General features: G+C 32.8%; 2 protein-coding genes across 2 annotated transcripts; both read left to right on the forward strand.

Moving 5' to 3' along the window:
• The first annotated feature begins 460 nt into the window (after positions 1-460).
• LOC133176972 (uncharacterized) lies at positions 461-68589 on the forward strand. The gene is made up of 33 exons (XM_061312043.1): positions 461-561; positions 1343-1446; positions 1569-1709; positions 2205-2386; positions 2470-2643; positions 6788-6955; positions 7485-7706; positions 8115-8233; positions 8417-8564; positions 15515-15633; positions 15723-15870; positions 22952-23012; positions 55684-55754; positions 55841-55929; positions 56189-56351; positions 57487-57594; positions 57838-58000; positions 59407-59585; positions 59724-59831; positions 60009-60150; positions 60300-60466; positions 60609-60674; positions 60753-60891; positions 60996-61168; positions 61322-61472; positions 61734-61945; positions 64830-64980; positions 65266-65477; positions 66160-66415; positions 67378-67490; positions 67729-67893; positions 68015-68185; positions 68265-68589. The coding sequence occupies exons 1-33, from the start codon at positions 490-492 to the stop codon at positions 68384-68386; spliced, it is 4779 nt and encodes a 1592-aa protein (XP_061168027.1). The 5' UTR covers positions 461-489; the 3' UTR covers positions 68387-68589.
• A 42884-nt stretch (positions 68590-111473) lies between these two features.
• Positions 111474-125635, forward strand: LOC133177053 (plasminogen-like). The gene is made up of 6 exons (XM_061312144.1): positions 111474-111477; positions 111845-112087; positions 123697-123978; positions 124189-124353; positions 125112-125288; positions 125405-125635. Exons 1-6 carry the CDS (start codon positions 111474-111476, stop codon positions 125524-125526), a joined length of 993 nt encoding a protein of 330 aa, XP_061168128.1. The 3' UTR covers positions 125527-125635.
• Positions 125636-144179: the final 18544 nt, after the last annotated feature.

A 144179-nucleotide genomic window follows, 5' to 3' on the forward strand; every position in this document is an offset into this window, starting at 1 on the left:
TGTATATGGTTATTCATCGTACTCACTAATTCCTCCAAATAATATGCAAGCATAAAAGGGGATATGCATTCTATTGGAAAAGAGATAACCTTCAATTACAGCTAGGCTTACGTTGTCACTCGTCCTTTGTTTTACGTTGTGAACTATGCATTAGTGGTTTGATGCGAAATAGAAACATAATCACGCAATCTACTGAATGATTGAAGGCTCTTACAAGCAAAAAAAAATGACCTAATCATATTTTGACGGGAATATGAACCGTTGGAAAACATGAAGATACGATATGTTTGTCTAAAATAATACAGAAACTATACGGAATCTCTCTCTCTCTCCCTCTCTCTCTCTTCAGTTAAATGCAAGTCATGAATAAGGAAAATGATAAGTAGTCTCTAGCTAAGTGGTTTGGAGTGTCCAGATTTCCTATGATTCAATCTGAAGAGATGATCATTATAAAAACATCACTAGCGACAAGGTGACTCAGAGTGAAACATGAAGTTCCCGGCACTCGCATTTCTTGTAATTTTCCTTTTATTAGAAGAAGGTTTCTGTCGAGGAAATGAGGTAATATCTTTAAATAAGAACATTTCATGCACGTCGGTAAATCTTTTAGCAAGTTTAGTTTGTGAGCGTGTACAAGGAATTTTATTGTACTGTATATAGTTACACGTAAGGTTAATGTTAGTTTCAATATTGTAAATGTGAAAGTTGGATATAATTGATTTAAGATTAAAACTCACATATATGAAGTATTTCTCACGGATGCCACTTCTTACACAACTTATTTATTGTTATAAGGAGGCATTACATTTGTTAACATTGTATATATAACTCTATCTCTTACATATGAATAGAAACAGAGGTAATTCTGATTAGACATGTGACGTCAGTATGCTGTAATTCTGGGAAAGTTATGAATCATATTAATTACAAAGAAGACTACACGATTGTAAGAAAAACATTTACTTATTACAGTCCAAATCTTCTTCATTCAAGTATGCCTATGAGGAAGCACAAATCAAACAATGAGCATAATCAAGCTACGTAGAGAGTGAATCCGAGGAAAATACTTTATACTTTATCACACATTTTCTATTTTTGCTGTCAGATTTTGATCACGTTATATATCTTTTAACTTTTTTTGAACATTAAAGCACGAAGAAAGTAAAAATGATTTTTAAAGAATGCCTATACTTATTTTTCTATTGAAGAAACAGTTGAAAGGGTTCAGTTTGGACTGAAAGTGAACATAGTCCTTCAGGATGGGCTACGTATGATGTAAAATGTGACATTGATAAATATCAAATTTTAAAAAAATATAATCATTTCTGTCTTTTATTTGAAGAAAAAGAACAATAAACGTAGACAAGGCCTCGGTAGGAGGGGCAAGTCTGCAAATAGAGCGTCGAACGTCAATGTGACGGCCCCTCATACATTACAAAGGCTGAGGTACGTAATAATTATGTTTGTGTGTGCGTATGTGTGCCAAAAAATTGGATTAGAACATTAAAAATAATCATTAATTTTCAATTCCAGTGGAATAATTTTGAGCTATTAATCTTTTATCTAAGGTTTGGTAACCACGGAAATTGGTCATTGTACCATTCTGGTCGCCTTGAAGTTAACAGAGGCGGGAAATGGGGGCCAATCTGTGATGACAACCTGGATATCATGGACGGTCACGTGGCCTGTAGACAAATGGGGTTTACGAGGTAGCGTGCGTTCTAGATTACAAAAAAAAAAATTGATTCCATTGACAGTTTGTTTAACAATGTCAGATCTAATACAATAGCATTAAAAATTTTCAGTGAAAGTATAGTGTACGGCGGCAAACTTCCAAAAAATATTGTTAAATAACAAATGAATTAAGTACAATAAAAACAAGTTCATAGTGTGTATAAAATATAATTTCAATACTACTTAATACACTCAAATATAACGTAAGTGCCATACTATCGAATATTTTTAATATGACGTCGAAGTGCTGAGAACACCTGTAGTCAACTTATTTGTTGCTATATATAAGTCATAAATTAAACTGCGGAATTTAGAAATATCCTGGTCACTGCACCAAATAAATAAATTGCAATGAAAAGAAGCCACAAGGAATGATAATTCAATACCATTGAAATAAAACGAATATGATAAGAAGTATAATTGTATTCAGCATGTGTTGAAACTGATATTTTCTCCAAATCCTAATTCAGGGGTGCTGAGAGGGTATTTGACAAGTCCTTTTTTGGTTCTGGTCCATGGAATTCAAGCGATATACTAATGGATGAAGTGGGCTGTATTGGCCAAGAAAAAGAATTTTTATCTTGTCCCTATAGTATTTATCATGACTGTACATCCAGGGAATTGGCCTCTGTTGCTTGCAAGGAAAACATAGGTAATCGAGAGCAAATATTGTATGGATTGAATAAAACCAAACATTTGTAGCATGAGAATTTGATAGAATTTTTATACACACAGGATGTGAAGAAGGTTGGATTGCAGGCACAGAAGGTTGTTACAAGCTACATACCACAGCCAAAAGCTATCGCAAGGCCGGTAGAATCTGTTCCATGGAGGGCGGTCATTTAACCAACATTGAAAGCATTGAAGAACATAACTTCCTATCTCGACTTCTTCATACAGTAGAACAGGGTAGGATTAAGCATGAAATTTTCTAAAAGCGATAAAAAGACGGTTTTAATAGATTACGTGTGACTGATAATAAACTCAAACGCTTTGGTTTCGAAATTTAGGATTAATATTTTTATTAGCATTTCGCCTTTTATTTTACATTATAGTAGCAAACACTCTATTGTGTACTTACCTGTGTTATATAAGTACTAAGTAAGCCGAATCACTTGAAGATGATTTTAATGTTACTAGTAGTTGTTGTTAGATAATTTAATTCTCTTCAATTTATTTTGTACCAAAGAAACAGAGAGTGTGATTCAATTAACGAAAAACTCATCAGGGAATAACAAGTTCGCACAAAACCCTTCAAACATCAGTAGCATCAAAACATAGGACTTTACTATGCTTTTTACAACCATTCCTCACGATAAATTAAAAAGCAGTGGCCCTTTTCACAAAAAATCTTACAACTAAGACAAAAATTTTCCCGTTCTCCAACAAGTATCTACATTGTACTAGATCACAAAAACTCTTATTTTTCAATTACATTAGACAACATTGTCAATAATATTATAGAAAAAAATAAATATCTCTATCACTCAAAAACTTACAGAGTAATGAAATTTTCATCTTAGTCGTAAGATTTTTTGTGAAAAGGACCACAGGCTTTTTAACATCCTCAGTAAAAATGAAATTCGTAAAGGACAACGTATGGTAACGGCCGTATGTGGCCCCTTATTTGATGTTAAAATCAGAACACAGTTAAAATTGTGATAGTTTGTAGTTAGGAACTTAAAATGATGCTTGTTTTAAAACCAGCACTAACTTTGATTTCAAAGCTTACATGAAGGCCACAAGAGGGTGCAAAAGTAGGACAATTTCCCGAATTTCCTCAATTCTGGTGGAATTTCTTCAAATTTGAGATACTTTTCACTTCGGGAAACATAGAGCACAGGCTTGCCTATCTGAGATTTTTATACATAAGATGTATCTGATACTAGTGCATGGAATAAATAAATTTGGTAGATAGGCAAGCTTGTGCTCTATGTTTTCTGAAACAAAATGTATTGTAAAATCAATGAAAATTTGCATAAAAATGAGAAAATTCGGAAAATGGCATATTTTCTGACCTACCTGTGACCTCTGTGTATCCCATAACTTAGAACTAATACTAATTTTGTGGCAGGGGTGACAAGAAGTTTTTATTGATATACTGTTGCATCATTCTAAAAGACCCTCCAAACCAGGGGCCAAAAAGAGGTCTTAACCTATCTTGTCCTTTATATATCTTGAGACTTGTCATCTACAAAGTTACTTCGTTAAAGTTAAAAAGATGCTGGAGTTCGTCATTGACAATATCTATGTAGTCTTTGGAGACCAGGTCTTCCAATATTCTTTTGGAATTTGGACGCCAATTGTTTTTCTTTATTAGCCGATCTGTTTTTATATTCCTGTGAAGCAGAATTTATTCAAAAACTTCAAACTCTTGCGGTGACCTTCAACTTAACACTTAGATATATCGACTTATCACTTAGGCCATAACAATAATTACATGTACTTTCATTCATACGTCCACTCGATATATCCAAGTGAACTCGAAATAATAGACTCTACAGAGTCTGCCACATCTGTTTCATATTTGGATTGTTTACTGACTATGGACAATAAGGGCCAGCTAACAACTTAACTGTATGACAAACGATATGACTTAAGCTTTTCCATCGTCAACTTCCCATTTTTATGTAGCAATATTCCAACATCAGCTGCATATGATGTTTATGTCTCCCAACTTATTCCATATGCAAGAGCATGACCAATTTTAAACCAAGGCAAGCTACTGACAAATAAGTTGATGTTGCAAGGATTTCAAGAACCCCTCTTACAATCAGCTTTTCTCAAATTCTACGGTCATTATAATGACCAAGTTTGTAATTACAACCTATCGTTGGGTCGTATTTCGTCTGACATGTTAGGTTATTATTGACTACAGAGAACTACGTTTACCAGATCAATACACAGGGCTCATGGCGAGCGTGACCGGTCGACACGGAATGCTTACTCCTCCAGGGTACCTGATTCCACCTTTGGTGTTTTCAGGTGTTCACGATTCGTTTTGTTTACTGGATTTATGAGATAGACTGTTCGTTGTTTTCATAGTTTACAACACGGTTATATAAATAATAGTGTTAAATTGACAGATATCTTTTGTAAAAGATAAGCCTTTTCCCTATTTTAAATTACGAATTAACAGATATCTTAAGTTAAAGATAAGCCAATTCCTTATTTTAAATTACGAACTTCCACATGGTATGCAAAACCTCTACTAATGAGCAACCACTGGGCAACAGCACACCCTATACCACTCAGTGACCGCAAATCCTTTACCGTTGTGCACCTGCAATGGTAGTATTTCAATTTTATTGCCAATTTTAAGCAATTTTGTAGGTGAAATAATCGAAGAGTCTAACCAGAAGTCTCTGACGAGACTGTAGCTCTACTGGTTGTATTTATAAAGGAAGATAAAAGTAGCACTTGGACTTGAAACTTTGCAACAGAAATAAATAGAATGATGTTCCTTGGTTTAGTCTCTTTTGTGGCAAGATTTATTATTATATCAGACTAAAACTGTAGGAGGAGTAGCCTTTTAAAATAATTTTACAGAAATTTTGATTTAAGTAACCATGGCAACATCATTCAACAAAATCAAAAAACAATAACACCAATTATGTATCTCTGTAGTCTACTTGTATGCCACATTATACTGAAATCAGACAAAAAGTGTAAGAGGAGTAGCGTTTTGAAAGTATTTCAAGAAAATTTCTATTTTTAGTAACCATGGCAACACTGTTCATCGAAATCTGAAACTGGTACAGGGAATTATGTATCTTAGTGTAGTTTATTTGTGTGCTAAGTAATACTAAAATCAGACCAAAACTGTAGGGGTAGCATTTTGAAGGTATTTCAAGGAAATTTCTATTTTTAGTAACCATGGCAACAATGTTCATCGAAATCAGAAAATCAATATAAAGAATTATGTATCTTGGTGTAGTCTACTTGTTTGCCAAGTTATACTGAAATCAGACCAAAACTGTAAGAGGAGTAGCATTTTGAAAGTATTTCACAGAAATTTCCATTTTTAGTAACCATGGCAACACCGTTCATTGAAATCAAAAACCGACACACAGAATTATGTATCTTATTATAGTCTACTTCTGTGCCAAGTTATATTGAAATCAGATAAAAACTGTACGAGGAGTAGCATTTTGAAAGTATTTCACAGAAATTTCTATTTTTAGTAACCATGGCAATACCGTTCATCGAAATCAAAAACCGATACACAGAACTATGCATCTTAGTATAGTCTACTTCTGTGCCAAGTTATATTGAAATCAGATCAAAACTGTAGGAGGAGTAGCATTTTGAAAGTATTTCACAGAAATTTCTATTTTTAGTAACCATGGCAACACCGTTCATCGAAATCAAAAACCGATACACAGAATTATGCATCTTAGTATAGTCTACTTCTGTGCCAAGTTATATTGAAATCAGATCAAAACTGTAGGAGGAGTAGCATTTTGAATGTTTTTCACAGAAATTTCTATTTTTAGTAACCATGGCAACATCGATCATCGAAATCAAAAACCGATACACAGAATTATGTATCTTAGTGTAGTCTACTTGTGTGCCAAGTTATATTGAAATCAGATCAAAACTGTAGGAGGAGTAGCATTTTGAAAAATTGTTTACAGACGGACGGACAGACAGACAGACAGACAGACAGACGGACGGACGACGGACACATTACTATCGCATAAGCTCTTCTGGTCTCTGACCAGTAGAGCTAAAAATCTCTTTTCTTTCAAAGTAAGTCATAAAATTTTTACTACAAGACTTATTTATCTTCACATAAAATCTCATCAAGGGCTCATGAAACAAGCAATTGTTTCACAAATTGCCTGTTCTGATACTAAGCTTATCAATTATATGGCCATTTTCTAATGCAATGAAATATCAGTGGTGTGGGTGATTTCACTTTTATACACAGAAATATAGAAAATGGATTTACAGTGACAATTTCTTCTTATCTATCTTCTATTTAGCGTGTTCATTTTATTAAAAGCAGTTGTACGTTCATCATTAAAGAACGTTTAAAAATATTCACCAGACATCAACATTTGGATGATTGGAGGAAAACGTAAAAAGTCAAGCTGGTATTGGGAAAAGTTATTACGCATTCCAAAGGAATCAATAAGAGGACAGAAAAAGAAGAAAAACAAGAAAGGAACCCTCCAAACAATCAAATCCAATATGACTTACAGCGGGTTCTTTCCAGGTATAGTGGAATAACTTAATAGGTCTGATTGATCACTAATCGTTATCTTCATCTTTTTTTTTATTGAAGATTAAGACTTGAGAGGAAAGAAAATTCAAAAGGTCCTAAAAATTATTTGAAAAATACGAGTAAGTGCAATAGCTAAAAACGAAATATTGGGAATCAGTGTTTATTTTTTTTCCACAGACGTGAGAAAACGTGATTATTGTGCACACTACACAGAATTATTATTTAAAAACTTACCTTCAAGGTTGTGAACATCGGTAGAAAACCTGATAAAAATTGAATCGATCGACATTTTCCATTATAATTCTATCTAACAGTGATGCAAGTACAAAATATCATTACAGTGAATTTTATGAAAACTTTTCTTCTTTTAATTATTATGGCTTTAATATCAACTAGAAAATGCTAGCAAATAAAATAAACCTGCCCATGGAAAAATATACATTTTGAAAACTAATTTGACGATTTTCATATAATCTGTTCATTAAACGGCTTGACTTATTTACCATAATTTTACCTGAAGGTTGGCAGCCAATAAATTACAATAGACAGCCCTCCAAGAAGAAAGGTGAATACTGTGTAGGCTTAGCCCATCAATACCTACATCCAAATGGCTCAATAACGTCTGTCCAGTTTTATTTCTTTGATGACATCAAATGCAGGAAAAACAAGAAATACGCCTTTGGATTCATATGTGAGAAACCACTGCGGAAGATGGACAAACCCAGTACAAGACAATCTGATGGCAAGTTGACCCATAATTAATGATTAATCATCCTTTCTAGATCCTTTATCCTAAATTTTGAAGACTTCGACTCAATAAATCAGAATTATTTCTTAAGTCACACAAATAAAGCAAAAGTAACTGAATAAAAGTTAGGAAATTAATTTAGTCATTTTGTGATGGAATAAATCAGATATATTTGATATAGAAGGGTGAATAATGACAAAATGGTATGTCTATATAAGATGGGTGAAAACAAGTAAGAACCATAGAATTCATAATGCATATTTTTTCTTCATCTAATCATCTGGAATGTAGGATTCTTCCACACTTCATGCCTAATAAATGTGTTTACCAATGATCAAGTTCCGTTATTTCTTAGGATTTTAAATGAAACCATTCTTAAATATTTTTTTTTATTAATCATAGAATGTTACTTCGGAAATGGGGAGACTTATAGAGGAGATCAGACAGAAACAACAATTGGGAGTACTTGTCAGAAATGGTCCAAATCATCATACATCAATGGGAACACTCATCCTGGAATGGTTAAGTCCAAACAAATTGCCTAGAGAGGATGCAAAGATGTTCAAATTTTTTTTAAACCTACACTGTTTTTCTTTAAAAAAATTGTTGAACGTTTAGGTTAACATTAAAGGAGGCATTAGATGATTTTTTCAAAAAAACAAAATGCGTATGATCTTTATTTTGTATTCATTGCTTCATTTCAGGGTTTAGGAAATCATAATAAGTGCCGTAACCCTGACAACAGTTCAAAGCCCTGGTGTTGGGTGGATGCAGATCGTAATCGCTTTGCTTACTGTTCTGTACAAAAATGTTCTCCATCTCAGACTACTCCTGCCATTTCTTTTAATGAGGGTAAGAAGATAAATGTAGGGCATATTGTTAGATATGGAATTTAGGCTATTTCACGAATAAGACAGGATTTTATCTATACTTCATGCACACATGGAAAGCACCAATGAAATGTATGACCATATTCCGTCTCACGTGTGAAATTAATTCCATAACTAAACTGTAAAACATTGAATTTTCTGTCTATTATTGACATTTTCTAAGGTTTTCCTTTTGCCTCTTTCACCTATAAAGTGTCTCTTGTAACGCAGTTACGTAGGCTATGACGTCACATGTTTGCAGTTGTGAAATTCTAAATCATTTTTACACTGAATTTACAACAATTAAAATATACCTTAGATGTTTTATCCAGTGTCAGAAGTAAATTCATTCTTTCTGTTTATAGGGTGTATTTTCCTCAAAATTAGAGAATTTTTCACTGCAGTTATTTTTTTCCACACTGAAAATAACACTATTGTAATATTTACACACTGGGAAATAACGTCTGTGAAAATATCAATTTCATTTAGCGGATAGATTATAGTATTTCACTGTTGAAATTATGTCAAATCAACAATCTCGTTTAAAGTCATCATTTAGTAAGTTCTATGGTCGATATAATGACCTTGTCAGAAAATACAATCTATCATTAAGTCAAATGCTGATTGCTCTTTTTCATACTAATTGTTAGGCCATTATTTATACAATGAATTGTCGACGAATTTTTTCGTTATTTCCCGATCATGATAAGGAGCACACGGCGGGTGTGACCGGTGTCGCATAATTTACGTTCCGGATACTTCGCGTTCCGGCCGGAACCTTAAAATCATAATATTGGTTCCGGATTTTACTGTAAGTGTGGTTCCGGCCATGGCTGCAATCTTCGAATCGCGGTATCTCTCAATTATTATCTGCCAGAATTCATTCTACACTGAATCATAGAAGTAGTTTTTTCCTCGAGGATTAAGCATGGCGCAGCGGCATGCCATTCTCACGTGGCGCAATGTTCTTTTTATAAGGCGTCATGCCCTTTTTGTACAACCATTTTTAAAAATAAATGAATTAAATAGTCCAAGTATAAAGATCGTGAAATACGCTTTCTGATACATATACACCGAATAAAATTTGGTCGCAAGAAAGGCTTTGTTTATCTAATGCATACAAATTAAGTCCCTTTGTTTATTTAGTGCATGTCAGGTGTGAATTTCTCGCTTGAATGCACTCAGACCCGGTATTTACTGGGTAAAGAGGACAGAAGATAAACTAGACTGAGATTACAAAAGCCTAGAAAGAAGCATAATGTCAAAGATAAATTTGATCAGAAAATTTTAATTTTATAATCTGATAAAGTAAAGAATTAAATACAAAATGGTATATGTATTTACAGAGATGCATTCTCTGTTTAAATGATATTACAAGTGTTGCAAATTCCACTATGTCGAGCCTCGAATACATGGCTTCCATTCCTCATAGATATTATCACTTGGTATGAAAATATGATTTATATTCCATTGGAAATAAACAAACATAAAAAATATAATTCACTGATGAAGATAGTTATATAGTTTTGTGATAAATTAACAATGGCTATTTCAGGAATATGTGGTTTATTCTGCAATGAAACAAACATGAAAACATAACGATATGGTTTATTCCCTTAGAATGAACAAACACAAGTAATTAATGAAAATTATGTTGTTGTTGTTTTTTAAAGACCGTAGGAAGAAAAAAAAACAAGGTTGAAATATGAAAAGTAAAGACCAGCAATGTTGATTGTGAAAATAGCAGTGAGGTAAACTGAATTAGCTCAAATATTTTAGTAAAATCAAGGTTTTAGCAAATTTTAAATGATTTTTTTTTATGTTTTAAAGGCCTTGAAATGGACTTTTCTGTAACTTCGATGCATATCCTACCCACCCACCCCTTAAGATATTTGGGAAATAACTTTTATTCCTTGGTGTTTTTTATACATAAAACACAATAAGAAAATGACAATTTTTATGACACTTTAAAACTTTATCGTTTTATACATACCATTATGTTTAATGAATATCAAAATTTGTGGAGAAAAAAAATTCAAAATACATATATACATGTAGGCAAAAGGCAAGCGGCAATAATGTAACACCCCTCCATTTTTTTTAAATCTCAGCCCCCTCCCCCAAATTTGAAAAAAAGGAGGTTATAACAGCTCCAAAAATAAAAAAAAAAATGTTAGTTAATTATCTGAGCCCCCCCCCCCTCCAAAAAAAGGGAGGAGTTTAAATTATAGTATCTGCAAAAATGTAAAATTATACCTGGTAAATTCATTTTTTTTTAATTAAAATAATTATCATTCCAGGTTACAATTTCTGAGACTAATATCAAACATTTTTGTTTCCTGTTCATTGTATTCCACCTTATAAAAAGATAATAGTAAAATAAATTCAGACTTTTTTGTAACTAAGTTGTTTCTGTTTCACTTTATTACGAAGATAAAATAGTCCGGAGCCATAATTATTGTCAGAATTAACGTTCCGGGTTACAATTGCGGAGAGTATTTTCAAACATATTTGTTACATGTACTAGGTTGTTTCTTTTCCACTTTATAACGAAGATGAAGTAGCCCGGAACTAAAATTATGGTCATAATTAACGTTCCGGGTAAGAATTGCTGAGAGTATTTTCAAATATTTCTGTTACAAGGTTGTTTCTTTTCCACTTTATTACAAAGAAAAAGAAGCCTGAAACCAAAATTATGGCCATAATTAACTTTCTGGGTTGGAAGTGCTGAGAGTATTTTCAAATATCTTTGTTACTAGGTTGTTTCTTTTCCACTTTATTACGAAGATAAAGTAGCCCGGAACTTAAATTATGGTCATAATTAACTTTCCGGGTTACAACTGCTATGTATTTTCAAATATTTTTGTTACTAGGTTGTTTCTTTTCCACTTTATTACAAAGATAAAGTAGCCCGGAACTAAAATTATGGTCATAATTAACGTTCCGGGTTAGAATTGCTGAGAGTATTTTCAAATATCTTTGTTACTGGGTTGTTTCTTCTCCACTTTATAACGAAGATGAAGTAGCCCGGAATTAAAATTATGGTCATAATTAACGTTCCGGGTTAGAATTGCTGAGAGTATTTTCAAATATCTTTGTTACTAGGTTGTTTCTTCTCCACTTTATTACGAAGATAAAGTAGTCTGGAACCAAAATTATGACCATAATTAACTTTCTGGGTTGGAAGTGCTGAGAGTATTTTCAAATATCTTTGTTACTAGGTTGTTTATTCTCCTCTTTATTACGAAGATAAAGTAGCCCGGAACCAAAATTATGACCATAATTAACTTTCTGGGTTGGAAGTGCTGAGAGTATTTTCAAATATCTTTGTTACTAGGTTGTTTCTTTTCCACTTTATTACGAAGATAAAGTAGCCCGGAACTAAAATTATGGTCATAATTAACGTTCCGGGTTACAATTGCTGTGTGTTTTCAAACATCTTTTGTTACTAGGTTGTTTCTTTTCCACTTTATTACGAATATGAAGTAGCCCGGGACCACAAATAATGTTCCGGGTTACAATTTCTGATATTATACTTTCATGTAAATTAGTTAAAACTGATTCGGCGAGAAACATTATTTTGTTAAAAAACACGATTACCCGCTGAATTATGAAGCCACGCACATGCAACACTGTTATGTGTACATGTATTTGTATAAAAATTCAGTATTATATAATAAATATTGCATGTAGTTGCGTTTAACATTTAAAATTTTCACCTTTCGAAAACCATTGTCAACCTCGGCTGCGCCTCGATTGACAATGGTTTTCTTGGGGTGCATTCAACTATATGCAATATTTATATAAGAGTATAATTTCAAAGTTATTTGTTACCTGTTCATTTTCTCCCTCTTTATAACAAAGATAAAATAACCCTGGACCAAGTTAACGGTTATAATAGACGTTCCAGGTACAATAGCCAGAGTATATGTAATTTTAATTTCACGGGTGTATTTCTAGTGACAAGACTTTCTCTAGGATACCAACAATTTGACCTTGACCTTGGAGTTTGAACTATTAAAAAAAATTAACTTTAATTTAACCTTGGCCATAACTTTTGACATTTGATCCTAGGGCTTTTATATTTCACATGTATATTTCATGTGACGGGTCCTTTCCCTGGGTATCATTGATTTTGACCCTTTGAGTTTGACCCACTTTTTAAAAACTATAACCTTGGCCATATATAACTTTTGAACGGTTGGTTCTTGGGCTTTCATATTTCACAAGTATTTTCATTGATACAGGTCCTTTTTTGGAAAACAACATTTTTGATCTCTTGACCTTGACCTTAGAGTTTAACTTGCACTTTAGAGACTTTACCCTTCACAAAAGACTGCCGTACAGGAGCATTTTGTGTTTTATTACGACTCACTTTACCTGATGCGTTTACGTTAAAGCGTTTGAACTTTTTTTTTAACTATTAATCTAAAACAATTCCAGTATTTAATGTGAGTATGTAACCCTGTCTTTGACACATAATCTTTCAATTTTAGCCTTAAAAATATATTATTATCAATTGCTTTAGACATATATCTTATCGCATTTCAACAATAACAAACAATGCAAAATAATACACAATGGCATTGTATGGTAGTTTTTATAGATGACTCAATCGTAATATATAATTATATCATGGAGAATTACCATATCATATAAGAAAAAACTTTTTCTCAACTTAAAGGCATAATGGATATATGTCCCAAAATTACAGAGATCATGGACCTTGTGAGCACTTAATAATTGTACAAATTTGAAAAAAAGACGACTTCTGTCAGTAATACTTCTCGACGTATTTTTATAGAAGCTTTTCAAAATGCAGGCAATTTAAAACAAAATGGTATTCATCCTCTACTTCACCACTGCCCCCTCCCAGTTAAAGTTTTCGTTCGTACGTTATAACAACTCTCATTTCATCCCCCCCCCATGAAATATTTTTAGATCCACGCATGTTCACTTGAACACATTCTACACATTCCACTCTCCCTAAGTATTTTATTATGACGTCCTGTCTCATTTTCAAGATTATAAGATGAAAGCCTAATTCGTCTAACTTGAAATGGAGCTGTGCAGTTTTAAACTGACGAAAATTACACGCCGCATTTTAGTTTCACGGGGGGGAGGGGGATATTTTCCATTTTCTACTCCATTTAGCGGAAAAAAAGTTCTAACAGAATTACAGAATAATCTCTTCTTCTTCCCAAATAATTATTGTTTTGAAACTTCGTTTATTTATATATGTCATTCAGATATGCCTTTTGAAAACTGAGTTCTGAATACATGGTATATAAAATTTTAGCGGGGAAAAATTGACGTTTTAGCGAAAAATGTGACATTTAAGCGGAAATTAAAATACATACTAACATTCAACAAATTGTTAAGTAAAATATAATTATATCTATGCCTCTTCCGTTAGCCAGTCGGGCTAAGTTTTCTGCCCCCTGTTGGGGGGGGGGGGGGGGTAGGATTTTGCGCAGGCTTAACAATACTATTTATTCTCAGGATTGTAAAATACAAATCTGTATCTGTATTACATTTCCTCTTCAGAGTTATTATTACAAATGCTGATAAGTGCACTTACCTGTATAAATAAAAATGAGCTGAGTTTTATTCAATAGTTTTTAGCCGTGACCTTGAAACCTTTGCTAGAATCGGGATCTTAGAAATTTTAAAGTTCGTCATATTTTGCTGGCATTACATTGACTGTTTAAAAAATAAATTTTATCCGAGAAAAAAAAATCCACAAAATTTTTTACTGAATTATTACAGGAAATTGCTTTTCTTCATATTAAATACTTTATAAATTTTCCGCTGAAATTAATGTCTATTCACACCTTTGCAAGTCCGTCGCCCACACATCTCCTATTATGTTCATTCACGTAATGTGATTTAATTATATAGTTGGCTTTACAAAAACGCAATGGGTGTTTGAAAAAATATATATAAAGATATCAAAATATTATCCAATAATTTTTTTTAATCGTAAATATAATTCATCTATTAGCATTACCAGCTGATCGGGGTGCCCTTTGCCTAAAACTCATTTAAAATTGCGGAAGTGACATACAGCGATTCGCATGAATGCACATGTATCGATAGAAGGGACTCATAAAACAACATGACGGGGTATATCAATGTAAACAAGTTTCACACCTTCGCGTTCTTTTTTTTACAAAGAAACAACATAATTACGTACAATTCCATGGATTATAGTATTGGTACATGTATTAAGACCGTATATTGGGACTTCTTCTAAATCGATATACGTGTAAATCCTGCTGCATCGTATAACCCGTTAAGAGAAAGAAAAAATCCAAATTATTTGTAAATATTAATTATAAATAAAGTTTTTAAAAGGGTGCTTGGATGCCCGGAACGTTTAATATGGCCGGAACCAAACTTACGCGGGCCGGAACGTTTATTATAGCCCGGAACCAATATTATAGGTATTTAGCGTTTCGGTCGGAACGCTAAGTTACCCGGAACGTAAATTATGCGACACCGGTCGGCAGGGGATGCTCACTCCTCCATGGCACATGATCCCACCTCTGATGTTTTAGAGGTCCGTTTTTGCTCTGCTCCTGATTTGTATTGTTTGAATGGACTGTTTGTCTGCAAAAACTTTTAACCTTGCCCATAACTTTTGATTGGTTGGAGCTAGAGCTTTCATATTTCACAGGTTTATTCCTCGAAACAAGATCTTTCTTTAGTACCAACATTTTTTATCTCTTGACCTGGAGTTTGAATTGCATTTGAGAAACTCTAACCTTCACCATAAGCTGCCATACGGGGCATCATTGTTTCACAAACACATCTTGTTTTTAATGTGCAAATATCTGTTTATGTCAACCAATTCCTTTTTCAATGCTCTTTGTAGTTGGAATGATAAACAGTCTGATGTATGATTTTCTCTTAAGTATTTATACTTCGTAGATTGCTATGTTAGTGATGGCGAATCTTACAGGGGTTTTTATAACAAAACAAAGAAGGGTTACACCTGTCAAAACTGGCGATCTTCCTCAAAAGTTAACCCAGCAACACACCCTGGAAAGGTAGGTGCTATGTTATGGTTAAAATTTTTAACATACATTCAGTTTTCGTCTTAACAAATAGATCTGTTTTTGCTATATTTACATTTCAGGGATTAGGGAATCACAATTTGTGCAGAAATCCTGATGGGGACACCAAACCCTGGTGCTGGGTGAGGGTTAACCGTAATGAGTTTGATTATTGTGTGGTGCCCCAATGTTCAGATTTAGTGACAAAAACTGAACCACCAGTTACCACTAGTGAGTACATGTTCAATCACGTGTAAACTTCCAATGTTTGTTATATGCTTGATTTGTTCACTGAGTGCTGGTTAGTTTTGAAAGATATAATATATGTAGCTACTGATTTCCTACTGTATTTTTTTGAGGATTTACAATGTTATATCATGCAATTATTACTTCCCGTCTTTTCCAACAATTAAGCAATTTAACAAGGACATGCAAAAATATTATTCTGATTCTGATGTTAAGGTCTGACGACACGTTCCTCAATTATCTGTTTTGTACCTTTTCGTAATATATCAAAAACTAGAGCGAGCTCGTTGCAAAGCAACGAATAGGTCTTCCGTTGGAGCTGCGGAAGAAAGAAGTGACCTTGAGTCAAGGTCATGCCACATTCTAAAGTTATACATGTAAGCAATCTTGTAAGGGGAAGCAACTTACAATATTTCGCTAGGAAAAACTGTAAAGGAATGTATGTGACCTTGAACATTCCAAATGACCTTGCGTCAAGCCATGACACACTCTCGTCATAAAACCCAATCTGTGTGTTACCGACTTGAAAAGTTCACAGTGACACGTCATGTTCTTTTAGTCCATACATACAGTCAAAACATCTAATCCTTAGTGACCTTGAACTTGATTCAAGGCCATGTCACACTCTGCATGATACCAGCAATGTTTCACTAGTACACAAATACGCTAGCGAAATTACAGTTTCTCTGTCAGTGACCTTGACTCGACCAAATGACCTTGGCCATAACACACTCTGGTTTAGAGCAATCCCAATCTGTTGGTTTCTGAATGGATAAGTTCAGCCATGTTTTTTCAGACCATACAGCGAATTGGAATAATTTGTTAGGTTCAACTGAACACAATGATTTAAAAATTCATTGAGAATGTTTTATATCCAGTTTGGAAAAGTAGTAAAACGTGGAGATCAGTCCTTTGGATGAGATCGTATAAGGTCTCGTGTCGGGGTAAGTGCTAGCATGAAAATGATCTCTCATGCTATAAATTTTGAATTTACCGGGTGGCAGTAAATACAAAATTTACAACATGACATGTAAATTTTGTATTTACTGACAACCGGTAAGTTCAAAATTTACAACATGACAGATCCATGGCACTTGATTCTACCTCTGATTTCAAAAGATTTGCACTGCTCCTGATTTGTATTGTTTGAATGGTCTTTTAAGCTTGAATGCTGCACAGGTGCTTGTGGCCAGCCCCCCCCCCCCCCCCCATATACACCCTGGGTCCAAGAATATTTTTTTATTCGTCTTTTTCCATAAATTAATCTTCTAGTACACATTTACAATGTATTCCATATGAAAAATCTAAAAAATAACGTAGAATTAATGTTTTATTAAAAAATCATACCCGTGGTATTACGAAATAGAGAAGGTAAGTCACTTCCATTTGTTAACACCGGACCCCTCTTGGATATCGGGCCTAAAATATTATATACCTAACACATGTCACCAAAATATGTTATTATATCTTGTATCGGTAGACATTTTTTGTCTTTAATCGTGCTATTTAATTGCCTATGCATTCCACAATAATCCGAGTATTCATCGTCAAACGTAAAAAATGTAAGAGTTGGAAATGTCAAAGTAGAAATTATACGGAAGTGATGCAGAAGCGACACCTAGCGGATAACTCTCGAGTTCCGAGTGTTACAGAATTTAGGGAAAGCAATTTTGATAAAGAAGTCGAAATCGACTCATTAGAATTTAAATTTTGCTGCAGATTTTCCAGATGAATTAAGGTTGTCATCAATATTCTTTTTAAAGGATTTTATCACTCAAACCAAATAGCGTTTTAAAAACGCTTTCTAACTGCACTTAACCAGTTTGTACAATTTTCCTGTTGTTCTTCATACTCACATAACAATTGTTTATAACATGTCCGCAGAATGCAATTATTTGTATTGAGCAAATTACACCAATATTTCAGAATTCGAAGTTTTCTTTGAACATACATTGGGCATCTACCAAATTCGAAATAAACCATTAAGTTATTTGTAGATTTTCGAAGCGACATAATTTTCTTCAAAAAGTTAATATGTACTTGCTCAACATGTGGGGCTTTATGAAATCCCCACATCTCGCATCCATAATGAAGAACAGAACCTACATATGTATCAAATAAAGAGAGTGTGGTCTCCACATTTAGATTATTCTCTTTCACTCTTTTCCACAAAGGAAAAGTACATTTTTCCTTAACATTTTACCTGTGGAATGCTGATCATTTTCTCCGTATTCCATCGGCCCTTACTGCTTAAAGGCCGTAAGTACCATGTACATTATAAAATGTATAAATTTCCAGCCATTCACCATTTATAGCCTATTAAAATTTTAATTCCATCTATTTTGTTAACATTAAATTGCTGGAAATATAGTCAAAAAATCCGGAATGAAAATAATAAATGTTAAAAGTGAAATTTATTAATTGTCGGAAGTGCAATGCAAAATTCCGGAAATCAAATGCACCGAAAATGGTACCTCCCCCCACCCAAAGAAACTATTAGTACACACTTCGACGCTCATGCAATGTGCGATTGACCACTCCAATGAACACATTAAATCGTTACATTTTTTAAGTTTTAGAAATAAAATAAAAGACCTTAAAAAGTTTATAAAATAGGAAAGCTTAGTCACAGATATTAATCGTTGCAGACCTTGTTTTTCATTCATTTGACGATTCGCGAATAACAAATGTCGCGTATGATTATTGGTTTACTTTAAAATACATGTAGGTTGTGGATTTCTCTCGGACCAGCCCTCACCTATATGTATACGTACCTGAACAAACCAACCGATTGACATTTTCGGCTCTAAAGAAAAACATTGTATTCTTTTAAAGGGGGGGGGGGGGTACGTATCGTGATTAGAGGAAATTTGATCACCTGTCAGTCCATTAAACATGAAAGATTATTTTGGAATATTTGCATACAACTGCGTAGCTTTCTTAGAACCAAATTAGTATTTGTTAGAAAAATTAAATAATTATTTAGATGTTTAAGATTTGTGACATATTTGTAAGAACCACTTTATTTACCAAACAGTTTCATCCTTATATGGACGCCGTGATATATTTGATAAGCTGTTTAATTACTATTCGGATATATTGCCATTCAAAGGACCAACACTTTTTTTTTTAATTTGGATTAAAAGTCCGACAATTTTCAACCTCGTTTGCTATAATTTTACTGAATCGGATCTTTTTCCGTATAGTCGAAATGCATGGACGAAGGATAAAAAACCGTATGCTGATCAATCAAAACATCATTGCGATTGTGTATTTAATTTATGGAGACATGTTTTTTGTGTTTTTCCTTATCTGTGAATTACCCATTTGCTTTGTACACAAGCACGTGTATTCTGAAAGCTCAGGATGTATTTAGTTTGGGCGCTCTTCCATGTAAAACTGCATGTACTTACAAGCATGTATCCGTAAAATCGTGTATTGGGATATTCTGTTTATTCGACGAAATAAAAGAAATGCACAAGTATATCATTCTGTACAATACAATTATAAGTTTGGTAGCAAATAATGCAAACTTAGAAGTGCTTAATTTAATTTTCGATTTTCCCGAGAATTGAAAACGTCACCTGACTCACCTCCACTTACAATTTTTATGCATGTGTACATGCAGTTTAAAACATGAGACAGAAAAATAAATTGTTGCAAACCTAGTGGTTAAGTCGGCAATTAAAATGCATATAACTTAAAATGAATAAATACACAGGCGGATAAAATAATGATAAAAATAAGCGTGAGATAGAGTGAAATAAAATAATATTTAAGATTTGAAATGATTTCAAACACAATTTTCCATTAATCGCTATGAGTACACATTGCATTTTAACTTCGATATGACCGCGGCTCGCTAATCTCTGCGGCCACGTGTGAACGACGAGTGGGTTACAAATTTTGAAGTTAAACACAGAGACAGAGCGGAATAAATTGTCTGCTGTAAGAAGGCGTGAATTATTGTATGTTTAAAAGTATTATTTTATGTATATAGTTTATTTAATATTAATTGAAAAATTTTGTAGTCTAAAAGCTCTGAAAATTTGTTCAACATACATTTTTGTAACACGCATATTTGTAATAACCACTTTATATACAAAACAAAATTTCATTCTCTTATATGGTAATATGGACGTCGTAATAGATCTGACTGAATGCTTGACATGCCTGTTTCAAAAACCTTTCCTAAGTTATGTCGTAAGACATATCTTAAGATATGCCTAAGTTATAACTTTAGAAGTTCCTAAGATTTATCACAGCTGTATCGCGAAACAATCTTATCTAAAAAAAAATTATGTCATTTCTTAAGTTGTGCCTTTAAGGACTAATAAAATAACATTCCCGCTCTATATACAACTCTCAGTATGGTATATATTTTTAGATTCAAAAAGGAAGGGTGCAAGGATTGGGGATTGTCCCCACTTTTAAAGGATTTGGACACAAGTATGCTTAACTTTGCGAAGTGTGTTGCTAGATCTAAGCATTCACAGACACACCCTTTCAAGCCATCTTCCCTTCCGAGCACACGATATTTGTATTTTAATTTTTAACCATTGTTCTGGGTGTTATACATTTACTTTATTTTGTTCTTTATAAGGTATCTACATGTAAATGAAATTTTAAAATGAATGCTTCGTAGCAAACACATGCGAGTTTATATTTTTCAAACAATCTTTGCCAATTACTACACTGCATGTACACGTTAGTTGTTTGTGCTGTGTAGAGCAACTATCAGAGTACACAATGTATTTCAACATCGAGGTGCCCGCGGCTCTCTGTGGCAACGTGTATGTAAACGAGGACTGGACTACAACACTTAAGACACAAAGCGGCAGAGATGGATGAAACTGTTTGCTATATTACAAAGACTTGAATTATAGTACATGTATATTTGAAGGAATTTTTATTTATGTTAATGTTTATTTAATTTTATAAATAATAAATGGACATTCACAAGAGTGATGGTAAAAATAATATGTGCGTAGCATGCGTAGTAATTACAATTATTTACCGAAGCCCCCATTCAATTACAATTGCAGATGAATTAAAATACAACAACACGGGATAGAGCAATACTTTTTTTAAATGTATTGTTGCGTGAACAGACAAAAACAGCGATTAAAATTCAAAATGATTTTTATGCACCAGTGTTTGGAATTAAGATTATAAAAGATCGGTAAAGTAATCTTACTGATTCGATATAATTAAAAACATAACTTTCCATTAATTAATAGCTCTTTGTACAAAATTTACATTATACGCGATCACAAATACTAGCTTTGTTTATGGCCACAGGTGGCTAGTACACTGGTGACCTCGATCAACAGCGTGGGATTCGCGCGTTGGGTTACATAACTAAACATCGAGCTGAACATGGAGACCGTAATATGCATACAGCTAATGATCGTGAATTATTCAATGCATACAGTTTAAAATCACTTACAAAGTTTGTTGTAATAATAAACGTAGAAAGATAGATTTAATATTCTCCGCTTTTAAACACTATTAATCTAATTTAAAAAAGAAGAAAAGAAAGACTAGTTGTAATAAATAATTTAATAGTGAACCATAAACCACGTTTTAAACCTTATTTAAAAGAAAATTAACATTAAATACCGCAGGGTATATTATTGATAGCAAGTCTGTTTAAGTTATACACATGAAGAGGTCTGATTTCCTTGCCGAATGAAAAACGTTACCTGTTTACCTGGCCTGCTTTCTAATACCTATTACGCAATACCCATGGTATACTCGAACAAAACAACATTTTCATTAGATCAAAAAAGTGTAAAAGAACAATTTTGTTCCCAAGATCCAGATCGAAATATTTACCGTTTTTGAGTTATAAAGCAAAAACTTTTAAGGGCCCAAGATCCCTAATCATAGGGGCCAGCCCCTTTTAAATAGTATAATATGAAAGCCCTTGCAATTATGCACAACTTTTGTTCTACATGTCTTAACAAAATATTTCTAGTTTTTAAGATATAAAGGAAAATATGTCAAATTTTTTGCTGTTTTCCGCGTTCTAACTTTTGACCCCTCTCTAGCGCCATTTTTAATGCAAAAATCAAAAAACAAAAACCGATGTGCACAACTTCAATGCTTCCTCTTTTCAATTTCAAAGGGTTTTGTGCTCCAATTATAACCATTTCTGAGCCTTTGTCTGGAAAACGGAGGCATGCAAAATTCAATCAAAGGGGAATAACTCGTGAACAGAAGGTAATTTCCCAATTGTATTACGGTATTCTGACAGTGTTTTGTAAAGTCTAAAAGCTCTGAAAATTTGAACAAAATCTGTTTAGGAATGAGGAAGATATGAAGCGTCAAAGTTGGCGTCTAGGAAAAAAAAAAAAAAAGAATAATCTTAATCATCACAATCAGTAGAAGGTCTTCCGTTGGAAACGGAAGACCTTAATTAATCATGATTGTCATTCTCTTTTGATTTCTAAATTGTTTTCAAAATGTCTTAAAAAAGAAGTACATCAAATTTTGTAATATTGGCAATTCAAAAGATTACCAAAAAAATTATATAGGAAACACTACTCTCTGGTATTTTGCACAAATGCCTGGTAAGGTACCTCATTTTTTTTGGTGAATAAACTTTTTAAAGTAGCAATATTTCAATGACAAATTCTTGGGTAAAATGATATATTATTGAGGAACGTGTGGTCTGACCTTAGAAACATCCTATTAACCCTTATGTTAACGAAAACAATCCTGGACCAAATACTCGGATGCAAAAGCTGGTATCTTCAAAGTACATCACGTGTCCATGAACTCTATATGTATAGGTACATGTGCTTAACACTAATAAAACAGCAAATCAGTGACTCAGTGTGCAACTATAAACCTACTGAGTAAATGTTAAAATACAGAAAATGAATTATTGATGATAGCAAGGAGTCTCAGAGAACAGACAATAATGCATTTAGTATGGGCTCTAATATGATTGCTTCTGCATCAAACGTCTGGATGGTGTCATTAAGTCTGTGAATCAATTGATTAAAACTTACTCTGGCTTCATGAAACATGTAACAGAGTTAGTAAATCTAAATTTCAGCAACAGCACAGATTGATTGTCCCGTTAACAAGTTTTTTTGCCACTCAAGTACCGAAGACGTGTAAGTATTGTTTGTGCTTTGTTTAATGTGAAAAAAAACATATGAAACATTTAATCAAACAACCAAGACTATAGTAAGTGAAGTTTTAGGACGTTCCTATCATATGTTGGACATTATAGTATAATATTTTAGATATAACCAACAAAAAAGGCTGCAAGGTATATATCCATTGGTAATTCATATCTTACATTTCCCGATAACAATTTTGTGGTATCTTAATCTTAAGAATAGTTATCACATCATGGTTTATAGAAAAATATCGTTACGCACTGTGTTGGTGACGCTTTGAATTGATTTTCATTCTAATGAGAATATCGGCATGCATTACTCTATAATTGTGTAAATAAATAATACCTCTTGAGTACTTTGCTTCAAAATAAATTAGAAAATCTTTTGAAACTCGGAAATATGTCATTATTTTTTTATTTTATCTACATTAAGATATTAATACCTTTGATATTTATGCATAGACACACATGTAGACTGGTAACGTTTGAGGCATATACTCAAAATTGTAATACATATATGAGCGATTTATAAAATTGTAATATTGATAGTTTTTATATCAGTCGGCGGGAAAAAGCATCGTCTTTATGACATCATAAGTAATTTGACGTAAAAATCGTTAGATCTGAGTGAATACGCCCTTTAACGCATGAAGATAGAAGGTAGACTTCGGAAAAAAAAGAGGGGATAAATTCAAAGTTTGATCAGGTAAGGGTGTTTATGGAGATGTGTTGTATATTTTTAAAGTACTGGAAATTTGATTTACACAAATATCTATCAAAAACAGATGCTTACAAGAGTTCTTGAAAAATTTTAGGTTCATTTTTAAATCCTTTTCAAACGTTTTAGCATTTATTTGAAACTCATATCATATAAAACCCCTATGTCACGTTATGTTTTTTTTTAAACATTGTGATTCCATATAACCCTTACTGTTTGATTTTTTTAGTCCGTCGTATAAATTTCAGAAAAAATATGCAATTTAATTCTGAAAGGAGTGTATCAAGGATCTGCTTAAACATTATTTTATGAATTTCAATGCATAAAAATAGCTCATGTGGAATTTCGCATGTTTTTACTTGTCCGTCACAGGAAATCTTTCACGGTTTCATGGCGTCTCATAATATAAACTAGCCCTATTTAGTCCAAGTTTATAAGACTTATTTATATTTCAATTCCTATTATTTTACTCATGGTCTATAATCTCCTACTATGCTTTTTATTAATTGGTTCCAAAACGTTTTTTGTCTCAAAATATGATACGAAATTCTAACTGAATCTCTGTCTACTCAAATGTCCTCGACAGTGTTTCTAATGTTTTTTCTGTGATTTTAAATGCTATGGTACCGAACTCGTACTCTTTGAAAACAATTATTTCAAACACTTGATAAGTTTTCAAAAAAACTCTTTATTCTCTAAAAATTATACCCATATTAGACTTTCCTGTTCCTTTGTTTTGCAACAGAAATGATATTCAATGAATTAATGAAGAAGTTTAATTGTTCTACTAATTTGTCTATCTACAGGATTTTGACGTGATCTGCACTTATGACGTCTCGCGACAAAAAAGCGCAGATGTTCACGGTTTAGATTCACCTTAATTAAGACACATCAACACATTCATTGTTAAACCCAGAAAATTGTAAATGGAGGGGATGCACAAAATGAAAGGGGGAGGGGGGGTAGAGGGAATTCACAACCTGACTGCTTAGACAGTTTTTACAGTCTACATCCCATTTACATTTCCTTTTCCTCTTTGGGAGACATGGGAAAGTTTTAAGACTTACAATTCATCAGTACATACTAATTTTTATGAAGGCTTTTGTTCATTTCTCAAGTGTAGTTTTGTCTGCAAAAAGATGGAGGTGGTGGTGGTGGGTGGGTGGGGGGTTCTGACCACTCCTCTGGATCCGCCCTTGGAATGACGCACGTTACGTATACAGTATGATTATAAACAGATAACGATATGGGACAAACTTTAAATTTTAAAAAATCGGAACAATACGTGGTATGCATATTTTTTTTTTATATTGCCAATTACCGTCGGCAAATTGAATTCAAATCCCGAAAATTTCTGCTATCTAAATCAAATATGAATTTGATTACATTAGATATAAATGTATGTTTTTGCTGAATTGTGGCAAATGAACAGTTTATAAGGGGTTATTGTATACAGTTGTCATAGACAATATGAAGGGAGCGAATCAAAGAAATACATGTATAGCTTTCATTAAAAGGTAATCAATTTAAAACAACAATATATTATGCATACCAGCGCAATTTTTCATGTCGACAAAACTAAGGCCTATATACTAATTCTTCAGTGTGTTTTAAGAAAAAGAAATGGTGTTATCAATGTTGAATTGCTAGCAACGCTCCCGTCCCGTTCGATTCAGTACGATATACAGAGATGCAGAATCGGCTTTAAAAAGTTTAGGGAGGGGGGTAAAAAGTATCAAATTAAGACAATTTTTAGGACAGAAAAATTCGACGAGAACAAAAAATGTTTTGGAAATAAAGTATATTATTATCATTCAAAAACATGCATTAGTAAAGGGAAGAAAATAGTTTCTCTCTCTCTTTTATTCAGTCTTTTACATTAAAATATTTCGGGGTGAAGTCTCCTCAGAGACCCCATTTTAATCCGCGACAGGTGTGCCTACGGCTCTTTGGATTGGATAGCATAGATATTATACATTAAAATTAAGGATTACATTTTTTTTTAAAGAATTAAAAAAAAAAAGAATAAAAAAACCCTTATTTTTTTTCTAAACATATTTGGTAAATTTAATCTTCTTGGCTCTAAACAAAATTGATCTAAAAGTATTCCTTATTTTTCCCCTTGTTGGGGGGTGGGGTAATCTTAAATGATATTGTTTCACATGTACCTAAAAGAGGACCCCCAGCCATTATGTTGTCTATGAAACATTCAATAATAAATTCAAATTTCATTCCTTATTGGATGACATATGTATAGATATATTGTATGATAACTATTTTTATCGTTCCTTAATATATTAGTTTACATATAAATTATAAAATTTGTATCATATATTGGTACAGGTATGTCAAATTGCTCAACGATCAAAGAAAAGAGAGAGGAAATACGCAGAGAACAAAAGAGAAAATGGAAACAAAAACAAAAATTATTGAGACCAGCAAAGGAGTTGTCTCAATCTATAGCTGCTGTAAAGAAGAGGCAGCAGAGAGAGAGGCTTGCTCGGAAAAAAGAGGAAGAACGTGAAAAAAGACAACAAGCTACAGAAAGAAAGCGGAAAAGTAGGGCAGTCCTTAAGAGTAAACAGATTCAAGAGAAATTAAAGAAGGAAGAAAAACGCAAGAAAAACACAGAGAAACAAAGACGATGGCGAGAAAAGAAAAAAATACTCAAGCAACACAATCTTCCGCTCACACAAGAGGAACAACAAATATTTCAAAATAAAATGAGCAAATCCCGTGCAATAAGAAAGTTAAAGGAAGCTCTTCCTGGGACACCTCTAAAACGTATTGCAACTGTAAAGGCGTACTTGTCCTCAAAGAAATCACCCACGGTTAAGGAACTACAGCGTAGAAAGGTTGTACCATCACCGGAAGAACGCAAAGAATTGGAAATGAATGAATCGGTTATACAGGATGTGAAATCTTTCTTGAATTCGGTGAAATTTAAGAGGAGTGATGAGTCGCGGGAAGTCGTCGACATTCTAGCTGCATCTGTATCAGGACCATTAGTTCAAAAATCTAGGGCGAAAGTTGACCTTGCGAGAAAACTCGGAATGCCAGTTAGAAGGATCTCAAAGGGTGTTCGAATCCGACAACGAGTTTTACATTCAGAACAATCATCCTTTGAGTTTACAAAAAGGAAAACAAGGTCAGATAAACTAACTGAAGAAGTTCAAAAAACAGTATATGATTTTTGGTGTCTACCTGAAAATTCGCGGCACACTGGAAATAAAACTGATGTCAAGCGTGTCCGAATAGGTCCAAAAACTTACTGTAGCCATGCTATTCAAATTCTAGAAAAAACACAGAGTGAACTGTTCATGTCTTTTAACCAACATTATCCTGAAATTCAGATTTCACAGAGAACATTTGAAAAATGTAAGCCATATTTTGTCCGATCTGCAAGGAAAAAGGATAGAACAACATGCTGCTGCAGGTATCATCTAGAGAGCAAGTTTTTGTTCAACGCTTTCAAGGCACGTAGAAATCAGTTGGCAAACGATGGGTTGCTGGACGAAAACACATTTAAGGTTTACAAAACAATTTCGGAATTATGTGAAGATACGATGTGCCATACGGAGGATGGAAATTTACATTTGAAAGACTGTTTAGAAAGAAGCTGTGAAAAATGCGGTGTTCATTTGCTGAAATTTTGTGACGCTGAATTAGATATGTCTGACGATTCGCCAGATGTAAACTGGAAAAAATTCGAGTATGTTGACATCAAAACAAAAAATGGCACCAAGAAGAAACTGACATTGGTAGACAAAATAACAAAGTCCGGTGAGATGATAAAGTATTTTAAGAAGGTGTGGGGTTTTTCCCAGGTCATCATTTCAGGGCCAAATGGCAAACGGATCAGCTGAAAAATCTTGCCGAAAACTTACCGGAAAACGAATGTTTAACAGTTCATGATTTCTCGGAAAACTACCGATGTAGTGAGCAGATTGAAATCCAGTCAAACTATTTTCAACGAACTGAGGTTTCCATTCACATTTCACTGATTTATAGACATGCTATTTTAGAAGTTGACGGTGTATCGAGCACCCCCGATGACCCTTATATTATTTGTGAACATTTTTTTCTTATTTCTCCTGACGAAAAGCACGACCATCATTTTGTTAAATGTGTTCAGAAATTGATATCTGAATATTTGCAGTCCATCAATTACCCGCTCTCTACAATGCATGAGTTTTGTGACGGATGTCAAAGCCAATATAAAAGCAGGAACTGTTTGGGAAATCTCGTTCATTCCGTTGACGAGCTTGGATATCAGAAAATGATACGAAATTATTTTGAAAGTAGCCATGGTAAAGGACCACAGGATGCAGCGGGAGGTTTGCTTAAGAACCAAGCTGATATGGCCGTTATCCGCGGGAAAGCTCAAATAAGATCTGCGCTTGATTTATTTAATTTTGCAGAGGCTAATCTCAGGACACCGCGATCTCATGCCTGCAAAAGAAGAATATTTCGATATATTGAAGAAATCCCGAGGTTTGAAGAGAACTTTCAGCCAATTAAAGGAATTCGAGCCGTACATCGAGCAGAAACATCTAAAGACGGGGAAATCATATTACGTAATATGTCGTGTTACTGCGACAGTTGTCTAGAAGGGGAAAAGTGTGAAAATTTACCTCAAGTTGGACTTTCCAAAGAAATGAAAATGAAGTCGAATAGCGAATCTACACATCAGGATCCTGACATTTCTGAGGAAGAATATACCGAGGCAGAAACACTCTCAGATTTTATTACTGAAGGAACAGTGTTTGCTGTTCTGTGCACAGGGGATGACGACAATGACTTTTATCTTTTACAAGCCACATCAAAGAGCAAAACTCTACGGAAAGCCAAAACAGACAAGTGGGGTGGATCGTTTGTTGCAGGGTCAACAGTCATCCACGGAAAATATTTTGCTAAAAAGGAAAACTCAATCTTGGACTATAAGCTAATAAAACGCCCAGTAGCCATGGTTCCAAGTGCATCTGTACTGTTTATATGCCAAAATGTATCTATACAAAACGAAATTCTTCACCTAACCGAAGAGGAAAATGAAGATATCCTGGAATGCGTCGATTTGTGCGTGTTAACACACTAAATTGATATTAAATGGCATCTAAATATTTTTTAGAATTGATTTCAAACCTGTATTTTTAACAAATTTAAAGAAAGTTAATTAATACGGTAAAGAACAGTTTTGCCTGTTTTTGACATGAACGTTTTTCACGCTACATAATAAACATATTCACTCATTAAACTTCCAGTTTCTTTTCATTTTATTTTATTTTATTTTTTTACTTTTAACATAGAAATGGATTTAAGGGAACTCTAAATTCTAATGAAAACGTTTTTTTTTACTTTGAGATCTTTTATATAAACGTGTAGATACTTCAATTTCAACAAGGGTACTAGTACCTAGCTACAACATTCACCAAGAAAAAATATATAAAGATGTTTAAAGAAAATGAAGTATTCGCTCATGTTTACGTACATGCAATTAATGTATTCAGGGTTTTTTTGGTCAATATTACTTTCATTTTATTTCAAATTGTGTCATTTACTGAAGATTTCCATTTATTCCAACTTACATAAAAGGGCAGATCACTTTAAATTCATAAAACATATGGATTAGAACTCTTCAGTATGCAGTTAAACCTTTATGAAAGTTTTACTAAGTCGCTGATTGATATGAGTAATTTTTACGTCCCGTTTACGTGACTTTAAACGTCATTTATAACGTCACCAAACGTGACACCAACACCGTGTAATAATTTATTGAATTTATCAAAACTTGAGGAGCGTTTCGAAGAATTCAGATGTAAAACAACATAACGATATACTCCGAAGTCCATTTAGATAAAAGGTTACCTTTTCCATCAAAGATCATATGCATCTTACATGTGTAGATATAGGCTGTAGGTTATTCATTTTCATCACATGGCGTTGAAGTATGTGGATTTTGGCCCAGTTTCTGTATTGAGAAATTCCAATTATTATTCCCTCTTTCTACTTAACTGAGGGTTAGTTCCTTCCCACAAGACTAGTAAATTTGAGAAGTAATGGAATCTAGGGACATTTTTGACAGTTGATATTTAAATTTCATTTCTGCTGTCATAAAACGCATGATAAGGATTACACAAATCAATAACTCACACCACTTCTAGTTGATCACGACTCTTTGTCATTTATATATATAAGACACAAAATAATTAGAGATCCGAAGATTGAACTCATAATCTACGAGCTAATAAAATAATCCCCCAAATCACAATCTCATTAGAAGCTCCCCTAACTAAATTTTTTTTGTTCATTTATAATTGAATGTATGTATATATATATATATATATATATATATATATATATATATATATATATATATATATATATATATAGGTATATGAGGTTGTTTGTGGGCACCGACCTTCGAAACAGGTTTGTGGGATCTCGCATTTCTACATTGCATAGCTATGTCATATTCATGATTTAGGCGTTATATATGGTCATTATATAATATATAATATAATTTTTGAGATAAGATTAAAAATGCTGTATATCATTGTGGGTCATTATATTCATATATATAGAGCATTGTGGGATAAAGTATATACATCGCACAATGCTCTATATACTTGAATATCATGACCCACAATATTATCATATGCTATATATATTATGTGCTGCATTTCACAATGTAAGACATAAGAATTAATGTTTGATATAAATATATATGTATATTTACATATGTACAATATGGAATAAATCATTAAGAACAGTTTTGCTGGATTCAATATAAGATTTTAAATATTACTTTTCAAGTATTTTGGGGTCATATTACATAATGACTCACTGCGATATACGATTTATGAGATTCTTAACAAGATATTTTAGGGATATCCTCTCTCTATATATATATCCCACAATTTCTTACATACACAAATATATATAGTGACAAAGATGATTTATCAAATAATGTCCACCCCACAATGTATTATTTATAATTTATTTATTCATTAAGCATTGTTAGATATTGAACGGCATATTTTATCTATATGCCTACTTATCCCAGATTTTCTTATATACGTGTATATAGTGAACCACATTTAAGCATTGAATTCTTATTTTTAAAAGTAAATATACAGATTTAATCACTGCATTGATTCCATAATGTCCAATCCGTAATGTATTTTTATTGATTCAACATATAGTATAGCAGAGTAATATTACGAGATTCTACACTATATATTTTATGCAATTGCCTGTCCCACAATTCGTTATATACAAATATATATATATAGTGACCCACAAACAGCTATCATCACTACATTTATAACATAATGACCTTCCATTCGTGAATTATTCATTTAAACAATAAAGAGCTTATCAACCTTATATTATGAGATTTTAAAGACAATATCTTACGTATATGCTTTCATTTCCAAAAGTTTGTTATAAACATATCTATATCATGACCCACAAACAGGTATAATCACTATATTTATCCCACAGTTCATATATACATAGATACATGTACCGTGACCCACAAACAGGTATAATCACTATATTTATCCCACAATTCATTATATACATATATACAGTGACCCACAAACAGGTATAATCACTATATTTATTCAACAATTCATTATATACATATATACAGTGACCCACAATCAGCTGCAGGTACAATCACTACATTTATCCCCCAATTCATTATATACATATATACAGTGACCCATAATCAGGTATAATCACATGCAATATATATATATCCCACAATTCGTATATACAATGACCCACAAACAGGTATAATCACTTCATCTATCCCATAAGTCAATCCCTTATCGTAATATATTTACTATTACCATAATCTATTTATTCAACATATAGCTTATCAGCCTAATATTAGAAATTCTCAACAAGAGATTTCATCCCCGAGCCTACATATCCCACAGTTTCTATATACGCATAGATAGTGACACAAAATAGGTATAATTACTACCTTAGCCCGATAATGTCCATCTCATAATATTCTATTTATTTATTCAATATTATGACATTATTAAAAAGATTATATTATGCATAACACCTACTTATCCAATAATTTCTTACATATACATGCAGCGACCCACAAACTGGTGCATTCATTAGACTGATCCCATAATGTTCATCTTATCGTACTAATATTTTATTCATTTATTCAATATACAGCTAATAAGCCTTATATTATAACACTCTTGCATGTTACACTTTTTTTTGCAATCGCCTACTTTTCAAACAATTCCTCATATACATGTAAATTCGTGTATATAGTGACCCACAAACAGGTATTAGCATGTACTATACATTGATCCCGTAATGTCCAACTCGAAAGTGTATTAATTATTTATTCATTATGCAACGTTTCATCCGAAATTATTAGATTCTTAACAAGATATTTTATCTAAACGCCTACTTATCCCAGAATTTCTTTTAAACGTTATTATTTATTAACCAAAAACAAGTATAATCATCGCGTTGATCCCTTAATGTCCAATCCATTACGTATTTTTTTTTCTTTATTCAATATACAGGTTATCAAATTAATACTATGAGATTTTCACAATATATTTTATGTAATCGCTTGTTTATCCAACAATTCGTAATATACATATATTATAGTTACCCACAAACTGGTATGATTGCTACATTAATCACATAATGTCCATCCCAAAACGTATTATTTATTTATTCAACACAGAGCTTATCAACCTTATATTATGAGATTTTTAACAAAATATCTAATCTATATGTTTCGTATCCAATACTTTTTTATGCATATTTAAATATAGTGAACCACAGAGTGGCATATAATCACTTTATTTATCCCACAATACATTTATATATACATTTGTACAGTGACCCACAAACAGGTATAATGACTATAGATATCCCACAATTCGATATATACATATATACAGTGACCCAGAAACCGGTATAATCACTTCATTCATCCCATAATGTCCATCCCATACCATAATACCATTATACAGTGTAATATGATGATATTTTTATCAATGAAGAGAAAGGTTTAAAGCGTCAAGTGCCTGTGCATTGATCCTATTAATTTACAGGAAGGGGGTGCACCCTGTGAAAATGTTTACATAATGTACAGAAGTTAAGAAGATTTTAAAGATTGTATGAATTTTGATGGATATATGTCGACACAACAAACATTAAAAGGCTAATCTAAAACTGCAATATTCCGATTAGTATTATCTGCAGAAAACACTCAACAAAATATATTTGAAAGCAAATATATGTCTAATTTGACAAGAAATTTTACTCCCATTTCACAGAACTTGAATATTATTCAAATAGAATTACTAAAAGTTAAACATCTCATTTAATAAATATTCTTATTATGATCGACCTTCATAATCCACCCATTTCAATTCAATTGACTGAGTATTAACGGAGAATATTTAAGAACCCGGGTTTTTAATTTGCCCGTACAGGTCCGACAGCACCAACCCATTTTACCAACACTCGAATTTTGACAATGGAAGGAAATTTTCAATAAAGAAATGATAAATTTTATACCGAACACATCTATCGTATGTTGTATCATAAACCGACAACGCAAATGGCGTGATATCTTACATGTACATTGTGAACAGAATACAATAAGTTTCATTTTGATAACTGGTCATCATGGTCATTATTTAGGGGATTATTATTGAAGAATGATTCAATTTGATCCTGAGAGAGGATTTTGGGGCGGGTCATGTCTCTTATTGTTTCCTCACAAACCAACCTAATTTGAATATATAATTAATTTTGTACGATATAGGTATCGATACACACAGATTTGAAAAAAAAAATGTTTCGTGATACATGTATGTTGATATTAAAACATATATATCATTTTTCATTCTTGTTCTATAAGTTAGAAAAGAATATCAAAAATCATAAGAGGTTTGGTATAAGTTTAGGAGTAAGGGTTTGAACGGAAACCCGCTGAGAAAATTGCGTTTAAAGAGGTTCGCTCCTCAGCTTTTGAGCATGTTTTTGGTTCGATCTCTATTTAAAAAAAATCTGCATAATATTTTAGTTCTTACAATAAATTTGAGTCTACAATGCCAATTAAACTATATTCAATTAAAATTCCAAGATTAAATTCCATACCAAAAGCATTAGAAAAATATTCTGACGGAAGTTTTTTTTTTTTTTTTTTTTTTAAAGAAAAAATGATAGATTTTTCTCTTTCGAAGTATTTACACCACTGTTAAGTTTGAATTCCTATTTTTCCATGCAAGTTGCACACAGAGTTATTTTGTGCAGTGAAATGTTTTATGTTGGTCCCAAATTATTTATCAAAATATCTGCCATGAATTCTATTATCATCTTGTGACAAATATAGCAAATTTATTGTGAAAGTCCAGATAAAAAAATAGCCTCACTTTATGATAAAAATTGACACATTTTTAATATTTTTTTTTTTTAAACTACATCATAATCCCCCACATTTAATTTTCTTTTCTGAATATATAATATAATTTTAACCATTCTGCTGAAATTCAACAAAATCTTTATATTCTAAAATGATTGAGCACATTACTCATTTTTTGCTTTCATTTTTAATCAAGCTCTATGTGTAGATTAAAAAATTATACTACTGAGTATTCTTAATGCTTTTTGTAACATGATCCAATCTCCTAAATCGCAGTAATTATTGCGTTTAAACAAAAAAAGACTGCGTTTAATCGCAATGTTTATTGCTTTTAAATGCAAAGCACAACTCGTAAAAATGCATACGCCATATTAGTTTTCCTATTTCCGATATACGCAATGGGGTATACTTTTCGCATTTGTTACACCTGACTGCTTTCTTGTCAGGGGTATACCTGCGTGGAATGTACGACAAGTGTTCCTGTTGGTTACGTTACATTACCTTTGTTTACATTTTATTGCAGTTTACGTGTATTAGTGTTTGTTTTGCACTGACCTGTGCAACTGATGTTAGTTTCTTAAGTAACTTTTTTTTCTGCCTTGGAAGAAGCACAGTTACTTTTGTCGCTACCCGAGAGTTTTACAATAGCTATGTAGAATACGATTCGTCCGTCACCGATGAAAACTGATTACATTGAACTGTGACCATGTTAACGGCTTATTTTGGGTCCGTACAAGTAACGGAAAATGCAAAGTAATATGGCAGACAAACCTAGATTTCTACCTTTTACGAATCGTGTTCAGCTTTAACTTATAAACCATATAAAAAAAAAGGAATTTTCTGGATTGCCGTACTGGCCGGTTACATGTACCGACTGCGGTCCAAACGTACATTGTATCAGGATATATCAGTATATCATTACAACACTACATAAGCATCAAAACAATTCTTGAAAATTTACAAAACATTGACTTTTTATGAAATATTTGTAATGTATAAGGATATTATTTCGAACAATGGGGGATGCAGTTGGGAACACATAATTTTGGCTTAAAGATTTTCAATCCTCATGCTTTTTCGGATACTTGCAGTTTCGGCCCAAGGTACAGATCATCGTGTAAGATCTCATGGACGGCAAAATCAGACTTCCGCGTATATTCCAAGTCATTAACATGTCTCTATTAATATATATATCGCAGTACAGTTAAGGTGCGCAATGGAAATATCAGCAATTTTTGTGATTAAAAAATATATTCTTAATCAGGATGCCGATTCTTTTTAGTACCTTATTTATATTGGACAAATGTAATTACGGTTAATAACTACATATTGAGGACGATTAGATTTTATATTTAGACATGTCACGTGTTGCGACAGTCACGTGATTTTAGCACATCTACTTACAATATTGAGGTCACCTATAAATTTCACTAGTGCAAGGGCATAACCAAGTTAAAGTTGTAAGTTTAGTTTATAAATATTTTCAACACGCATTGTAGTTTGTGAAAAGTGCTGCGATCCTATTTAGATTCTGCTATTTCATTGTTAAAATCAAATTTGTATGACCGCATGCTGTATTTTTTGCTGGTCAACGGCATAAAATATAGATATAATTAATTCATTTTCAAGATTTCATCAGGATCGCAGCACTTTTCAGATACCTTTATACTTCTAGAATTTATTTGTAAAAGTTTACTATGATCCATTGAGTGTATGCCCTTGCACTAGATCGATTTATTACGACCCTTACATTACCCTCCGATGAACTTGCATACAAATATACGGCAGTATCAATTAAATAGGAAATGTACAGAAAATATATGAATAAAATCTTAAAGAAGACATTGCATCCAAGTTTATGGCCACTTAAATATCTGCAAATAATATTTTATTTAATTATAGAATACATTTTTCGTTGTAAAAATATTACTTGATCCGCCTCTCACTGCGTACAAACTGCGTCAAGTTTTACGAAATGACGTCACATCGACAAGTGCATCGCGATCATTGACTTGTTTATATATCTTGCTATGTGGGATTTAACTAACGACAAAACAGCATGTTATAGTAAGTTTTGATGTAGTTTGATGGTCTACTACAGTTTAAAATAGCAAATCATTTCATTTTGTGTTATTTTAAAGAATTGTTTGTTTTGTATGATGTCATAATTAATATTTTCCGTACAAATTAGTCCCCCCCCCCCTTTTGTAGCCTTAACTGTGCTGCATTTCAACATAAGTTACTTTAAACATTTTAGCATAATGACAGTTTTTTTCCTTTACATGTATATATATATCAACGTATCTTTAAAAATATACATATTAGGGATGTTAATTTACTCGGGTAGCCTAATAGAATAACCGGGATCTTTAGTCAAGCGATAATCGAGTGCTCATTAAAATAATTTTTGTCTTATCTGTTTATCTGTACTTTCTTGTCAAAATGCTTGTACACTCAATATTAAAAGCAAGCCAGTGTCACACCTATAATTTATGCTTCTGTATATTAATTAAAATTAAAATCTCTACCGCATATCTTGTCTTTAAGTTCACTTTATCAAACACTAACTATGGCGTGTAATTTCTTCTCCAGATGCTAATACATGTATAAGTAATTGAACGATCAATCGTGTCTATAATTCCAACTCATTTATTGATCCGCTTGACAGTGGAACAGTTAGACTGTTCTTTTCAGTCATCAAAATTTAAGAGAAGCCTGTGATAAATCTTAATTATGCAAGTTTTGTGTGAACAAATGTGTTAAATTAATTCCATGGTGGATTTAATGTTCACCATGGAATTAATTTAATTAGACATTAAGTATGTAATCATTCTAGTTAAAAATAATTCGTTTCGCAAATCAAAGGGTCTAAGCTTTGATAACAACGGAAGATAAAAAAAAAAGCGATTTATAAATGAATTTAGATTACAATAGCACATTTTTAACGAGTAACCGAGTAAAAAATATTTAGTCGATAGTCTTTATGACCGAACGATAGTCGAGTACTCGATGACATTCCTAGTACATATAATAAGCCTAATTATGTTCTATCTTTATGTAGTCTACCAATTTATGTTCCAAGTTTTATTAAAACTAGCTGCAGATCAGTAGCTCGCTGCTCTGAAAAAAATTGTGATGGATGACCAGAGAGCTACAGTGCCACCAATAGAAAAAACTGTATATTTATTGCACACAAAAAGTTGCGCTCAATTTTGGATTAATTTCTCCAAATTCTTACCTCAACTGCAGAAAAGCTCGATATTAAAATATTCCTTTGATTTCTATCAACTACTCTCATATTTGATATCTGCACGAAGCGCGTTGGACTGAATTATCTTGCCGTCCAAAATGGCAGTGTACATAGGCAAAATTTTCGACGGTTTCAATTTCAGACCCAGGAGGGATATTTACAATGGCTATAAGGAATGTTCTGTTGTTGAAATAGTAAAAGAATATTTTAGAAACACATGGTTAGTAATATTTTGAGATGGCACTTTGGAAAACACGGAGAAATTAATCGAGAAAAAGCGTAATTTTCTGTGCGCAATAAATATACACTTTTTTCAATGGGTGGCACTGTAGCTTTCCGGTCTGTCAATATTTTTTTTCCGGAGAGCTACAGTTCTGCAGCTATATTAAAACTGGACGAAAACTGTAGAAAACGTAGCACTTCGAAAATATATTTACAGACAAAAAGACAAACAAAAGAACGGCTATCCCAGATCTAAATCACATAAGCTAAACATATGCAATATTTCTTCATTGAATATTAATACAGTAGTCAATGAAGACCTATCATTAAGAACGCATTTTATATCAGTAAAGTTTCCAGTTTAATTTTATTGCCGAATATGAGAAGTATAGAACACCGGAAAATAAAAGTTCAAGATTTTCAATAATATCGGAAATGAAATGCAGCCCGTGAGACACAGTTAAATTATTTTAACTACATAATTTATTTACCTTTTTCGTGGTCTATTAACCTTTTCTTAAGAATCCGGGATCGTTTCCCATAAGTTCCCCTTTGTATTACATGGCGCGTTCGGTACAGTAAAACTCGTTTAGTACGAACACGGATATTGCGAATTCACGGATATAGCGAAGTTTTCTGGATCCCCATCTATATAAAATTAACGAATTCCTAATAGGGATATAACGAATTACGGATATAGCGAAGTAATTTCACAGGGTCCTCAGGACTTCGCTATAACCGAGTTTTACTGTAGTTATTTTCACTATGTGAAACCAACATTATTTTCACAATGTGAAAGGTTCCTTCTGAGAGTTCCAAAAAATCACTCTCATTCAATAAATGTTACAGTATTTCACTGTTGAAAATATAACAAACTATATTATTATTTGAATATTCTATGTTGCTGTAACTCTTACTTAAATATGAGGTACACTACTATTAATGTTTATTAATCAAGTTATTATTGTTATAATCCTTAACAGAACTGGGTAAATAATGATAAAATTAATCTAAGATTACCAAAATCAAGATTCAATGAATTTACTCCACATATCTGTACATAAGTGTTGAAAAGGGGGGCATTCCCTACATGAAATTCTGTTTCTTGTATTTAGTGATTTGACGGTGCTTAAAAAGTCTATAATATGTATTTCGTGACGCGTTTCTGTAATTGAAGGTATGCAGCTCATAAAAAAAAATGGAATGGACGAGTACGATGTTTCATTTTTCCATCACAAACCTGCCGAAGACGCAGTCATTACGTGGAAGGGGTGGGGTGGGGGTGTCAACTGAGTTAAATATTTGAGAAGCAAATAAAGTAACAGTTTGTTTTACAATTTGAAACCTACTACGAGCATTTCCTAGTTAACATGTTACTATATCTTCTTTTGTACAATTCTACCCGAAATGTACGTGTGGGCACAAAAATTCCCTTGCCCTCTCAAAAAAAAAGATAGGACACTAACCTCAGTCGCCCTTCCCCCGTGATTACGCTTATGCTTGCAGCTAAGTAAGTTTTGTAACTTTATATTTCCTGATAATTGTTTAATGATATAATTTTACAGTAGTGAATTGCTGTGTAAGTACATTGCTTAATGTTTGTTTGTTAATTTGTATCGCTTCCCAACTTCTAGTTATTCACAGTGGGGTGCCGTCTGGTAGGGGGAGTTTGGTAGCCAGCATCTCTATTAATCCGCAGTATATAACTGTCAATGAGGGGATGACCAGTATAAATAGGGTTCAATTGGTTAATTGCTCTGTAGACTTGTTGATTATTTTGAAGATGTCGGAGGCACAATTAAGACGGGCTAGAAAGGATTTGGTAATTAAACATTTATTATAGTTTGGTTAGGATTTACCAAGTGGCACCTGATATTTCACCGAAATCCTTGGTAAAATTATTGCACACCAAGGGCTTTTGGAGAATTTATTTGTGATAGCCTAAATTATTAAACGGCTATTACTTTTCTTATTTCTGGGAATTAACTCCAGCGCCAATTTTACACCGAAATATTTACCCAGGTGTTGTGTATTGGTGACTTGGTTAATTTTGGTAAACACCGAGCCGCACCGAAATATTTACCAAGGTGTAGCTCTGGTGATTGATTAATTAGGGAATTGAATAAAAAATAAAATATTCATTGGTAATTGCATATAACTTTGGAAATTATTAGGTAAGTGAGGTGGATAAAAAAAAGTTGGGGTGAATTAATCTCATTATGTTCATAAGTTTCTTTATTTTCTTTAAACTGTAAATAAATGGTAGAATAAAATTGGTTTTATTTCTTAAAGAAAAGTAAAGGTTTATCTATTAATACAAGGATTACTTTAACAAATTGATACATTGGGATTTATATCTTGGGATTTACTAGTGCAGTGGATTATAGTTTGCGTTACAATGTGTGATTCAGTATGGAGTATTAAATAATTTTCACAACAAAAACCACGTTCCCTATAAAAATTGTGTTGACGAGTTCCACTCGCGTCGAAGTGTAAACAGGATATTTTATAAATATTGTTGCGTATGCATACACGTTTTATTTCTGCTTAAGATGGTTTCAGTTATTTAAACAAATTTTATTAACAACTGAATATACACATAAGTGTATCTTCATTTTCAAACTTCAGAATAATGTCATCTTGACATATTATATTTAGTGTTTGTGCATCAGACTCCCAAACCTAAAAATATCTTCAGAAACTTTTATGTTATCCGTATGCTCTATAGGGCTACTTGTTGATATGAAAGTTCAGATCAAAAGATTACGCTCCCAGAGAGGGAATTGATCCATTGAAGCTTCTTAATGAAGCGTGAACCCTCCCGAAATTACCTACATCTGATTCAGAATTAGTGGTGTTCAACAATAATTCTGTTGGATAACGTTTTAACTTGAAATACAAGGCAACTTTCAAACACTTACACACTTTAAAATGTGTATACATATTATTGACGTGTAATTCATACAGACTTGTAAGTAGGCATATTTCAATAAGCTACTGTTAAGTTCATAAATCCAAATTTCTCTGTGTACATCAATACGTGTGAGTATACACGAAAATCGTATTCAAATCGAGAATCAAATATTAAGATTTCATGAGATTGCATGTTCACTAAATGACAAATCTTTTTTTTTTTTTCAAGCACAAGTGTCATTTTTAACTCCGTGGAAGCAGCTGCAATAAAATGCCATATTGCATGTAAAACGTGTATTCGGGTTGTTCTTATGATGATGATTAACATGATTAAGAGATATAGATTCTTTAAAAAAAATAAAAGAATCTCTCTTTCTCCGACCCCAGTAAAACATTCTTTAAAACGATATTTTTGGTGATAAAATATGTAGAAGTTCGCTGCACTTACATTGTATTATCACATTATGACATTATGTGCCGATATGTATGCATGGACCATTCCATCGTCCATTCTTCATAAAGGGAAAAAAGTATCAATTTGTCGTCGGTGTTAATTTGTATCAATGAACGACATGTACAGTAAGGGTAGCCAGGTACATATTATCGCCGGCGAAAAAATGCACAGGGTGGCGATATTCACTGTCAGATGCATCCCAAGAATTCCGTGCCAATTTAGCTTTGAGCTGAACTCGATAAAAGTGGTACTCCCCTAAGAATGATTCGAGAAAAAATGATTGCAGCTAGAAGCTTGGAAAAAATAAACTTTTCACAAATATTTCCTTCGAATGTCATTTATAGCATTCATTTCCTTTATTAAATATGGTCAATTATTTTGTTACCATGCGTTCTTCTTTTCTTACATGTGGAATGTATTTCAATTTTATGCAGAATTAATTAAATTAATCTTGGAACATAGCAATTTTTTATTCAACCCCCAAAATATTTCTGAATCTAAGGAGAATCCATAGTGTGCAAGTCCTGCTAAATCACCGCAAGTTACAGGTACCCTACCCTGCATATTTCACTTACCCCTTCAGAAGATCTAGAAGGGAAATGTGGCCTATTCACACCTTTTCTACTACGTATTTAAAGACACATTTCTCAATATTTTTTTTCACAGACACTCTCCTTTCCATCTATGCCCTTATATCAGCCCATTCCACCCCGTATACATTTCCAGACATTTGTATGGGAAAAAATGTATTTTTTAATTGGTATTACTTGCATGGTCAATGAAATGGGGGTAAAATCAGTACTTATGCTGTCTATAACATCAAATTAAGGGTTACAGTTTCGAACATTTATTTTCTTTTTTTTTTATTTTTTTTAATTTTATTGTTTACTCGTTTATTTCCTGCCATATGTTTATTTTATAGTTTTACTCATTATTATTATTGAGCACGTAGGATATTGAAATCATTACCTCCCCCACCTCCTCCAAAAAATGTTGAAAGGCCTCATATTGTTCTCTGAGAATAAAGTTTTAAAGCTTTAATTTGAAATTTGTAAAAGTTTTGCATCCTTTCCTCAAAACTGCTGACATCATTTGCCTCGCACCACTCTCATGGGTAATATAAAGATTAGCGTTAATTGCACTTCGATTCAGTTCAGTCTAAAGCTACACCGGAGAAAATCCACAGAATTTCTTCCCTCAGATCAGCAATCACGATCCACACTCACTAGCGGCCGACATCGGCATTATCCAGTACTACATATATATGATTGTGGGTCACGTGGAAATGGAATAGTCGGGCAGTAAGTTATTGGATGCAAGTGAAAAGAAAAAGCATGTGTATTTCAGAATTTTAAAAGATTTTGAAAGAGTTATTCTATGAAAAACTTTGATAACCTACTGTAGCCCCACCCTTCTCCCCGAGGGGCATGATCTAAAAGAACTGAATTACACTTTATAAGAAAGCTTTCATATGAATTTTAACTCTTCTTACAAAGTGGTTCTTGAGAAAAAATTTTAAAAGATGTCACTAAAGTTTCACTAATTCATAACTATACTTCCCTTGAAAATGGGCATGGTCCTTCGTTTGAACAAACTTGAATCTCTTTTATCCATGGATGCTTTGTGGCAAGTTTGGCTGAAATTGGCCCAGAAGTAGATCTACTTATAATAAGAAGAAACTGAAAATGTGAAAAGTTTACAGAAGGATGACAGACAAAATGTGATCAGAAAAGCTAACGAGCTTTCAGCTCAGGTGAGCAAAAAATGTTAACCCCAACACCAATTATATCGGCACATGAATAAGAATCACGCAAAAAATAATTTCCAATAATCATTACTACTGAAAAAAATCTATTTCCAAGTATATATAACGAGGAAAAAGGATAGACTGATTTATCAGATATCTCAAGAAATACGGTATCTTGACATATCATAGTGATGTACACCAATCCTGGACACAATTTTCTGACCAAAACTTTTTTCCTACATTATTTCGAGTTATGCTAAATAAATACAGCTTGTTTACTTATTTATCTGCCTTACACTTTGCCTATCCTTCCGTGTGTGTTTGTCAATCCCTCTCTCTCTCTCTCTCTTTTCACGACCTTAGTAAATACTCTTTAACACAATATATCGGCGACAAAGTGTGCATATGTTCACAGTACATGTCACCGACGACAGAATGTGCTCGACACATTCCGGCCCAAACGTTTCGAAGGTCGACTTTAAATTCAAAGTAATACGAAACTGACCAAGCTGTTAAAATACATTGACTGTATTGAATATTGATTTTTTTGTTCTCTTTTTTAATTGAATTGTATTCTTACCAATAAAAAGTGTTTGTGATTTGTACAGTTAATGTTACATTGACGTAGAATAATATGCTGTTGGGTTGTAATCAGGACAAGCTAATTCAGAGAATCTGTGTCCCCCGCTTAAGGGAAAAAAAAAGAAGAGCATGCAGTGATCGGGGGGGGGGGGGCGGGTCCGAGGGGGGGACACTTTAAGAAGGGCGGGCGGAGCCATGGGGAGTTAAGGTATAAAATTTAATTGCAAAAACAGCTTCTTGAGATATCGCCCGGAAATGAAAGTTTCACACACACACAGAATGTATGAATTTACGACTTTGACCTTTGACCTTTTGACCTCAAAATCAATAGGGGTCTTTCTTAAGCCATAGGGAGTTGTGGTATAAAATTTCACTGCAAAATCTCAAAGGCTTCTCGAGATATCGCGCGGAAACAAAAGTGTTAAAACAGACAGAATTTATGAATTTACTACCTTGACCTTTGATCTTTTGACCTCAAAATTTATATGATTCTTACGCCATGGGAAGTTGCTGTGTAAAATTTCATTGCAAAAGTCCAAAAGCTTCTCGAGATATCGCGCGGAAACGAAAATATTACAGACAGACAGAAATACATGTGTACAGACGGACTGCCCTACGGACGGACGGACCGAAAATAATATCCCCCACTTTCAGTAAAAGCGGGGGACAAAAGTTCAGTCTTATGATCTACACATTTATTATTAATTGTAATATTGGCTTGATCAGTGACCTCAGAATAAAGGGATGGTTATTCACATACCGAAGTGGATGTTATCTTTATAAGATCATATGAATCAGCAACCCCACCCCAACCCACCAACACTTAATTCTCTATAAGTTACTTGTATCATAGATATTCCCTGTCTAAATTGGCGAATACACGTATATTAAATATTTCTTCTATACTTCATACAATTTACAAAGCTATAACATTTTTTTTTCACTAATCAAGATTCCGAGCTTATAATGAGAACAGCAAATTAAATATATACACTGTACCTATATGGTATTTAGAATTGTTGATTAGATTAAAAGAAGTGTAAACTTTCCGTGTAAGTCGATCACTTAAAATATATATGCTTAGGCGAGTTATACATGTACATGTACATGTACGTGTGAATATAACGAGTTTTCCCGACGGTGAGTCGATTCTGACTGGGGTGCATAGTCCTAAGAGCGAGTTGTCTTAGCGATCTGTCAAGCGCTCAGGTGCATGTGCAAGCCGCATTGCATCCGGTTTCAATTCGCTTATATATTTTCTGCCTGAAGCTTAGAACCCTCCACGCAATAAAGAAAAGTTACACTTGCTAAATTCATGAATTCTTAAAAGTTTTGGGATTATATCTCATCAGTACTTTCTAGAAGGTCGAAGATCTGGGCATAATGTTTTTGTCCACCTTTCTGTCTGCGAAAACTTCAAGTTTTGAACCATATTTAGTAAACTTGAAGTTTGGAATTAATATTTTAATATTAATGCCCTGTTAAATGTATTCATGAGTGGCCATGAGTCGGTCTGTTTGTCTGTGATCTACTACCCGATCGGATTAACTCATTATACACTATAGTCTGTCCAACATGAGCGCTTCAAACAAATTTTAAACAATAAAAAAAATGTGTTTTTAAAGAAAATATCATTAATCATTAACGTTTCATAATTTCCAAACCAGTTTTAACCAGATTCGACGCATACAACATAAAACACGCACTTGACACGGCTTTGTTTGTAGGAAGTATTGTTACAATATCAATTATTTCTTGCTCAATAATACATATACTACTAATTTCACTGTTACATACATGATATGCCTCAGGTAATTCTGAACCACTATCATCAACACATGATACAGATGTAAAATAATTATTGAGTACATCTATTTTTTCTTCATTTGAATAAGCAATATTTGTACAACCAGTATCTGTTATATATTGTAATGGTGGAATATCAGAGGTAACCTTGGTTTTAAAAACATCCTTCAATAATTTCCAGTATAGTTTCGAGTTGTTTTTGCTAGCGTCAGTAACATATAATTCTAGATTATTGTTGTAATTTTCAATTGCACGTTTTTTTCATATTGTTAAACTTATTTCTCACTTGTTTAAAATTTGTCCAATCAGAGTCTTTTTTGCTTTTTTTGGGCTTTTCGTTTAAGTCTATTTTTTATACGAAGAGTTTTGCGCAATGCAGAATCAAACCATGGTTTATCTTTCGGCCGTATAATAACAGATTTTTCTGGTATACATTGTCTATCTATATTCATGAATGCCAAAGAGAAGTTTTCAGTTGCCTGATCAACATTTTGTGCATTACAAATGAGGTTTGCCCAGTCGGTATATTTTCAATAAGTAAATTTAGTTTGTCTATGTTCGCATTTTTATATACCCACACTTTACGTTCATAAGATTGGTCTAGATTAACGCTTGATTTAAGAAAAATATATGTCCCTTTGTGATTGCTTATTGCACTGTCTGTGTGTAACACGCCTGAGTGAAGAACTGAAATATCTGGATTTACTAGAATTGGGTCAATAAGTGTGTTCGATGAGCTCGTGATACGAGTGTCTTCATGGATAGTGTTTGTGAGATTGTATTTTAACAGAATTTCATTCATGATGTGTGTTCGAGGAATGTTAAAGAAACCTACATTAAGATCTCCAACTAAAATTATTTTACTGGAAATATCAGAAGCTTTTTCTATAGACCACATAAGATTATTCCAAAAGGATTTGTTTCTATTTGGTGGACGATATACACAGCACAGAAAAAAAAATTGCAGGTAGGTACACACACTTCTAACCAGATACATTCTATTAAAGTGGGTTCAAGGTCATCGCGTCTAATGGCTCGAAGAGATTCAGATATATAAACAAGAATTCCTCCTCCGTGCTAATTCCTATCTTTTCAAAATATTGTATTAAATCCCTCAGTTGAAATTTCGCAATTACTTATACTTGCGTCCAAGTGTGTTTCTGTAAAGTATAGGATATCGAAGTCAGTTATATAAGTGGTTAAGCTTTCTATTTTGTTTCTAATACTCCTAATGTTAAGGTGAAAAATATCTAAACTATGAATAGGAACACCATTCGGACCAGGGGTGGTTTCAATGTCGCCAGACAATAATAATAGTAGATGAATAATTTGCAAGCAAAAATATACATGAATAGAGCTTTTCATACTCTGGGTGGCTATACATTTGAACATTTGAAAGTAATAGTTATACACATGTAATATTTACAAAAGTACGTTTCTAAAATCAAAGATACAGAATAGCATTGATTTGACTGTGCATCTGGTTTTTGAGTAATAAATTCCTATTGCTGCTCGATATTGTGACACTGTGTTACCTGCCATTGGCTAAAAATTTTGAAGAAATGACGTAATTTGATTGTGAGAGCCGCAAGCAATGACAAATATCAAAATAATTTGAGTACATGTTGGATAAACTGTGACAACAAAATAAGGAGTAAAAATAATAATAAAGCAAAAACAAAGAACAAAAGCGTATATACAAAGATAAATGAAACAAGTTGAAAATAAAAATAACAAAAGTGGCAAATGTGTGTCACTAAACAAAAAAGATGCGTAGGGGCAGAATTGTTGAATATAAACAGTGTGAAAACTATATACATGGCTTTCCAAAAAACAGTGGTCATACTGTAATAATGAAAGGAGAGAGAAGGTTTTTTTTTTAAATTTCAAACTGTTACCGTGTAGTGAATTCATACTTTATTTTAGGTATTCTTATTTAGTTTTTATTAATGCGAGCTGAAGTCAGTAACCATGGTAAATTATTTTAGACACATTTTAATAACAAGTCGCTAATACTGGTTATAGGGTAGAGCGGGGCCACAATAGGGAATCCAAGTTTTACATTGAAATATGTAGTAAAAATCTTTAAAAATCTTCTTCTCAAGAACCACTGGACCAGAAAGGCTGAAACTTATGTGAAAGCATCCTGGGGTAGTGTAGATTCTAAATTGTTCAAGTTCGTGCAACTCTTTATTTGATCGGATTAGGTATTTGTGACCTTTATCAGAGAGCTTTGTGAAAATTCTACCGTCACTAGTCCAGAATGCTCTAAAACTCCATTTCTTATTTATTCCACGTCCACATGCCTGGATCTCGAGGGGGTCGGAGAGGGGGTCCAGTCTCCTCCCTCAGAATTTGCGGAGTTATCTAGAGTAAAGTAAGTAAAAGATGAAAATGACCTCGGTCCCCCTCCTCGTAGAGCGTAGACCCCTGTTAAAGAGTTGATTTAGAAGGTTGGTACATGTAGAAAGAACCATATCTATGAAGTAAACTAAAAGGAAATGAGCCCCCCCCCCCAATAAGTTTTCAGGTTTGAGAAAGAAAATTACGATTCTTTTAGCTTATTAACAAGTTTCGCAGATGGAATTTTTGTTTACTGATGACCCCCCCCCCCCCCCCCGAAAAAAATAAATAAATAAACACAAATCAGCGATCCGCTCCTGCGTCTATAGAAAAAGTTGTAGACGTTCTAAAGACGAGAAAGATTCCAGTTTATTTCGTAAATATACTTGAAAACTTGAAAGTCATAATATAACCTGATATTGAATACAAAGAAAAGAATATTTTATCTTAGGGATAGGGACAATAAACTCACTCGAAAGCTTCTAGAAATCATCTGATTGAGAAGCCTGACTCGGAAATGACTGTAATTTTACAATAATTACGCCCATGTATTACAATACCTTAATGTTTAAATAATGAAATAAATTCCTTAAAAATGAAAATGAATATCAATGATATTTGCCTTTTAAATTTTATCGGGAAAAAAATCTGCGTTTTTAAAAATAGATGCTAAAATTTTTAAGAACAAACGGAATGGCATACAAGGTCATGTCATATGACATACAAAGTCATGTCATAAAAGAAAATCTTTATTTTTTTTCATGATGATGATTATGCATATTTTGTATCATTTTATCGATCCTTAATAATTTAGTAGTCAATCCTTTGCACAGTTACATCTGTACATAGGTATACAAGTACATAGAATTGTAACAGATTCTCGATCTCCCTTTCTCTCTTCTTCCTTACTGGAAAATTAAATTTGTATCAAAACCAAGGGGGGGGGGGGGATGGTGTAAATATTCCAAAATAAATATTTTCTTTCCATTCATTTACAAGAACATTTATTTCTTTTCTCAGACTTTGAATTTTGGAATTTGATCAGTTGGTATGTTGTAAGTAGTTAGTATTTTTTATTATATGATTGAATAATTCCCATCTCTCTGATTGGTCGAGATCCAATAATGTTAGAAAAATACTGTTATATTGACCTGCACATGACCTTCCAGGTCAATATAAGGAATTATTTATTCTTCATTGGACCAATAGATAGGGAAATTTCAAATTGATGCAAATAGTTTTGGAAAGTTATTTCACTTGCACCTGACTTCCACTCATATGAACATAACATTAACAGGTCGAGGAATCTACCATATATGGATATTGTCGTCATTGTGCACAGAGGTGCTTACAGCGAGCAATCGTCCAATCCAATGAATGAGCCGAAAAGCATGATGGTCTACTACTATTTATATTTTACTACAAACACGTGGGTCAGTCAAATTTAGGACGCGATTTCAAATGACTGCGGGAAAGTCAACTAATAATTATTTTTAATGTTTTTTGTGAAAAACACGAAGAATAGGTTCTAATTATGATTTCCATGCTCACATTAACAAGCAAAGTTAATTTTCCGTGTTAAATAGTACATTGAAATACCGCTCACAAAGTCTTCACAAGTAAATAAGAACCAAGTTTTTATAACTTGATATTCGTAAATTTGCCATGCTACTGGTGTTATTCGTTGTTACTTTGTTATTTGTTTACTACAAATTAAAAGTTAATTCAGTTATAAAAAAAAAAACATAAGTCTATTGCTGTACGGTTTTTTAATTCTCATGTACATTGATCATAGAACGTGTATATGAGTAGCATACATGTATATATCGAAGTTGTATACGCAGTAAACAATGACAATACGTGAGTACACCTCAGAGTCGATTTGTTTTGGACCAGGGAATAGTCAAGGGAAATTCATACTGACTGATAGTACAGCACGGGAAAAACTGCCAGGCTATTGTCAACAAACGGACTTATACAATGGAGTAGAGAAAACCCAGATTTTACCGTTGTAAAACATTTGTATGTAAATGTGCGTATGGAACTAGTAGATAATGATGTACATATTATATTAAGTGTGTAAAATTCTTGGAAAAATGCATCATGTCTTTCCGAGAGCGATTTCAAAAGCTGGCCTTTACGAAACGTACATGTAGTATTTTTTGTAGTAACCCATAATGCAACTCATTTAGCTGATTGGTCAGTTTGCCAGTCAGTTGGGTGCCTCATTTAGCATGTAAATTTATTCTGACGTCACAGAAAATAGTTTCCTCGACCTGATTAAGGCACATAGATTATTGGGTGAGGGGTGGGGGTGGGGGCTGCAGGTGGCCTGCCCCTCTCCCCACCTTTTGAGAATGTAAAGTTTTAATTTAAATTCTAAGGATGAAAAATTGCAATGAAAGCTCCCCTCTCTTCTCGTTTATGGACCTTTACATCCCACCAAATAAAATTTTGAGTTGGGAGAATTCTTTTTCTTTTTTTTTTTTTTGGGGGGGGGGAGGTAGTCAAAGATTTGTTTTCAGGTAAGTTGCCATTTTTTTCTTTTAATACCCCCTTTTTCAAAATCAATCCTATATATGTACTTGACATTTATTTTTTCTACATTGCACCTAAACTAGAATTAAAAATTCCAAAATAATACATTTGGTTGTTTTTTAACCCCGTTTCTCTCATTATGTTTGGCTAGTACTTCAGTAGATGTGAACAAGTAAGATGGCATGGATTGCTTAATAAGTGTGTGTCATTTAATCATTGAATCATATAATAAAGCAATTATTGCTGTTTTTTTCGGTCAATACGATGATTTAGACACCTTCGAAATACAATATTCACCTCGCCCTTATTGTCAGGCCTTTGTTTTTATACTTACTACGGATAACTCTTTTCTACAAGGTCCCTAAAAGTTAATGTAATTTTTCATTTAAGTTAACTTATTTTTTGAAACCGATCCATGAACTGCCGGTCAATAAACTGTGATCTATTGGACCAAATGTCGGTCAATAGACTGCGATCTATTGGACCGTAACGTATTTCGGAAAAACCGATCTGGGTTTCGAATTTATACGTAACATTGCGCAGACGTCAATGGTAAACAATAATTTGAAACAATGCTATAAATAATGAAAATGGAATTAGGTAACAAAATAATAATTTAATGCCTGAGCAATCAATAGACGAGAATATTTTTCCCGAGGTGCAGGGAGCAGCTCAGTGTATTCTATTGCCCTCGGCTGTTGGCCTCGGGCAATAGAACACACTGAGGCAGAGCTGCTCCGTGCACCTCGGGAAAAATATTCTGGTCTATTGACTGCTCAGGCATTAAGGTAGATCGCGGTTTTACTGTGTCTGAAAACATACGCTGAAAATTTGTCATCTAAATCCTTTCGTTTTAAATTTTTCTTTCTGAATTTTTTTTGAGATTCGTCTGCGTGGTTATGTTGTAATTGTATTTCAAATGCACTAATGTTGATGAGAACAGGTGACACTATTTCAATGAAATTTGTTGTAGAATATGCCTTTCAAGCCGTTATATGCATTTCAAAACCATGCTCATAATATTAAAATGAAGCAGACGAATTTTATATTACTCAACACAATAAATGTGGAGTAAATTTAGAATCGATCTATTAAAAAAAAATTAATATGTACTCGAGCTCAATTTCTCGAAAAAGAACTTTAAAGTTTTACAATTTTCCATCAAACATTATATTTTCATCACGACGTTATATTACGTTAGTGCGACATCATTATTTTCGTATACCTGCGTGACCAGAAAAAAATATTAATTAATCAACAATTCACTCAAAATAAAGCATGTTATCCGTAAATTCAATTTTTATTGATTGATGATAATGTTCATGTAAAAGTTGCCATACTTTACCCACAGCGTGGCACTATTTCAATGAAACACAGGAAATAAGTCATATGATTTTTTTCCTCAATAAACTCAAGCAATGCGGAAAAATTCTACAAAAAAGGACGTCTTATCCAAGGGGAAATTTGGCCAATTTTGATCAGTTTAGCATGTTTGTTTTCAGCTTATGACTTCTAAATAAATCAAGTATTACAGTGGCGGATCCAGAAATTACAGAATGAGAGGGACAACTCTTGCCTTGACCCCTCCCACCCACCCACACAACACTATCAGCAGGTCTACATGTAATGCGAATCACTATTGGATGACATGCAAGAATAGATGGCAATTTAGAACGTACACATATTTTATTTCATGATGTTAACTACTTTTATTTCTTTTTTAGAATCGATTAAAAACAAAATCACCTCAAAACTATATTGATGAACGCCTCCCTTGTTGAGAATTATCTAATTCAATTCATCAATGACACTCCCCCCCCCCCCCCCCCCCAACATGTAGATATGATCATACTATTTTTTTTTTCACATAACTGTGCATGGCTAAGACAATAGTGTTGATCTTTAAAAATCAAATTCCAGATATTACAAATTCCAAGTGCGCATTTCATCAAGATAATAACTTTGTAATAACGATTTAGAGATATGTAACCTTATGTGTAAAACAAATTAATATCTAGTCACGTAAAGTAGCATGTAGACTAAAACAAAACAAAACAAATTTTACAAAAGTACCGAATAAGTCATCAAATAGGAGGGCAGGCGCTTGACACTCCGGCGCTGGATCAGCCTTTGTATTGTATCAACATAATGACATCTTAGAAGGGTACACATACATATATCATGTGAAGGACTACATGTATAAGACTGCCTTGACCTCAACATTGTTGACACGCCATTCCGGGGGTAAGGGGGTGTTGTTTAAGCTTTCATTTTGGGAATTTTAATCTGTATTAAACTGATCTGAAATAAACTAAATCAAATAACATAATTCACGAAACTGTGCCAGTTTGGTGTTGATGTCAAAGCAACAGTCCTTTGCCATTTGTGTTGTGGCGTGTTCCTGTGGACACGGAATTCGTTTTGTCGCACTTACTGATATTCTATATAGAGAATGGATGCCAATCCGTATTTTATTTTCACCAGTGCAAGAAAAGAGATGTAAAGGTTAATTGAAAAATACACACTCTTTCAATCCCTCTGCAACAATTTCAATTCAACTACTCGCCTCCCTGCCTCCCATGAATTTTCGTCCGTGCAGTATTTTGCAAGTGCGGGGGCATCTTCCGACTTTTCTTTGTGTTGTGTTTTTTGTTTTAAAAACCGAGTTATTCAAGCTTGCTATTCTTTCCTGTTACACAAACTTTCCTTTATGTTCATTGCGAAAAGGTTTTCATGGTTTGTTGTTTGTGACGCAATTTTCTTTTTAAAAATGATGTAATTTTTTAAATCCGCAAAAATAAATTGAATGACAATTATATATGCAAAGAATGAGGAATTATTGCGTTTTACTTTGATAAACAGAATTAGTTTTAGCCCCTGAATTTTCCAACATAAAGAACACTCTTATTTTAGTTAATGATCCATCCTTTAGTTATAATTATAAATGAATAAATATTTTTACAGACTACACAAGCTTTACTGTATGTTTCATTTAATACCGTATACTGCTGAAGATATTTTTTGCTTGTTTGTAGTTTGATACGTAAAAGCGATAAGCTTTCTACCTCGAATCCTATTGTGACGTCAGCAAACCCGCGATCTACCTTAAATAATTGTATAGCATAGGCGTCAAAAGAAAATTAAAGTGAGGGGCTAATTGAAAGTGTGTGTGTGTGTGTGGGGGGGGGGGCTAAATCTTAAAAAAAATGTAAACCTCAATTTTAACGCCCATATTATGTATATCTTAGCAAAAAAAGTGGGAGGTTAAGCCCCCCTAGCCCCCCCCCCCGGTTCCGACGCCTATTTATAATGTAGACCGAGGCACTTCCTGGTATCGAAGATGTCGAGTGTCATCCCTTGTTTTTTATGTACATTGAAATATGATTAAAAAAAAACTGTGGATTTCAGTGATTTCCGATTTTTAATATAATTAGTGAATTTAAACACGCAATACACAAAATGCACTATCCCGAAACAAAGCCTCTTTGACTGGAAGCAATGTATCTCTATAATATAAGTTACAAAGCAAAATGATCGAGTGCGAGAAGTTTCTTGGTGCAAAACTTTCCATTGATTAAGAACCGCTGTGTTTATGTCTTACAAAACAAACATCTGGTCAGATGCTGAAGACTTGAAAGTGGCAGATCAACATGCGTATATATTTCTTAATCCAACATCATGACCCACCCTTTTATTTTAAATAAATTTTAGAGACATTTTATGTCATTAATTGATCTTTTTTTAATTAGCTAGTTTATATAATTCAATATTTAGGTACAATGTATGTATGATATAATTGTGGGTCATTAATTTGTATATATATAATGTTGCGGGATCAATGTACAGTACGAGTATATTGTTGTGGGATAGTATATAAGTATAAAGATATACGTAAATATCCAAAAAAGTAAAAGAACATTGTTGGATATATACTGGGTTTAGGCAGTTAACGCTTTATAAACCGCGAAGTGGTCACCTTTTCAAACCTTCAGGGACCATTCAATCGACTGAATGGCAGAGGTTCATCCCGTGGGAGGATTAAAGCAAATACTCGAGACTATTTAGCGAGAAAAATGGTTAGTGATTGTCCTATTTTGAATAACTTGTTTTATTCAATACGTTTTAGACGTAAATTTTTTTGTTCCCAAATCTTTTATCTCTTTCTCACACATAAATGTGTTAATATTATAAACACATATATTACATAAATATATCTATATATCTATATCAAGGTTCTACATGTACATGTAATGCATGTATCGGATAATTATGGGTCATTTATATGTACATATACATAGATATAGAATATTGCGGGATCAAATTACAGGCAACTATACATCATTCTGGATCAATATATTGATATAAAGAACATCGTGGGATATGTACAGTTGTACTTGTTTATCTATAAAATATTAAAATCACTGTTGATTTGATTACACTTCCCTAAAATCTTAACGCGTAATAATTTTTTTCTGAATAATCCTTGAGTTGTGAATGATTTTCTGCGACTTCATACTGACATATTCCTTTATTACTTAAACTTCACGGTTCACATCAGGGTAACGCGCCTTCTTTATAGTAACATTTTAAAGTAATTATATCTTATAAAATGATATACTTGAAGCTTTCTTTCATATCTGAATAATTATATAGACTTTAGGAAGAACACAACTATAGTACGATTAAAACTTATAAAATTATTTAATAACCTTATTTTTTCTAGATTTATACAATGTATTACGTTAAAAGCAAAAGCTCATGCATGGCGTGACATACATGTAAATAAACAATGCGTTACAATCTGATAATGATTCACTGCAATTAGGCTATAAAATCTAGCTGTTTCCCATAATCCCTCAATTACTCATGGGGAAGTATATAAAAAATTGTGGGTCACGCGCGAAATTCTGCCAATCCACAGAGTGGTAAGATTTCATATATATATAATTGCATTATGGGTCATTTTTTGAGTGTGTAATTATGGGTCAAAAATTTTTTTTTTGTAAAAAATGAAAATAGTAACTATATTATTGTCATAAACAAATTTTTAGGCACATGGTTTGTGGGTCAATATATAATGACCCATAAACCATCCATGATACCCACAACGTGAGTGAAAAAGACACAAAATATCCCACAATCCGCATGGCACAAAACTATATATATATATATATATATATATATATATATATTATTTGTGCATTGCATAGTATTAAAATATTGTGTACCACATATTGCAATAACAGCATAAAACAAAAACATCTAATTGACAGCACAAATGGTTTGCTTCTTATTGATCTTAGACGTGTCATTAGGTTTTCTGATGACGGCTGGCAAGGAGGAAAATCACTAAAAACAAATAACTTGATATACAATCTTCCGTCTTCCGCATTACTATTTGAATTGAAAGACTTCTATGGGAACATGGATTTATGGCAGTTAAATATTTTTATTGCTTTTTTGAGATTTTCATGAATAAGCAGTCAAGATTTTTTTTTGAAAGTCACATTATTTTCATGTTTTTTTTTCAATTGACATGCAGAGATGAGATTAATGGAATTTGAGACTTGTTTGCAATCTATGATATTAATATTTGTGACAGTCAGAGAATAATTATTTTAGGATTTGTTTTAATCAAGTCAGTATTTTTATATTAATATATTTCAGCTGCATTCCTCAACTGTTTCAATGTGATGCTGAAAAAGACTGTCAAAATAATGAGGATGAAGATAATTGTGGTGAGATGGCATTGATTTTTGTGTTGTCAGAATTTCTCCTTTTCCAGCACTTTTAATGACAAAAAGCATGCTATATTCTGTTACAGAATATAAAATCCCATTATTTACAAAACGTGGAAATTTTGCAATCATGTCCTCCGGAGAGGTGGCTTATGAAAACATACCACTAGAACTGGTAACTATAATAGCTAATGCAATATATGACAAAGTACTATTTTATTGTAAATAAATGTATTTCATCAAACTTAGTATCCAAACAATTAAGTATTTAATGCATAAATTTTAAAAATAACAACTATAGAATAAATAATATGTGCAGGTTAATTTTTGTGAAAGGAAACGAATTTTATCCTTTGAGAATGTAATTAGTCACATATATATCTTTTAGTTTCAATAGTTTACCAATCAAACGTTCATATTTGTTCTTCTTTCAGTGTGCCAGATACTGTTTGCAGTCCACTCGGTTTGTCTGTAGATCCTTCCATTTTGTAATTGGAAAGAGAGAGTGTTTTCTGTCATCAAAAAATAGAGAGAGGGTCACATCAAGTGGCAATTACTCTGCCGTTTATGACTACTATGAACTCAAATCGCAGATTAGTATGTTTTTTGGAAGTTACATGTACATGGATTTTAGATTTTGCTCTAGTAGACGTTCAAAAGCTGTATATATAATTTTTTAAATCCATTCATAACCTCACCTCAGTTGGTTTTAGTCAGAATATTTGATTATGAGCTCTACGTTACAATTACGTAGGTTTATTTTAATACAATGATTTTACACCAAGATTCACGTTCTGATTGCTAAATCAAATGTAACTTCCCTGATAAATTGTGAGAATTTTTTTCACGTTGTACTGTCATACCTAATTTGACATGGAACTGGTAGAAAACTTAACGAAGTTATTATTTACAGGGAACAGTAAATGCTTCAAAAATTTCCTTCAGAGAAAAGAAGACGAAGGTGTAAATCATTTAAATGACAATAATCGGCTTCCATAGTATTTTTATTTTACATTCTTGTTACAAATTATATAATTTCAGTTCCAAAAGGACATTTTAAAATTGAAAAATTTTTGAATTTAGATTTTAAATTCGTCCAAATTTTACAATAGCAGTATCCATCTTCCATATAACTTTTCTCCCTTTTTTTAGGGATATAATTGTTTTTAAACAAAGCATACTGGGTATATTTTCTGTATAGATATGGATTGAATCTGGGAAATTTTAGGGCAATAATGCTGCTAGGCACAGGCACTTGACGTTAGATATTTTTCTTATTTGAAAAAAATATACACCCAAACCTAATAATACACTGAATTATTAGGTTTTTGTTTGTTTGTTTGTTTTTTGTTTTTTTTTTTTATAAGAAAAATATCTAACGTAGTGCCTGTGCTGCTAAGCTGTATCCCATGTTTCTGGAAGTGTTTGGAGAGTGTTTAAAAAAATTTGAAATTATTGTATAATACAATGCGCTTTAAATAGCGATAGTTCATATTAATTATTAATAATTCACAATGTTCTGTAATATGCAATTTATAAAAGCTAGTTTTAAATTCACGCAGATGACACTTTTCCGAATTTTATTTCCGTTAAAGAAGACATTAGAACACACTACATGTATATGGTTGTCTATAATACAATCTAAGTCATTTCTTTGTCTGTGTATTATAACTGCAGTATATGTGGGCTGTTTGGCAATGCATATATATATATATATATATACTTGTTTTAGGAGGATGTCCCGGAGAATTCAAGTGTAAGAATGGCCGCTGTATTGAACGAAATCTACAATGTAACTCACACGATGACTGCGGGGATCTCTCAGATGAGGAGGGGTGCGGTGAGTGTTGAGATGATTGAAAATACATTTCGATTTCCATTTGCGCTTTGACATTTTGAAAGGAAGAATTTTTGTTAGTATATCAAAATTGATTTTTGCTTTTTCAGTCCTTAAAATAAAATTATGATTTCTGACACATGTAAAAATGAAAACAATGGGAGATGATCAAGTTTAACATGCAAAATATTGTATTTTACAAAGAGGAAATACAGAGGCAGAATGATGGAGGTATTTTTTTTATAGTTGAGAATACTGTTCCTCCTCTGGGAATTCGTCTAGTGGACGGTGACAATGGCCATTCCGGCAGAGTGGAGCTTCAATACTATGGGGAATGGGGAGTTATATGTGATGACAACTGGGACATTAGAGATGCAAGAGTTGTCTGCAGAATGCTGGGCTTCGAGGGGTAAGCTAAGTTTTGTATGAATTGGTTATTCAGTTTTTATGGACATGTTCGTAATTAGAAGGAAGAATCTTTAAAACAAATCAGCTGGTAGTTTCCTAATTAAAAAAAAATCGGCAAATATGTTGATTTAGTGTCATAAATATTTTTCATGAAAGGTCGATAGAAATGGCCTATCCTGCTGGAGGATAATTCCAACTGTAATATTTTGCGTTTCCCGCACTTATAGTTCACCGCAGGGAAATGATACTTTTTTTCTCTTAAAAAAAAGACTCTGTTAATTACCCCGGGAATAGAATGATGATTAATAAACATAACATTGAAATCATAGAAAGCATTGAGGTCATACATGAGTGATACATTTAAGACCGTTCAGAATTAGAAAAGCAAATAAAATTATTTGATAAGATATATATATATATATAAAGAGAGAGAGAGAATCATATACAAGTGAATATGTGGGAATATGTTAATTAAAGCATAAATTTACTGTATTTTTTGCGCATTTAGTGTAAAGACTAATCTAACATGAGAATTACATTCTCTTGTAAAATGCGCTACTTGACTAAATGTATCATTATTATCCCTCTATTTTCATCAGTATTTGTATCAGGCCAAATTTTTCCAATCCTAGTAACGGCAAGTTCTTGGATAACAATATGTAGTTAAATTAAAACCATATAATTTCTAAAACCAATAAGCTGGTACATCTATTTAACGGAAAAAAGGGGGGGGGGGTTAATAGAAAAAAAAAGTCATGAAACAATTGTTTAATTTAGTAAATTAAATCAACAAAGATATTTTCACTTTTTCAGAGTCTCTTAGATGTTCCATATAACAACTACTGATCCTTTAGACATATCAGTATTTGTTTCTGACAATTTTATTCCCTTCAAAATTCCATTATAACTTATACCTTATATTTACAATCGTTCAAAACTACGGCATACAAAACACTATATAACACGAAGAGGAAGGTCAAAACAAAAGTAATGAATATTACTTTGAGGTTACAAATGTTGAAGGCCGTACAAATGCAACGTCACAATGGAAAATCAAAATTAACGTTCATGTTGAGAAGTAACGGTTGTTAAAATTCCATCAATTTAGGTATACAAGTACTTAAAAGTGATATGATATTTTAAACGTTTGAATTCATTGATTAAAATATACGAAAATGCGACATACTCCTTGCTCTTCTATTCTTGCTCGTTTTATCTCTAGTACTTAGTATACCGTTGACTTTCAGCAACACATATTTTGATACGAAATTCATCTGCTTATCGATACAATTTCTTTGAAAATGCGACTGCTCACGAACCTTTTTGACAACCCTCAGCAGAGTGTTGTTTAGTTCGTACCTTTGCAAACTTTCTTTGTTATTGCTTGCTAATGAAAAAATACCATAGAGGAGCAGAGAAGGCTACACGGTTGGGTTCCTTTGGTTATGGAAATGGAAACTTTCTCTTGGACGAGGTAAACTGCAATGGCACCGAGAGAACTTTGGAGGAGTGTGATAAAGAACCATGGAAGGATCATGACTGCACATCATATGAAGTTGCAGGGGTTGTATGTTATCCATATAAAGGTAACACATTAAATTGTTAGGTCAACTACTGTGCACTTCAAATGTCTATATGAAACTTTCACCAGATCAAGAGGACCATTTTTACCAATGTTTTATATTTCTTCAGTTGAAATTTATTTTGTTTAATTTTTTTTAAAGAATGTACTGAAGAAGAATTCCAATGTGATAATAATAAATGTTTGACATCTCAACAAGTATGCGACGGTACAGATGATTGCTCAGATCACTCGGATGAAAACAGATGTGGTACGAGTTATAAATGCATTAAAAATAAAAAAAATATTTTCAAGGAATACAAAAAAGTTATACGAATGCATTTCTCAGTATATATTTACAAGTAATAGTTTTATTGTGTAAAATTACGATCCCCTTCTCACACCATATTCTTCAAACTGTCTAAAATATAAGGTATTAACAATACAGATATACAAGTTAACCTGGTGAATGGAAATGGCCCAAACAGTGGGAGAGTTGAAATAGTAAGGAATGGACTCAAAGGGACCATTTGTGATGATGGCTGGTCAGATAAAAGTGCTGCTGTTGTCTGCAGAATGCTTGGCTTTCTGTAAGGAACATCTATAAATTGCTTGCTCAGTGTACAACTGAACCAGTAGTATTAGAGAAAGTGACCAAATTTCCTATGTATAAACTTTTTTCACAATAAAATTAAGTTATAAAGTTATTGATACTCTACCCATCAAAACAACATTGCAGAGGTGGCCAGGCAAAATTCGACGCAACCTTTGGGGCAGGTTCAGGGGTCATCTGGCTTGATGATGTTGAGTGTCATGGTAATGAATCCTCTCTGTTGGAATGTTCTAGCAGACCCTGGGGAGAACATAATTGTGGTCATACAGAGGATGCAGGTGTTATTTGTGAAGGTATTGATTAAATTTCTTAAGTTATTATTCTCTTAGGTAGTTAGTTTTTACATTTTTCATGTACTTGTTGATTAAATCATATATTACATAAAGAGTAAGTTATATATTTTGTGAGTCTTCTTGTTTTAATTCTTCTGTGCAGGTGCTACAGATGTTACTACCAGAAAATCCACCACAACTACAGAGTCCACTATTCAATCATCCACAGGTGATAAGAATCCCTATAATTTGAAAATTACCTGTATTTAAATTCTACATCCATGTTACAGAAGCCTTTTAATTGCAGTGAGGATCAGACTGGTTGATGGTGGAGCTGCCAGTAGAGGTCGTATAAAGATTTGGTATAAAGGGAGATCAGGATCTGTCTGTGATGATGACTTTGATGGCAAGGATGCCAATGTTGTCTGTAATATGCTTGGATACAGGTGCATATTCAGAAGGCTCTAAAATGAGCATGGTTCATGATTATGTACATATAGAATCTGTAAAAAAAAAAGAAGAGATTGCAGATGATAAATTTACCTTTCAGTGGTGGTAAACCTTCTAAGCTGTATGGTCCTGGTAAGGGCACTATCTGGCTTGATAGTCTGAACTGTCATGGAAATGAATCCAACATCCAGGATTGTAAACATGTTGGATGGGGAGTCTCAGATTGTAAACATGAAGAAGACATTGGTGTTGATTGTGAAGATGAGTCTGTTTGTAAGATTTGTAGATGTACAAGTATTCAGGTGTTTTCTCTCAAGTTTATAAAATTGTGATTCCTCTAATACTTAAATTAAATAAAAATGTCTATTTTGTCGTTTGAATATTTTATGAAACGCCCACAATAAATCACATAAAATAATCCAACAGCTGCTCCAGAAGTGAGAGTCCGGTTGATTGAGGGAAATGTTCCCAATGAAGGGCGAGTGATGTTAATTGTGCAAAATAAGACAGGGACTGTATGTGACGACTTCTTCACTGATATAGAGGCCAGAGTAATTTGTCACATGCTTGGCTACAGGTAATTGTTCCATATCATGGGGATTTACTTTAAACTTATTCACAAACCTGGAATTCAGTTCATGTGAAACAAATTGTTATAGTGTGTGCTTCTCCTATTGACATTGCTTCCAATAAAATGGATTCTGTAAAAGTCAGAATTCATGACAGTCATTAAATTCAAGGATATATATTAATCTTTTTTTCAGTCAAATATGGAAAACACTTGCCTATTGATCCAAAATTGATAATTGATACAACTAGAGTCTATTTTATGTTGCAGAGGTGGTGTAGTTGCAGAGGAAGGTTACTTTGGTCCGGGTTCAGGAATTACTCTTCTTGATGATGTCAAGTGCCAGGGAACAGAGAAATCCATATCTCAGTGTAGACACAATGGATGGGGCATCAACAATTGTGAACATTCTGAGGATGTGGGTGTTATTTGTGATGCCCCTTCCACCACATTATCTCCAACAACAATAGATCAAAGCTCAGGTCATTTTTTTTAAAATTCCATTTCAAAAATTTACACATCTCGTTTTACTGTTTAGGATTCTTATTTTGCCCCATTATTGGCAAATCTGTTTTTATATTCATATGAAGAATTTATATAAAAGGAAACGTCTACAAAAAAGTGGAAGTCTCTTGCTTTGACCTTCAATTCGACATTTACATATATATTGAAGACTTTTTATCAATTAACCATATTCATTTTCATTCTTACGTTGGTTCGATATATATCATTGAACTAAAAAAGGCAACTCAGAGTCTGACACATCTGTTTAATTTGGCTGTTTTACTAGAGAAAAAACATAACGACAAACTGACAACTAGACTTTATGATAAACATGATGGCTTCAACTGTTCTATCGTCAATGTTGCAATATACCATTCTCATGGAGTTTATGTCTGTCTCCCAGTTGATTTGATACGCAAGAGAGATTAATTCAATTGCTTTTCTGCTTGCCATAAAAAAAAATTCCCAGTGTAATTCTATCTCCGTCCATGTTATAAAAAATAATCCCACTACCCTCTCAGTTTTCTTCCAATAGCTATTTGATCGTTTGTACTTTCCTTTCACTCTTTCCTTGTTTTAGATGAGCTAAATTCATATAAAGATCAGAAGGTTTAAATTATTTCCTTTTTTATGAAATACGGAAATAACGAACAATATTCAAGCTCAAAGTCCATTAAAACAATACAATCACGGACCTCCAAAACGTCAGAGGTGGGATCAGGTGCCATGGAGGAGTGAGCATCCCTTGCCGACCGGTTACACCCACCGTGTGTTCGTTATCATGATCGAGAAAAAACGGAAGAATCCGTCGACAATTCAGTGTAAATAATGGCCTTACAATTAGTATGAAAAAGTCAGTCAGCATTTGGCTTAATGATAGGTTGTATTTGCTGACAAGGTCATTGTATCGACCATAAAACTTGCAAACTGATGACTTTAAGAGACTGTTGATATCTTTGTTTCATCAATTTGTTTGTCAATAGCTTGCCTCGTTTTAGATATTGTTCATTCGTAGAGTATGCTTTTGCGTATCGAATTAACTGGGAGACAAAAAAACCATAAGCAGGTGATGAGGGTATATTGCTTCATGAGTAAGGGAAGTTGACGATTGAAAAAATTGAAGTCATCACGTTTATCATAAAACTTTGTTGTTAGGTTACCATTAATGTCTTTTTTTTTAGTAAAATATCCTAACAGGAAACAGAAGTCTCAGACTCTGTGATATCTTTTATTTTAAGCTCACTGGGATAATAATATATGAATGGAAGTAACTATTTTTAATTGATGATATATCATAATGTCGCGTTGAAGGCCACAGCAAGTGTTTTCTTATTCTCATGTAGAAGCCCATAATTGACATCTGCATTTTAGACGCAGACCAACATCAATAAATTACTTGTCAACGTGCAAAAGTTGCATGTCAGCATAAATTAGCTGCATATGGGGTTAATATAGATAAGCAAGAGCATGCTACACTACGCACAATTTCTAAAACGAGGCAAGCTATTGACAAACAAGTTGATGAAACAAGGATATCAACAGTCTCGTTTAAAGTTATAATTTTTTAAGTTCTATGGTCGATACAATGACCTTGTCGGCAAATATAATCTTTAATTATTAAGTCAAATGTTGACTGACGTTTTTCATACTAATTTTAAGGCCATTATTTTCACACGAAATTGTCTACGGATTTTTTCTGTTTGCCCGATCATGATAAAGAGCACACGGTGGGTGTGGCTGGCCGACAGGATGTGCTTACTTCCTCATGGCCCCTGATCCCACCTCTGATCTTTTTTAGAGGCCCGTGTTTGCTCTGCTCCTAGTTTGTATTATTTCAATGGACTTTTGAGCTTAATTACCGTTCGTTTTCTCAATATTTCATTGTTAGCAACAGGTGAGAGTTGCATTTCAACACACATTCTCTATCATATGGAAAGCACATGTGGACGATACTTGATATTTCTTAATTCTTATCCGATCACATTATAATTTTAGCATGTCGTCATAGTTAGTTGCAAGGTAATAAAACTCTTGACAATTTTTTGCTGTATAAGCTAACAGTTATCTTGCATGTCGACATTATCTTTGGAAAAATAAAAAGCGATAGGGTGGGAGGAATACCACCATACTTTGTAGAAGTGGCATAGAATAGCAGAAATATGTCACCATACTCTGTAACTGCTTTCTTTACTTTCTCCTCAGATTCCATCTTGCTCTTCCCTTGTGCTTGTAATCCATTATTTTAAGAGTTAGAATTATTTGCGCAATGATAACCTATCTGAGAAGGTGTTTTTGAATAAGGTATTTTCTTCCTCTGCCTCATGATAAGCGTCAACTAGTAACCAGGACTTACTTAGTACCTTTAATTAACACATTTCCAATTTCTGGCTTACAATTAATGAACCAGCGTTCTCTCTCTCCTTACCCGGTTTACTGAGATCTTCTATCTAGGAGTAAATTAATCTTTCTGCCATATTTGGAGGACCAGTGTTCTTAAAAAAATGTTGTAAATGAAAGGTTGTTGGCCTTAGTAGCTTGTACTTTTTTCAAACAAAAGTAGTTTTTTATCGCTAATTATCAATATAAATTGTTCCTAGAGGAACTACAGCCTTTTTAAAGATGAAATTCCGTAAAAAAAAGTCCCTTGGTTTCAAAGTCCTTAATTTTCATAGATAGAATATTATTTATCAAATTATAGACAGGTTATGTCTGTTGGATGTCGAAGAATAAAGATATTTACAAACAACTTAGTGAACTACATGTATCTGTGGATAGTTATTATCCATAAGATAAAAATTTTTCAATTACGGATTCCAATACGAAAATCTCCGTATTATATTATGATTTATTTTCGTTTTACAGATAAAATAAAAATTCGTTTAGTGAACAACTTAAGTGGGGTTAAGAGCCTGGGAACAATAGAAATAAACCACAAGGGGGTCAATGGAACTGTGTGTGATGACGATTGGGACGACCTTGATGCCAAAGTCGTGTGCAGAATGTTGGGATACAGGTGAGGGGGTAGTAAGCAACAATAGACAATATTACAGGTAAAAGGTTGAAAAGTTTTTCATTCAAACATGGCAGGTTATTCACCAAATGTGTTCAGTGGTCCTAGTTAGTTTGTTAGCATATATACCATCAATGGAATCAAAGAAACTTTATAGAATTCTACTTTCATATAATGGAAAATTTAGAGACTAACCCACCCAATTCATAATTTTTTTCCTTGCACGTTTCGATTTATTGAATATTTCTTAACACTTAATTATGAACTAAAGTTATGTAATAATTGTAGGAGTGGGGCAGCGGTATCCAATGCCCGATTTGGACAAGGGACTGGTCCTATTTACCTGGATGACGTGGCTTGCAATGGTGATGAGGATTCTTTGCTAGATTGTGATAATGCTGGATGGGGCATCAATAACTGTGGTCATTCTGAAGATGCTGGTGTTATATGTTATGCTGATGATGCCTTTTCTACAGATGATTTGAATGAACTCCCTTCAGGTGCATAGATATTTGGTTTTTTTTTTCTAAATTGGTCCTTTGTTGAGAGAATATTTCGTAAAATACACTCTGAATGCTTGGAAATTGATCAGGTTGTTTATTTTGACTGATTGGTTGATTGTATATTGTTGAACGTCAAATAATCACTCATACAGAGATGTACATTTTTGACGAAGCTTGTTGAATAGACTGGTATCCTCATAAGGTCAAACATTAGTGAATTTCTTCTACTAAATATACATACTGAAAAATCACTTATTTTCGTTTTGGCAAATTTCCGTGGTTTGAGGGGAAAATATTAGTTTGTGGGGATTTAATCTCATGGTTGAAGAAGCGCATCGTTGGATGTCCATGGGTGATCCTGTCTTTTAGTCAAAAGATGAGACCATCCGCGTGGATCCGACGATGGAAGAAGGGTTGAGTAATGCATTTGAAATATTTACATTTTATGGAGGACATGAATTTGTGGGGCGCTTTATACCACGAAAACAACGAAAGTTAAATCCTCTTTAAAAAACAAAATTGTGATTTCACAGTACTAGTACAACTAGCAATGCTTAGGATTGAATTTTTTTAAAACAAAATTTAATAAAAATTATCTTAATCCTTACTAAAAAATTTTAACGAATTGTGAAGTCTAGCCAGTGAGCAACATAGAAAATGGGATTATTATTCTTTCAAGAGTGCGGCCAACGTCCAATGGAATCGCTGATCAACTCTAGACGAAGAAGAGACACGGAGGAGAGAACAGTTGAGGAATGGCGACCTCCACTAAAGATATTTAGTGGATTTAATGCTGACTATGGAATGTTTCCGTGGCAAGTGGCCATTAGGAAAATCATCTTTAAAACAAGAACCAGACAAATAGATGCACATCACTGCGGAGGAACCATTCTCAGTCCATCCTGGATTCTAAGTGCTGCACATTGTTTTGATGAGTTAGTTTTTTTATTTTTAAAGATAAATGTGAACAGTTACATGCACATGCTAAGCTTAAGTAAAAAAGAAGATATTTCTTGCCTTTTAATAACAGAGAAATACATTATCACTGCAGTCCCCTTCCTGTAATGAAGAGCAGATTTAGGCCATAATCGATACAATGACCTTGTTTGCAACTTCAGTCTATCGTTAAGACGAATGTTGACTGACGTCTGTCATACGATGTTAGGCCGTTAATTTTATCCCTGTAGCATCAACTTATCTGTCAGTAGTCTGTTTCAGTTTTAAGATTGTTCGTATGCTTAGAGCATGTTCTTGAATATCGAATAAGGTGGGAAACATAAAAACCATATGCAGGCGATAGCGGAATATTACTCCATAAATAAGGATTTTCCCATTTACCCGATCATGACAAAGAGCACACGGCGGGTGTGACCGGTCGATAGGTGAAGCTCACTCCTTTGTGACACCTGATCCAACTTCTGTTTTCAGAGACCCCTGTTTTTCCCTGCTCATAGTTTGTATTGTTTGGTTGGACTTGGAGCATGATTACTTTTCTCTATCGTCGCCCGCGTGGCGCAGTGGTTAGAGCGTCTGCTCTAGAGTCGCGAAGTAAGGAGTTGATCCTTACGTCGCGGGTTCGAATCCCACTGTGGGACGAAGAGACTGGTCCTTCGGATGAGACCTTATAAACCGAGGTCCCGTGTCGCAGTAGGTGCTGGCACGAAAAAGACCCCTCACTGCTCAATGGCCGTAAGTGCTGAGTATAGGACAAAATTTGCAGCTCTCCACCGGCAAATGGTGGCGTCTTCATATGAGTGAAAAATTCTCGAGAGGCACGTTAAACAGCATACAAACAAACAAACTTTTCTTTATCTTCATATAACATGTTAAAGTTAACATGGAACATGTTTTAGTGTACTAAAAGCTATTCATGATTAAATTTTCTCTTGTATTATAGTGAGGTGAAATCAAGGCTGCTAGTTAGAGTTGGAGATTTGAACAACAAGGACCCAGATCCCTACGAAGAAGAATTTGAAATAGAAGAAATTTACATGCATGAGGAGTATGATGGTGAGTATATCAAAACTGTGTCCTTTACATTTTGTCATTTCCCCGAAAAATATGGAACATGTATTTATTCATATATGGTTTCTAATCTTAAAAGGTCTAGTAGTGATCATAAGGCAATGCTTGTAATAATATAATGTAATATGATAATCAGATGTAATAATATAATATAATATAATAATGTAATGAATAAAATATAATATAATTTAGTAATGTAATGTTTAATTTAATTCTTTTGCAGATGTAACTTATGTCAATGACATAGCCTTGATAAAGATAACTCCTAAAGATGGTCGTGGTATAACAATGGGTTTGTACGTTCAGCCTGTCTGTCTGCCAACAGAAACCACAGTGTACGACGTAGATCTGGATTGTTACATATCTGGATGGGGCAAAACGGAATTGGGTTTGTAATGTTTCATATAACATCATTGTAACCTCAAAATATGGTAAAAACATATACAGATGTACTAAAAGTGTTCCAGTAATATGTTTGTTAATGCAAATTTTTTTCAATAAAATTACAGGATCACCAAATCTCCTTAAATATGCACAAATTCCGATTATAAAGCAGAGGACATGCCGAAGACTTTACAAAGGTTCCTTGTCTGACAGTATGTTCTGTGCAGGGTACATAAAGGGTGGAGCTGATACCTGTCAAGGGGACAGTGGGGGACCCATGGTCTGTAAAGTCAATGGTAAGCACTTTATTTTATTTGTCTTTAAAAGCAGGGTAGCTTTTTGTGTATCTTATGTTCTTTAATTATTTCTTTCAAGGTAAATATACTGCAATGGGGGCAACTTCTTGGGGAAGAGGCTGTGGGGATCCTAATTCTCCAGGGGTGTATACCAATGTCAAAAGTCATCTACAGTGGATCAGAGAAAAACTCGCCGCATAATATTTTAAAAGTGTATCTGTGGACTTCTTAAAATATATTTTGCTACATGTATATTACTATAGTTACCTCAGTGCAATATTGGTTGTAAATTCTGTTTTCAGGATGTTTGTAATCAGATTACAGAATTCATCTTCATGGTTTTTTTTTCTGCATCTTAGGAATGGATTTTTAAATAATAGTGTTTTATTATACCATGAATAAATGTACCTTATGAATAGTTGATAAGTTAGATCTTTCTCTGTTATTTGATATATGGATTAAAGGTTTATTGATGTAAGTATGAATCAGTCCTGTAATGTATTACACAAAGATAGGTGACTCCATATCTACACGTAAGAAATTCCTAAATATGTCCTTAAATTGCCATTAATATGATTGCTTAGAGCGATCATCAATAAACAAATCAATAATCAAAACTATTGTGTAGACATTAATAAGTAAAGTGGACATAAGGATAACATTGTATTATAAAAAGGAAAACCATTGTGCTATAGAATGTCAATATCAATTATCAATAAACAAAACAATAATCAAAACTGTTGTGAAGACATTACATAAGTAAAGTGACATAAGGATAACATTGTATTATAAAAAGGAAAACCATTGTGCTATAGAATGTCAATATCAATTATCTATAAACAAAACAATAATCAAAACTGTTGTGAAGACATTACATAAGTAAAGTGACATAAGGATAACATTGTATTATAAAAAGGAAAACCATTGTGCTATAGAATGTCAATATCAATTATCAATAAACAAAACAATAATCAAAACTGTTGTGAAGACATTACATAAGTAAAGTGACATAAGGATAACATTGTATTATAAAAAGGAAAACCATTGTGTTATAGAATGTCAATATCAATTATCAATAAACAAAACAATAATCAAAACTGTTGTGTAGACATTACATAAGTAAAGTGGACATAAGGATAACATTGTATTATAAAAAGGAAAACCATTGTGCTATAGAATGTCAATATCAATTATCTATAAACAAAACAATAATCAAAACTGTTGTGTAGACATTACATAAGTAAAGTGACATAAGGATAACATTGTATTATAAAAAGGAAAACCATTGTGTTATAGAATGTCAATATCAATTATCAATAAACAAAACAATAATCAAAACTATTGTGTAGACATTACATAAGTAAAGTGACATAAGGATAACATTGTATTATAAAAAGGAAAACCATTGTGCTATAGAATGTCAATATCAATTATCAATAAACAAAACAATAATAAAAACTATTGTGTAGACATTACATAAGTAAAGTGGACATAAGGATAACATTGTATTATAAAAAGGAAAACCATTGTGCTATAGAATGTCAATATCAATTATCAATAAACAAAACAATAATCAAAACTATTGTGTAGACATTACATAAGTAAAGTGACATAAGGATAACATTGTATTATAAAAAGGAAAACCATTGTGCTATAGAATGTCAATATCAATTATCAATAAACAAAACAATAATAAAAACTATTGTGTAGACATTACATAAGTAAAGTGACATAAGGATAACATTGTATTATAAAAAGGAAACCCATTGTGTTATAGAATGTCAATATCAATTTTCAATAAACAAAACAATAATCAAAACTGTTGTGTAGACATTACATAAGTAAAGTGACATAAGGATAACATTGTATTATAAAAAGGAAAACCATTGTGTTATAGAATGTCAATATCAATTATCAATAAACAAAACAATAATCAAAACTGTAGTGTAGACATTACATAAGTAAAGTGACATAAGGATAACATTGTATTATAAAAAGGAAAACCATTGTGTTATAGAATGTCAATATCAATTATCAATAAACAAAACAATAATCAAAACTGTTGTGTAGACATTACATAAGTAAAGTGACATAAGGATAACATTGTATTATAAAAAGGAAAACCATTGTGTTATAGAATGTCAATATCAATTATCAATAAACAAAACAATAATCAAAACTATTGTGTAGACATTACATAAGTAAAGTGGACATAAGGATAACATTGTATTATAAAAAGGAAACCCATTGTGCTATAGAATGTCAATATCAATTATCAATAAACAAAACAATAATCAAAACTGTTGTGTAGACATTACATAAGTAAAGTGGACATAAGGATAACATTGTATTATAAAAAGGAAAACCATTGTGCTATAGAATGTCAATATCAATTATCAATAAACAAAACAATAATCAAAACTGTTGTGTAGACATTACATAAGTAAAGTGGACATAAGGATAACATTGTATTATAAAAAGGAAAACCATTGTGCTATAGAATGTCAATATCAATTATCAATAAACAAAACAATAATCAAAACTGTTGTGTAGACATTACATAAGTAAAGTGGACATAAGGATAACATTGTATTATAAAAAGGAAACCCATTGTGTTATAGAATGTCAATATCAATTATCAATAAACAAAACAATAATCAAAACTGTTGTGTAGACATTACATAAGTAAAGTGACATAAGGATAACATTGTATTATAAAAAGGAAAACCATTGTGTTATAGAATGTCAATATCAATTATCAATAAACAAAACAATAATCAAAACTGTTGTGTAGACATTACATAAGTAAAGTGGACATAAGGATAACATTGTATTATAAAAAGGAAACCCATTGTGCTATAGAATGTCAATATCAATTATCAATAAACAAAACAATAATCAAAACTGTTGTGTAGACATTACATAAGTAAAGTGGACATAAGGATAACATTGTATTATAAAAAGGAAACCCATTGTGTTATAGAATGTCAATATCAATTATCAATAAACAAAACAATAATCAAAACTGTTGTGTAGACATTAAATAAGTAAAGTGGACATAAGGATAACATTGTATTATAAAACCATTGTGCTATAGAATGTCAATATCAATTATCAATAAACAAAACAATAATCAAAACTGTTGTGTAGACATTACATAAGTAAAGTGACATAAGGATAACATTGTATTATAAAAAGGAAACCCATTGTGTTATAGAATGTCAATATCAATTATCAATAAACAAAACAATAATCAAAACTGTTGTGTAGACATTACATAAGTAAAGTGACATAAGGATAACATTGTATTATAAAAAGGAAACCCATTGTGTTATAGAATGTCAATATCAATTTTCAATAAACAAAACAATAATCAAAACTGTTGTGTAGACATTACATAAGTAAAGTGACATAAGGATAACATTGTATTATAAAAAGGAAAACCATTGTGTTATAGAATGTCAATATCAATTATCAATAAACAAAACAATAATCAAAACTGTTGTGTAGACATTACATAAGTAAAGTGACATAAGGATAACATTGTATTATAAAAAGGAAAACCATTGTGCTATAGAATGTCAATATCAATTATCAATAAACAAAACAATAATCAAAACTGTTGTGTAGACATTAAATAAGTAAAGTGACATAAGGATAACATTGTATTATAAAAAGGAAAACCATAGTGTTATAGAATGTCTCAGGAATAAAAGGATAAATCTTGTTTACATTTTACTTTTATGATTTATTGACAATTTTGTCTGATTTCATATATATTCAAATAAGTAATGAAATATAGAGATAACGAACAGTAATCAAGCTCAAAATTCCATTGAAACAATACAAATTGGGAGCAGAGCGAAGTTGGACCGCTAAAAAAACATCAGAGGTAGGATCAGGTGCCATGGAGGAGTAAGCTTCCCCTGTCGACCGGTCACAGCCGCCGTGTGCTCATTGTTATGATCGGGCAAACAGGAAAAATCTGTAGAGAGTTCAGTGTTTAAATAATGGCCTAACAATTAAAACGAAAAAAGTCAGTCAGTATTTTACTTAATGATATATTGTTTTTGCTGACAAGGTCATTCTATCGACCAAAGAACTTGCAAAATGATGACTTTGAACGAAACAGTTGATATCCTTGACTTGTCAAAAGCTTGCCTCGTTTTAGTAATTGTTCTTACGTGGAGCATGCTCTTGCACATCGGATCAACTGGAAGGTTGATTGATTAATTGTGTGTTGTTTAACGTCCCATTCAAGAATTTTTCACTCATATAGAGACGCCGGTGAAGAGCTTCAAATTTTGACCTTTACTCAGCACTCAGAGCCATTAAGCAGTGAGGGTTCTTTATCGTACCAACATCTACCGTGACACGGGACCTCGGTTTTTAAGGTCTCATCCGAAAGACCCGTGATTTTCACTTCTAATGCCGGGCGTTTGGCGAAGGAAAATTAAATACATATGTTTACATCTTAGGCTTGACGCGGCGCAAACGAGAATTGATCCGATCACACAGCGCATGTCCTACCACTAGGCTACCGTGACCTGTTTCAAATGGGAGATGTAAACCCCATATGCAGGTGATAAGGGTATATTGCTACGTTCGTAAGTATGGGAAGATAGAAAAGTTGAAGTCGTCACGTTTATCTTAAAATTTTGTTGTTAGGTAACCATTTAAGTCTTATTCTAGTTTAAAAAATCCAGATATGAAACAAATGTGTCAGACTCTGTGGTATCTTTTATTTCAAGTTCGCTGGAATATATATAGTCGACTTACGAATAGAAGTAACTATTATTAATAGATAATACGTCATCAAAATATCTAATTGTCTAGGTGAAGGCCACAGCAAGTGTCTTCTTCTTGTGTATAAGTTTTTAAATTAATTCTGCTTCATATCAATACACAAATAGGTCTCCTAATAACGGGGCGTAATTGGCACCATGGGAATACTGACAGATTGTTGGAAGACCTGATACTGTCAATCAGAAACTCAAGCACCTTTTTAATATCATTTTCAGAGTACCTGTGTGAAAAATCAGAATGTTTTTAACAAAATAATGTTGCAAATAATCAATAACAAGGTAAGAAAATTTACGAGTTCCATTTTAATTGAAAAAGCAATTGTTTAAGACGTCAAAAAGCCTGGACTTTAATTTATCGTGGGGAATGGTTGTATAAAGTGTTGAAAAGTCGTACGTTTTGATGTTATTGATTTTGGTTAAATTTTGTGATTTCAAATTTTCTAAAAGTTTCTTTGATTTTTTAAGTATCCACATCTGATCTACATCACTTCTCAAATATATTGTTGTACAGTACTCCTGCAGTTTTTCCTTCACTGCTGTTAATATTTTGGTGAGGAGCAAAGAAAGAGGTTTGGTAGAGCATTTGGGAGAACACTTGGTAGAACATTAACCCAAGAATTGAAAACAGAGACATATGTTGGAGACATTTTTTACAGAACTGTTGAACCAATTGCAATAAATATTAAACATGAAGACATATTTACAGTTTTTCGAACATTCTTCACTTTATTAATTTGTTTTAATCATAAACAATACGATTTCATCCAGGAATAATTTATACCTTACAGGACATTGTCTAGCTTGATTTAATCTTATTTTGGTCATGCAGGTTATCAATACGTGAAGTAGTATCAAGACTTCGCCACTTTGCCGTGTCTACCCTTACGTCCAGATTATAATTGCATGCTAAACTCTTTAACCAAAGATTCACTACGTTTCTTTACGAGTAATCAGTAGGCAAAATATGTAGAAGCTGTTCTTGATATTTTTAAAATATTTTTTTTAAATAAAGTATGAATATAACATAATTAATTATACATTCTAATCTTAAAAGACTTATTCCAATTGCAAGGATCAGAATCGTCAAAAGTCGTTATATTTAACGTTATGATCTTTGCAGTCTCATTGGCCTGACGTGACCTCTAATTTGGCTTCTAACCAACTTATGTTATATATTCCAAGTCATAGAAACAAAAACTGAAACTTCGAATATCTGCGAAGTCTACTGGAATGTAACTTGCACAAACCCACACTCGGGGAAATCACCTTTTCTCCTTTTTAATGCCTTCCTGGCAAGAATCAATCGTTCCTTTATCCTTCTCACAAGTACTCTGAATAATTTTGCTCACATTCTGCAGGAGCACATCGTTTCTTCTATTAAAGGAACGTAATGGTGTTTGGTCAATAGTCTTAGTCCGATCTATTTCCGACCTCAGCGACCAAAAAGTAAATAATTTTGTAGATTTCTTTATCGCCCAACATCATGATGTCTTAAGCATGAAAACATCTACATCGGGTACTGTGTAACATTCTTTCTGTCAGTTGTCCATTTCCATTTCTGCTACGTTTTCTGCGATAAGCCTCTTCTAAATCATCTAAATATTGTTGATTTAGGTATGGAATTTTTTTTTACATTCCCTTTGTTTTTCTGCATCCTTGAATATAGCCTTGTCCAAAAGTTGAGAAATATTTGAAAAAAAAGTCCATTTTAAGTTCAAAGTTCATTATCTTGATAATCCTGAGCTCAAAATCCAAAATATCACTTGAGAATAACATCTGTATTATTTCTAGATTGCTCATCATATCTGAATTTGTTTTGAATCAGAAATATGCTTTCTCCCTCGGAAGAAGACATGCTTTCAACATTCACAATCACAATAAAATGGTGCTCGAATCTCATGCCTCGTGGTTAAGTATTCTTTATTCAGTTATTTGAAAATAGCACTTACCTGTAACTATTAACAATTACAATGAATGTAGGTTTCATTTGAAAGAGACAGCCCAATAAGAAGACGATGCTTATTTACGCTTATTTAATACAATGGATGAGAAACAATTCCATGAGAGTACATCATGAACACAAAAGAGTAAATGTCAATTCTGTCCTAACGGCCCTCCAGCAGTTCTTTCTTCTCACAAAATGGACACTTTGAGGCCTATAACCTTTACAGATTATCAAATATGAATCAGAAGTTTTTGCATAAGTTTTCGAATACTAGTATGAATATCAAGTATTCGAATATGAATATCAACTTTCTGCATGTACATATAAATCACAAGAATACAGCATATAAATCACAAGAATACAGCATATAAATCACAAGATTATCGAATATGAATCACAGGTTTTTGTATATGAATTATACGTTTTTTATTATGAATATCTACTTTTCGAATATAAAACACAAGCTTTTGCATATAAATCACGTGTAACCATTATCGAATTTGAATAACAAAAACTAGAATATGAATCACAAGTTTATTAACATGAATAATATGACATAATTTTGAAAATATATTTTAATTTTATATAAGCTTAAGTTTTATAAGATATAACACAAGATTGTATAATTATGCAATGCATTACACGTCATTGTTCTTTTCATTCAATCCTGACTGACGTTTTTTCATACTAATTCCTAGGCCATTATTTATACACTGAATTGTCTACGGATTTTTCTTGGCCCGATCATAACAAGAAACGTGGTGGGTCTGACCGGTGGGCAGGGGATGCTTACTCCTCCGTGGCACCTGATCCCATCTCTGAAGTTTTTATAGGCCCGTGTTTGATCTGCTCCCGATTCGTATTGTTTCAATCGACTTTTGAGCTTGATTACTGTTCGTAATCTCCATATTCAATTTCAAAATCCACTGTTTTCATTTCAACATTATGATAAAGTTTTTTTTCTGTAACTTCATGCTTTCAAACTGATATTCATGTGATATGACAATTATACTGTAACTTGATCCTTTTATATCTTATACAACTTTCGCACACGCACAGAATAGATTGAAAATACACACACACACACACACACACACACACACACACACACACACATATATATATATATATATATATATATATATATATATATATATATATATATATATATATATATATATATATATATATATATATATATATATATATATATATATATATCCAAAAAATGAAAAGAAATATCACAGTGTCCGGTAATTAATATGAAAATTAAAAATAACAAGGCAACAATGTTAGTAAAACGTAAGCGCTTTCATTATACTTCTTCAGACGTTTTACAATTCAAAACAATTCAAACATGTGACGTTATAAAGCTACCTGATGATAACGTCAACAATGCAATGACGTCACAATGCTTATAGAGGAAACAATTATAGAGTCTAAGTAAAATTACTTTGTTCATTGATAGCGTAATAAATAATAAAGTCATGAAACAGTCTATATTAAACTATTTAAGGACGGTTTAAAAATCTTGATGAAATGTTTTTCTTTTTCCCGTCTTTCTAAAAGATTTTCTGTTTTGAGTTTATAAAAGGGATAAACTGAGAATTGTCCCTGTCCACAAACAGCAAGATGTTCACTGAGTTTTATTTTTCTGTACTCGGGTTGGTTGATATGTTGTCTATGTATGCGTATACGAGTGCGTAGTGTGGTCCCCGTTTCTCCTATGTATAATTGTCCGCATCCAGCAATTATAGAAATCGACAGAGATAAACTTATTAATTCTTCAAAAAGTGACACATCAGATTCTGCAATATTACCGCTTGTAACTACATACAATCCAAAGAACAGGAATATAACCTCTACAGTGCGTCACCTCAACAACATTCTACAGACGGATGAGAAAATGTCCAAAGTACTGGAAAAATATAAATTCATCAACAGTAAAAGACAACCTAAAAACCTCCGAAGAATATTGTGTAAATCTACATTTCACCAACGGAATTTGTATGTGGTCAATAAATGCTCTGATTCACGTTGTGGAACCTGCCAGTATATTAAAGAGGGAAGTACTTTTACACTCGGAAATAAAGAATTTACTATCAATGCAGATATGACCTGTGCATCTAAAAACGTTATTTATTGTATAACATGCGCTGGATGCGGACAATTATACATAGGAGAAACGGGGACCACACTACGCACTCGTATACGCATACATAGACAACATATCAACCAACCCGAGTACAGAAAAATAAAACTCAGTGAACATCTTGCTGTTTGTGGACAGGGACAATTCTCAGTTTATCCCTTTTATAAACTCAAAACAGAAAATCTTTTAGAAAGACGGGAAAAAGAAAAACATTTCATCAAGATTTTTAAACCGTCCTTAAATAGTTTAATATAGACTGTTTCATGACTTTATTATTTATTACGCTATCAATGAACAAAGTAATTTTACTTAGACTCTATAATTGTTTCCTCTATAAGCATTGTGACGTCATTGCATTGTTGTTGACGTTATCATCAGGTAGCTTTATAACGTCACATGTTTGAATTGTTTTGAATTGTAAAACGTCTGAAGAAGTATAATGAAAGCGCTTACGTTTTACTAACATTGTTGCCTTGTTATTTTTAATTTTCATATATATATATATATATATATATATATATATATATATATATATATATATATATATATATATATATATATATATATATACCTTACAATATACAACTAATATCAAGCATAAAAAGGGAAAAATGTTGATGATTCTTCTTATTATTTTTATCCAGTGCTCATTCAGGTAATACTTAATGCATGCTTTCTCACCTTAATTTTACTCATTCTTTCAATAATAGTCCTTGTATTTTATTGATATTAAAATGATTTTGAAAAATGTAAAAATCTTAATGAAAAAGATAATATATTGAATATTGTAAATCTTAACTGAATTGGTTTTTTGAATTTTGGATATATATAAAATTATTTTTTATTATCCATTTATTTATTTATAATCATCATTATTTATTTTTCAGACTTATAATAATAATATATCTTCATGATATACCAGAAATTAAACCTCACTTCTTTCAGACTTATTTCACATCAAATTGAGGATTTTAATTTCCCTGATCTATCATAAAGAGATTTAACATTAAACTGTTATGTCCTTCCCCACTCCACCCCCTTTAAAATTATATGTGTAAATCTTACTTTCCTTATAGCAAAAGAAGAATAGATTCTCACAAATATTTAAAAAAACGGGAAAGGTTCGCCTCCAAAAAAAAAAAAAAAAAGAAATAAAATTTTGAAGTTTATTTTGCCAAATCTCGATTGGTAATAAATTTCCAATTTGGCTATGAAAGAAAAATATTTTTTTAGACGATCAATATATATTATGAATAAGGTTTTTAAAAAAAAAAAAAATTATTATTTATGTTTTTTTATTTAAGATTTATATTTCATTTTTTTTTAGCTTAGAAAGTTGTAGTGTTCTTCCAATATCTTACCTGTTTGCACCCCTACCCCCCATCTAAAGTTGTCTACATGTTTGTTTTATTTATTGGTACATGTCTTTTGGTTGCTACTGCTGAATTTTAAAGTTAATTATTCATTACATTATAGCAAACTACATTCAACTTGGTTGCATGAAAGAAATTTCGGGACGATTTCTGAGAGCCAAAGCAGGAATGTTAAAACCAAACAGCCCATGGCACTGTCAGCGATTCTGCCTTGGTTATACATATTTTGGGATTGAGGTACACATGTATCTCTTAGTTATATTTAGAGAACGAGTTTCCTACTGTATCAGTGATACAGGACGGGGCTTAAGGCGAGAGCGATAGCTCGAGCCAGGTCCCGCCCTGTATCTCCGATACAATAAGAAACGAGTATTCTAAATGACTTGTGTCATGACCTTTCTTTTGACCTCACTAATTTACATGTGTATTTGGGTACATATCTCTCAACCAATCAGATGATTTTGCAGAAAGTTGATTAAGTATCCCATTTTTAGCAATCGCAACTGAAATGCCGAGTGAGGTGGACGTGCAGGTATCTATCAATTTTTAAATAATTATAATTATGAGATGCATTATATAATGTGTTTTCCCAAAATTTAATTTAGATTTGATTGCGTAGGTTTTTTTTCTTCCTTTCTACTTATTTCTTGTTCACTTTTTATTTTAATTTAAGCTACTAATTTAGTGCAAAATAACTTGATACACAAGAATCATGTGGGAATGTATTTGAAGCAAAAAAGTTGTATTCTGAGAGAAATCTCCGACAATGTCATCGACCGGTCGCCATACTTGTGTATACTAAATTCTTGGATCCAAATGAAAATGAGAAAGAAAGGGGGCATATTACCTTCATGTTTGAAACAAATGTAGAGTAACCAAAGGCGGATACAGCACTCGGGCGCGTCGGTATCGATACCCCATCCTTTTCTAGTTTTATTTTTCTTTTTGGCTTTCGTAATTTATGTTAAGGATGGATTCTTCTCATATTTCTTATAATGGCAGAATCTTGATTTTCTGAATACTTAATATTCAGACTGTTTACACTATTTTAACATCCAAAAACTTTGGTGTCATCGGCCTTGATTTTTAATCAAGGTCATTTGAAAGTCAGTCCTAAAAATAGTACTTTTACACAGAGAAGTTTGGAAATTTATGCATATGAATAAATTTTGCTGACTGAAAAAATATCTTTCACCATAAAATTAAAGTTGTTACTTATTTTTGATGACTAATTCATATGGAATGAGCTGGTGAAAAGATAACATGAAGTCCTTTATATTCAGTAAATACATTTAATCCGAATTTCCTCGATATTTTTTTCAAAATTCTCAGTTTTCATGAATTCACATGAAATTTCATCTCAATTTTTACAATTGACCATATAATGTCAAATATTTAGATTTTTGTCTGATGAATAATCAAAGGTTCAAGATTAATTTTCAAGGTAAAAAAGATATAGCAATCAGGCAAATTGTCGAAAAAAATTAGCCCGAATTTACTCTATACTTTCTGAAATCTTCAATTTACAGAGTGTTTTTAATGTCATTAAGAAAGATTTTTAGTCGCCAAAAATATATCAATTTGGTGTAATTGTGACATAAATACATTCATTTCTACCAGTCACACATTCTATTTTTACGGTATTTTACACTAATGATATTCAAAATATTCATTTCGAATTTCCTCTGTTATTTTATTCTTATGAATAAGTTATGTTTGACAATTTTATAAAATACATCAATTTTCTAGTGGAAATAACAGAAAAATTATCACATACATTCTTCACATGCACAGGACTAATTCAAAACAACTTAACCTTCAATATAACCAGGAATAAATAATAGACCTTCCAAAAAATTATGAGAAAAATCACACATAAAATTTTTATAGACTAGAAGATTTCAATACATTATTTATGATATAAACATGAAATCAATATACATGTATAGTGAACATGCCATATGAATCTAGACATTCAATGCTTAATATATGAATATCAGAGGGACTAATATACATGCCTATTCATGTATATGTAATTATATACATATAGGTCCCTGGTATTATGTTATTATTGGATATTTTACATTTGTCAACTGAGTTTTGAAAACAACAAGCAAATTCAAAGAATTGTGGTCCCCCGCTTTCGATCTTAGTGGATGGGATGCCATTATTTATGGAATATTGTAATTGTCTTGTTTGTTTGTCCTGTCTTGTCTGTGCATCATACAAAAAAGACATAAATTATTGAATTAATAACAGTTATGGCAAAGACTATAGCTTCTCAAAACTACATCAAACTTCAAGATCAAGGTCATGAGATCAAATATCATAATAAAATCGAAAAGATCTTCTCACAAGTGATGCACATGTAAAAAAAAAATCAGAAACCAGAGTATACAATCAGAAAGGTCTTGAAACAGGTAATGCACATGTCAAATGTAAATACTATATCTTCTCTCAATCAAACGTTATTAGCAATGCTAAACTTTTTAAAAATTAGGTCAAACTTCAAGGTCATGGGATTAAAAATCATAGTACATTTGGAAATGCTTGTCACAGGTAATGCACTTGTCAAATATGAATGCCCTATCTTTGCTCCTTCAAAAGTTAGCAAACTGATGAAATGTTTGAAAATTAGGTCAAACTGGAATGTCAAGGTCACGGGGTCAAATATCATAGCATACTGTAGATTCCTTATTTTACGCGAGTACTTAATATCGCGAAATGGTCCAAACGCGTCAAATCGCGAGAACAATAATTCGCGAATGGGTGATTTATCTAGAGATTTAACATATATTAAAGCACCATAAAAATAAAAGCGAGTAATTTTATTTCGCGAGTGGTGCTTCTCGCGAAATTATGCGATAATTTATTCCTCGCGTATATTTAGGAATCTACAGTATTCAGAAACATTTTGACACAGGTAATGCACTTGTCAAATATGAACACCCTATCATATGTCATTCAAAAGTAATCACCAAAGTTAAAATTTTTGAAATTTAGGTCAAACATGAAGGTCAAGGTAAAGGGGTAAAAAATTATAGCATGCTCGGAAACACCTGGTCACTACTAATGCACGTCAAATATGAAAGCCCTAACTATTCTCAATCAAAAGTTATAAGCAAAGATAAAAATTTTGAAAAGTAGCTCAAACTTCAAGGTCATGGTCATGGGGTCAAAAAGCATAGTTCATTTGGAAAGGTATTCTTACAAGTAATCTTCATATTTAATATGAAAGCTCTATCTTTTCTCATTTAAATTTAATGACCAACTTAAAGAAATGTTAATTTTTTGAAAAGTAGGTCAAACTTCAAGGTCAAGGTCACAGGGTCAAAAGTCATAGTATATTTTCGAAAGGTCTTGTCACAGGTAATGAACAGGCATAATATGAAAGTCCAGTCTTTTCTCATTCAAAAGTTATGACCAATTTAAGGTAATGTTAATTTTTTTGAAAAGTAGGTCAAACTTCAAGGCCAAGGTCACGGGGTCAAAATTCACAGTATATTTGGAAAGGTCTTGTTACAGGTAATGTACATGTGAAAAACAAAAGCCCAATCTCTTCTCACTCAAAAGTTATTATGGCCAAGGTTAAAGTTTATGTGACAGACAGACTAACAGACGAATGAGATTTAATGTCCCCTCACTTTCGCGAAAGCAAGGGACAATAAATACCTATACACATATATAAGTATATAGTTTGTTCAGCACCAATAAATATAACTCCTCAATGTGATCATATATTGCATAAAATTTGCTGGAGTTTTAAGATAACAAAAAAACCATCTATGACAATCAAATGCCCTTTGACATCTTTGCCTGAAAACGACATCCTTGAACTTTGTAACAATAATATGCATGCAGCTATCAAACTTAATTTCACATTTAGATGCAAAATACTTATTCAAGGATGAAATTTCTTTTTGAGAATTTGTAACACAAACATTTATTTATCAGTGTCAATAACTTGTATTGAAATTGAATTAAAAATTACCTCTTGAGGGTTTCTACTGCAAGTACATGTATATATAGTTCATTTGTAAAAATCTAAATTTTAACCCGGCCACTACCAGCACTGTATTTGAAAATGTAAAGCAACTGAATACATAGAGCTAGGTATATATCATTTACAAGTTGTTGTAATGCCAGTACATGTAAATCTTCACATTGTAATCTAATGAAAGATAATGCTTGAAAAATTCACTCTGGGAGTAACATTTCAAATTTGAATTAAAGATTTTGTAAAGTAATCACATTCTACAAAGCGTGCACTGTATCGGGTACTTGGGAATCAAATAATTAAACATTATATGATTATAAATAAAACTACTTTTGACTGAAAGTTTCTGAAAAAAATCAAGAATGGAATCATGCAACAAGCAGCAGTGAGTTTGATAACATGCATTGACTTCCACATTTCTACACACAAAAACATTTCTTGGATCAGATAAATATGTAATTCCTGCTTCTGACATGATATATTCTGAGAAAATCTCTTTTCCACAGACAGCCATCATTCATTTGATGTGAGAATTTCTTGCTGAACATGTGTCCACCTGGTGAAAGTCCAAATATTTTGTTGACCTATAATTTAAAAAAAAAAGTAATATATTTTACATAGCAGCACAGATGCTGCATTACATGATAGTTAGATAAAGTTGTGTCCATATTTCTTATACATCTACCTCAATAGTCCATCTGCCAGCACCCCTTGCTCAATCATCCTGCATTCTGACCTCCAGTCTTTTTTCTAGATTAGGGTAAAGTAGGGTTGTTTTTCTCCTAAGAATTAAACATGAACATCCCTTAGACTTTTTTTTTTTAAATTAATGGAAATTGATAATAAGAATAAACAACTTATCTCATCTGTATTTCATTAATTAATTTAAATGAATGAACATATTTTAATAGATTCTACCACATGTTTAATGTCTTACATTATAGTGTATTAGATATAAATAAGGCGTAATAAAAAGATATGTTTGTTTACGGTTACATGCTGAAATAAAAGAGGGTAGGTAGGTAGGATTTTTTTTTTTATTTTATTGAATTTTTTTTATTCACAAATTCACATGAATTGGTTGAAATACAAAAAAAAATTACCATTGTGTGGTGCTTTACTTTTGTTTTTGGGCTAATCATAAGGACGATAGACACAGACACGTTGACGTATATTAAACATGCCATTTTGATTCTAGTACTTTTGATTTCATTTTCAAACGCTTGACCTATTAAGATGCATGATTTCAAATGCTTGACCTATTAAGATGCATGTAAAAGTTAAAGTGACCGGCAAGTGACTTCCAGATTTTTCTCACTAAAAAAAAAAAAAAAAAAAAATTGGGTCGGCGATAAAATATTGGGTCGGTCGGGTAACCGTAAACAAACATATTTTTTTATTACGCCTAAATAAACATTTTTTTATCCTGAAAGTATAGAAAAGTAAAAAAAAAACCAATAACATAAATAGTTTTTGAACTTTAATGTTTCATTTCGCTCTATTTGTTAGACAACTGTGTGTTTCAATATTAGTGATGTGATTTCCACATACAATATCAAGTTATTTTTCCGTTTGATTTGTACCCAAGCGGAACACCTTACTTTTCTAATAACTTGATGATTGTTGTGTCTTAAACAAAGTGGTCTAGTTAAAAATATAAAATTTGTTGTAATCATATACAAAAAATGCTATTTTTGTGAATTATTTTTCATAAACCTGACAAACACACGAAATATATCCTCTTAAAATGTTGACAAGTCGCGGGAATAAGCAGACGAAATATTGATAACAGATCTATAATTTCCGTGCGAATTCCAATAAATCAATACAAACCAGCATGGAATTCAATTTCAAAATTATAAAAATCTTCAGAAATTTATATCTAACTCACATGCTCACTGCACACGACGAGGCAACGTGGATCTGCAATCTTGCACGTGTTTGTGACCTTCAAGTTCAAGCTTCCCTTTTGGCTGATCGGAATGCCCCGGGCATAAATAACTATGACTTAATTTGTCATAACTGTCCCTGGGCTTCTGCAATGCTTCGATAATGTTCACAGTTTGTAAATTTTACAAAACGACCCTCTCAGGATTTTCTACGAGAAATGATCTGGACATGTTGACATTCGCTACTGAACTGCGAATATTATGGGGATTGTCGCAAATCAAAGAAAATATTACGAAAAATTTATTTATTTCAAAAGAAATAGACTCAACATTACTTAAACTGACAAATTAACTTACAGTTTTTCCTTCAGTATAATTAAATATGATTTTTGCATTTTACGACTTGCATAATTTATGGAGACCCATTGACGACGTAAAATGCTGACAAGAATCCATCCTTAAATGCTAAATTTGTATACGCTTTTAATTTTTCAACACGTGACGATCACGCACATAGCGTCAGGCCTGATTATGAATCTACCCCCACGAAATCCCCGATTTTCCAGTTTGAAAACCATTTGTGTACTGCCCCCACTTCCTCCTTTCTAAAATTTCTGAATCCGCCACTCGTAACTTTACGTTGTAAAATTCTATTCTTAATTCGTCTCAAATTTTAAAAAAATACTAACAGCGCTATCTTGTGATTTGAATGATTTTTATATCTATATCATTTAATATACGGATTCAGTTTTTCGTCATCACTAAAAATAAATCGTAAAAGTATAAAGTAAATCGTTGATATTTTGCATAGGCACTCCCCAGCTTAATTGTTAAAAAATATATATCTGCTATACTATAAACATAACGTTTATAGTATAGTAGATATATATTTTTTAAATATTTTTTTTAATCTTAATTGTTAAAAAATATATATCTGCTATACTATAAACATAACGTTTATAGTATAGTAAATATATATTTTTTAACAATTAAGCTGGGGAGTGCCTATGATATTTTGCAGATAAAGTACAGTTTCTGCTCATTGCATAAAAAACGCCCACAAAAAGTGTTCTGTATCGCAGTTATTTGACTTCAAGGGAAAACTCGCCGGGTCATGTCCATACTGGAAAATCGTGGGGGGGGGGGGGGGTAGATTCATAATCAGGCCTGATCGTGATGTCCTTTATCGTTGCGTGTTGATCAATTGAAAGTGTATACAAGTTTAGCAAACATAATTTAAAAAAGCCATAAAGAAAAAAAAAACCCAAAAAACTCGAAAGGTAGGGGGGATACCGACGGGCGCGAGTGAGTGCTGAATGCGCCTTTGGTTACTCTAGATTTTGATTCAATTATGAAGGTAATATGCACCCTTTTTTTATCAGTTTCATCGATGGTTATTTCAATTTGGATCCAAGAATTTTGTACACACATGTATGACCACAGGCGCCTGAAGCATGGAGCACCCCCCCCCCCTCCCCCAATTAAGCAATAAAATAGAAGTCTTTATTTTCTCGAAAACACGTGATTTCTCCGTCAATTCTATCTGTATGTCATTCTGTGTAATTGGTTTGTACTTTTGTTAAGGTTTAATATTTTATATGTTTACCTGTTTTTTTTATCAAACTAAATTGAAGATTAACACTTCAAAAACACTTTTTCATTGCTTTAGTATGGCAGTCAATGTTTCTGTGGGTACCAGTTGATTTTTCCTGTAACTCCGAGTACAGCATGCACAATGGCATGTGAGGGGAATAGTCTATTGGTCTGTGGTGGACCTAATGCTATTGATGTTTACCAAAGAGTTCCTTAGTGTTTATATAGAGTCTTTATGCCAAATATAGGTAATATCATTTGATTAAGGCAAACAATCATTATGCAACTCATTTTAAAACATATTTCAGAATGTCGGGGAGTTTGCTGGGCAAGATATTGAACCATTCTTTAAAATGCTCTTCAAATGTAACTCATTTCGTCGACTTGGACATGATGTGTAAAAATTAATAATCTTACTTACATGATATACTGATATAGATAGAAACACATCTTTTTTAGTATATAATATTAATTTTTTTCAGAAATATTATGCTTGTATATACAAATGCTACTTGATACCTGGTATAATAATGTCTGATATTTTCATAATTGTGTTGAATGTTATGTATATATTCATTACTAGGATATTGCTTCACAATTTCTTTATTCCAGAAAAATGAAAATTCTTCAAAAAATAAATAAATAAAAAATAATATTTTTTAAAAAAAATCTACAGATGCATCATAAGGCTGCGTAATAGCTGCTATTTTTGTAAAAATAAAACAAACAAAATATGAATTTAAGCTACTGTCATTTTTCAATAATTTATACATTCAATTCAATTCAATTTATTGACATCACCATGTACATTATAGATGTACATTTGATGCTATGGGGTGATGATTCTTTCACTAATGCACAAAATGCTGAACTTTTTAAGATCATTCAAACTTTTCTAAACACATGTGGTCGTTTTTCTGAAAAAAAGAAGAAGCTTAATTGTTCAATGAAAGTGATATGTTGTACACATCTAAGGAAGATTTTATTTTCTTTTTTAACTCTACTGTGTATATGCAGTAGACAATATTTATATAAATGTATTAATATTTTGGCAATGTACAAAATGTTGTTGTACAAGGAGAAGATTATCTAAGTTTCAGAACTTGTGTCTAACCCTTTTGACTTTTTGTCAATAAAATATGTTCATTTCAATTCACATTTAGTTGAGTATAGTAACAATGTTCAGAACTGGCCAAGTTGGTTTTCTCAATCAAAAGTCAAGTCGCGTTATCTCAAATTCGATGGGCCCAAGAAAAAAAAATTCTGAAATATCCCAGGAATCAGGATATTGAAGTTTTTAAAAACACATTAAGAAAAAAAGAGGATAACGGCCACAATACTCATCCGAATCGCTTCTTCAGAAAAAAAAGTTTTTTCCCAAATCATTTCCATGAAAAATTTGGACCCCATCGGCAAATTTTGCAAACAGATAAAGATCTAATTTGCTTTATTTCTACAAATCTTAGTACATGCGCACTTAATACGCATTTCCATTTCCTCGGCATTTGTAAAGCTTATATTGTCATAAAATTTTAAGTGATAGCAGTGCTCCATGAATGTGCCAAATTTTGCAACAATTTATTATGCACAGAAAGTACGCAAACTTAATAAAGATGTACATTAGGCCTACGTTTGGAAGAGACACAGTGACATAGCTAACCTCAAGGATTTGACGATCAAATTCCAGAAACGCTTAAATATAGATTCATACCATTTTCCTTTAGCTTTTTTTGGGATCGGTTTACAGTGCTGCAAACTAACTTTTATTTTCGTGCGAGAAATATCTGCGAGTTTCTCAACATTCTTAAATTACTCGCAAATATTTCTTGTCCAAACCAATTTTTACAATTGTGTCTTTAAATAAAAAAAATTCTCAAGTCACAAAAATTAAGTTGCGTATAGACTTCAAAATAAAAGTTGTCGCAAATAATTGTTGGTTAACAGTATTATTTTTAAATTTACAGCTAAAATTGCACATATATTTTAATTTTCAACAAATTTATATTTAAAACAATTTTTAAATATTCAATGACATATTGCACAGAACAAAAATCAGGTGTCGTGAAAGCATTCTATTGTGTTCAAAGTTGTTGGTTGAGTAGAGTTCAATATATTCACATCTCAGCAGAGGCTACCTTGAAAGCAGGCATTCAGAATTGTAGTATATTTTGTGCATGTTTCAGGAGGTTCCGAGTGTTGTATTGTGTTGACAGCTTTAATTAAAAATTATCTAACACCAAATGCCCATCATTTACCATTACACCATTTCTATTTTTCTTAAACTTCGTTAAACATGTTGTTTTGTTCTTTATATAAAAAGGGAATACTAGTATTTTAGTTCTTGGTATGTGATTATTATTCCATTCACTTATCATACACAATACATAAGTACACATGTATATGTAGCTTATTCCTTAGTCAATGGTATTTAAAATATTTCATTATTTTTTCAGACAAATATTGCCACAGTTCTATTATAGAGTCACAGAACAGCTGTTACATGTATTTTTCTAAAAACAATTAAAAATCAACTTCCAAGTTTGTTTGTTTGTTTGTTTGTTTTTTTTACAGGGGGTTCATACTTATTTACTACATGTAATGAACTTTACCTATCTCCAATGTCCTGGAAATAGATCCATTTTTAATTAAAGCGCACTGTAAGTCAGTTGCTAGTCCCCATGATTTAATATGTGTTTTTATATATAATAATCTTTTGTATCTATAACATTGTTTAGTTTTATAAAAACTTCACAGAATACCATGCATGTTAATCTCTGATGAGAGACAAAGGGTAGAAGCAGTGGCATTGCTTGCAGTAATTTTGCTGTATTTTTGCGACGTTTTTGAGTTCTCAAAGCTTTTCAAAAATAGTAAACTACATGTAAGCTCAGATTTAACACGTAACGGAAATTTTAATTTCTGTTTGCTTACTTACAATGCAAACAAGAAAATATTTGTATCTAATCTAATTAACAACTTGTGATTAAATTATTTTGATTGAATGTTTATGGACCAGCTTCTAAATCTAAGAAATGATGAAGTCGTTTTACACTAATTTAAAGATTTTACAATTTGACATTAGTTGAACATAAACAATGTTTAAAATTGGCCAAGTTTGGCCTTTCTGAATTTCATCTAGCCAAAATTATGAACGTAATTTATCAGTTTTGAGGAGCCATTGAAAGAATTGACATTCAATTGACAAGCAGTAAGCAAAAAATTGGTTTACAGACTTTTAAAAAGCTGTATGGTTAACCTGTAGGGCCTATATTGAAAGTATACTAAATTTACGTGGGTACATGCAGTTCTCAATACCTAATAGCTAATTTTTAATCATTGTGATAGCGCCATAAAATTCAAACTGTTGATGAAGATAAATACAGTGCTATGATAAGTACAATATATATTTAAAACTTTTTTTCTCAATGATTGTGAATTTTGATAGCAATGATCCACAAATGTGCTAAACAGTCCACATCCAAGAATATGCTAAGAAAGTACACACACCATGTGTCTAAATCACTACATGTAATACATCATTAGTCAGAAAACAGCAAACTTCCTTAAGGATTTGATGGCCAAATTCCAGCAATGCTTACCTGTAAAAAAAAACGTTAGTTCCTGAAGCTCTCTCTCTCTCTTTCTTTCTCTCTCTGCAGCTTATTTACAGCCAAAAAAAATGTATAGCATTTATATACATGTAGTTTCATTTATAAATTAATAAAACAAAACTACATCTTTTCATTGTTTCAATTAAAATAATTTTAAATATTCAATAAAATATTGCACACAACAAAAATCAGTTGCCATGATGACACCCTGTTGTGTTTATTGTGATCGTTTAGGTAGAGTTCAATGTACTTTTTAAAAAAATACATTTTGAAATAGATTTGTATTTTTTTCACATATCTGTCACTTGCTTTCCATGGGCTGCATTCAGTGTTATATTGTGTACACAATTTTAATTATCAATAACATGAACACCAAAAGTCTACATTTTTCATTGCACTATTTCTATATTTTCTCAAGTTTGTAACAATGATATTTATTTTTCATTTTTAATTGTCTTTCATTTGTTCGCGTAATTCTGGATCTGGAATGGCATATACTTTCTGACTTCGTAGAATGTCTTCCAAGTGAGTTCCAACTCTTTGTTAAACCCTAGAAAGTTTAAAATAAAAGATCTAAAACGACCTTTAAGTTAGAGAGGCACAAAAGAAAGACAAGAAATGCAAATACATGTATTTACAGCATTATGCTTGCAAAGCACAATCTTTATTTTTAATTTTTTTCTTTTTTGGTTAAGTTTAAGTACATGTATATACTAACGGAAAATTTGTCTTTGATGTTTTTCTTTTCTTTGTCCCCCAACTAAAAGTAAAAATAAATATGCAATTTTGATTAGAATAAGTATGTCCTACATGTACTTATTCAGAGTGCATCTATCAGTTTCTTTTTCTATACAATATTAATCTAATTTTAATAATTCTAATACCGCACAGCAGTTTCTTTAGCGGGAGTAAAATTTGTAGCTCACATGTATACCAATAATTTTGACGGAACTTTGTATTCAATGACGTTGAAGAGGAAAGAACTTTATTTTTCAGACGAGTTTTCCTTGTGTTTGAATCCCGAATCCTTGTGTTTGCGTTTGAATCCCGATTTACGCAAGATTTCAAGTATAACGAAGGAAAGACATAATGTTGAACAAGACTGATCAAAATAATGTTTCTTGACCTCTGTACATTTACATTTTAGCGATTAAAATCGTAGCGTTCTACTACAAAATCCATAAAATAAGTCAAAAAAATTTTATTTAGTCAGTCGAGAACGGTATACTCAAAACTTCCTCAAACCCCTGTTGTTTCCAATAGAAATATTATAGGAGCTCAAAAATTGTCAATAGTTTAAGTCAAAATTTCTAATATAAAGATCATATTAAGCTGGAAACAACAACAGGCATGCTTATGAAGCTATCTTAGAACCGAGACATACCCTAGGACGAACTTACAACATATCTTAGTCTGAAGTGAGGCCAACGAAGCTATCCTATCTTAGCACTTCCTAATCTTTGCCCTAACTTTAAGACGACGATGTACTTATCCTAACACATAACTTAAGCAGGCACGTAGCATCAGGGGGGAGGTGGGGCCTGCCCCCCGCCCCATCATTGAAAGGCCGCCCCCCCTTCTCACACTTTTTGTTGCAGTATAGTCAAATAAGGGTAATTTAGTAGTGTATAAATAAAATTTGGTACTGAAAGACGTTGGAACCTACCCCCTTCCATCTCACCACCACCACCATGGAATGGGATTTTCGAGTTTGGAATTTTTTTTTGCTTGTCAAGTTTTTCCAGGTAAGTTGAAATGTTTTTCTTCTATGGTTGCCGTCCCCCACACACTTTCAAAAACGATGCTACGTCCCTGTCAAGTAATATAAGAAGCGCTGGTGTCAGGAAAACAACTAGGATTTATTGAATTTATAGTGTTTGTGTATTTTAATCCAATTTTTCATCTTTTATGAATTATATCAATTAAGTAGACATTGTACCGTGCCACTGTATATGTATGCTTTTAAACGTACAAAGAGAAAAAGCGAAAGTGGAATATGAAAATGCATTAATAAATTTGACCCCACCCCACCCACACACACGTGCCCTCGCACGTTTCTAATTTGCAACACCTATGATTCGAATATCAACTGATGTTATATGGATTATGAAATCAATATATGATGAAATCAGATCTAATGTAAGAATTAGCATATATTTATTTTTCAATTTGTTTTATTTTCTTTTCGTCTGTTTTCTTCATCCACTACTCAATTGACCATCACGGTAGCTCAGTCGGTAGAGCGCTCGCCCGGTGATCAGAAGGACGTGTGTTCGAATCATGGCCGCGACTGACCTAAATCGATTTTTTAAAAAAAAAAAAAGGGTAGTAACTGTTCCTTCGCCAAGCGCTTGGCACTTTGAAGTGAAAGTTGCGGGTCTTTCGGACCTAAAAACCCGAAGCTCCGTGTCACGGTAGGCGTTGGCACGATAAAGAACCCTCACTGCTCAATGGCCCTGAGTGCCAAGTAAAGGTCTAAATTTGAAGCCCTTCGCCGGTATATGGGGACGTCTCTATACGAGTGAACCATTCTCGAACGGGACGTAAACAACATTCATTCAATCAATCACTACTCAATTGAAAATTATTCTCAACCTGACTGACCAAAAAGTGTTATTACATTTTTCGTTGTTGCATTTTGCTTAATCTCGACGCAAAATGTATTAATTAATCCAAAAATAATATTATTACATTTTGTGTTGATCTCGACGCAAATTATAATAACGCAAGATATAATAATCCTAAAAAGTATGTTCTAACATTCTGCGTTCTTACATTGTGCGTTGATATCGACGCAAAAGGCAATAAATAGAGGATATTCAATGTTTTGTAGATGAATATGGAATTTATTTCAAGAGTGGGACAGACTTTTTTTGTATATATATTTTCACGAGTTTCAGTTAAGTCATTAACCTTAACCCTGATAACTGGTAAAAAAAAAAAAGAAAAAAAAGATAAACGTGCTTCCTATCAAAACAGAAATCTTGCCATAAATTTTAAGAAATGTATAAACAACCAATACAATCACAAAATAAGTTGATATGAAACATGAAAAACATTGTGCATTACGCGCATAACTGTCTCCTAAAGTACATTATACATACATATAATTATATGTTTTGGACATTACTTTTTGTCAGGAAGTGTGCGTTTTCTATCCCCGAGTTTATGGCGAGGGCACAAAGTTTGTCAAGGGGGTACAAAACAAAGAGAAAGTTGGATAAAAACTTCCCATCACAAACATTATGAGGCTTTTTTTAATAACCTTTTTAAACCTAATATTTTAATGCGTTTTTTCTATTTTGCCGTCCCGTCGGTCGTTTTACCCTGTAATTTAACGTCAACAAACATGATGCATAATTTGAGATAAATGATTAATATCATGTTTATTTTTATGCAGCTTCTTCATGATGGAATACATGTACAAATTTCTGATTGTTGTCAGAATATTGTTACACCGTGTGTACTTCATTGCCTTTGTTTTCGATAGCATCAACCACTTGCATGACCACTTGCATGACCACTTGACTTGTGTTTTTCACAGAAATCCTTTTCACTTATTACGATTTTTAACTACTAACTAGTCAGGGATTTTGAACTTCCGACTTAGAGCTTATATTAGTTTGCATTATTATTAAAAGATCTATACTTATAAATTAATAAATTTTGCAAATAAACTCCGAAAGGGGTGCACCAGAGTTCTTAATTACTCCTCTAACAATACAATATATACAAGATGATGTCCGTAAACTATATTTAGATTTCACTCCCATAGTAAGTATCGTACATTAAATTAAAAGTCTACTTTCATTTTCTATAAACAGCCATGAAATAGCAAAAAACATGAGTACGGTGGCGTTTCCGGTTGGCGGATCTACTTTACTGGCAATTTTTAATGAAACTGACAACAAGCAATCATTTATTTATTTCATAAAACGTCATCACTGAATTATTCAATCAAAACTTGATTTAAATGATATAAAAGAAATAAGTTGTGAAAACCAGTTAAAAAGGGAAATGTGCAAATTATTTTCGAAATTCGCCGATCTTAATATTGACGCGGAAGCTTGTAGAACATCATATAGCATCGAGCCTGATGTTAAAAAGAAAAACGAGGCGATTACAGCTGCACGAACATAAAAAAAAGCTTTTGTGTGAATGGTCATTGAAATAATGGTCAATCATTGATAACACTATAAGTTGTGAATATATTTATATATCGAAAGACTATTACTTATATGTAGTAGGTTTTCCTAATAAATTTATCGGTAAAATTTGTATATATTTCTTACTGAGAGCATCGTGGCAACGAACCCGAAATACAAGTTGTACTTCGTAATAAACTTGCTTACATAAAAAGAGAAAATTGATAAATAAGATATTGTTCAAATACAATTGAAGCTGTAAATTTTTGTGCTTTAATTAATACATTTCAGGGGTTTTTTTTCTGAATACAGTCTTTGTATCAAGTGCTCGGCCTATTCATAGGGAGTTAAAACTATTTTTTTCCACAGGTACTTTGGTCTTGGTTTATAAATATGTATGTACCTTATTGATATGTAAAATAAAGAAAGTAAAGTGCATTTTTTACATATCAATAAGGCACATACATATTTATAAACCAAGACCCAAGAACCTGTAAATTTTTAACCCCCCCCCCAAAAAAAAATCAATTTATCAGTAAAATGTGCATATTCGCTGTTTTTATCCCTGACAGAATTGAAATAAGAGCATCTAAAGTACAATATCCATAACATAGTATTACAGGTTTCAAAATAAACGTCAATTAATGAAATTGTTATTTTTCAAGTTTTTACAAAAAAGGGGGTGGGGGGTGGAGACGTACATCTACTTCATGCGGGGTTTTGAACAAATTGTTTCTTCCTGCTGTAAGCCTGTAGGCTGTCAGTAGAAACTACATTATATTTTCTGTCGGTAGTAGTATAAGTTCAATTCCCCGCGCTTGCGCGGGATTTCATCTAGTACACTCATATTTTTGGCCGGTATTTTCACTGTCCATGTGTATTGTAGATTTCGATTCATTATCCACTAGTATTGCAGATATTGTACATCTCATTATCCATGAGCATTGTAGATTTCATTATCCATGAGTATTGAAATTTTTTTTTATCACAATTCATTCTTCTTGTAGATATCTATGATCCTGTCGAAGATTAAACAGATAACCTATATTTATTTATATCATATTATGTCCGTCGTAATATCCAAATAATACATAAATAAAAGATGGTTTTAAGATCGGTAATGTGAAACATCATCATGACACTTAGGAAATGCTCATTATCATGTATTTTTATAAAAGAAACTTTACTTCCAATCTTTATTTATTTTGACGTATTGATAAAATTACATATTCTCTCTTGTTCTTAATGAGTTAATTAAGTCTCATTCGTTTATGGTCAACTATAAGAATATAATTTCTTAAGTGGTCCCATTCTATCCATTGGGGTCATAATTTGAACAAACTTAAATCTCCACTACCTGAGATAACTTACATATTAATATTATTAATCATGCCTCGGTAGTTCTTGATCTGCACTTCCTGAGGATACTTCATATTTATAAGATCTATAATCTTATTGTTGTGAATTCCCTGGTGATTCATAGGTTTTTTTTTTGTTCATTTCTCTAAATTTGAATGCTGTGGATTCCAGATGATTGGAGGTTTCCTGCATACGTGCAGTAGGGTTTTGGAATTTTCATTTTCTGAGGATACTTCATATTTACAAGATCTATAAGACTCCCATTGTTGTGAATTCCCTGGTGATTCATAGGGTTTTTTTTCTTCATTTCTCTGAATTTGAATGCTGTGGATTCCAGATGAGTGGAGGTGTCCTACAGATGTGCAGTAAGGTTTCCGAATTTTCAGTTTCACCCTTGGGACCAAATGACGGTCTAAAAATTACGGTTTAAAGATCCAAGGAGATGGGTGAACATGACAAGCGATAAGCCTATAGTGTGACAAACATGAAAATGAAAAATTAAATTTCAATAATATCAAAATTTTCCTTGATATTTCGTCTAACATTAAAATATACTTTATGTAAAATCTCTATAATTTGCCAAAATCCCTCAAAGATTGAAATTATTTGCCTGTGAAATATTAGACACACACTAAAGCGGGCAAAAAGAGTCATTTTCTCATACTATAATACTATTTTTCGATATGAGTGGGTCTTCGCTCCACCTTTTTGAAAGTTGATCCTCAAAGTTTGCATAAAAAAATACATTTTTTGGTTACCAAAAATATGGAGCGATGACCCACTATACCTTAAAAATATACTTTTATGACATAACATTCGCATCTTTTCGAGAAATACTTGATGTCCATTTAGTCAAGGGTCATATCACAAACATTATTTAAATGCCACCCTTCATCAGGACTTGTGTAGTCTAGTGGTTAGCGTGCTAGTCTCGAAAGCAAATAATACTCAGGATTTTTATTGTTTGGGTTCGAACCCCACGAATACCAAATTAATTTTTTTAATAAAAGAACAAATTTTGCCGAGAAAATTTTCCTCAGAAAAGTTTTGTTTATCATAATTTCATAAATTTCAATAATGAGAACTCTACTCTAAATACTAAATTCACAAACTGAACATGATTTTTATATAACTGAAGCTATAGGCTTTCTGCACACTATGTTCGCCCATCTCCTTTGGGCCGATTTTTCCTTCTGTTTGTTTTTCTGAAACTCCTTTTTTTAATTTACTTCATCACAATCTTTAATTTCAGCCCGGTAATGAATTTGATTTGAAATATTAACATAAGAGGTTTACGGTCACCTGTGCATTTGCTCAATTTGATACATATTTCATGTATACATGTTTAATAAAATTTATAGAATAACTTTTGAGGTTTCTCCGCTACCCAAGTACAGAAGAGCTAGCGTAAATTTAGAGGCAAACACCTAAGTGTGAGTATAACTGTACTATGACAGCATCTATTTTTTCTAGTGTGAATGCCATAAATATTTTTTTCATTTATAGTAGTCAAACAGTTTTATTTCAGATTTAAGGAATAAAGTCCTACATTTTATCCATAAAAAATCGTCGCCCGCGTGGCGCAGTGGTTAGAGCGTCTGCTCTAGAGTCGCGGAGTAAGGAGTTGATCCTTACGTCGCGGGTTCGAATCCCACTGCGGGACGTGGAGACCGGTCCTTCGGATGAGACCGTATAAACCGAGTCCCGTGTCACAGTAGGTGCTAGCACGAAAAAGATCCCTCACTGTTCCATGGTCCTAAGTGCCGAGTATAGGTCGAAATTCGTAGCCCTCCACCGGCAATTGGTGGCGTCTCCATATGAGTGAAAAATTCTCGAGAGGGACGTTAAACAACAAACAAACAATCAATCAATCAATCTACAAAAAATTCTCTGGTACCCAGGATTCCTCTAACATTTTAAGCAATAGCCAAATTACCTTTTGAAAGAAAATTGCTGATGTCCTGTAGATGTGTAATAATTGTTCAACCTTTTTTTACCTTTGGGGTCAAATAGGGATCGAAAAAAAAGAGTTTTTTTTCTACAAAAAAGCCCTGCATGGTTCCCAGAACTCCTCTTACATTTTAAGCAGTAGCCAAATCATCTTTTGGAAGATGATTGCTAATGTCCTGTAGATGTGTTCTGGGATTTCATTTTCACCCTGGATGTCGAATGGGGGTCGAAAAAAACGATGGGTTTTTTTCTACAGAAAAAACCCTGGTTCCCTAAACACTCACCTTGGCCATATGTTTTTGAATGACTGGAGCTAGTGCTTTTATTCTACACATCTGTATTCCCTATGACAAGATCTTCCCTTGGGTACAACAATTTTGATCCTTTGACTTTGTCCTTTGAGTTTGACCCACTTTTGAAAATCTTATCCTTGGCCACAACTTTTGAACGATTAGTCATATTCCACAAGTGTATTCCTTGTGACAAGATCTTCCCTTGGGTACCAACAATTTTGACCCTTTGACCTTTACCTTCAAGTTTGACCTACTTTTGTAAAAAAAAATAAATAAATAAATAAATTAAATTTGGCCATAACTTTTGAACAGTTGGTGCTAGGGCTTTCATATTTCACATGTGTATTTCTTGTGACAAGACCCTCCCTAGGGCATATTTAATTTTGACCCTTTGACCTTGACCTTTGAGTTTGACCTACTTTTTGAAAAAAAAAACTTTAACCTTGGTCATAACTTTTGAAGAGTTGATACAAGCCAGAAGGGCTTTCACATTTAACAGTTGTATTCCTTGTGACAAGACCTTTACTTGGGTACCAACATTTTTGATCGCTTGACCTTGGAGTTTAAGAAACTTTAATCTTCAACATGAAATACCATACAGGAGCATAAGTATTTCACAAACTTTTTAAAAATTTTATTTATTTTTTTTTTCTTTATAAAAGTCTGCTTTTAAGAATACTCTTTTTAACAGAATTTACATCATTAAATTCTGCAGTTTCATACTGATACTAGTAACGAATTTAATACATTAGAGGCCCATGGGCCACATGTTCACCTGAACATTTTATGCTCAATTTGACAAATACATGAGTATATTTTGTGTAAATTTTAGAATTATTGTGGCTTCTTCCCTGGTTATCCAATTATGAAAGAGATTTGATTTAGATGCATACTTCTAAGTGTGGGTATTGCTGTCTTATGACAGCATTTTGTTTTGTTTATGTTCCTTATAGGAATTCGAATAGTGTTCATGCTTTTGCCTTTTGTGTATATATGTTTTGCATTCCTTCATATTCTTGTATGTAAAAATAGTAGAATCATAACAATTCTTTTTATATAGATTCTCCATTAGAATGTATTCTGTCTGTGTACATCATTCTAGATTCTTTTTTCGTGTGTGCTTAATTTCGTCATTTCACATTTCATAAATGACAAAACCACCTTTCCTTTTTGTTACAATTTCACTTTACATTATGCCTGCTAACCCTGAAAAGGTTTCATCCCAATCGGCTGAGTATTTTTCGAGAACACTCGCTGACAAAAAAGTACCGGAGAAGAAATTTGGAAAAAAGAAAGAAAGGGAGAACAATATGTTCCAAAACTTCGTTTGGGGAACATAACTAAACATTGTAAACTATGCCGATTGCTCCATGATGACATGGCAAAGCAGACGAAATTTTTATCGTTTATGTAGACAAACCCATCGATCGGCTCACTGACAAGATTTATATACCGAGTGTAAAGGATGATGATGGAACTCTCAATGATGCAACATCGATAAAAACACTTTATTAGAAATGATTTCATATATATATATATATATATATATATATATATATATATATATATATATATATATATATATATATATATATATCAAAAGTAGTTAAAAGATGATGTCACAGGGTAAAAATAATCATGAAAGAAAAAGAAAATGCACAGTTTCCTAATTTCATTCCACACAAGCGCTTTCTGGATTTAATAATCCGTCTTCAGGTGCACATACATCATTTGAACATTATAAGTTTTTTTTTTTGGTTTAAAAAAAATTAGAAAATGTTAGAAAATGTAATTGTATATGTACACCTAAAGACGGATTATTAAATCCAGAAAGCGCTTTTGTGGAACGATATATGGAAACTGTGTATTTTCTTTTTGTTATATATATATATATATATATATATATATATATATATATATATATATATATATATATATATATATATATATATATATATATATATAAGTGATTTTAGAAGGAATTCCTCGATAAGATCAAAGCCCCTCGAAATTCTATTTTATCAAGTTTTTCTACAAAACCCGTTAAAGACATTCATTTCATATCTATGAATTTAATGTCAAATTTTCTAGAACTTTCTACTTTTCTTCGAAATTTAGGAAGTGAAACTTTCCCTTAGTGAAATTTCCATTTCAGAAGAGTAAGTGGCTGTAAGTACGTACTCACCGTTTGTGTATAAATATATGTATTTATTTCGTAACTTCATTCTACAAGGCATAAGTTAATTGAATTGTCAAATTTTAATTTCTTTTATGATGGGGAAGGTTTTAATACATTTGTTCTTCATTATCTACACGACAATATGTCAAGTACAAGGAGGTAAGAAACTTTACATTTAATTTTATTTACATTTGCAAATATTTTTCTTAGATGAACCTATAGAAGAGAAAATATGTTCAATTCTGTATGAACTTATTAGGGGGTCAGAGGTCATGGCGTGACCGAATCACACAGCGAGACGATATCTTGTCTACATATTTCTGTCACAGTGACACTGGTTTCGGAACTTCTGAACCGTCAAAGCGATGAAAAAGATAAAATTATTGAAACATATTTTTTTTTTCGTTCAACAAATGATCGTTAGATCTTTCTTCGGTGTGAAGAATGTTTCTAATTAGCCTAAAATCACGCTTACCTTTTTAACCCGAAATTCCTTTGAAGGTATGTAAACTGAAGACGATAGCACCGCTTTTGACTTTATATATAAAGAACTCGTACAATAATAGTAAGATAATTCCCAGTAGCGATCATTGTTTTTTCATTATGAACAGATATTTCCTGAACTGGACTGCTAAACATCAATGTAAGTATTCAAATGTTGGAGCGAGGCGAACTCTCAAGACCAAACAACTTCTAGGTCATTGCGCGTCACAACATAGCAATACGGCGGGCCGTTCGTGTAATAAATGCAGTTCTATTCAGAATATTCGTCTCAAATGTAAATAAAAGTAATAAACAACAATGTTAAAAAGTTCACTGGGAAATGAACTTGGTTGGTACGTGATCAAATCTTCTGAGAAGCCCTTCGGGCTTCACAGGATTTGATCACGTGACCAACCAAGTTCATTTCCCAGAGAACTTTTTAACATTGTTGTTTATTTCTTAAATAACCAATTTTAAATCAATTATGGATGCGTACAAGACTTATACCTAGATCACATTTAAGCCGATCGTCGGTCGACCAAATTTTTCTTGTATCGTCGGCTGAAAAACCTGATCGACCGGTGTAACGACGAAAAGTGACCCCCGTAGAATATTAACCGGGGGTCATTTTTCTACGTAGAAATTTGACCCCCTGGTCAATATTCTACGTAGAAAAATGACCCCCTTTTTCGTAGAAATTATGGCCTGGGGGTCATTTTTCTCCGTGTGGGTTGTAGAATAATGACCCCGTGTCTTTTTTTTCTATACAAAAAACTGGTTTTGGTAGGAATATTCTTGTTAGGCAAATACATAGGAGTAAAATCACGCAGCATAAAAGCTTTAAAGTTTAAGTAACAAAAGGTTACACTATACATTACATGTACATCAATAATACAAGATGTGCTATCCCATTAAAGGAAATCAAATAACTATAGGCTATTACGCTGTTCGATAGCTATAAGAGCAAAAATACATGTGTTCTTAGATTTGTTTTATCAAATTTTATATTAAAAAAAAGTTTCCAGAGTCGTCATTTAAAAAAAAACAAGATTATTTACTTAGCTGGTGTCAGAGAGAGAAATTTATATATCAATAAAAATGCATGGTTTCTGTGTATAATTGTAAGGATCCTCTTTAAATTTTACTCTTGGTAAATAATGTAAAAAAAGAATAAAAATAAAGTCTCAAGGTTTTTTTTTCTGAAGTTACAAGAAAGATTAATGTTTTCGAACCCTACCCAAATAAATCTGCGTGAAAAAAATGGACAATTGTTAAGAAAATTAGATCTCATATATATCTTTGACTTTCTGGTAAAAAACTTCTAATAAAAATATAAGGAAAATTAAATTTGTGTAAAAATAACAGACAGGACTAAATCAAAATTCCTCTGATATTCGATCTCAGAGACACAAAAAATGGTTAGCTCAAAATCTTTACCAATGTCTTTTGTCGTTTGCTAGTGTCAACAAAGCCTATACACAAAATGAGGCTTTTTACATAAAAAATGTTTAATTAATAAAAGAGGTGTTTGGTATACTAAGAATTGACACAAGTTTATACACAGTAGTACGTATTTCCCCTTTCTAGTTACATGTTATAATTTTTACCAATAGAAAAAAAAACGAATGTTGCATTATGAAAAAGCTTCTCTTCCTAATTTACATATCATTTTTTCCAATTGGCAATATTAGCACAATTGAAGTTGCGTTTGCAAGACTACATACAACTCTACCAAAAATATTTTTTCAAGTACGTGATTCGTGTCAGCGTATCTATAGTGGTAAGTTTTGAGGGGGTGGGTAACGAGGATGTAACCCACTCTTTAAATCTGCTAGCCTATAGAAAAAAATCAGGCCATGTCTTTCCTATGCACAAATTAAGCGATCTTGCTGTGTGATACGAGGTTTTAAAAATATAAAAGTTTTTAGGATAAAAGTAAACAAAAATCTTTTTTTTTCTTACATTAAAAATCCTACTTATAAGGAGTTACATAATGCATATGTGCATGATGATGTAGATTATACATGTATCTATAAAATGATCAAGGAAGGGGAGTATATTGCCAGTATTTCTATCACAATCGAAGGGCACTCCTAACAAAAATTTACTATAGTAAACTATACGAGGGTTGTCCGGTAAAATTGTGGACAAAGCGTTTTTCTCGAAAAATAATGTAAGCTGAAATTTCAACAATTGTTTATTTATCATATTTAAGTGCATCGTAATTTTTTGGATAAAATATAGACAAAATCAAAGTGTTTATTACGCTTGAATGTACACAGGGTACGGTCCTACGGCGCACGATAAATAAACCAGGGTTTCATTTGAAAATACATGAGTATTATTTCGAAATAAAAGTACTAAATAGATAAGGTTGGGGTAAAAATTATCCTATTTTTAATCTACTATCTATTATGTCGTATTTTGTCAATTTTCAAGGCATTTCCTTAAACTTTGGCAGTTTCCCGAGCATTTGAAATGGGAAAGTGGTAAACGCAACAAGCGAAAAATGGCGATGTTTGGTGACGTTACGGCGCACCGGAGAGCAGTTCCGTTTGATTTAGATGTAGTAATTACGCCCTAAGAAACTTTATATGACTACAGGAGAAAAAAAAAATATCACTAGATCTTTAATATACAAGTGAAATGGGAGTTTTCTAAGCGGAAGCTTTTTGATCGGGTCCTCGGGTAGAAAGAAACATCCCAACAAACAGCTACTGGCAATAGCAAAAGACGCTGTCACTGTAGACCATCGATATAAGACGGCCTATTTAGTTGAATGATAGTGAGAGTACTGTCCATAACTTACTTATAAATCTTCAGAAAGTTCCATGTGTGTGTGTGAGATTGGTTCCTTGACTGTTTATGGAGGAATAAAGGGGAACTCAAGTATGTGCATCAATGAAATTTCCGAATTTAAGTGGGGCTTACCTAACCTTTTTTTAGCAAAGAGGAAACGTGACGCTGCTTTATACACTTTGACGTTTTCATACGTGCGCCGTAAAGCGATACCACACATAACATAAAGTCTCATATTTTGTTTATTTGAGCACTTATCTATTTGAAATTTGCTATGTATATTGATGAAAAGTGTACTAGAAAATAGTGAAAATTTTAGAACCTAGTGATGATTATTCTTACTCTAGACAACTTGTTCACGATTTTACCGAACAACCCTCGTAGTTAACTATAACTATTATCAATTATAGTAAATACTTTGATTAACCATGAAACTTTGTTTGGAACTTTTTTGAGATTTCAAAGCTGAAACTTTCTTAAATTGATATCAGTAATGTAAAATTTTGGGATGATATGTTATTGAACAAGAAATACGAGGGGTAATCAAAAAGTTCGCGAACTAATTGAATCACTTCCATAAAAGAAATAAAATCAGATTTCGATGTTTATTATTTTTTAAAGTGGTCCTCTCCAATTTGAATGCACATCTGCCATCGTTCTCACAGGATGAAATTACACCATTCAGTCGACGGAATGGTAACTGAATGCCCACTGAATGGCCACTGAAAGGTCACTGAAAAGTTCCTTTCCCGTGACTTTTCCGTGGTCTTTCAGTTACCATTCAGTCGACTGAATGACAGATACATTTCAGTGGCCTTTCAGTTATTTTTCAGTTGTATCTTTTTATTGAATAATCGGCTTATTTTTTAACTTAAAAATTTTATTCCACGTTTTCTTATTATAATGGATCTGCCCATGCGCGAATCACGTGATCCAGGCGTTCACGTGACATGCTCCGTAGCGTTCTGTTCACAGAAATTAAAAGATTTTTCCGAGTTTTATATTTCTTACCATGCAAGTTATTTTTTATAACAAGAATAGCCCATTTGTCACAAATAGGATTGGTGGATTAGGATATCTTTTCCATGCAGAATGAGCATAGTGACCATCACAACCCGACTCTTTTGTATTGGGGTGCGTCGTTTATCCATTGTGGATAAGTATGGGCGCCTTCTTTTTATAATATATGATATGTTTAAAATCTAAGGTAAACGACATTTTAGGAATTCAATAATTATATTATTGTTAAGATATTCAACTATTTTTCTTACTGTAATTTGGCGATCTTTCGTTACAGATTACTCAACTAATATAAGGACACATCTCTCCCCAAGCTTGCTTTCACTGGGCACCAGAACAAACATAATTTTTACCACCTCCCTTCCTTTACTAAAATAATCAATTCAATTAATGATTGAACTTCTGTCATGTCTTTTTGTCTTCATAAATCGTGTACAAATTAATATATGCTACTGAAAAGGAATTTCTAAGATAAACTTTAAACTTTAAAGCAGTTCGTTGAACAAGTAAGACTGAGTCAATCATTTTTTGTCGCGTCATCTACATATTGAGTCATTTTTATATTGTGACGTCCAAACGTGGAGCAAATATCTGCTATTTATAGAACATGTTTATGACTAAATGTGTGCCAAATTTCATTTTGATCTGAACTGTGGTTTTGTAAATAACGAGATAGAACTTTTTTGATCACCCCTCGTAGTTCCCTAAAATTAAAAAAAGTGCACATATAAATTTAAGAACATAAGATATCACAATCATATATCCAAAAAAAAATTCTTTGATTTACTATATTAAAAACTTTGATACTGCATTAAACTATAGTTAACTTTGGTAAACTATAATTTTTTTGTTGTTGTTAGAAACTATCAGTGTTTTTCATATGGCGATCCTGATACAAACAATATATATAGTGTTTCAAAGTTAACGTTAGTTAGATACATTCGTTTTTCCCTACAATACAGTTAATATAATTCTACAGACAATAATTGTAAGTACACAAATTACAGGGGAAACAAAAAAATCTATGAAGCAGTGCTTTCTAGTGATACCCCACCCGCACAGACAGACGGACAAGATTTGTACCGAAATGAATATCACTCCATAGCATGCCGAACCAAAGAGTGTATTAAAATGTCAAGCATCTGCAATGAGTTGTTGCAGAGAAAACTGCAACGAAAAAAATGTTTCGGACAGACAGACACAAACACTCACCCCGCACACACAACAGAGAGATTCACAGGGTACAAGGTATATACCCCCATTTCCTTCGAAGCGGGGATATTAATATTCATGTAATAAGGATAAATGAATCTAAAAGAGGGAAAAAGATATTACATGATATTAAAAAAGAAGCAGCAATTACAGTCAATAATAATTTATCATTTCCATATTGGACGCTTCATATGCCGTGCTTTCTCTAATTTTTTCCTTGTCTAAAAATAATAACACAATACGTTTTTTTGTTTCAATGCAACGGTGTATTCAGAAACTGATACATGTAAAAGCTGGGGTGGAGGCAGGTTGAAAGCGGACACAAATTTTAAGCTAGAAGCATGGGACTACAAACTTGTCGTTTAAATAGTTTCCAATAACATCCATTCCATACAGGTATATCGTTGTCAGAAACATATCATGTAATTTTTTGAACAAAACCTGTAAGAAAAAACCAAGAAAAAAACAAAACGGATTATATATATATATATATATATATATATATATATATATATATATATATATATATATATATATATATATATATATATATATATATATAATGAATTTATGCTCCATAATTATGTATACTCAATGGGATGCAAGCAAAAATAACCATACCATATACATTGCATGTCATGCTAGTATTGAGAAATGGCGTTAAGGAGGGGAAGGTACTTTGCTCCTCCTCCAATATACATTTGAAAGAAAAAAAAACAGGAGACTCTAGGCCTTCACCGACCCTCCCCAACATCGGATTAACGCATTTCACACCTCATTTCTAAAGGTTTAATTATAAAATATAGTGAAAAAGTAGGGGGTCAGATTTCTATGGGGGTCATTTTTCAACGTGTGTGGAGTCGTAGAATTACCGGTGTAAAGACGAATAATGACCCCCGTAGAATAATGACCGGGCGGTCATCGAAAAATGACTCCCTAACCGTAGAAAAATTTAATCTTTTTGTAGAAAAAGAACCCTAGGGATCAGTTTTTTATATGTGCAACCTATAAGAAATTGACCCCCGTTGAAAAATGACCCCCATCGGAACAGATTGATACAAAGTTCACAAGAGATGATTGATGCCAAGGTTTGGATTCTCTTGCGTTTTTTCTGATTACATGTAATACTAGACGAACACGCAATTAAAATTTGTTTAAAACATTGCATATGTTTCTTTCTACTAGACCTATTGTGTTAGCCCAAAATTAAAATTGCACAATAGATATACGTCACAGAGGCTATTCGTAAAAGGAAAGTCTGGACGATATATTGTTATCGCCTGACCTATTATTTTGTCTGAACATTTTCTCGGACATTACTTTGATAAACTTAATGAAACATTTCAGAAATGAGGATCATCAACAGTTACTCTAGATGTTCATTAAACATTTTATTTTTAAATCTGACCACCGTTTTCATTAGGAAAAATTGTCAACTAATATTTTCACGGTGGCTTGTTAAATCTTTATGAAACTTCACAAATGCGTTTACATTTACATGTAAGATTTTTAAAACTGTTTCCTTTGCCGTGAAAACGATTGGACAAACCTTTTCTCACAACGAACGAGTGAATTAACGCGCAGAGGTACAAAACTTTCGTTACAGGATCATTTATGGATGATTGTGTATTTCTATTGTATGAGGCGCAGTATTGGTATTAATTGCCATTTAGTAATATCACCTATTCGAATAGGTGATATCACCTGTTTGAAAAGATGATATCACTCATTCAAATGGAATAGGTGATATCATCTATTCGAATAGGTTATATCACTTAATCGAATACACATGTAGGTGGTATCACTTTTTGAATTGGTGATATCACCTATTGGAAATGAATAGGTGATATCACCTATTGGAATAAGTGATATCATCTTTTTGAGTTGAATAGGTGATATCACCTATTCGATTAGGTGATATCACCTATTTGAATTGGTGATATCACCTTTTTGTTTTGAATTGGTTATATCACGAATTTGAATTAGTTATATGACCTATTTGCGTTTTTTATAACATTAAAAATGAATGCGAAAAACAAGACAATCTAGATTCAATGCAAAATAAAGGATGAACATTCAAAACGCCTTCAAAGAGCATTTTATTTCCTTAGCAGTGATACAAAATTGATGAAATCGATTTCATTGCTCTTGCACAAACTTTTACAAAAAAATAATAAAGTTTCTATGGACTTACTGCACTTAATTTGAGACATACCCTCTAGTATGTCGGCATTGCATTGATCAAAATAACATGATTCTCTGTAAGATCATTTATTTAGCACAAAGAGGAGAGGGGACCCTGTTTTTAAGTTGCAAAGTATATATAAAAAAAGACCATAAAATAACTTGTTTGCATATGAAAAACTACATCATTTCTTTTGATAGTATGCAAATTCGGGCAGCCCTTTTCCCCTGCGTTATAGTCCAAGGCATTTAAAACACCATTTGTTTTAATTCCTGTGAATTTATATAAATTTCACTTGCAGTCAGTTTTGCTATATTTATTGATACTTTCTCTCTGTTATAATTATCTAAGTGAAAAGAGACTGAACTTTTTACTTCCTGTATAGAGTAAATGAATGCACTTTAGTATTGGGAGCAGATGTTATTTCATACTTAATTTGAATAGGTGGTACATGTATCACCTATTCAAGAAGAGGATATCACAAATTCAAAAGCTTAAAAGGTGATATCACACATTCGAATAGGTGATATCACTTAATTGCAGTAAATACCAAAACGGTCCCTCATACTATTGCTTGCAATAGCATACATTCTAGGCTTAATCCTTTTTATCATTTGTTTCAAATTTCGATATTTTACTGATTATTTTAGGAATGACTCTAATTCTTGGCCAAATTATTCGAGTATAACCTGGTTTGGGTCAGTTTACGCTTTATAATCCGCGAAGCGGATTATAAAACAGCGTAAACTGACCCAAACCAGGTTATACTCGAATAATTTGGCCAAGAATTAGAGTCATTCCTTATAATTTAATTTTAAAATCATTAAACAACTGTGGTTGTAAAATTTCGTTGCTTTTTATTAGTTCAAATTTGCCGCTCAATAATACAACCGTAGTAACGGAAGTGATGGGAAGCCAGGGGAGGTAAAAACTGATACATAGTCCTAGCAGCCATGTTGTTTGATTACATGTGGTAAAATCCGAGTTACTGTTCGAAGTAAAAGGTACATTTATTAAATCTGGAATTTTCCATGAATCCCGAGGACTAGAAATGAGATGATTGCATGGATACAGACGATTCAGCTGGTTGTCCGGGGGGGGGGGGGGGTGTCCCCATACCAAACCAGGTTATACAGAAATAATTTGTGTTCCTTTTTGGATATTAACCAATCAGAGGCTAGAATACAAACAAAATTAAATTATAGACGTTTATGGCCAATTTTTCGCTCATATAGAGACGTCATCATATACCGGTGAAGGGCCTCGAATTTAGACCTTTACTCGGCACTCAGGGCCATTGAGCAGTGAGGGATCTTTATCGTGCCAACGCCTGCCGTGACACGGGGCCTCGATTTTTAAGGTCTCATCCGAAGGACCTGCAACTTTCACTTCAAAGTGCCGAGCGCCTGGCGAAGGAACAGTTGCTACCTATTTTTTATCGACTCAGGTCAGTCGCGGCCTTGATTCGAACTCACGGCGAGCGCTTTACTGACTGAGCTACTGTGACGGCGGTTACTTTAGAAGTCCCTAAAAAAGTAATTCTTCTTATTTTAAAAATTGTAAGGCACTTTTGCTACATTTCCGAAAATTACATGTATGCACACTATTTAAATCATTGGCTTAAAAAGGCATTCGGACACAACTTAATTAACCGGTGGACATTGTAAGCATCTCTCTCTCTCTCTCTCTCTCTCTCTCTCTCTCTCTCTCTCTGGACTCTGGATAGTATAAGCGAAAATAAAAAAAAAGTTTGCTTTTTTAAAGAATGATACATAAGTCAATCAGAATGAAAGCATTTCCACATAAGATACACTAGACTTTGACCCGTGTGTGCACGGGTTGACATTGTTATGAATGCATCCATGTGCATATCGGACATTTACAAAATAGATACATCGACACATTCATATTGTAAGGTACTTTTGAAATAAACCATGAATGTGGATATAATTCTGGGGTTTTTTTGGGGGGTTTTTTTCGTTTTTTTTTTTTTTGTTTTGTTTTGTTTTTGTTTTTTTTTTTTTCAAAATTGTTGCGTAACGGCGTAGCGCAGAATGGGTTTGACCCCCAGTTAGCTATAAATCAAGTCATGAGTTCGAATCACGCCGGAGCTTACATTAATTTCACCTTTCCAAACAAATTTAATAAAAGAAATTATGGATATTTATTGAAAATATGACAACAACAAAGAGTTGAGCACTGATGATACATATCAAAGCAAAGTAATGAAAATGAAGAAATGTGCTAAGCTGGTATTTTTACACAATCAGTTATTAAACTAAAGTTGTAAAAAATTTTTGTAACAATTTTAACACTGCAGGTCTCAACTTATTCAAAATATGACCTCAAAAATAAGAGAGTTAAGCACTTCTAATACATATACTTTATATATACACAGGGAATAGACATGTATATAATCTGTAAAAACAGAAATATATGAAAATGGACAAATGTGCTATACTGGTATTTTTACACAATTTAGCACATATGAAGCAGAACAGATTATCTTGCAAATACCCCCCCCCCCCCCTAAAAAAAACCCAAAACATACTGGTTGTTCAAGAGATCATAATAAAAATTAAGAACATCAAATGTACTTTATATATGATATAAGAAAATGCTCTCAAGATTGTCTGTTTTGATAAAAATTAATGTACTATCCTTGATTTAGTACAAAGAAAAAGTAATAAAAATAGAAGCTTAATTGAGAAAAAATAAAAACAAATTGGTAATCTTCAAGTACCGATGATGTTTAAATATATAAAACAAAAGACAGTACTCTTCCGATTTATCGATATTAAAGGCCAAAAATTCGAGTCTATAATTTTAATATAGTAGTTATTGTAATTTTTGGCGGAAAAAGAATGCCTACTTCACTAAGATGTGATTCTAGCTGGAGTTGTAACACCCCCCCCCCTTCCCCTAAAAAAAGCATAAAAGAAAGGAAGGATAAAATAAAATCGGGTAGTTACATTAATATTGCTCCTACGATCATGAGCTTTTTGCCTCCGTTGAAATGGCCAGAGATATAAATAACTTATAATAAATGTGTCTCCGAGATGGCGAATGATTACCCACGTGGCCACAATATCACATTTGCATGACGATAATACAAATACGTGTAAATTTTCATTGGAAATTTGCTATATATTCTGTTCATATATATTTATGATTTCTTATTAGAGAAATTATAAAATAACAAATATATATCTACTTAGTATTTACTTTTGTCTTCCCTGATTTGAACACCGTGATTTAGCGTGAATGTAATGCTCACGCGCAAGATTGTAAAATCCAAAAAATCCTGATGATTTCCGGAATTTTTTGAGGAATTTTCGTTGATTATTAATTAGCGAAGCTTAAATGAGAAAAAATAAAAACAAATTGGTAATCTTCAAGTACCGATGATGTTTAAAATATATAAAACAAAAGACAGTACTCTTCCGATTTATCGGTATTAAAGGCCAAAAATTCGAGTCTATAATTTTAATATAGTAGTATAGATTGTCAATTTACCATAAAAGACATTTGAAGGATTAAATGAGAACAACAGATCATCGCTATATCTTCAATTTACTTCAGGTGAGCATTTTGATCCATGGCCCTCTTGATTCATTAGTTCTTAATTTTTTTAATCCAAAAAAAATTTTTTCTGATCAAATTTACCAGGGGTCATTATTCTACGGAGGTCATTTTTCTTCACGTAGGGTATGCAGATTTTAAGGGTGATGCCACTTTTTCTACGGGCGAAAAGGTCTTTTTTTTTTTTTTTTTTACGTCGAATAATGACCGGGGGTCATTTTTCTACGTCGAATAATGACCGGGAGTCATTTTTCGGCGTCGGAAAATGACCCCCGGTCATAATTCTACGGGGGTCATTATTCGTCTTTACACCCGGCCTGGAAGGGTTTCTACGGTCGAAAAATGACCCTACTTGCCGTAGAAAATTGACCGGAGGTCATTTTTCTACGGAGAAATTTGACCCCCCGGTTAATATTCTACGGGGGTCATTTTTCGTCGTTACACCGGCACTAGTATCGGGCGACGCGGAGCAGTCACATTAACTCCTACGAACACCGATGACTTCAAAAGTTTAAATATTTATAAGTTGGTCAATCGTCCCTCGATCATCGAGCGCTGAGCCGCAGTTTGATTTTCATCATCGGCCGACATCTAAAACCCAATACCTTAATGTCGACCGACTAACGATCGATTTGCCAAATTGTCTGAGGATGGTCGGACGATGATCTGGGCCCAACGGACACAAAATTAGTAGGCCGACGAAAATAGAGGCCAAAATGGGCAAGACAACAGCCGATGATCTGTCGACTGTCGCCCAAAGAATCCAATATTTGCCGCAAAATGCGTCGGCCGTTGGTCGTTTTTAGAAATGTGACTGGGGTTTTAGTGTTCACACTTGTTGTATTTTACATTGTTTAATGACTTTTTTTCTCTATTACAATTTAGTTTTTATAAAGTAGGAGAAATCCTACCCCTGGAAAGTCTGACTCTAGTATGAGATTTCCTCCTGGGGAAAATCCACTCTAAAATACAGACTCCGGAGGAAAGTTAAAGTGGCTATGGGGACCAAGTTATAACACAACAAGTGTGGAGACATATAAGCTTCCGTAGATAGGTGATGCTTAGAACTCGAAACATTTTTTTTCAGAATTTTTAGCCAAGAATTGTAAGAAGACCACAAAAGGGCTAGAATATCGAGGAACAACATCTGTGACCAGATCGGGTCGAAAATGTCAGAGATGGGATAGCCAGTACCCTCACTATCACTATTTCTACAGACTTGCCAGCGTCAATGAAAACTTCTGCAGAAACCCAGATAGTGATTCCAGGCCATGGTGCTACACCACAGACCCACAGAAGAGATGGGAGTACTGCGATATACCAGTTTGTGGTAAAAAAAAAAAAAGTTAATGGGTATATTTATTTTACTGATGATAAATGGATCAATTTTTGTCGATTTTTAAGGTTCAGCAAAATCCTATGAAGTATTCTTTATTATCCCCCATGCCTCTCTAAAAATAATTGTACAAATTAACTTAGAGGTAAACTAATATCCCTTTTCAAAGCATATTGACAATACACCTCTTATCAAGCACCTTTGGTATTATTTATATACCAAATCTCTGTTTTATACACAATGCATAGAATACTATATCTTTACAAATTGAGATCTGCATACATTTCTACATAAATTATCTTGTTATATTTACATTTCCAACTGTTTTCTCTGTGATAAATCTATGAAAGATGAGTATGTTGATTTCTCGATATTAATTTTGCCAAGCGAAAGGTCAAGTGGCTAATATGCATGCCTATGTCTCGCGGCTGTCTTTGTGGCTGACGTCAATGAGCGGGGACTCAGTCATTCTACAAAAAACATGACCAATTAAGAATTTTTTATGTCGCTTACAATTTTACCGTTGTAATCATGGCCGTAGGAACCGGGGGGGGGGGCACGGGGGGGACGTGCCCCCCCCCCCAATAATTTTGCCGATATATAGAATACTATAGAAAATATAGCTACTACATGCTTGTGCCCCCTCAATAATAACGTTTGATGACCTTTTTTTTTTTTTTTTTTTTTTTTTTTTTGCTTCTCAAGGAATTTTGGTAGATGCTAGTGTCCCCAACTGAAAATGTATGGTTGTGCCCCATCAAGGTGAAATTGCTTCCTACGGGCCTGGTAATATCTTAACTAAAAATTTAAAGGTCGATTTCAACTCGAAGTCTTAACATACACACATGGTTTTGTAAATATTCACCGATACATATGCAGTTCAAGTTTTGATATGAACATAATGTAATGTTGAAAAACGTATTCCACTGCAAATCTTAATGTGGCTTCATTTATTTACAAATTTCAAGATGAAATTTTCAGTCGTAAAATCGTTCCGAATAGATTGCAATGAATGTTAAAAAATGTCTTTTATCCTATATAAAAAGAAATCAAACCGTTTCTCGCAAAGAAATGCATGGATCTCCTTTCATGCGAATTCATAAGCATGTCGCTTAAAATCGATCAACTTCCGTAGTGATTTTGTTTTAAATTTCACACATAGAATGCAGTTTTCAAAAAGAACTGAAACTTAACTGAAAGTGACCACTGAACCTTATATCATCGATTATAGTTGCGAGTCAGCTATTTTAGACGATTACATTTTCGACATAACAAACTGAATTAGACAAAAACAGTTGTCTCTCTTAAAACTTTAACTTCCGTAACGGTAATTCAGGAAAGTGTTTGCATTAAAGGTATATAAAAAATTATCATTTTGGGAGCGAAATGCTTCATACGTTTGTTTATTATCCTAAAACACACTTTAATTTTAACTATTGAAGAGAACTTTAACTTTTATTGCTGGGAATTAACTTCCGTAACGATTAAAGTGACAGTGCGGCGCAACTCATCAAAAATCCGACTTGATAAAATTTTCTGACAAGATTTGGAATTTTTTTTACAACTCATAAATGTATAAACTTTCAGAAAATTACAGCTTTCACACTAAATAATTTTGATTATTTCATTAAAATTAATAGTTATTTATGGGATATAAGTATATACATCGCAACGTGTTCGGGGTTCCACATTCCATGCTATGCAAGCATGCGTAGTTTTTATAAACAAAACAGCATGGGAAGAGAAGGAAGCCTGGTAGAGCCTGCTTCATTGACAAAGTCGACCAAAAAGAAAAAGAAACTGGAAATAGAGCTTGAAAAAGCAACTTTCCTGTCTAAAATTTAGTTTGGGAATTAATATAATCGTTGGATGAGGAAGAAACGGGAAATCGGCGACACTCACGCAGGGCTTGCGAAGGTTCTACTCGACAGATTTGTTGATATCAGGGGGGTCAAATATATAAATATATATTGTTATATTTACATTTCCAACTGTTTTCTCTGTGATAAATCTATGAAAGATGAGTATGTTGATTTCTCAATATTAATTTTGCCAAGCGAAAGGTCAAGTGCCTAATATGCATGCCAATGTCTCGCGGCTGTCTTTGTGGCTGACGTCAGTGAGCGGGGACTCAGTCATTCTACAAAAAACATGACCAATTAAGAATTTTTTTATGTCGCTTACAATTTTACCGTTGTAATCATGGCCGTAGGAACCGGGGGGGGGGGCACGGGGGGGACGTGCCCCCCCCCAATAATTTTGCCGATATATAGAATACTATAGAAAATATAGCTACTACATGCTTGTGCCCCCTCAATAATAACGTTTGATGACCTTTTTTTTTTTTTTTTTTTTTTTTTTTTTGCTTCTCAAGGAATTTTGGTAGATGCTAGTGTCCCCAACTGAAAATGTATGGTTGTGCCCCATCAAGGTGAAATTGCTTCCTACGGGCCTGGTAATATCTTAACTAAAAATTTAAAGGTCGATTTCAACTCGAAGTCTTAACATACACACATGGTTTTGTAAATATTCACCGATACATATGCAGTTCAAGTTTTGATATGAACATAATGTAATGTTGAAAAACGTATTCCACTGCAAATCTTAATGTGGCTTCATTTATTTACAAATTTCAAGATGAAATTTTCAGTCGTAAAATCGTTCCGAATAGATTGCAATGAATGTTAAAAAATGTCTTTTATCCTATATAAAAAGAAATCAAACCGTTTCTCGCAAAGAAATGCATGGATCTCCTTTCATGCGAATTCATAAGCATGTCGCTTAAAATCGATCAACTTCCGTAGTGATTTTGTTTTAAATTTCACACATAGAATGCAGTTTTCAAAAAGAACTGAAACTTAACTGAAAGTGACCACTGAACCTTATATCATCGATTATAGTTGCGAGTCAGCTATTTTAGACGATTACATTTTCGACATAACAAACTGAATTAGACAAAAACAGTTGTCTCTCTTAAAACTTTAACTTCCGTAACGGTAATTCAGGAAAGTGTTTGCATTAAAGGTATATAAAAAATTATCATTTTGGGAGCGAAATGCTTCATACGTTTGTTTATTATCCTAAAACACACTTTAATTTTAACTATTGAAGAGAACTTTAACTTTTATTGCTGGGAATTAACTTCCGTAACGATTAAAGTGACAGTGCGGCGCAACTCATCAAAAATCCGACTTGATAAAATTTTCTGACAAGATTTGGAATTTTTTTTACAACTCATAAATGTATAAACTTTCAGAAAATTACAGCTTTCACACTAAATAATTTTGATTATTTCATTAAAATTAATAGTTATTTATGGGATATAAGTATATACATCGCAACGTGTTCGGGGTTCCACATTCCATGCTATGCAAGCATGCGTAGTTTTTATAAACAAAACAGCATGGGAAGAGAAGGAAGCCTGGTAGAGCCTGCTTCATTGACAAAGTCGACCAAAAAGAAAAAGAAACTGGAAATAGAGCTTGAAAAAGCAACTTTCCTGTCTAAAATTTAGTTTGGGAATTAATATAATCGTTGGATGAGGAAGAAACGGGAAATCGGCGACACTCACGCAGGGCTTGCGAAGGTTCTACTCGACAGATTTGTTGATATCAGGGGGGTCAAATATATAAATATATATTGTTATATTTACATTTCCAACTGTTTTCTCTGTGATAAATCTATGAAAGATGAGTATGTTGATTTCTCAATATTAATTTTGCCAAGCGAAAGGTCAAGTGCCTAATATGCATGCCAATGTCTCGCGGCTGTCTTTGTGGCTGACGTCAGTGAGCGGGGACTCAGTCATTCTACAAAAAACATGACCAATTAAGAATTTTTTTATGTCGCTTACAATTTTACCGTTGTAATATCTTAACTATAAATTTAAAGGTCGATTTCAACTCGAAGTCTTATGAAATCAAAGTTTGTTTTAGGATATTAAACAAAAGTATGAAGCATTTCGCTCCCAAAATAATATTTTTTTTTATATCTTTAATGCAAAAACTTTTCTGAATTACCGTTACGGAAGTTAAAATTTAAGAGAGACAACTGTTTATGTCTAATTCAGTTTGTTATGTCGAAAATGTAATCGTCTATAGCTGATTCGCAACTAGAATCGATGATATTAGGTTCCGTGATCATTTTCAGATAAGTTTCAGTTCTCTTTGAAATCTGCATTCTGTGCGCGAAATTAAAAACAAAATCGTTAAGAAAGTTAATCGATTTTTAGCGACATGCTTATGATTTCGCATGAAAGAAGATTCATGTATTTCTTTTCGAGATGTGGTTTGACTTCTTTTTATATACGATGAAAAACTTTTTTTAACATTCATTGCAATCTATTCGGAACGCTTTTATGGCTGAAAATTTCATCTTGAAATTTGTAAATAAATGAAGCCACATTAAGATTTGCAGTGGAATTATGCGTTTTTCAACATTGCATTATGTTCATATCAAAACTTGAACTGCATATATATCGGTAAATAATAACAAAACCATGTGTGTATGTTCAGTCTTAGAGTTGAAATTGATCTTTAAAATTATTGTTAAGATATTACAAATTTGTAAATTTTGTTAAAATTTTATTACAAATTTGTAAATTTTGTAAAATTGTAAATTTGTAAGCGACATAAAATTTTTTTAATTGGTTATGTTTTTTGTAGAATGACTTTTAGTTTAGGCTAATATTATAAAAATATTTTATTATAATATATTTTTAGGGTAACATGTGAAATTGTTATACTCCGAAAAGCATTTCTGACCGAGGCAAAGCCGTTTTCAAGGGATGTTACTCTAAATAAACATGTAATATTTTTTATATTATACTTTCATGTAAATTAGTTGAATCTGATTCGTCGAGAAACATTTGTTAAAAAACATTATTACCTGCTGAATAATGAAGCCAAGCCCTGCAGCGTAGCAACAGTCAACATTATTTGACGACGGGTGATATTCCAAAAAATATTAACTGCGCAGAATTTATTTGCGCAAGGTTCACTGTAATATGTATTTGTATAAAACATTCAGTATAATATAATAAATATTGCATGTAGTCGAGTGTAACATTGAACTTTTTTAACCCTCGAAAACCATTGCCAACCTCGGCTGCGCCTCGGTTGATGAGTAGGTCGATGAGTAGAAAAGAAAGAAAAGTCATTAACTTTGAGAAATTTACTTCGCCTTTTACAATTAATCTCACAAAATTTTTTATATTTCCTAGACGGACGCCCGACGGACAAAAAAGATTGTAATAACTCGAAACTTTTTGTTTAGAAAGTACTTATGCAATAAACTTTCCCTTTGTTTACTTACGTTGGCATTTGTTCAAAGAAGTGAAGAAATGTTTGTGGAATATTTACTGCTTTTCAGCCGAAAACTGTAAATGGAACACACATGGGCAACTATATCGAGGGACAACCTACGTAACCAGATCGGGTCGAAAGTGTCAGAGATGGGATAGCCAGTACCCTCACAAACACAACTACACCAGCCTTCTTCCCGGAAATGCTAGCTTCAACGAAAATTTCTGCAGAAACCCAGATTGTGATCCCAACCTATGGTGCTATACTACAGACCCGTGGAAAAGATGGGAGTACTGCGATGTACCAGTTTGTGGTAAAGTTTATAAGTAATTAAATATATTTATAATTGACGAAGATACATGTACATTGGAAAAGGGTGATTGTTATTCCTTTTTAGCTCACCTGAGCGGAAGGCTCAAGTGAGCTTTTCTGATCAAAGAGTGTCCGGCGTCCGTCTGTCGTCTGTAAACTCTTCACATTTTCGACTTCTTCTCAAGAACCACTGGGCCAATTTCAACCAAACTTGCCACAAAGCATCCTTGGGTAAAGGGGATTCAATTTTGTTCACAGGAAGTGCCGCACCTTCTTTCAAGGGGAGATAATGAAGAAATCTTAAAAATTTGGTGGCATCTCTTAAAAATCTTCTCAAGAACGACTGGGCAAGAAAAGATGAAACTTAATTGTGAAAACTTTTATTATTACATACTCCAGATTCAAATTTGTTCATATCATAACCCCCGGGGGTAGGGCAGGGTCACAACAGGGGGATCAAAGTTTACCATAGGAATATATAAGAAATGTTTTTAAAATTCTTCTTCTCAAGAACAGCAAAGCCATGATTAGTCATATTATTACAGAAGTATCCTCAGTTAGTGTAGAATCAAGTTTGTTCCAACCATGACTCCTGGGGATGGGGCAGGGCCACAACAGTGGGCCATAGGCAAAGCCAAAGTTTACCATAGGAATATATAGGAAATATCTTTAAAATTCTTCTTTTCAAGAACAGCTTAGCCATTATTAAACATATTAATACAGAAGTATCCTCAGGTAGTGTAAATTAAAGTTTGTTCCAATCATGACCACTGGGGGTAGGGCAGGGCCACAACGGGGGGGGGGGGGTCAAAGTTTCCCATAGGAATATATAGGAAATATCTTTAAAATCTTCTTCTCAAGAACAGCTTAGTCATTATTAGACATATTGATACAGAAGTATCCTCAAGTAGTGTAGATTCAAGTTTGTTCAAATCATGACAACTGGGGGTAGGGCGGGGCCACAACAGTGGGTCAAGGTTTACATATGAATATATAGGTGTAATGGTTAAAGGGCATTGAAGTAAAACGCATTGAAGACTTCAAATAGTGGAATGACCTGACAGACCTTGGAATGGACTAGCCTAAGGGATATAAGGCAAAGCTTTGGGAAAGTCAGGCATTCAGAAGGTAGATGTAGAAATTTGATGATGAATCAGCAATGAAGAAGTTAAGGTATTTCATCCTAATAACAAAAATTCAATGAAACTGAATACATAACAGATGTGTAGGTGTTGAATACTCAGTATATTTAGACATAATTCCCATTTATTACAATTAGCATGTAAGGGTGGGATGTGTCCTAATTTATGACCTTGAATTTTGGTAAGAGTTATCTCCCTCTGTTATTAATTAATTAAAAAAATCAATGTTAAAAACCTTACCTTAAAAAATCATTTTCAATTGTCATTCTATTTCTAATGTGTTTTAGTCCATTTTTCATTACAGTATTTATTGATATTCTTATTATTTGAATTTTTATTTTTAAAAAAATTCTCCATAGACTTCATTGCAATCTTTGTAAAGTACTTAAGTTCTGGGTGTAGTAAATCTGAAGAAGATTGAGACAACTGGTTCTTATCTATCAATGGGAACCTAGGAGAGAAACACGGTGCAAGTAGTACCTTACCCAGTCCCCATCTCTAGATGAAAGAGAAAATTTAAGTACTATGTGATACACCCTCAGACATAGCCGTCCAATCATTAACTCAGACAGAGTAAAAGGAAAACATATATATCCCTTGTAAGAAACTGATCATACACATTAAATAGGAAATGTCTTTGAAATCTTCTTCTCAAGAACAACTAAGCCATTATTAGTCATATATATACAGAAGCAACCTTAGGTATTGTAGAACCAAGTTTGTTCAAATCATGATCCTCCAGGGGTTAGGGCACAACAGAGGGTCAAGTTTTGCATAAGAATATATAGGAATCATCTTGAAAAAATCTGCTGCTCAAGAACAGCAAAGCCATGATTAGTCATATTATTATAGGAGCATCCACGGGTAGTGTAGATTCAAATTTGTTCAAATTTCGGTGGGTAGGGTGGGGCCACAATGACCAATCAGAGTTATACATAGGAATACATAGCTAAAAAAATCTTTGGAATTCTTCTGTTTAAGAAAATGCCATGATTAGTAATATTGATATAGACGCATCCTGAGGTAGTGTAAATTTAAGCTTGCCCCCCCCCCCCCTTAAAACTTTTCAATATACTGAACTGATTTCTGCTTCTTCCTAGCCAGATTGCTCAGGTGAGCGATGTGGCCCATGGACCTCTTGTTATTCTATTTTTTTTAAATGGACATGCCATAAACACACAGTTATAGTATTCCCTAGTAACCCAGACACCCCATCTCTAAAATGACTAGGTGAAGATAACAAACAGTGATCGATCTAATAAAAATCAACAAATAATACAAATTTGCGAGAAGGGCATTAAACAGGCCCCTGGAAATTTTAGAGGTTAGATCAGGTGCCTAGGAGGAGTAAGCATCCCCTGTTGATCGGTCACACCCGCCGTGAGCCCTATGTATAAATCAGGTAGACTGAACATAAAAATGAGAAATAACACTTTATTCAAGGTATTAGAGATATCCTTTCTGGGATAAACTGATTAAGCAATGACATCATGTGTAAGATAAGATATGTAAACGTTATGTCTCTCTTCAAGGAAATTCGACAAAACTCCGTATCTATACTTTATTTCAGTGCACAATTAATACATAAGATACACTACATCAGTCTTACTCAAACATCCCTTTTATACATTCTGTCTATAAATATCTATATTCTACCCTAGATAAATAAGTTTACAATTGTAAATATATGATATACTCTCATTTAAGTGCATTATAAATAAATGAATTACAATGAGAAGCCAATTGATAAGTATTATATATATATATATATATATATATATATATATATATATATATATATATATATATATATATATATATATATATATATATATATAAGGCTATTTTGACTCTCTCCTGATTAAGATCGGGAGGGGGGGGGGTAATTGGTCAGTTTGTGAAGTGTTAATTACTGCATGTTTAAACTATTAAATAAACATTTTAAATTAAGTGATAGTTAGAATATAGTGTTGATTATGTTGAAAATTCAGAATGAACTTGTGTGACATCTGCTGTGGAAAATTAGCAATGTAGGCATGTTTCATGGTTTTCTTACTCTTTTCTTGTATATTGAAATTGAAATAAAATGTTTCTTATCAAGATAAACAGAATATTTCAAATTTCTGTCTTTCTTTAGTCTTCTTGTGTATATGAATAGAACTATTTGAAAACATATTTCAAGAAATGTATAGCTACATGTATTTTGATACGATTAACTGGTTAAGCGGTCGGAACGTCTCTCTCTCTCTCTCTATACATGTACAATCTACTCATAAAAAAGAAATGCTTTGGACCAGAATTCAGTTTTTTTTCTCTTACTTTTAAGACTTTAGTGTGAAAAGAACGAGGGCGCTTTTGATTGGCATTCGGCAGGAATCTGGGCGCACTTGAAAAGTGAAAATTTCATTGATCTGTCACATGAAATTTTAGCATTCTTTTGATGTATCGGGTTCCTGTGAAATAAGAAAGGGACATATTTTCCGATATTGTATTTTGATTTGCTAAAAAAGAACTTAAAAATTCGCTTGATGAGTCATTTGGTACCAAATGTTACATTTTTAAACACGTTTTTCTAAAAATGTGCTATCTCTGGGTCATCTCTCCATGATTTTGAAAAGTTATTTGTGTGTGTTTTAATTCAAAGAAACAAACAAACATTTGTAAAAAATGGAGAGAAGACCCAGAGACAATAAAAAATTAACTTTTTCCAACAAAATTCCAATGTGTAAATGCGGTGCTTCATTGTCGCTTTAAAAACCATAAGGTGTATGTAGCGGTGATAGCTCAGTAGAATGTGTTACCCGTCCAGTGCAATGAAAAGAAATATTTTTGGTTCGATCCTCGCATGGAGCGTTAATAATTTTTTTAGTGAAAACAATCAATTCTTTTGTCAGTGTAATTTTATGTACTGATTTATTTTCAAATAGATAAATTCTGATTTTGTTGCACCGAAAGCGAAAGCAATTCTTCCAACCTATTGATACTTTAATATATACATGTAATTAAATTTAACTATACCCTATATGTGTTTATTATTTATTTGAAGCGTTACTAAGTTTTACATGTAGTAATTATTAAGATAAGCAGACTGATATATTAAATTTGACAAAGCATTATAAACTAAATGTAACATTTTCCCATGTGCGTAACTTGTAGAGTATGTCCAGCTGTGGTCAGCCGACCAAATCGTAGAAATTTAAACTATAAATGTTTCGTACGCCTTATTCCTGCAGATCACACGCCAAACACGCCCATCTTCTTTCATCAGTACAAGGTGTAGTGGTTTATACATGTAGGAGGACAGATCGGACTTTAAATGTTTGTCAATTATTTAGAACGAATTTTCATAAACCCCAAATTTTGGTCATTTCGTTTTGCACGGGCAGTTTGTGCCTATATACAAGATTTAAAATGCGTTTTATGCCACTGGGGCCCGGCCTAGATTGGAAGGCGCTCTCAGTCTGTCATTACTGTATGAAAAGGGTACACTAGATACTAACTTATAAAGACCTTGACCTTTGCAAGTGATTAAGACAATGGAAATTACTAATATAATATCATTAATACACACCAACTGAATAAATATTAAAATTTGTTATAAAGATTCTTCCGAATTTATTACGAAATTCTTCATACGCGTTTCTTATTTTGAACAGCATATAATAAGATTATCTCTTTCGTATGTTACGAAAAAGTGCATATACATACACTCGTATAAAAAATTATGATAATTTATCATGTCGAATAAGGTCGTGAAATCTCGAAACAAAAATATTAAATATCTTTCAAAGTTTGTTTAATTCATTCAAGATTGCGGCCAGCATCCAAAGGAATCACTGATCAAATCCAGACGAAGAAGAGACACGTCAAAGAGGAAGCCTCAAGCCTTGCCAATAGTTTCTGGATATTTTGCGACCGAAGGAATGTTCCCCTGGCAAGTGGGCATTAGGATAATCCAATATAAAACAAATACTAGACCACACTGTGGCGGAACCATTCTCAGTCCATTCTGGATCCTAAGTGCTGCACATTGTTTTGATGAGTTGGTTTTTTTTTATATGCATATAATGTAAAAAATGTCCCATTCTACATCAGCAAGCACGAGCTATACTGCAAGTTAGAATGGGGGTTATATTGCTTTACACATATATACTAAAAAGAAAAAGAAACGCAGTGTAAACCTGTAGTGATTTAATGTTATTACTTAATATTTTCAGCATTGAAATCTAATATTTATACTCATCTTTAATCAACAAGTTACCAAAATCTCATTTGATTTTGACTTATTATTCATGAGTTGTTGAAACTCATATGAAGGCATCCCAAAAAAGTGAAAATCGAAAATCCTCATTATATCCTATGCTTTCCTGGCGCATCTATCACAGCCTTGATTCTCCTCTGCATGGAGTTAATCAGTGTATTTATCGTTATCATAGGGATTTTATTCAACTCTTCCGACAAGTCAGCCCTTAGTTAGTCGAGAGTAGCTGGGACATTCTGACGCCTTTAAACCACAGGCCCGTAGAACGCGGGGGGGGGGGGGCACTTTTTTCTGAGTATAGTATTTTGCTACAGTAAGTTTTCCTTTAGATGCTGGTTTATTTATTTATTTTTTTAATTATTTTTTTTTTTGGAAGTTGGTCCCCAAACTTTTGAAACCTCTACGGGCCTGAACCCTACCGTCCAGTTAGTCCCACACTGAACCACAGATGTTTGATTGGAGGAAAAAGGGACTTTACTGAGGCCAGTCGAGTGGATCAATGTGATTTTTTTGCGATTATGCCTTTGCAAACTTTTGATAGGTTAACATTCTGAAAAATTAGGCATACGCATGTGCACGAGTAAGAGGAAGACAGATGTAAAGGGGGAGGGGTCAGCCATGCAGTCAAAATAATTTCGCAAATTATGTTACACTGCGTTTCTTTTTACGTTTCATATTACGTAAAAAAAGAAATTCAAATTATAACGAGTATAACCCAAACTAACCATCTTCAAACATCTTGTCTTATAAGTGAGGTGAAAAAATCAGAGCTGTTAATAAGAGTTGGAGACTGGAACAACAAAGTACCAGATTTATACGAGGAGGAATTTGAATTAGAAGAAATTTACAGCCATGAGGAATTCGATAGTAAGATTATATATATATATATATATATATATATATATATATATATATATATATATATATATATATATATATATATATATATATATATATAAATATAAAATATAAGATAGATAGATAGATAGATAGATAGATAGTGTGTGTGAGGGCGTGTTTGTGTGTGTGAAATGGAAAATGTTCGAACCTTCAGTGTAAAAATATATATCTCTGCAGAAGGAACTTGGAACAATGACATAGCCTTACTAAAAGTAAAACCTAAGCTTGGCCGTGGTATAACAATGGTTTCAAGTGTTCAGCCTGCCTGTCTGCCATCAGAAGCTACAGTCTACAGTGAAAACCTGGATTGTTACATATCTGGATGGGGTAAAATGGAAAATGGTTCGTGATAATGTACATTTATTTCTGCAGTTATTCGTTAATAATTTAATTCTAGTTGTAATGAGTCAACTGATTGGGTAAAAAAGTTTATATTTCATAATTTGAAACGCTTACATCACAATATGACTTGCGTCAAATACATATCAATCATTTTAAATCTATATTTGTACAATTTAAAGTAATTTTTAAAGGGATATTGTCTTCTTTTTTACATCTTATAACAGAACCAGTTTATATTTAACAACAGAAAACAAAGCTACTTAGAACATTTTTTTTTTTCATTTTCCTTTGATATTTTTAATTTTAATTTCAAGTGTTGGTTAATGATAAATACCGATGAATCACCAAGTTTGTATGGAGTACATAATAAATATTAAAAGAATATTGAGGTACGCTCACAAATTCAAAAATGCACCTTTAACCAGAAAAAAATGGAATTGATTAACTTAGGTATCACTACACTTAATTCATTTGAAATAATATTAGTTTAAAGTGGTCTTTATATTGAAAACGATAATAATATAACATACATGTATAATCAATTTACCTATAGATACTAGTACTGGAAATGCTTGATACGTCTTGAACCTTCACGTACATGTACATGTTTGACTGTTCAGTGATTTATCAGAAGAGCGTGTTTAGGCCTCTGAGCCTCTTGTTTTAGAATGCATGATTAAAATATACATGCGCTCAAAATCACTGCAGTAATATGCATGAAATGCAAATGTAGAAGCAAATTTTCATTTACATTTCAGGAATATCATCAAATCTCCTGAAATATGCACAAATTCCTATTGTAAACCAGACGACCTGCAAAAGACTTTACAAGAGCCATTCCATAACAAACAGCATGTTTTGTGCAGGTTACATTAATGGAGGGTCTGATACCTGTCAAGGGGACAGTGGGGGACCCTTGGTCTGTAAAGTAAATGGTAAGCACTTACTTTTACCTTCATAAAAGAGTGACACTTTATGTGATGCTTTGTGTCCAAATTAGCTAGTTGCCCCCCTTTTTTAATTTCTAATGCTTTATATATTTTTCCCCTAGGTAAATACACTGTACTGGGTGTAACTTCGTGGGGAAGAGGCTGTGGGCTTCCAAATTATCCAGGAGTGTATGCCAATGTCAAGAGTCTTTTACCCTGGATCAGAGGAAAACTTGATGCATAATATTCAGTGTATCTTCGGACTTCTTAAAATTCATTTTGCTATTTTAGTACAATTACCTCAGTGCACTATTAGTTGTAAATTCTGTAACATTCCTCATCAGGTTTTTTCCAGCATCTCAGGAATGAAGTGTTAACTTTATCATGAATAAATGCACCTAACGAATAGTAATAGTAAAGTGTTCCTCTTTTATGTGATATGTGGATTAAAGGAATATTGATATTATCATAAATCAGTCCTGTGTTACATGCTATCATTATCATAGAAGTGTCTCCATGTCTGCACTGTAGAAATGCCTTAAATTGAAAATGCTCACAAAAATGTTTCTGAATTCTCAAAGAAATGTGTATTTATACATGGTAATTCTTCAAACGTCATCATTAAAGTTATTCATAATATATATGGAAAATTATCAAATCTTTAAAAAAAAAAAATCAGGAAATGCAGATCAAAAACCTGCTATGCATTTTCTAATTGAAAATTGATCGACGAATTTACTTTAGGATAAAAAAAAAAACTATAGGTATCCAGGCATTTGGAGAAAATTGCGTGTTTTTAATACTTATACATGTACAATGTACAGTATTTTTTCTATTTACTTCAATACATTTTTGCTATCATTGCAAAACATCAAGGATAACTTTTAATAAACATTGGTATCTAAGGCTAGATGACTGGAAATTCAATTTCTCTTATAATGTATTTATTTTTACACTTTTATAGTGTACAAATGTCAACTTTTTACAAGTTAGACCGTTTCTAAGACTATAAAGAACCTTGAATCACATTGAGATACATGAAATGAAAATTGTTGCACGAAAAGATTTCAATTTCAAGCTTCATTTTGTGACTTTAAATTAAATAATAAAATTAAGAATTATAATTCCTGGCTGAGGAGCGGATATCCTTAACCTGCCTCTGAATTCTATTAAAATGAATGCTTTGAAAGATCATCATTAAACAAGTCGATTATTCAGATTATTGTGAAGATGTTGCACATGTTAGGTGGACATAACAACAGATTTAATGTACTGTTAAAAATAAATCTAATGCGCTCTAGAAGGTCTCAGGAAATGTGGATGAATTTTGGTTACATTTATTGGCGCACACACACACACACCCTTACTTATCATATCTTATTTGCATTCGTTAGTATTCCACAGTTACGGAATTGACCGAGTTGAATCCGCAGTGCGTGTAAAAGAAATTTATATCAATTCATAGGAGCCATTGCAAGATACTTAAGGAATCGCTGTCTAGTTTGTTGGATATGCCAGGTCATTAACGACAGTTGGAAACGCGGGATAATTTGCATAACGGGCTTCATCCGTTATGCATAAATTATCTCGTGTTTCCAACTTAATATCCCTGACATTTCAATTGTTCTTAGGATTTCTAGGACGAGTGAAAAAAAAGAGTGACCATGTTCACGACTATGCTTTAATAAATTTAACGTGAATTTTGATGGCTATGTCAATTTAAGCGACCAAATATGACACAGGAGCTTAACAATTTTTTTTTCTTTAAAAAAATTGCTTCATAATGCTTATTTCATGTATAGATGTAGATTAAAATTATTTTGTCTCTTATGGAGTCTCTATTTTATAAAAACGCGAGTATGGCCTTTTGAATAAAGTGTTCATTTAAGGAATAACTGTCTAATTTTTTGGATTCATGATGTGATCAATCGAGTGGCTTGCGTGATAATTTGCATAAGGCGTTTATGCATAAAATTATCACGCAAGCCAATCGATTGATCATCGTCATGAATCCAAAAAATCGGACAGTTATTCCTTATATTTACATGCTCCTGATTCTGCAAATTCCCGTGCTAATAACCCCGCTTCTGTCTCTGTTTGTCCCGCCCCGCACGTGATTTTTTTTAACCGCGCCTATCGATGAACCAGTAGATTTATGTAAAAAGTATTTTTACAATTTGTAGTTTTATCTCGGACAAAGACATTGGAAATGTAAATATTCTAGAATATTTTTTGGATTTTCCATATGGAATACATTGTAAATGCGTTTTAGAAAAATAATTTATGAAAGAAGACAACTAAAAATATTCTTGGACCTGGGGTGTTGGGGTGGAGGTCCTTCCACAAGCACTTGTGACGTATTTTGACTGAGAATTTTTAAGGACCGTGTTGAATATTTAAGTTGGTAAACCATTTTTTTTAATATGGAGTGGGTCCTTGTACCAATTTTTTTTTCTAGTGTAAAAAGAAACATCTTTTCACTGCTTTTCCTTATTCATTCGCAAAATATAGAATGATGACCCACTCTATTAAAAAATGTAGTTTAAAGGTATGTCACTCGTCAGCTTTTGATAGAATTTGGTCAGAAACTGTTGAGTCAAAGTTATCAATTACAATTCAATTTTTATAACACATTTGAATTAAATTGAAATATACAATGCAAATTATACAATATTCAATTGAAAAATTACTTACAAGTTTGTAAAGAAATATGATTAATTTGGGACTGTTTCTTGCGGTGGAAAGATATTTAGAAGAAATTCTTCAAATTTACACTTTTATTTAATTCAATACATGTATTTGGAACTTTATAGCCCAATATATTTTTACTCGAGAATATTTTTCGTTATCATATGCCAGAAATATTTAATATAGGTTCCATTTAATATTTTTAGAGAAATATTTACACATTCACTTAACATACATTGTCAAAGTATGATTATATATTTAAGGAGTCTAGAAAAAATTTACATAGTTATTCATCTGAAAATTGCATATTTTGACCAATGTCCCAAAATTTACATTACTGGCCCCCACTTTTTCTTTCATTATTTTAAATAACACTATACTTTCAACAAACCAACACTTAAGTCATAAAAAAGCTTGATGTAAGAAAATATTTTATTATCTTTTTCAGATAATTTTTTAAATACCTTAAATTTTTATTAATGCAAAAAGGTCACACAATAATTTTACGTGCATTAATTGCCCCCTGCTTTCACTGAAAGTGGGGGATATTAATTTGGGTCTGACTGTCCGTCCGACCGTCTAGCTGTCCGTGTGTCTGTATTTTTGTCTGTCTGTAACATTTTCGTTTCCGCGCAATATCTCGAGAAGCCATTGAGCTTTTGCAATGAAATTTTACATAACAACTCTTCATGGCCTAAAGAACCCTATTGATTTTGAGGTCAAAAAGTCAAGGTCATAAATTCATTATTCTGTCTGTTTTAACACTTTCGTTTCCGCGCGATATCTCGAGAAGCCTTTGAGCTTTTGCAATGAAATTTTATACCACAACTCCCTATGGCATAAGGAAGACACCTCTTGATTTTGAGTTCAAAAAGTCAAAGGTCAAGATCGTAAATTCATACATTCTGCCTATGTGTAACATTTTTGTTCCCGGGCGATATCTCAAGAAGCTTTTGAGCTTTTGCAATGAAAAAATAACAAAATTTTCACTGGGCATTATCTGTATAAAAAAGAATCATTGAAAGCTCATATCTCGTACAAAGATTGCTCATGACAAGAGGGAGTGACATGACCTTGACTCAAGGTTTTCCAAATTCAAACTCTCTGGAAGAAAAAGTATAAAATTCTTGTCTGGGCTATAACTTTGTAATGAAGAATCATTGGAAGCTCATACTGAATACAGAGATTGTTCATGATTAGAAAGTGTCATGACCTTGACCCAAGGTCATTTCAGCAAGTTCAAATTTAAAGGCAGAAAAGGTATAAAGGTATTGTTCAGACTAAAACTTAGCAATGGAGAATCATTTGAAGCGTTTCATGAAGTTAATCAACGGTCATTCAGGCAAGTTCAAGAAATCTTTTATTTTAGGTTATATTGAGAATTATTCTGATATTCAAAATACTATTATCCTTTGTCTTAAATATTATATTTACACAACAGAATGTACTGAGAAACCTTTGAATTTATGTGCTGCAATACCACAAATGAAATTTTATTATGAAACACACAAATTTATTTCTTATAAAAATAGTGGAAAGGAAAAGTTTGATGCCCAGTGGAACAGATGGAATCAGCTTTTTTCTTAATTCTCTCTCTCTCTCTCTCTCTCTCCTTTATCTCTCTTTCTATTCTAAAAAAACATATGTATTAATTCAATGTATATTATTGTAAAAGAGATGTGAATAAAAAAAAAGTTCAAGGTCACTGGCAGAAAAAGTATAAAATTTGTATAAAATTTCGTGCCACTCTAGGGTCACAAGGAACTGAACTTTCTTTTTTTCCTATTTTTTTTCTCTCTAGTTATGTTGTGTGAAAGTTTGTCATTTTTATATGTATGCGTGTATATGTGTCAATCTATCTACGGAAGGGGTGAGCTCATAACTTATTACGATCAATCCAGAGCTGGATTAATTCTTTTTTCTTTCCTAAACTAGTATGAGTTTTAGTGTAGTCTCTTTTAATTGTAAGGGGCTTGGCGGCTTAGAGAAACGAAGGGATGTATTAAATTATTTTAAGCAAAAGAACTTTTCTGTATGTTTACTTCAAGATACTCATTTGACTAATGACGATTATAACAAGTGAGGTCTTTCTGGGGCTTTGATGTATACTTTTCATCGGAGATATCAAATGCTAGGGGTACTGCTATATTATCTAATAATAATTTTGAATATAATATTCTCAAGCAACACAATTATGATGATGGGAATCTCCTTATACTTGAAATGAATGTATTTAACAAGTACGATTTTATGTTAATTAACTTGTACGGTCCAAAAACCTTCAGTCCATCTTTTTATTGTCACCTGTCAGTCAGATATTCTATGTGAAATTGAAGGATTTTATTATATTCATGTGGGGACAATAAGTTATACGATGTGGAATTGGAAAGCATCATTAATACTGAACACATTAATGTGTTGGATAACAATGCCTCTAAAGAACTTTCATAAATTCAGCGGGGGTATCATTTTGTGAGCTCGCTCACAGTATCTCTAGTTGTGTTAATTTAGCATGTTGCCATTTTGGTGTGGTGATCATAATCAAATTCGCAGTCACTGTGTTCAGACATTTTCAATTTTACATAAATTTAAAAAGTGGAATTTGTGAGAAGTATTTGGATTAATTTTTTCATCTGTCGTTATATAGCCATATGACTCTGCTAATCCCCCAAGATTCTTTTTTGGAAGCAGGTCTCTCTCCCAAGTAACTACAAGTAGCATGATGACTAAACATGCATGGATGATGTATATGTAAGGATGCAAACTACATTCGATGCTGAATCTGAACTACATTTTTGGATGATTAAATAGGTTAAAGTTTACACAAAGTGCACATGTACATTTTCAAAATAGACCTATCAGTATATTTGTAAAGGATAAGAAAAATCTAATCTCTTCAAATTTATCTTTTTTTTTTGGACATACTTAACTCTTGCATGATACTGATTTATAGTGGTATAGAAATCATGTAATAATGTGATACGAAAGAACCTGTATTCAAATAATTGCATTGAATATAATGAATATGTTCAGTCAATGGTGTTTAAAATATTTCTTATTTCAGGAAAATATTACTACAGATCAATATAAGTTACAGAACCACTATTATTTTTGTAAAAAACTGAATAAAAAATAAACTTCACAGAATAGCACACATGCTAACCTCTTATGAAAGAAAACAGGTGGAACTTAGCAGTAGCATTGCTTGCTGTAATTTTTCTGCATATTTTACAACATTCTTGAGTTCTTAAAGCTTTTCAAGCAAATAAAAATACATTTAAGTTCTGATTTAACACACTATTTTACTTTCATTCTTTTGAAAATTTACAGGATCTTGTGTTTGCTAACTTTCAATAAAAGCAACTATATTTTTGCATCTATCTAACTACAAACTTGCACCTTTTAGTTATTAAGCTTTAAAACCGATAACAATGATCCACAAATACATGTATGCCAAATAGTCTACATTCAAGAATTTTGCTAGATTTTGATTATAATGCAAAGGTACACATACCAAGCGTGTGGTTCACCACTTGTATTACACAGTTGACTGGGGAAACAGTAACACAACAAACTTCCTTAAGAATTTGATGGCCAAATTCAAGCAATGCTTAAATAAACTATAATTCTAGACTCACATTATTTTCCTAGAGCTCTCTCTACCTGCAGCCTTGACCCATCAAACAAAATAGAATGTGTATTGTTTATAGTATCACGTTCTATTTCATAAAAGGAAAACTACAGCTTAAATTCTATATTTCTTTTAATTAAAATAATTCAAAAATCTTCAATAAAATATTGCACACAAAAATCAGGTGTCCTGATGGCACTCTATTATGTTTTAAGTGATTGGTCACATATAGTTCAATGTACTAACTTTGCAACAGAGGGTACCCTTAAAATCAAATGATATTTTGTAACAATTTTGTAATTTTTTCAATATATGTTCCTCTTGGTTTCCAAAGGTTGCATTCAGAGTGCTGCATTACGTTCATGGTGTTAATTATCAATAATCTGAATATCAAAAGTCATTCTACATTTTTTTATCGTGCTATTTCAAATTTTTCTCAAGTTTGTAACAATAATATTGTTGATCTTGATATAAAAAAGTATTTTAGTCATTTTTGGTTGCATTTAGTTTGTACGTTATTATTATTTTATTTACTCACTTCTCATCTGCAATACTTGAATACATGTAACTTAAAATATACTGCAACAGATACATGCTTAATATTCATATTATCACAAGTGCTCAAAGAAAAACAAATTGCTACATGTCAATTAAGAATTGTTGGAAGAATTAAGCAGACATATCAAACAGTTTATCCACCACCTCTGCCACGTCCTGTACGGAGTATTTAATGTACTTAGTGGGGTTTTTAGTAAAGTTTAGTCTTTTATATTTATCCAGGAACATTCTGTAAGAGGGAATGATAAAGTCTTTGTTGTCTTTCTTCATTTGTTCACGTAATTCTGGATCTGGAATGGCATATCCTTTCTGACTTCGTAGAATGTCCTCCAATTCTTTGTTAAAACATGGGAAATTTAGAAATAAATGAGAAATATATAGAAATTTAAAAAAATTATAATAATAATAGAAATAAAAGAAATATAAAATGACTTGCAAGGAAATTTGTCTTTGATATTTTGCTTTTCCTTTCAAAAGATCCATTACTAGAAAAAGTTACACCTAAGTAAACAAATTCATCAATAACTGATAAGTTATTTTGTTATCATATGTAAAGATCATTAATGAATTGTCAGTTTTAGGTTTATTGAAAATAACAACCTTTGTTTTAGATGCATTAACTTGCAATTTCCAAGTTTTACAATACATTCATTCATTCATTTACTCTCTCAAAAACCATTTGAATGGTACAAGAGGTACATATATACATATTTACAATAATTATGGATGAGCAGAGATTACAGGAGGACAGACAGTGTCAAAAATTTTAATGATAAATACACAATTTTCTTAAGAATGCTGGGTCAGTATTTGTCATCAAATTACAGAATTTTGTAATATTTGGATGTACATAGTATTTCCACTGCATTTAAAGCAGCTTGTAATTGAGGTGCTGACTCTGCCAAAATTACAGTGTCATCAGCATAAAGTAACAAGTAAAGCTTCAGGAATATGTCTATCTCTTCTGCACTAAGCAAAAAATGTACAGCTTCTGTAACATTTGTTAAACCATCATATGTCCTAGAAATAAAATCGACAAGGTCATTCAGAAATATTGAAAACAGAACAGGTGATAAGTTTTCACCTTGATGTACACCGACATTACTGTAAAAATACCCCGACACATTTCTACCCTGACGGACGGATACACGACATTGCATTATTATACATACTATAAACAACTTTAAGAAAATTTCCATCAATACTATGACGTACCAGTATATGCCAGGCGACATGTTGCTATTGTACACCTAAAAACCTTGTCCGGGAATTTTCTCGCAGATGGCTGGGACAATCTTCCTGAAACTTTCCACAAAAGACGATCACTAGTTGTACTTATGCAGTGCAGACTTTCAGTTTCAAAATGGCTACCGTTGCCATGGAAACGTGCGAAAAGTTACGAATTTTGACCGCGAGTGTTCTCTCTGGTCCCTTGAACATTCATCATGAAACTTTATAGAAATGATGAACAGTAATTGTAGTTGTTCGATTCGCATTTAAAATTTTCAAATTATCAATTGTTGCCATGGAAACAGAGGAAACAAGAAAATTCTTAAACTTCGATTTTCTCCGTAACTGCTCAAGCAATTATTTTGAAACTTTAATGGATGATTCCTTGCATTGTGTCAAAGTGATTTCTATTTTTAAAAGAACCTGGAATTGGCCGCACACAGTTACCATAGAAACAAAACAGAAAAGAAGGTATTATGCCCACATATGTTCTCAGAGATGGCTTAGACAGTCTTGATGAAACTTTACAGAAATTATAATTAGAAACTCTAGGTGTGCAGCCAACATTCATTTTTTTTCTAAATTCCTACCGTTGCCATGGAAACGGACGAAAAGTGAAAATTCTTTAATTTCTATTTTTCTCAGTAAGTACGCAAGCAATCTTTTGGAAACTTTAAAGGTTTATTCTTTCTACTGAATCAAATTGTTTTCCGCAAAAAAAATTGGAGCAGGCCCATCGCTTCAGCCACCGGAACGAAGTCGTATTTGGTTCACCTTAGTTTTGTACTCGAGTGTTCTCGTAGATGGCTTTCAAAATCTTCATGAAACTTTACAGAAATAAAAATCACCAACCCTAGTTGTGCATGGGATATTTTATTTTTTCAAAGTTTATCGCTGACGCCAGGTAAGGAACAAATGATTTAAGAAAAGTTGCGGTCACGTGACCATTGTATCCTATCAGAAGTTTCTTTTAATCAAAGTACTGAAAGGACTGATACGAGTTGATGGTTGTCCAAGCTTAGCTAAAAGGTATTGCTTTAGTGACGAAAATTTAGAAACAGAAATTTAAATTTCTATTTGATTTCTGATGTCAATTTCATGACATGATGCAATGCATTTTAAAATCCAATTAACAGATAATACTTCATGAAATTATCAGAAAACGATATTTCTTTCTTTTTACAGTATAATTATACAAGTTATACATTTGTTGAGCATTGCTACCTTATTTTAAGAAATGAAATGAACTTGCACAACTATCATAAAATATATTAAAACCACAATTTTTGACATTTTTTATAGTGTATGCAGCAAGAATGTTTTTGATAAGTGTGGTTTTTCTCTGATAAATTTTTTTCTTGAGTAATGCTTTATTTTCACATGCAGTTTTCAAATAAAATCCTGTTAACTAATAAATGTAGAGTCAAAAAAGTTATTGTACATTTTTACTACCCTCCCCCTTACACACACACACGCACACACCTCACCCAGAATAACAACAACATAAAATATTTCTCTTTACCCGAAATCGAACTATGATCGATTTAATTCTACTAAAGACCCAAAATAAATTTTCTTGAACGTTTGTTTGCCTTAGACTCAATTAGTTAATCGGTGAATTTCTGTACTGATGAACAGAGATGTAAAATTTACTTTGTGTAAATCAAGTTTCCCTAATATATGACTTTATATTCCACTGCCGTGATGCTTTTTCTGTTGCATGTGTGTAAATCATCTTATTTACAATTACTTCATCTTAATATAAACCACTTGTTTTAGTTAAATTATTTCCGGTATCAGTAGTGACTAAAAACTAGCGATATTATTCCTTCAATACAATTTAATTCTCCGGATATGTTAGTGTTGGTTACATGTGTGTTCTGATGTATTTCATGTTCATCAATCAGAAATAAAACAAAAAAGAGGTTTTTGAGGAAATCAAAATTATTATTAATAGATCAGAATAATACACTTTTAGACAATTTCTAATAAAGCCAGTTCGGGGCGACATACGCTATTGCTTGCAATAGCAGACTTTCTAGTTATTATTATTATTTTATTAATTTATAAAGCGCAAATTTACATATAGTTTCTATGCGCTGTACAATGTTTTTGCTAACATTTAATGACAATACATCAATAAAAGACCTATCCGAGTTATGATAAAATTATTATGGAAAGTAAATAATCGATAAAACAAAGAAAGGCATTACATAAAACATGGTAGTAAGATGAAAATTGGTTAATTTAGACTAAGCAAGATAAAAAAAAAATAAAAACTGACACGCAGGTAGTTATTCATATGATAGTACAGGGCTGAAGTTTGTGAGAGATCACACATGGGGTCCTTGATGTTGTGCTAGAATTTTACACACACAGGGCATATTCACGCTTGAACAAGAGTGTTGTTAGGTTCTTGCGGAATGCTCCATGTGCTTCGAGCTCTCGAAGTTCTGATGGCAGGTTATTCCACAATTGTGCACCTAATGTGCTTATGGTTCTTGCACCGTATTTGTTTAATGATTTCTTTACTATCAGTTTCCATTTGTCAGATGATGATCTCAAGGTCCTATGTGGCTGGTAAACAGGACATAACTCTCTCATATATGGTGGTGCTGAGGAGGAGTGTAGTGACTTGTGTATGGTTGTTAGCACTTTAAACACAATACGTTGTTTTACAGGCAGCCAGTGGAGTTGTTGAAGTACCGGCGTGATATTTTTTTTTTTTTTTTGAGAGGGGGGGGTGTCGAATTTGAACAAATTAAAATAGTATTATTAAATAACCATATCTTCTAATTCTTTTTCAATACAGATAATAATCATATATTACATTGTCTTTTCGTGATTTATCACCTTCTTCCTTTTCAAAACCTATTGTTTTCATTTCAACAACCTGGTCTCTGCATTGATTATTTGGTAATATATGTTCTATTCACTCAACCTGATATTCATGTGATTTGACAATTATACTGTAACTTGATCATTTTTATATCTAATAAAACTTTTGCCCAACAATAGATTGAAAATATATTTCAACAAATATCATACACCATATAACTAATATCAAGAATTAAAAGGGAAAATGTTGGTGATTCTTCTCTCCTGCTTTACACTATTTCTAACAAGTGTTCATTCAGGTAGTATTCAGTGCATGTTTTCTCGCCTAAATAATACATTCATTCTTTCTAAAGCAATCCTTGTATTTAATAAACATAAATTTAGATTTTGAAACACATATTAACGTTTAAATGAAAAAAGATAACCCATTTTGGGATTGAAAAAAAAATTAAAATTTGTTTTAACTTGAAATGCATATACATTTAATAAGATTTAATCTGCAGACTTTTAATAATATCATGTCTTTGTGATGATCAGAAATAAAACCACTTCTTTATTTAAAATGGCCATAGCAATGATTTTTAATGCTAGAATCATTAAGATATATGTATATGAAATTAAAAGAGTCCCCCAATAATACAAAATTGTCAACCTTACTTCTTTGTTTGTGGCAAAAAGGAAAATAGAATAGATTCTCATAATATTGCTCCTCCCTCAACAAAAATAACATTTTTGCCAGTAATCAACTGGCAATGAATTGACAATTCGGCTATGCTGTGAAAAAAATATTTAGGTACGTAATGAATATGTTTCTTGTTTTTGTACTTTTGTTTGTGTTTTGCTTGTCAGGAATTTTGTTGTATCCAGGCCATATCTCACTAGATTGCGGCACACTTATTATATAATTGGTACATTACGTATACACGTCTATTTGTTGTCTCTAAGTACTATGTGTTGGGAGTTAACTAATAATTACATTGAAGCACACTATATTCGACTTGGTTGTATGAAAGAAATTCCAGGACGACTTCTGAGAGCCAAAGCAGAAGTGTTAAAACCAAACAGCCCATGGCACTGTCAGCGATTCTGCCATGGTTATACATACCGTACTTTGGAGTTCAGGTATATTTGATGTCTATGAAATAGAAAGCACTGCTGGTATGATATTTAAATGTGAAACATAATTAAATAAGCTAGTATATAGGGCGTAGCTAGGGAAATATAGTGTGGATCCTTTTCTGATTACAGAGGGAGGGAGTCTGAGGCCGCATTGAGACCCCTAGCGGGTACATGATAAGGCCCCAGGAACTCAAAAGAAATTGACAATTTAATCTTGAGTGTTAGATCAGGATTAAAATATTAAATTAAATCTAAATCATCTTTAATTAAATAATAAAATGAGTAATTGAAATAGGTTTTTCATCAACAGTTTTAAATTTGTTCAAACAGACATTTTTCTTTATTTGATGATGATAAATTGTCTATCACTGTCTTGATGTCAATGCATTCTGAAGCATTCTGAAGCAAAGCAAGAGATGGACGAAATGTAAATTTTTTTTTACTATATCATGGATTTTCTGCAACATTTCAAAACACATCTCCAGGGAGGAAAATAGCAAAACTTTTCGAAAACAGAGCTGTGCCAAAAAAATAAAAAATAAAAATTTAAGATGATCTGTTTAGTATCGTCTGAAAATATCTGGGATGCTAATGGTTGAGAGCCTGAGAATGGGCTTTCTTTTCTTAGACTCTGCTGTGATGCAAAATTGTCACCAGTTGCTTGTTTTAATGAACTATCATCCGACTCACAACACGATTTTTATTTTACTGTTTTGAATTAATTTATTTCACGTTAGGGTGCAATGGACAATAATCTAAATCAACTTTGCAGAGTGCATATAACAGGGTTTTTTTCCCTTTTTTTTGGGGGGGGGGGGGTTGCATACAGTATACATTGTAGCCTTAGAAGAAAATGCATTTACAGAATGATCGACTTTTTGTTATTTCGCACATTAAATTTCAATTTAAAGCTTTATTCAAAAAAGCCAAAGTTTTTTGATAAGTCTTCCGCTTAACTGGTTTGAACTTGAATTGTATAAAAGAATAGCACTTGGAATTGTAGTATCTTTTTCTGAGTTTTTATTTTCATTTTAAACAAAGTACACCTCCTACTTTACATTAGACTGAAAGAATTAGCGGGTTGGTTTTTAAAAGTATTATGAATCATATTTAGAATTTTATTTAATGTTTAGCAATAGTGACAGCATTGTTGATTGAAATAAAATATTGACACATAGAATTGTTTATCTCGGCGTAGTCTCAACTTCTGTTAGGTTTTTATTCTACTCTGACAAAAGAGTAATAGCAACATGCCAGTATTCTTACCTATACTTATTACATGTGTATTCTATTTCTAATAAAAGAAGAAACATATTTGATCACTTGTCTTAATCCATGATTAAATTATGTATTTTAAGGTACTCCACATTTTACCTTCTTAATTATCTGTACTTCAAATCAGACAAAAGCTTGAGGAGTATTTTTTTTAATATTGAAAGGCAGATTAGTTTTTAAACCAATGCGTAAGCTCTTGTATAATAGTTGAACTACTAAAGACTTAAAATCTTCAAATATTTGTATTTAATCAAGAAGTTTAAAAATTTAATATTATTATTGTTATTTCAGTATGGCAGGGAATGTTTCTGTGGAAATCAGTTGATTTTTCCTGCAACTCTGAGTACAAAATGCACAATGGGATGTGAGGGATACAGCCTATTGTATTGCGGTGGATATAAGAAGTCCTTAGTCAACGGTTTTTAAAATATTTCTTATTTCAGGAAAATATTGCTACAGATCTATAATAAAGCTACAGGACAGCTGTTATTTTAAGGAGGAACAGGACCTTGAGCTGAAAAAAATCTAGTCAATGAATTTTTTCATATTTTGTATATTTTTAATTTAGTATGTCCTACATATCTTAAACAGTTAAAGCAATGGTGAACCGGCGTCAGTTATCTTATCTTGCACCGTAAGGAGTCGCCACAGGCAAATGCGGTCCAACACAAAAACTGATAGGCATGGCAGCAATGGCTTATCGGCGATTATTCTACAGATCACTTTCGAAGAAAATAGACGTATCAAAAACATATTTTACCCACTATGGCATCAAATTTTGGTGCTATGACAATACCTGAGCTAAAAAGAGAGTTGGAAAAACTCGGTGCGAAAAAAAGCGGCAGAAAATGGGAGCTCGTTGAGAGGTAAATATATGTCAATGTAAACAGCTGATCGATCTTTTTATACTCTTTTGTTACCTTATGGAAACATTTAAATGAAATAAAATATCAGTGATCTGTGTTTATATAGCCTTAAAAACGCCAGTTAATTGAACAAGAGGGCCAAGGGCCTTAACGGTCACCTGAGTACAATACAACAATTTAGAGGATCCATAAACTGATAAATGAAGCTTTGTTGCCCAACAGCAAGCAAATAGTATGATTAGCATCAACAAAATAATTGGTCTAGTATCTATCTGCCCCCCCCCCCCCCCCATTTATCACTATTCCCATGCAGACTATTAACAAAATGTCTATTATTCAACCCCATATTATTCCTTCTCACAATGGCCTCTCTTGGCCGTTGAAGAACATTTAAAAAGATAGGTTATTTTTGTCTCATTTTTATTCATCTATTATTTCCAAGTCATTAAAACTATGAAAGTACTTTTTTTATTATACAATAAATTTTCTTGCATAATTCTCTTATTCTATTAAGCTTTCAAATACATTATGTAAATTGATTAAATATCAAAGGTGAATGAAGGGGAATAACTTTGCTCAGTAGAATACAAGTTAATAGAGCCCTGGCCAGGACCAGAAAACTTGACTAAATGGTCCAGGTGTTCAAAATTCTGGTAAAAATACCCTTGCATATTAAAACTTTTACTCTGTTTGTCTTGAACATCCAAAGAAGCATAGACAATTTTCAAAGAAATGCATTTTCACCATATTATTAAATAAATAAAGCCCCATCCTTACACCAGAACATCTGACCCATTGGCCACGAACTCACAATTCTGGAAGAAGCACCCTTTCTCATCATAACTATACACTTGTTTCTTTAGTTTATAACCAGGAGTAGATAAAAAATTTTGAAAGAAATTAAGCATTTTCACTATATAAATGTAATCAATAGAGCTCCCCCCCCCCCCCCCCCCCCGAACCCCTGACCCAGGAGCCATGAATTTCACAATTTTGGAAGAGGCATTCTTCCTTATCATAACCATGCACTTCCTTTGTTTGAAAAATACCCAGGAGCAGAGAAGAAGATTTTGAAAGAATTCATGCCCTTTCCCTATATAATCAATAGAGCCCCCCCCCCCTAACACCAGAACCCCTGACCCTGGGGCCATGAAATTCACAATTTTGGAAGAGGCACTCTTGCTCATCATAACTATGTACTTAGTTATTTTATTTAATACCCAGGAGCAGAAAAGATTTTCTAAGAATTCATGCATTTTCACTATATAATCAATAGAGCCCCCCCCCTAACACCAGAACCCCTGACCCTGGGGCCATGAATTTCACAATTTTGGAAGAAGTACTCTTGCTCTTCATAACTATGTACTTAGTTACTTTATTTAATAACCAGGAGCACAGAAAAGGATTTTCATAGAATTACTGCAATTCTACTATACAATCAATAGAGCCCCCCCCCCCCCCAACACCAGAACCCCTGACCCTGGGGCCATGAAATTCACAATTTTGGAAGAGGCACTCTTGCTCATCATAACTATGTACTTAGTTACTTTATTTAATACCCAGGAGCACAGAAAAGGATTTTCATAGAATTACTGCATTTTCACTATATAATCAATAGAGCCCCGCCCTAACACCAGAACCCATGACCCTGAGGCCATGAAATTCACAATTTCGGAAGAGGCACTCTTGCTCATCATAACTATGTACTTAGTTACTTTATTTAATACCCAGGAGCAGAGAAGAAGATTTTCAAAGAAGTAATGCATTTTCACGACATAATCAATAGAGCCCCGCCCTAACACCAGAACCCCTGACCCTGGGGCCATGAAATTCACAATTTTGGAAGAAGTACTCTTGCTCTTCATAACTATGTACTTAGTTACTTTATTTAATAACCAGGAGCACAGAAAAGGATTTTCATAGAATTACTGCAATTCTACTATACAATCAATAGAGCCCCCCCCCCCAACACCAGAACCCCTGACCCTGGGGCCATGAAATTCACAATTTTGGAAGAGGCACTCTTGCTCATCATAACTATGTACTTAGTTTCTTTATTTAATACCCAGGAGCAGAGAAGAAGATTTTCAAAGAATTCATGCATTTTCACTATATAATCAATAGAGCCCCGCCCTAACACCAGAACCCCTGACCCTGGGGCCATGAAATTCACAATTTTGGATGAGGCACTCTTGCTCTTCATAACTATGTACTTATTTAGTTTATTTAATACCCAGGAGCAGAGAAGAAGATTTTCAAAGAAATAATGCACTTTCACTATATGTTCTATATAGCCCCACCCTAGCACCAGAACCCCTGACCCTGGGGCCATGAATTTCACAATTTTGGTAGAGGGCTCAATGCTTATTACTATGATGCCAACAGTTTGACTGCTTGATGTCCTGGAGTAAAGAAGAAGATTTTTAAAGATTGCATTATTTTCAGTGGTTTTAGCCCCACCCCTCAGGTCCCAGGGGGGCAGGGACCATGAAATTCACCATTTTTGTTCCCCTTCACCCATAGATGCTATATGCCAAATTTGGTAGAAATTGGTTAAGCGGTTTCAGAGAAGAAGCTAAAAATGTTCAAATGTTAACACACGACGCACACCGCACGACGCACGACGCACGCCGACGGACGAGAACAGATAGCAATAGGTCACCTGAGTGACTCAGGTGACCTAAAAAGTCTTTTGGAAAGATATAAAATGATCGTTTTTATTGCTTATATATTTTTCCCGAATTTCCTCAATCATTGTCATCTGAGTGGTCTTTGTTTTCCTGTGAGTGTACGCCTCATTTAATTCACAAAATCATGAAAAGATTTAATATATTGTTATCTATTTTAAAAAAAACTTAATCAATTTAACTATGATAATACTTTTTTTACAGACTTGAAGCTTACAAAAGAAATGCCCACTGTGCAAAGACTGACGTTTCTGGACCTGAGTTCCTCATGATGACCCCAGATCCACAGCTTTATAAAGACCTCCATAGTGGCCAGGCATTTCCAGGATGTACTGATTCAGATATCTCTGCCTTCTTGTTAAAGTTTAACAAGATAATGGACAAGAAAGCTAGAGACATGTATAATGAAATGAAATGAAATAAGAAATGACAAATTTATAAATGACATGAAAGAAAAATTGGATGAGTTTTACAAAACTTACTTCAAATCTGCCTTGCTTGAGAAAATGTTTTACAAAACATACGAAGGCGTTTGTAATTGCAATAAGTAAATAAAAGTTTGAATTATAAAACACTCTTTTTATTCAGTGTTTATTAGATCTGATTAATTATGCATATGATGGCACAATGCAATTCTTCAAGTTACACAACATGAAACAAATGTATATAATTTCAGATGACAGTTTTCATTCTGAACTGTTCATTGGTTCACTTAAAATTTTGTAAGTCTTTGCAAGTCCAATAATTCTCTCTATATGTACACGTTTACTGGATATTTTTCTATCTTTTATAACAGTTTCACAGGACATCCTATTTTTCTTTTTAAAAAACGTTGGCGTGTTAATTTGAATGTTCTTGTGTACAAACATATCCTGCACATTAAAACCTTTGTCTGCCATAATTGAATCACCCGAATTGCACATATCTATTAGACAACTTCTTTCAACGATTTGACGATCACTTGTAGATCCGCCATAGGCTGTAGAGATGTAGGATGTCAAACCACCTGGTGTTGCTCCAACAAGAACCTTCACAGTGTTACGGTTTTTGTATGTAGAAAAAGTGGCTTGCTGAGATTTAGGAAGTTTTGGTTTCTTAATGGGACATTCAGTACCATCAATAATTACCCTTGTATTTGGAAATTTTATTTTAAAATCTGACGGGCAAAAATATTTAACTAGATGTCTTGAAGGCCACAAATCAATTTCACGCCATTGCTTATTCATAAATAGAATCCAGGTAAAAAAAATATTTGAGACCGTTTTTTCAGAAATGCCAAAAAGTCTTGACAGTTCAAAATTTGTAGTGTGGCGGCGTAATTTACAAAGCACAAGGAAAAACTGATCAGGAACACTGATGTTTGAAACTTGATGATACACATAGTTCAAATAATAGGCAGCTGGGCCTAGAGTTCTCAAAACAAAGTAAAATTTCCGTAGTGTTTCCAGGCCAGTATAGAAATGAACACCAGCATCATCATTTGTAAAATTGTCTATGCTCATTGGAGGATGTTTAGGTGTTTGGGTCTCCACATTTTGAAAATAAAGGTTGGTTTCAACTTTGGGTATCTCTGAAGCTTCAGTTACAATTGTTGAATCAAAAACTACTTCTTCGGTTGTTTGCAGTTCATCACTTGCATATATAATTTCTATATCCTCTGACTGGGAAGAAAATTCCTCTGCTAATTTTCGCTTGATACCCCTGGACTTTGCTCTATCAGATCTGGCTTGTGAATGGGGACTTGGCTCAACCCAGGAAAAAATACTAGGGACCGCACTTTTCTTAAGTCTTTTACTCAGGGGTGTAGTTCCTTGAAAATAATATATTTATTTTGAAACAAATTTTTAACATGTTTAAAATTTTATTATCTAGTAAGATACAAAATATAAATCTTAATTTATTCTATATATATATATATATATATATATATATATATATATATATATATATATATATATATATATATATATATATATATATATATATCTTTATTTATTTCTCAAAT

This window comes from Saccostrea echinata, unplaced genomic scaffold (genome assembly GCF_033153115.1).
Source record: "Saccostrea echinata isolate AGI-Se365-2 ecotype Australia unplaced genomic scaffold, CSIRO_AGI_Sech_v1 ptg000086l, whole genome shotgun sequence".
Lineage (NCBI taxonomy): Eukaryota > Metazoa > Mollusca > Bivalvia > Ostreida > Ostreidae > Saccostrea > Saccostrea echinata.

What these genes read in the sequence shown, in the direction of transcription:
- LOC133176972 (XM_061312043.1), top strand. Translation starts at nt 490, where the DNA reads ATGAAGTTCCCGGCACTCGCATTTCTTGTAATTTTCCTTTTATTAGAA. An exon ending in TGCTTGCAAGGAAAACATAG is followed by an intron (nt 2,387 to 2,469) that starts GTAATCGAGAGC and finishes TTATACACACAG; the next exon opens with GATGTGAAGAAGGTTGGATT. An exon ending in TGTATGTTATCCATATAAAG is followed by an intron (nt 59,586 to 59,723) that starts GTAACACATTAA and finishes TTTTTTTTAAAG; the next exon opens with AATGTACTGAAGAAGAATTC.
- LOC133177053 (XM_061312144.1), top strand. An exon ending in CTGCGATATACCAGTTTGTG is followed by an intron (nt 112,088 to 123,696) that starts GTAAAAAAAAAA and finishes TGCACGAGTAAG; the next exon opens with AGGAAGACAGATGTAAAGGG. An exon ending in CTTGGTCTGTAAAGTAAATG is followed by an intron (nt 125,289 to 125,404) that starts GTAAGCACTTAC and finishes TTTTTCCCCTAG; the next exon opens with GTAAATACACTGTACTGGGT.